At 45.3% G+C, this 115470-nt stretch overlaps 10 protein-coding genes and 1 pseudogene across 16 annotated transcripts; 6 read left to right on the top strand and 5 right to left on the bottom strand.

Annotated features, from left to right (window-relative positions):
• Positions 1-3552: 3552 nt before the first annotated feature.
• LOC136549193 (protein trichome birefringence-like 11) lies at positions 3553-7638 on the top strand. The gene is made up of 4 exons (XM_066540460.1): positions 3553-4019; positions 4168-4572; positions 6907-7065; positions 7185-7638. The coding sequence occupies exons 1-4, from the start codon at positions 3553-3555 to the stop codon at positions 7636-7638; spliced, it is 1485 nt and encodes a 494-aa protein (XP_066396557.1).
• A 3105-nt stretch (positions 7639-10743) lies between these two features.
• Positions 10744-11562, top strand: LOC136549192 (uncharacterized). Its single transcript, XM_066540459.1, has 2 exons — positions 10744-11097; positions 11185-11562. Exons 1-2 carry the CDS (start codon positions 10744-10746, stop codon positions 11560-11562), a joined length of 732 nt encoding a protein of 243 aa, XP_066396556.1.
• A 9460-nt stretch (positions 11563-21022) lies between these two features.
• Positions 21023-25391, bottom strand: LOC136550502 (DEAD-box ATP-dependent RNA helicase 57). 2 transcript variants are annotated; one of them, XM_066542099.1, is made up of 11 exons: positions 25055-25391; positions 24819-24965; positions 24412-24503; positions 24224-24320; positions 24042-24122; positions 23736-23968; positions 23068-23262; positions 22897-22987; positions 22074-22196; positions 21802-21952; positions 21023-21430 (listed from the first exon to the last, which is right to left on the bottom strand). In XM_066542099.1, exons 1-11 carry the CDS (start codon positions 25265-25267, stop codon positions 21228-21230), a joined length of 1626 nt encoding a protein of 541 aa, XP_066398196.1. In that variant the 5' UTR covers positions 25268-25391; the 3' UTR covers positions 21023-21227. The 2 variants fall into 2 exon arrangements, with proteins under 2 accessions (XP_066398196.1, XP_066398195.1); XM_066542098.1 differs by lacking the exon at positions 25055-25391 and adding an exon at positions 25044-25050 and having other exon boundaries at positions 24819-24955.
• Positions 25392-25459: 68 nt separating this feature from the next.
• LOC136550503 (E3 ubiquitin-protein ligase SP1-like) lies at positions 25460-31332 on the top strand. Of its 3 annotated transcripts, XM_066542101.1 has the most exons (12): positions 25460-25596; positions 25628-25802; positions 25899-25951; positions 26955-27079; positions 27180-27275; positions 27775-27912; positions 27988-28053; positions 28166-28278; positions 28353-28463; positions 30051-30094; positions 30173-30278; positions 30859-31332. In XM_066542101.1, the coding sequence occupies exons 2-12, from the start codon at positions 25726-25728 to the stop codon at positions 30959-30961; spliced, it is 1032 nt and encodes a 343-aa protein (XP_066398198.1). In that variant the 5' UTR covers positions 25460-25596; positions 25628-25725; the 3' UTR covers positions 30962-31332. The 3 variants fall into 3 exon arrangements, with proteins under 3 accessions (XP_066398198.1, XP_066398197.1, XP_066398199.1); XM_066542100.1 differs by having other exon boundaries at positions 25584-25802; XM_066542102.1 differs by lacking the exons at positions 30051-30094; positions 30173-30278; positions 30859-31332 and adding an exon at positions 28703-30041 and having other exon boundaries at positions 25584-25802.
• Positions 31333-35916: 4584 nt separating this feature from the next.
• Positions 35917-39082, top strand: LOC136552847 (uncharacterized). 4 transcript variants are annotated; one of them, XM_066544419.1, is made up of 4 exons: positions 35917-36016; positions 36771-37134; positions 37214-38006; positions 38756-39082. In XM_066544419.1, the coding sequence occupies exons 2-4, from the start codon at positions 36778-36780 to the stop codon at positions 38785-38787; spliced, it is 1182 nt and encodes a 393-aa protein (XP_066400516.1). In that variant the 5' UTR covers positions 35917-36016; positions 36771-36777; the 3' UTR covers positions 38788-39082. The 4 variants fall into 4 exon arrangements, with proteins under 4 accessions (XP_066400516.1, XP_066400515.1, XP_066400519.1 ...); XM_066544418.1 differs by having other exon boundaries at positions 35926-36627; positions 36776-37134; XM_066544422.1 differs by having other exon boundaries at positions 35926-36627.
• Positions 39083-39766: 684 nt separating this feature from the next.
• LOC136552846 (uncharacterized) lies at positions 39767-41699 on the bottom strand. Its single transcript, XM_066544417.1, has 3 exons — positions 41550-41699; positions 40105-40261; positions 39767-40005 (listed from the first exon to the last, which is right to left on the bottom strand). Exons 1-3 carry the CDS (start codon positions 41672-41674, stop codon positions 39958-39960), a joined length of 330 nt encoding a protein of 109 aa, XP_066400514.1. The 5' UTR covers positions 41675-41699; the 3' UTR covers positions 39767-39957.
• Positions 41700-43754: 2055 nt separating this feature from the next.
• LOC136552845 (uncharacterized) lies at positions 43755-45448 on the bottom strand (annotated as a pseudogene).
• A 4844-nt stretch (positions 45449-50292) lies between these two features.
• Positions 50293-57710, top strand: LOC136552843 (uncharacterized). Its single transcript, XM_066544416.1, has 12 exons — positions 50293-50461; positions 50560-50621; positions 50720-50799; positions 50883-50978; positions 51073-51155; positions 52827-52878; positions 53475-53567; positions 54602-54670; positions 55033-55134; positions 55334-55402; positions 56078-56134; positions 57321-57710. Exons 1-12 carry the CDS (start codon positions 50388-50390, stop codon positions 57405-57407), a joined length of 924 nt encoding a protein of 307 aa, XP_066400513.1. The 5' UTR covers positions 50293-50387; the 3' UTR covers positions 57408-57710.
• A 6536-nt stretch (positions 57711-64246) lies between these two features.
• Positions 64247-67725, top strand: LOC136552842 (cytochrome P450 734A5-like). The gene is made up of 2 exons (XM_066544415.1): positions 64247-64547; positions 66407-67725. Exons 1-2 carry the CDS (start codon positions 64247-64249, stop codon positions 67690-67692), a joined length of 1587 nt encoding a protein of 528 aa, XP_066400512.1. The 3' UTR covers positions 67693-67725.
• A 426-nt stretch (positions 67726-68151) lies between these two features.
• On the bottom strand, positions 68152-75496 carry LOC136550501 (uncharacterized). The gene is made up of 11 exons (XM_066542097.1): positions 75253-75496; positions 71931-72095; positions 71731-71849; positions 71340-71414; positions 70934-71027; positions 70776-70835; positions 69838-69903; positions 69665-69763; positions 68950-68994; positions 68661-68763; positions 68152-68503 (listed from the first exon to the last, which is right to left on the bottom strand). Exons 1-11 carry the CDS (start codon positions 75358-75360, stop codon positions 68427-68429), a joined length of 1011 nt encoding a protein of 336 aa, XP_066398194.1. The 5' UTR covers positions 75361-75496; the 3' UTR covers positions 68152-68426.
• Positions 75497-98026: 22530 nt separating this feature from the next.
• Positions 98027-100125, bottom strand: LOC136550500 (probable galacturonosyltransferase-like 4). Its single transcript, XM_066542096.1, has one exon. The coding sequence runs from the start codon at positions 99700-99702 to the stop codon at positions 98614-98616; it is 1089 nt and encodes a 362-aa protein (XP_066398193.1). The 5' UTR covers positions 99703-100125; the 3' UTR covers positions 98027-98613.
• Between the last annotated feature and the right edge of the window lie 15345 nt (positions 100126-115470).

The following is a 115470-nucleotide window of genomic DNA, read 5'->3' as shown; positions in this document are numbered from 1 at the left end:
GCCTGGGTTGGCGCTCTGACACTTAGGTTGGCGCTCCGTCTCACCCGACTCCTCGGCCGTGCCCGACACCTGGGTTGGCGCTCTGTCTCGCCCGACCCCTCGGTCACGCCCAACACTTTGGGTTAGCACACCGTCTCATCCGACGGCGACCCACGATCTTACACCCATCGGGTGCACTCTTAAAATGAGTATAAACAACCCCTTCACGACTTCATATAAGTCCCAAAAGGGTTCGGGGGCTCCTATCGGGTTCATAAACCCAAGGTCTCTAATGAGTCTGCTTTCCAGCAAAAACTCGGCCCAGCAGACGGCGTAGCGACAACACGCGCCTCTCGGGCCGGCCTAGGTACCTAATGACAGGCTGAGAGAATGATCCAGTCCCCGATCGGAAGGCCTGGCCAAGGAGGGGACATCCTTTTTCGACCGGAGATACGCCAAACCTCTGATTGCAGCTCTTCCCTGACCGACATGGTCGGGGCCTACTGGGAACAACCGACCAGTGACGCCTGCTCGGTAAGGGCCTAGGGATTAGACGGAGCAAATAAAGTAAGGTAAGGTGCTCAAGTCAAATCGTAATATCAAGGATCATACCCTAGCATACCCTGCGCACCTGCAGGATGGTGCCACCAGGCCATGCCAGATAGGCACTATGCAACCTTCCAGGCATGTTAGAACCCAAACAGTATTGTGGGCACTGGACATTTGCCATACCAGGCAAACACGGTAGAGCCTGCCACATGCATCTAGGACATAAACACTATTGTGGGCGCCGACAACCATCTCGTACCCAACAGTGTGGGCAACAAGACTAGGTAGCACACGTATACATTCTCTCTCTTTCTCTAATTTGTAAGAGCCCACCCCCTTCGACTATAAAAGGGGATGAACTCTTTGGCTATTAAAGGACTGGGCTCTCCGGCTCTCCTCAAAAAGAGAAGCTAGACGATTCGAAGCACTCGAGGATCTGAGAACTCGAATAGCATAATAGCTCTAGAACTCTAAAGCTACACAAAGCATACGCTCCAATACATTGTGTCGGGTTTATAAACCGGGTCCCTCATGGACTGGCTTTCCAACAAAGGCTTGGCCCAGCAGATGATGTTACGAACGACGCGCAAACTCCTAGGCTGGCCCAAAATACCTAAACAAAAGGCCAGAAGGGTGATCCAATCTCCGACCGGAAGGCCTCGCTAAAGAGGAACAACACTCGCTTCTGACTCCGGCCTGTCTCTCCGACCGGAAGGCCTAGCCAAATACCACTTCCGACTCTATCCCGCTTCTCCGACCGGGAATGCGTCGAACCCCTACTTACAGCTCCTCTTCGACTGGCACAATCAGAGCCGACTGGGACCAACCGACCGGGGATGCCCGCTCGGTAAGGACTAGAAAATGGACGAAGAGAGTAAGACTAGGGCACTTCAAGTCAACCGCAATACCAAGGACCAGTACCCTGTACACCTGCCGGACAGTACCCTACGGCCTTCCTGGCATGACAGAACCCAAGCAGTGTTGTAGGCGCTGACATTTTTCCTACAGTGTTGTTGGCGCCATCAACTCCCATACCAGACAAACACGGTAAGACTCCCCCCACATGCCTCTGGGCATTAACAGTGTTGTGAGCGCCGGCATTTACCAGTACCAGGCGAACATGGTAAAACCCCCTGCAAACCTCTGGACATCAACAGTATGGTAGGCACCACCGTCTACCATACCAGAAGAAGACGACGCAACCTCCCACATGCATCTGACATTAACAGTATTATGGGCGCCTACAATCATCTTATACCCGACGGCGTAGGCAACAAGACTTAGCATACATACACTCTCTCCCTTGTAAGGCCATCCCCTTCATCTATAAAAGGGGATGCACTCTCTCCCAACTGATAGATCGATCAATTCACTCACACACCACAACAGAACGACTAGGTTCAAACCTCGAGCACACGCTCGAACACATAGCACATAGCAGAGCTCCCGTCACTCTCGGCCCTTCAAACCAGAGTCCTATCGGACCTCTTGTACCTCTATCTTTCTTCATTCTGTTTGTAACCCTACAACAAACTTTGAGCACCTGGGCTCAGGAATAAAGTCACCGACCGACTCAAACTAGACGAAGGACACGTTGCGTGAACTAGTATAAACCCTGTGTCATTGAGTGTTATGCCACCTCCAATCACAACGTACAGCAAACCTACAAATATTTACGTGTTGGTCACTTTCTGCACCGACACTTAGCGCACGTTAGAGCCCCTGTCACTCTCAGCCCTCCGGTTCAAAGTCCGACCGGGCCTTTAATACCCTCTTCTTATTTCTACTCGTTTGTAACCCCACAGCAAACTTCGAGCACCTGGGCTCAGGAATAAAGTCTCCGACCGACTGAAACTGGACATAGGGCACGTTGCCTGAACTAGAATAATCGAGTGCTATGCCACATCCGATCACAACGCACGATAAAACTATAAATATTTACTTGTCGGTCACTTTTCACACCGAGAGCAAGTTTCTGCTAACACTATATAAGTAAACACTAAAAAAGATTATTGTGATGTATTTTGTTCCTTAGCTATATTTTTTGTGTGATGTCTTATGCTAAAGTTCTATGCAGTTTTCATTTTTTATCAGGTAGTACAAGTACTCGCTTTCGGGGATGATGGGCACTGGCGCTCCTCATCCAACCGAACGCTCTCCTGTCCCATCCTCAATTTGGCGCCAAAACACTCATTCCAGCGAGTGGCACATGAGGAAAATAAAATTTTAGCTCGCTTCTCTAGTCTGAGGGTATTTAAGTCTTTTCGTAGCTCAGTTTAGGCATCGTTAGCATCCAATGTGGACGGAATGGTATGGAGGACAAAAAAAAATTCGACCAATGGCACATGTGACCGTTTAAACTTTTTAATGGCTTGTGGCTAATTACAAACTTTTATAATGGCACACAGGTAAAAGCTTCTTCATTATAAGGTAACAATTAGTATAAGCATGGGAAATGTGTTGATTCCACTAAAATTTATGGGTTGAACTCATCATGCATCAGCTCATGAAGCACGTCTGCACATGATGACTCCACAGACCAAACACGCTAAATTCTATTTTTTTATACATGTATAAAGTAGTATATACGCTCTCGAAGCAAACTATGTCCGATACTGATTTATTCTCTTTTTTTCGCTGCTTTTAATGGACGGGACTGATTTATTCTTTTTTTCCTGCTTTTAATTAATGTACGAGACTGATTTATTCATGCAACGGAGAAGCAGGGCGCTGCCAAATGCCAACTCGTCGGTTCCATTCCATCCTTGGATTTGTCGCTCGGTCGCCGGCCGGCCTGGTTCCTCTCTTGGTTCTTTCTTCCGCGTAGCCCAACAAGGAGAGAACAAAACAACCGCCCTTGCACTGGATCCATCACAATCACAAGAACGGCAGCAACAAGGCCGCCACAGAGACGCGATCCCCGCCGTCTCCCCGCTCGCCCGCCTTGTTCACTCGGTGCGCTCTCGCACTACACGTGCCATGCCGCATGCAGCGAGGAGGAGCCGCCGCTGTTAGCAAGCGACGATGGAGATGGCGAGCGCGCGGAGGAGGGCGAAGCTGCCGCAGGCGGCCGGCGGTGGCGGCGGAGACCAGCAGCTCGCGCTGTGGGCCGCCTGCGTGCTCCTCTCCTCCCTCTCGCTGCTCATCGCCGCCGCTTCCTCGGGCCTCGGCGGCGCCGCGAGGCTCACGCTCACGCTCACGGCCGGCCGGGACCGGGAGGCCGGTGCGCTCGTGACGATGGCAACCGGCGCCGCCGCCGTTCGCGGCGCGGCAGGCGACGGCACGAGATACTGCGATGAGGACGACGACCTGATCGGCAGCATGTCCGTGGACGGGGAGTGGGTGCTGCGCGACGCCGCCGAGTCCGAGCGGCACTACGGGCCCGGTCAGTGCCCGTTCGTCGACGAGGGGTTCCGGTGCAGGGAGAACGGCAGGCCGGACGGCCAGTACGCCGAGTGGGCATGGCGGCCGAAACGCTGCGCGCTGCCAAGGTTCCCAACTCCCAAGCTTGCATGCATATCTATCTATTGCACCTAGGAATGAAGCCGTGCGCACGCGGCTTCGTCCTCGTTCTCAGTTCTCACTACCTTGATCATGATCTTCATCATATGGACTATGGAGTACGTATATGTATATCAGATTCGACGCGGCGAGGCTGCTGGGGATCCTCCGGAACCGGCGGCTGGTGTTCGTGGGCGACTCCATCGGGCGGAACCAGTGGGAGTCCATGCTGTGCATGCTCGCCTCGGCCGTCGCCGACAAGGACGGCAAGCAGGGCGGCGCCGTATACGAGGAGAACGGGAGCCCCATCACCAAGCACAAGGGCTTCCTCTCCTTCAGGTTCCGCGACTACAACTGCACCGTGGAGCACTACCGGTCGCCGTACCTGGTCCGCCGCGGGCGCCCGCCGCGCAGCTCGCCGAAGCATGTCGTCACCACGCTCCAGCTGGGCGCCATGGATCCCAGGGCTCCCCAGTGGAAGGACGCGGATATCTTGGTGTTCAACACGGGCCACTGGTGGAACCAGGAGAGGCTACACCAATTGTAAGTCCGCACTGTCACGGCCTAAACTCTTTTCTCTCTCTCGCTCAAGAGAGAATGCCACGGTCTAATAAATTGCACACTGCAACGATAATCCACTCTCTGATGGAAGAAGAATACAGAATCTAGAGGATTAATTAAGAGAAGAAGTAAGTAAAAAGGTTTGGGAAGAACTTATATATTAAGGCCTCACTCGGATGTTGTCGGATGTCGGATTCACCTCAATTCATACGTGTTTGAGTGAAATTTTTTTAAGTTCCACTTCAACTCACCCCAACACATGTGAATTGATACGAATCCGAGTACATCCATCCAAACAATGCCTAACGTGGGGCAGATTAAGATGAAGAGGGGGTTAGGGTTTGAGTTATTACATCTCATGCTCATTTGTGTCTGTTGCTTTGGTACTCCTAAATAACTATAAGCTGATCCGTTTTATTTAATTAGATCAGATGGTTCAGATCATCTATTATTTTCGAAGAGATAATAGATGAAATATATTTTATTTAATTTGAAATAGTTCATATAAGGAAAGTTTTGTATAGAAAAAACATTTTTATTCTAATCGGTGCATGCTATATTATTTTGATGCATATGCATGCGTGATGATCTCTATTATTTTGCTAGTCATTAATATAATCCCTAAATTAGAGGATTCAGAAGCTGTTTAATTTGTTTCCTTTTTCTGGCGCACCAAGTGATCTATTTTCTTTTGCATATCATTAATATAATACCGAGAGATTGAAGTTGTTTGTTTCCATTTACTGGCGCACCAACCGAGGGAAGAGCCACAGTCTTTTATTTTTCTTCCGAGATTTGGGGATTTTGCAGTTTTTTTTTATTTTTCTACAAGGTTATTTTTTTACTTAATTAATTTATAATAAAAATCTAAAAATCAATAGTCCAGTTTGCTCCGAGTATTACCTCCTACTTATGAGATAATGTGAGCACCGTAGCATTGTCCATACCTATTACAATGGGTCAGGCTAGCGTCCGGCCATCCGGTCCTAGGCCCACGTCCGGACACAGCTCCCCATGCCTCGCGTCTGCTCCGTGCCGCATGCCCCGCTCGCTCGGATTCCGCACCGCTCGAACGACTCGCCCTACCCAGGCACCCACCCCCATGTGGGCCCACGTCGCCCGAACATCACCGGCATTGAGAAGAGGAGACACCAAGGCGAGAAAAGAGATGCAACACATGACCTACTTTTAAAACATCCAAATAAAAACATTGCAACATACGTTCGAAACAGTTAAAACACTTGCAACATACATCTGAAACACTTATAAAAATACCTGAAAACGCTTGAAAAAGCTATTACAAAATATATGCAACATCCGATGAAACACATTCAACATATGCAACACCCAGATAAACACAAATTGCAACACACGTTTAAAAAACAGATGAAACATTGGGAATAAAAGCTTGCAACATATGTGCACAACCATTGCAACATAAGCAACATCCCGATCTACTTTTGCAACATCTCCATATGAAACAATTGCAACATACCTATGAAACATCTGAAATAATTGAAACATGCGTTTTTCACCCTTCTTTCGGATGACGCAAAGTAGAGTGGGGAATGGCCGGTTCCGGCCAGCCTACGGCCGAGGATGGTGGCACGACATGACAACGGTCAGCTGCGCCTGCGCCTGGCCTGGTCTGGCCACTCTGGATCTTTGATGTCGTGAACTGAGGACGAGCATCGCAGCGGCGCCGACGTCAAAGCCGCCATGACCTTCTGGTGGGGAATGGCGGCGTGGCAGCACCTCGGCACCATGTCGACACGGTGGGGGACGGGGCATGGCGCTCAGCTGCGGGGCACGGGGCACGATGCATAGGGGCGGGGATGGGGCACCTCGCTGCGTGGGATGGGGCGCAGCGAGCTGGAGCGTGCGTGCGCAGCGGTAGACGCGGCGCGGGATGGGGGCGCTGCGTGACGTGCGGCGGTGAGGCGGAGAGGAGGCGCGGTGAAGCGGCGACGCGAAGGGAAGCGAGTGGGGATTGGGGATTTCTGTTTTTTTAAGAAGGTGGGGGATTTCTAAGGGAGCAGGCCCGTTGCCTGTTGGGCCCGCATCGCATTGGCCCGCGAAACAGGGTATTAGCGTATTACAATCAGATTGCGTACAACATTATTGACTTATTGTGGGAAGTGAAAAGAGGCTAATGGGAAAAGAAACACTGGGCTCTTTAATAGTAATTCTTAGGTATAGATATATCGTTAATTAACCAGGGGCTAATTCTTTTTTGAAGGTAGTAACAGTTGTTAATTTGTTTCTCCTGTATGTACTGACGACGTACGTACTGCACGTGTGGTGAAATATATGAAGAGGATGCTACTTCGAGGACGGCAAGACGGTTCGGCTGAACATGAGCGTGGAGGACGCCTACCAAAGGGCGCTGAATACGCTGCAGAAATGGGTCCAGAAGGAAGTAAACACCACAAAAACACTGGTCGCCCTCCGAACATACTCACCGGCACATGTAGGGTACGTATACATTACATTACATACGGTGATCGATCGAGCAGCTTGCATGGCTTGCTTGCTTCCTACTGCTGCTTAACTTGTAGCTGGTGGCTGGTGCCGGCCGTTGGTGGCGCATGCAGGGCTTCCAACGGCGGTGGAGGCGGGTGTGGCAGGGAGACGGTGCCGGAGCTGAACACGTCCAGGATCGCGCTGCACCGGTGGCCGGGCCTGCTGAACCCGAGCCCGGCTTTTATTGAAGCAGCGGCGAAGAAGAAGAAGAAGCGGCGGCGGCAGCAGGTGATGCATGTCCTGAACGTGACCCTGATGACGGCGCAGCGGCGAGACGGCCACCCGTCGGTGTACAACGTCGTCCGCCTCCCGTCGCCGGCGGGGGTGCAGGCGCAGCAGGAGCAGGTGATGAGGGCGGCGGACTGCAGCCACTGGTGCCTGCCCGGCGTGCCGGACGCGTGGAACGAGCTCCTCTACGCTTTGATTCTACGTAGTAGTATCTCAGGAGTAGCAGGAGGCTACATACACAGAGATTCAGAGAAGGCGTACATGGGTCATGCACGGCCGGTGTATCTCTCGAGGTGATTGTCATCCCATCGTGAAGAGGTATGTCGCGCGCGCGTGGACGTCGATGAGTGAACGAACAAATAATTAAAGGAGATAGACTTAATAAGAAATGTTTGATGATGTAACAAAGCGATCATCATAAAGAAAAATGGAGTTTCTAGTTGAGTTGATTCTTGATAACAACACTACTTTCATGCATATACTAGAACGCGGGTGCAGCTTTGCCGCGCCTTCCTTTTCGATTACGCCAGTGGCAATAAGAATATATGTGTAGTGATGAGAAACTCAGTAATTTTTTTTTCATTTTATGATTTTTATGTATTTTCGAGACCTTATCATCATGAAGGTATAATTTTATTTGCCCCTTAAAAGCATAGTGTCGGTGTTTTGGACCGGCGGATCCTTAACCAACTAGTGAAAGTGTACTGCGTGCCCCTAATCCCGGATGGTGATGCAAAGAGACACAAGATTTATACTGGTTCGGGCAATAAGTGCCCTACGTCCAGTCTGAGAGAGCGATCTTGTATTCCTTGCACCGAGGTGCCTGTAGTAGGGATTTAAAAGCTGGCGAGAGAGAGAGCTTGTCCTAGGTCTCTGCGTCGAGCGGCGTGGGTTGCTTGAGATGTTGATCTCAGATAGCAGGAGAGTGTGCGTATTACAGAGTGTTGAGCGTTGCAGGAGCGTGCGTGCCTGAGTATACGTGAGTCTGTCTGCGCGTGAGCGTGTGCCCCCTAGAAGCGGCCCTGGCCGCTCCCTTTTATAGTTGAAGGGGGGCACAGGGGCGATACATGTGTTCGCTGCGTGGCGTTTTGTGAGCGGAGGCGGTATGCCGAGCCCTGTAGCTCGTCACTGTGGCGGCATGGTCGACGGAGCGGTCTTGTCCTCGATGCACTGGAGCGACGCGCCGGTCACGCCTGATCCCGTGCGACGTGGGAGCTCTTGTGATGACTTGACGCAGGTCATGGCGCAGACTGTGGACGACGTGTCGGTCGCTGTATGTCGACAACGTAGAGAGCCGAGGCTCCGTCGGTGCAGAGGCTGAACCATTGTGGGGGGCTCGGCGGGCGCGAGTCCCGAGGCTACAGGGGTGCGGAGGCGGGTAGCCGAGGCTCGGAGGGAGCAGTTGGTCTTTTATGCTGATTCCGAGGCTACAGGGACCCGGACATGACTCCCCACGCCGCACTGTCCTTGGAGCAGGCGGGGTTAGGCAGCACAGTGCCGCATGAGTGTCAATCGTGGGCACAGTGCCAAGCACAGCGGCCAGTAACCCCTACTCCGTCCTGCCCCAGGCGGCATGGCGTTGATGCGACTCCCATCTTATTGGTCACTCCGCTGTGTCGAGCCGTCGTTCGGCTGATGTCGTGGGAGTGGTTGGTCGTGTTAGTTGGACGTGATGTCTCGATCGAGGCGGTGATGACGGGGTAGCTGCCGAGCCGGCCTCGAGTGAGGCGGAGAATCGGCACCTCGTCCGAGGCCTTACGAGCGGGCCTCGAGCGAGGCGGAGAATCGGCACCTCATCCAAGGCCTTACGGTAGGGCCTCGAGCGAGGCGGAGAATCGGCACCTCGTCTGAGGTCTTACGTGCGGGGCCTCGAGCAAGGCGGAGAATCGGCACCTCGTCCGAGGTCTTACGTGTGGGGCCTCGAGCGAGCCAGAGAATCGACACCTCGTCCGAGGCCTTACGTGCGGGGCCTCGAGCGAGGCGGAGAATATGTACCTCGTCCGAGGCCTTGCGTGCGGGGCCTCGAGCGAGGTGGGATACTGTTCGTGGTGGGCCGGGTGATCCAGCCGAGCCTCGAATAAGGTGGGGGTTTACCGATGATTGTCTCTTGGCTTCGATTTTTACAAGGCCTAAGCGATTTTTCGGTTCTTGCTTAGGAGACTCCTTTTTATGATACCCGACACATAGGTAAAAGTTTATATGAAAAAATCCTTACTAAAATATGTGATATTATGGATGCACTGCATAGTTCTACTCGTTAGGATTTCAGATCAACTTAATTTTCTAATTTACAATTTTTCTATGATTTACTATGCAATTTTAAAGTTTCAACTAATTTATTTTTTGAAAAAAAGAGATATAATCAAAGGTGGCCTGTATTTTGATTTGAGAAAAATCTGAGGAGGTTTTCGTAAAAATTGTTGAGAGTGTCTCTGGAGCGTGGGTTGATTTTCGATAAAGTGAAGGTCTTTTTTGCAAAAAAAACGGAGCCCATCTATTCTGGACTACGGGTTGATTTGGAAATAATTTGAGGTGTTTTTTGTAAAATATTCTAAGAGTGTCTCTGGAGCGCGGGTTGATTTCTGAAAAATAGAAGGGGTTTTTAGTAAAATGACCGCGGATCGCCCGATCTGGGCCATCTGCAGCGCCCGATCGAACGGCCGCGAAAATCCCGTGACGTGGCACGCTGGCTGACCGTGGTTTGGGTGCAGGTTTCATATATAAAAGATATGTTACTCATTCATACATAATTGTTCTCACATAATTATAACGCATGGGTAAAATTCTAGCGAGTAGCAATAAGCACTAAAATGCATGTCCGGTGATGATGTATTACTCTCAGTCTTAGCATAGCACAGGAGAAGCCTTCTCTGTTAGATAATCTATTGCTTTCTTGTATGAGGCAGTAAGGGAAGGCGATGCCGAAAAGGGTCCCTGTTGTGGTATTATAGCTGCTGTAGAGGCAGGTGTCGAACGGCTTCATCTACCGTACTGTAGTCATATGCAGGGATAGGTATAGAAGTCAGCCCTACTGTGTTATCTAGTCACTGTTGTAGCATGGGAAGCTATACTAGAACTAGATGGATAGAGTTGTATATATAGTTTGTCGCTGCAACTCAACAAAGAGAGTTCAGTTTTGCCATCTCTTATACAGGGCTCTAGCCAACACTGATGCTTGTACTGTGTGTGTATGCTATGTTCTCCCTCTTCTTCAACCTTTAGTCATAGTGTGTGTGGTCGAGCAACGCTTGTTCGTGGTCGGCTTAGCTAGTGAGTGCTCGGCAACACTAGCGGGTGCTCGGCAAGACTAGTGAGTGGTCAACTCACCTAAGTCGGTGATCCTGTGGGCTAACAAGTGGTATCAAAGCCGTACAAGCATCGTTGTCGGACTAACCGTTGGCGATGACGAACGGTTCAGAAATGGACGACAGCAGTGGCACTGTTGTGGCTGCCCAACCACGACCGGAGGTCGTTGTTCGCACGGTGTGGGAGGTCAACGGCACCAGTTGGTCGACGCTGACTCGCACCAACTATGGAGATTGGTCGATGACCTTGAAGGTCAAGCTCAGAGTCCGACGGCTCTGGAATGTTGTTGACAAGGGCACCGACAATAAGGAAGATGACATGTCAGCATTGAAGGCTATCCTCACTGCTGTATCAGCAGAGTACAGGAAGTCATTGGGGACAAAGAGTTCTACTAAGGAGACGTGGGAGGCTATTACGATGATGCACGTCGGTTTCGACCGCGCAAAGAAGGTGACGGGCCAGCTTCTGAAGTAGGAGTACGCCAACCTCAAGTTCAAGGATGGTGAAACGGTGAAGGATTTCTCCCTCTACCTGCAGACGTTCATCAATAAGCTGAAGAGCCATGGCATCACCATAGACGAAGAGGAGGCGGTCTCTAAGTACCTCCACTCTATGCTGGCAAAGTACATCCAGATCACTCTCTCCATACAGACGATGTTGGATTTGTTCACCCTCACCATTGAGGATGTGACAGGCCATCTACGGGTGGTAGACAAGCGCCTAGAGCAGGCGACAGCAACAAAGTACAGCAGCAAACAGCTGCTGATAGAAGAGGAGTGGGCTGCTCGAAGGAACTCCAGGTTAGCCTCCTCCAGCTGTGGTGGCGATGGCAAACACCGCAACAAGGCTTCTTCGGTGAAGAAGAAGCAGGTCGACCCCAACGCCTATCGACGATGTGGGAAGATAGGCCATTAGGCACGATGAAAGGTCCTTATTTGGTTTTGGTAATTGAGTGATAACCTAGGTGGACTAATTGTGTTTATGTGAGATACACAGGTGATTAGTCCACATGTACATGTGTGTGAGCAACATATGCCATGGAGGTGAAAATGGCTTGGAGATGTTGCAAAGCTCACACACATGTGATGATGAAGGAGCTGATTGCACATGAGACATGATATTGAGTCATGTGATCAAGGTGGAGAAGATCAAGACAAGACTTGGCTTGATGGACCGGTTGCAAGCGTGAAGGGCAAGTCGAAGGCTTTGGAGTGATGGACCGCGTGGCGGTGAAGCTTAAGCAAGACTTGGCGCCGATGGACGATGGCAACGGTGAAGAGCAAGTAGAGTCAAGATCGATGAACCAATATAATCATGTGATAATATGAAGTGGATCATATCATTGTTGATCGTGTTGGTGCATGTGTTGCATCAACATTGAAGGAGATGGAATGGAATGCGTAAGGCAAAGGTATAACCTAGGGCATTTCATTTCACTGATCATAGGTGTGTAGAGAAGTTTATGACCGGGTTTAGGATAGATGGCCATACTATCAAGAGGGGCAAACTTGTTTGCATATCGGTCATCTAGTGCCACTCGAGTGATCTAACTTTGCATCGTCGCTAGGATCGAGTGGCGTGGCAAGTTGAGTGGCTAACATCCTTTGGGAAATGATTGTGAAAATGCTAACACACATACACATGGTGGTGTACACTTGGTGGTGTTGGCACATTTACAAAGGAGGTGGTGTTTGCAGGGTTGAGATGGGTTTGGGTCCCTCTCTCCCTCCCGCCGAGCTTATTCGGTGGGATTTGGCGCTTTCGGGAAAATGGAATGCATATTTTCTATTGCGTCGGATGCAAATTTTTGTGGTTAGCACATTGGAGCAAGGGTGAAGAAGTTAGAAGTGAAAATGAGTTGGTCATGAAGATGCTGGCGTCGGTCAACTGACCGGACGCTAGGTCTGAAAGCACCGGACGCTGGCTGGCTGCGTCCGGTCAGGCTGATGTACGGTGACGCAGAAGCTAGAGTGTGACCGGACGCTGGCTACGTCCGATCAAGTGTGACCGGACGCGTCCGGTCGAGGTCGGTACCTTACTGGAAATGACCGAACGCTGGGGGTTCAGCGTCCGATCAGTTGAAGCTGCTGCGTCCGGTCAGGTCAAGTAACCGTTGGAATTGGGACACGTGGTCGTCTGCGGGCGACCGGACGCTGAGGTCCAACGTCCGGTCAACACGATCGGAGCGTCCGGTCGGCCCGACCGTTGCCTAGTGAAGGGGTAACGGCTAGTTTAGCCCTTGGGGCTATAAATAGAAGTGGCCTTCGGCCACGGCTCGTGTGGAGCACCTTGGGGGACTTTGTGTCCATGCTTGAGAGTGCTTAGGAGCCCTCCATCTCACACATACTTGATAGCGATCATCCGATTGTGTGAGTGAGCGATTCTAGTGCGATTGCATCGTGAGGTTGCATCGAGTGGCACTAGGTGATCGAGTTGTAAGCCTGGTGGTGCTTGTTACTCTTGGAGGTTGCCACCTTCCTAGATGGCTTGGTGGTGGTCTCCGTCGAAGTGCGCAAGAAGCTTGTGCGGCGCTCCTGGAGAAGTGCTTGTGAGGGGCATTGTGCTCGCCCCGCGGGAGCCATGAAGAGCAACTCTAGTAAAGCGTGTCATTGAGCTACCCTCACTTCTGGGGTAGGTTCTTGCGGCGCCCGACATGTGGGCTTAGTGGGTGATGCTAATTAGCCACCGAACCACCAAGTGAGCGGTCGACACAACGGGACTAGCGTGTTGGCAAACACATGAACCTCGGGAGAAAAATCATCAGTGTCAACCTTGTTCTTCCCGTTGGTTTGTATCCCCATTACACAAGCTTGCAATTACTTTTATACATATTAAGCTTGTGTAGTTGCTCTTATAATTAGATAGCTTGTGTAGCTTGCTAATTACCTTCTTGCTTGTGTAGCATAGAAGTAGCTCCCTTGCATGGCTAATTTGGTTTGTGTAACCTTGTTAGTCACATTGCTTAGTTTATGTAGCTAAGTATTTGCGCTTTCTAATTAGGCATTGGTTGTCTTGTTATTGAGCATTGCTAGTGAGCTTAGTTAGCCTTGTGCTTTTGCTTACTAGCATGTGTAGGAGCTCCCTTGTTGCTTAAAGTACTAGTGGCATAGGTTTGTGTGACCTTGCTCCTAGCATTGGTTAAGAGAGCTCTATCTAGCCTGGCACCTTTGTTGCATAATTGTTGTCTTTGAAAGGTGCTAGTGAACATATATAGTGGGGTATAGTCTTGGCTAGACCGATAGTTTTAATTCCGCATTTATATCGGTTAGCCGACACGATTAAGTTTTAGAAAAGACTATTCACCCCCCCCCTCTAGTCGCCATCTCGACCCTTCACACGAGAGTGCCCAAATCGCAAGCAGGAGAAGAAGGCTGAGGCTCATGTGGCACAAGCAGATGATGAAGATGAGGCCACTATCCTGATGGCGACATTCTGTGTACTGCACGATGTCGAGACCGAGGAGAAGGAAGAGGTGACGACGGTGGAAGGACCTAGGAAGGCCCTGAAGGCTGTCAACCTCAACGAACCGCGCACCCAAGTCCACCTCGGACGTGTGGGCGCCAACCAGGAGCAGCGGTGGTACTTGGACTCTGGTGCTAGCAACCACATGACGGGCTCCAAGACATCCTTCTCCGAACTCGACGACGATGTTACCGGTACGATGAAGTTTGGTGACGGCTCAAGGGTGGCAATCCAAGGGCGCGACACCATCATCTTCAGGTGCCAAAATGGGGAGCACCATGTGCTAACAGATGTATATTAAATCCCACAGCTGCATTCTAGCATCTTCAGCATTGGTCAGCTAGATGAGCGCGGTAGCGAGGTACTGATCAATGACGAAGTCCTTAGGATCAGAGACCGGGAGCAGCGACTTCTCGCCAAGGTGAAGAGGTCCCTGAACCGGTTGTACCTGCTCGACCTGAAGGTAGAGCAACCGGTGTGTCTGGCGACAAGGCACATCGAGGAGTCGTGGTTGTGGTATGCCCGGCTCGAACATCTCAGCTTTGACACGCTTGGTCGGCTGGAGAAGATGGTCCGAGGGCTACCCCACATCAAGCACGGAGGTGAGCTGTGTGATAGTTGCCTGACCGGGAAGCAGAGGAGGTTACTGTTCCCAAAGGCAGCCAAGTATCGCGCGAAGGACGCTCTCGAGCTCGTCCACGACGACCTCTACGGGTCGATCACGCCAGCTACAAACAGTGGTCGGCGGTACTTGCTCTTGCTCGTGGATGATTTTATAGTCGCTATATGTGGCTGCTACTCCTGACGAGGAAGGATGAAGCGGCAACGGTGATCAAGAAGTTCAAGATGCATGCGAAGATCGAGAGCGTGAGAGAAAAATACTCTAGATTCTAGCTGATAAGCCGGCTGATAAGTTCAAGCGAGCAAGCCCTAGATGATCTGAGGCAGCTTCTCCTGCAAAGTGACCTTCAGAATGAACCAGATGTCAAGACTGGTCCGTTTTGCCTACCAAAAGGAAAGTTCAACTCTGGAGCACTATATGGGCTACTGAAATCAAGGGATGGAACGGTGTTGCCATCTGCTGCCTTTGTTTGGGAAAGCCGTTCACCAAAAAGAGTTTAGCTTTTCGTCTGGCTACTAATGCAAGGCCGGATTCAGTGTCGGACCAATCTTCTCAAGAAGAAAGTCATGGACTCGGACACTTGCGAAGTCTGTAACTCAGCTGATGAGTCCGCAAGCCATGTCATTTTTTATTGTCCATTCGCCCAGGATTTCTAGACTTCAATCGGCTTCCATTAGCTGCCCGCAAGCATAAGTGACCTACACGGTATCCGCCGACCAAATGAGGTGCCTCCAAAATTCTTTAGCACCTTCATTGCGCTTTGTTGCTGGCAAATTTGGAAGAGACGGAACGGGGGTCATCTTTAGAGATGAATCAGTTTCCATAAGACAAGCTCTGGCGGCATGTGGGACAGATGCGCAACTATGGAGTGTACGGCTACCAAAAAAGGAAGCTGCAATAGCTGAGGTGTGGGATGGTGTTTTTAGAAATGCTATGTAATAAGTAGCTTTAGCAAAACCAAGATCGAAATGTTGTAATTCACAAACTTTGTAGCTGTTTTTGGCTCTGAGCAAGCTAATACAAATTCAGGTGGGGATTCTCTCCCCCGGTGACCTTAAAAAAGTTCTATCCACTTTTATGTTTTATCTGACATATATGGCCTTCAGCGTGAAATTCAGTAATAGTCTGTTTGGATGTAGATATTCAGAGCTTAGAATTGGCATTGGCATTGGCAATCTCCAAATACAGCTGTTTGGATGGTTTGGAATTTGGAATTGGTATTCATTTTCAATGCCAATCGGTATTCACCAAACTTGGGCTCCCCCATCTCCAATACGGAGCTCTCCCCCTCTGTATTGGGTGGAATTCGCCTCATCCATCCATCCTCGACACCCTAGTCCGCGAGCGGGCGAGCAGCGTCGCGAGCACGCGTGAGGCAGGTGGTGGCACGATCGCACAAGCTCCTCCCCGAGGCCGGTGAGCTCCTCTTCCTCTTACCCGAGGCCGGTGAGCTCCTCTCCCTCTTTCCTGAGGCCGGCGAGCTCCTCTCCCTCTTCCCCGAGGTCGGCGCGTGACTCCTCCATGCTGCCGAGATCTGTTCGCCATGCCTGGCATCGCGGCCGGCGCCGTTGTCCTCACCGGCGTCGAGCCCCTTAAGCGAACTGTGAGGGACCGCCACCCTAGCCGGCCAGCCGAGCCCTGAGGTCCGAGCGGCGGAGGTCTCCCACCGGCCATCGGTCGCCCGCCCCATCCCGCCGCCTCACCGAGCAGCAAGCGGCACCCCGCTGCCCCGTGGCCCTGAGTGGCCACGCTCTGCCAGGGCGCCACTTTCCGATCTGCGTGGTGCGAGCTTGGACGAGACGGGTGGGTAGGCGGCGGCGCGAGATCGGACGAGGCAGGGCGAGGTGGACACGCTACCGATTTCCAATTTCACATAATGGACATCCAAACATGATTTGGTATTTGCCCTGTCACCGGATCCCTAATAGCAATCTCATGTACATCCAAACATGTTATTTGGTATTGTAGTCCATTTCCAAAGCTAGTTCGATTTGGTATTGGTACTTAATTCAATTCCAGACATGCAATATCTACATCTAAACGGGCCCTAATTGATACGAGGAATAAGAAATGTAAATTCTACTGTTACTTTCCACACATACATAATAAAAAAACTGAATAACATATATATTGTAAAAGTGGAAGTACGGCTCTGTCCGTTTAAAATTGTAAGTCGTTTTGGATTTTTAGATTCATAGTTTTCATTATGTATATATTCACACATAGTACGTGCATATCTAGGTGCCCAACAAAAACTATGTAACTATAAAACCCAAAATGATAGCAATTTAGAGCAGAGAAAGTACTATTTATTTTTATCTAATATTTATGTTTTATTATTGTTTCCTTTTTATCCAAATTTAGGTAGTGAAGGTCTATCGGTCTATGCACTAATTTATTTCATAAAAATGGTGCATTACTTTGTGAGCTTAGATCATCTCAAAAGAATTCTCAAAACACCCCTCCAATTCACGATTTCTGGCAAGATTGGAAAAAACATACCACAAACAACTCCAAACCCTAGTCCCTAATCTTTTGGCACTTGGGAAAACCGAGTCACCCGCCTGGGAAAATACGTGCAGTTGCACGTTGATGTATCCTCCTCGCGCCAGGTTTCTCGGGCGATCTGCTCCTTCGCAATCATCCCCAGACTTGTGTCCTATTTGTTTGGACTTGTTTGGCTTATAAGCCATACTTTTTTCAGCCAACGAATAGTATTTTTCTCTCACACCAAATCAGCCAACAGTACTTTCAAGCCATGGCTTATCAGCTAAACAACCCAAACGAACAGGACATTGTTTTGGCTGCCCCTCATGCACTCCAGCTGGCCACCCCTAGGCTGGCATTGTCAGCCAACAGTACTTTCAGCCATGGCTTATCAGCTAAACAAGCCCAAACGAATAGGACGTTGTTTTGGTTGCCCCTCATGCACTCCAGCTGGCCACCCCTAGGCTGGCATTGCCTGCCTGCGGCCGGCTGGCCCTGGTTGTCGTGCCCTGTCTGGCTGCTGGCTGCCTATGGCCGGTCGTGGCTGGCTGCTTGGCGCCTGTGGCGAGGCGTGGTGACCATGGCGGCCGTGTCGTGGATGGAGGCGGCCTCGACCAGGATGCAGGCGCAGACGTGATCTCCCGTGGGTCCAAGTTTTTGATACTTTAGGAGTTACTTTTTGAAAACGGTTGGAGAGACCCTGCTGCTCCCAATTGTTTTTGGCAACTTAGAAAACTTAAGGATTTTGAGAACTAAATTTTGGGAACTCTTGGAGATGCTCTTAAAAAATTATACTAAACTAATTTTTTGGTAATACTTGATGACAAAGTGCACCGCTTAAAAGTTTGCATGTATTGATATGTAGTAAGTGAAGGCTAAAAATGGCAAGCAAAATATCTCCGATTCATTAAGTGAACTTGATGTGGATTGTGAGCTTTTAGGACGTAGACCTCTGCGTGAGAGATGAGAAGGAAGGACATGAAGAGACTGACGCGCCAGCCTATAGTGGCAGTGAGACAAAGGAGACCCACTCATGGGCTCCAATTGGGTGGTTGTTGGCCCGACCCAGTAGATCTACCACGAAGCTCTCACAAACACTTCTACGAGGAATACTGGGATCTCAATCTACGATGGAGCTGCTCCAAGTTAGATCTGGTTTTTCAGAGCTAGAGCTTTGCCAAACAAAATAAAAACGAGACGGAAGAAGGATGATTAAAAAAAGATTGGAAGAAATACTTCGCTCTTTAATACTAAAAGTACGTAGATATAAATTTACACCGACTAATACGTAGGGTTGTACATAAAGATAAACTCTAAACCTTGTTTCTTTTTTCATTTTTTTCTACACATGCAAAGTGTAAGTAACTAAGTGTTCTCGTAATAGGACACACTTGCATGCACGTATTCTCGTAAGATTCTTTGCATTGGATGGACGCCGCACTTGCATGTATTATTTTTAGATGGAAGAGACCTGTTTTGCTTAGAGCATTTCGCACCGGTAATCTTGAATCTGGAGTTTCTCTGTTCCAGGCGATCTTTTACCGGAACGAAGCAGGCAACCTGCATGTCATTTCCCACAGCGTGCGTGGGGCGGGAAACCCCCCCGCCCTGAACTAAATATAGCAATTAATGACCAGAATAAATTAAACAAATTGATCCTGAATTTCCTGACATCCACTCAAATTTTACACGATCACCCCGGCCTTGTTTAGGTTGAGGTTAGGAATCAGTATTTGGTACTGTAGCATTTTCGTTTGTATTTGACAATTATTGTCCAATCATTACCTAACTAGGCTCAAAAGATTCGTCTCGTAGTTTATAATCAAACTGTGTAATTAGTTATTTTTTTATCTACATTTAATACTTCATGCATGTGTCCAAAGATTTGATGTGATGGAGAAAGAGCGAAAAAACTTACAATCTAAACAATGCCCCCGTATATATACGTAATAAGCTAAGGTAAAGACGACCCTTGTTTTCCCCGCTAATAACAAAACGTAGCGCCGGCCCTGCCACCAAGAATAAGAAAGTTCTCTCAGTCTCAGTCAAAGAAGAAAAGAAGGGCGGGCCTGACGCCGCCGACCCGTGCGCCAGAGATCCCCTTTTCCAAACATTCTGCGACGACGAACCGTCGCCAAATGCATGGGTTGGGCTGGCCGCAGGGCCAGGATCTCTGAAGATCACGCGAGAAAGACAGCATGCATTTGGTCTTTACTCTCTACTGCTCATGAATTCTTATATTAATTTATTCAGTCCCTATACGATGTACTTTCTTCGTTCCAATTTACAGGTCGTTCTAATTTACCGTCATACTAAAACGTTTGGAAATGAGCGATCGAAAATAACAAAATACTGTAGGCCAGTTGTTCAGACTTCCGACAAGCAGAATAGTCAGACTCCCTTCAAAAAATAATGAATAATCGGACAGTTTGCACATATTCCTTTTATTATGTTCCCTAATTGGAGGTGTCCTTGACTGAAAATCTTCGATGCTGGATGAACATTTCAGCTCCAACTGAAGCTTGCACAGTGCAGTAGCCATTGACAAGGTCCTAGTCCATCTGTACTTAAAAATCATACGATTAGTTCCGCAAGAAATCATGGTAACAAGATTATAAATACTTAACAAACTATATACTGTTGAAGAATTCCAATTTAAATAAGTGTTATTTCTGTAAAAAAAATACTCCATTCAGTACCTGCAATGTTTTTTTTTTTGACTTCAGTACCTGCAATGTTGCAAAGCACGGTCCATATTAGCAACTCTGTCATTCAGTTACCGCTGTGAAGAATGGAGGATTTGCATTATGCAACTTCAACAGTTTCATTCACATGCTCCTTACCTCTAATTAAAGTTTCACATGCATGTACAACCTATGCTCTTATCATCAGATGGCAACAACCATATTATCGTCTCGGCCAGACATTGATTTCTTATATAATGTAATCCTCGGTATCACTTATATAGGAGTCTGTCAGCCATGTAACTGCATCGGCTAAAGCGCATTTTTCTTCTTATCAAGCTGACCTACTTTGGCTGCTAACCAACCGGTCCACATCACCTCAAATTGTTTTCACCGTTGGATTTCACGATCTACGGCCCTGGTTGCTCCCACCGATTCCTACAGTAACCGCCTCGAAATATCTACTCTCCGCGCGTCCGCAGCCTCCCGTCCCCTCCCGGAGCTTCCCGTCGTCCCTCTTATCAAGCTGGCCTACTTTGGCCGCTAACCAACCGGTCCACATCACCTCAAATTGTTTTCACCGTTGGATTTCACGATCTACGGCCCTGGTTGCTCCCACCGATTCCTACAGTAACCACCTCGAAATATCTACTCTCCGCGCGTCCGCAGCCTCCCGTCCGCTCCCGGAGCTTCCCGTCGTCCCGTCAAAAAAGAAAGAAAGAAAACCCCGTCTCCCTCAGGGCCTGTTCGGTTCCTAGGGTTCTCTGGTCAGGAACTGTTCCGGTCAGGATCACTTATCTAATTTATATACACTGCTCTCAACCAAAATCTATTCGTGCCCAGAACCACCCTAAACTAACGAGCCCTCGATCTCTCCGCGACGCTCGCTGCCCCCTTCCAGCGATGCGCCGCACGCACGCGGATCCTATCAGTTCAGGTGACATTATCCCTTTGATTGTATGACAGCCGCAATTCTCCGTGGAGTGTGGCCCTCCGCCGGTGGAGTGTTTGCAATCTGACCAGCGCTAGGCAGAACGAGACTCTTGTGAGAGACTAATTGCAATATGACTAGCTCTAGGCCAAACAGAATCGAGCTACTCTACTTGTGGATTCACAGGTCGACCACAGAAACTGTATCGTAATTAACAAAGATATACTGATGCCTCGTATTGGGTTGTGGCTAAACAAACTGATCGATACACTGGGCATTCAAACAGGGAAAACTGAAGCCAACGTGCCATCTCGGAAGTGCATGGTTACAGTACCACTCTGGACAGTCTGTGTTATATATCCCAAAAAGAGAGAGCTATGTTACAAAGCCACTCTCAATCTTCATCAGGTAAGTTGGAGATTGGGTCCCTATCCACCCTGTGCTTCTTTCGCTTGAGCTTTGGCAGTGCCATTATCCAGGAAGGCACCTCACAGCCTGAAGATACCAACACATTGGCGATATTCCTCAAAAATGGCCTGTCCTCCTCTGTGAAGAACGTGATAGCCTCCCCAGACCTACCAGCTCTTCCGCATCGTCCTGTACAGAGGAAATATAGATACATTTATAAGGCATTTCAGTATCACAAGGTGCCCACACCAGATGCACATATGCAAACTAAGGTGACTGCAAACTAATTAAAGGATCACTTAATAATCTTATTAGTGCAAGAAAAAGCTGGGCACGTTTATATCTGATAAGTATTCAAAGAAAGGAACCTAACAGGCACGATGATAAGCCATATTTGAAAAGAAACTAATCTAAAGTTCTATTATATTTCTATATAAATTCATAACCATGAATCAATATTGAGCCAATCAAATGTAGGAGTACATCAGAGCTCAGGCATCAACATTGTCAGTGTGCAGGCAGAAGTGTCTGCGTCAGTCAAATCCAAATGTCTTTCTTACCTATCCTGTGAATATAGGCAGCAGCTGACTCCGGAAAATCATAGTTTATCACGCAGTTTACACCTTTGAAGTCCATTCCCCGGGCAATGACTTCTGTTGCTATCAGTACCCAGGTCTTTCCAGCTCTCAAACTGTCAACAGCATCTTGACGCTGCAGTAAAGCAAACATATGTTGACAACATGTGAACCTGATACAAAAGTACCGCAACTCTAAACAAAATAGCACTGACGTCTCTGAAATATAGCAGTAACAATAATATGCAAAGCAATACCTGCTGCTCATTGAGATCTGCATGAATTGCATCAACTCTAACGTCGTCAAATGCCAGTTCTTTGTAAAGCTCTTTGGCCCTCTCTTTGCTTTGAACAAAAATCAATACTGGAGGATTGAGAGACTGCAGTTCATGAAAAAAAAAATCTGATGAGAAATAAGTAACATTATCTATAAACATTATAAAAAAGAAACCTTCATGTATAACAGTATTTTTAGTTAGGTATTTTTCAAATATTATGTTCAAAAACATAATTGCAGCAGCAGACTATGTCCATGTCTGACATTGTTATCCATATGTGTGCACTGTTAGCGCATAAATGGGTAGTACATGGAACTGTAGAGGGCTAGCTCAGCGTTAACAACGCAATTCGTGCAGCAACAGTATTTTATACTTCAAATAACTGCAATTCACAAGTGAAATTCCATGCAGATACATTTGCATTCCTTGGTTTACCCATCATTTGGAACCCTGAAAGTGCATTGGATATTTGGAACAACAACAACAACAAAGCCTTTAAGTCCCAAACAAGTTGGGGTAGGCTAGAGTTGAAACCCAGCAGAAGCAATCAAGGTTCAGGCACGTGAATAACTGTCTTCCAAGCACTCAGGCTAAGAGTGCTTGGAAGACAGCTATTCACATGCCTGAACCTTGATTGCTTCTGCTGGGTTTCAACTCTAGCCTACCCCAACTTGTTTGGGACTTAAAGGCTTTGTTGTTGTTGTTCCAAATATCCAATGCACTTTCAGGGTTCCAAATGATGGGCAAACCAAAGAATGCAAATGGAACACAGACACAAAACCCAAGAAGGGTTAATAAATACCTCTTGAAAGCTTTGGCGAAGAGCTAGCAACTTTCCCCTCTCAGTTCCAGCGAAAATCAACTTTTGCTTAATCAGTGAGGAGGCCGAATTCCTGTTAAGTCGAACAGAAAGTGATGAAATAACAAAGGAAACGGACCAGATTTAGGTTCATATTTAGAGGAAGAAACTCACTTTCTGCCGACAATGACTCGAATGGCATCATGCATTATAGTGCCTGCAAGAGCCTCAATTGAATCGGGCAAAGTGGCACTGAACAGACACCGAATTATTGAAGGATTGGAACAGGCTTCAACAACTGAATCAACCACTTCAACAAATCCAAGCTCAAAAAGTTTATCAGATTCATCCAAGACAAGGTATTCCACACTGCAAAGGAGGTTCTGTTATTCAGATTATGCTTTACAATGCGGAAAGAAACAATTCACTAGTTCATCCTTAAATAACAAGAAAACACAGGTGAGTTGGAAAACAGAACAAGGGTACCTTAACTGATCTTTCGAAATTATGATTCCTAAATTAAATAAATAAGAATAAAGGAATCACAGGCTTTGTACTATTTCTAACAAACAGAACTCTATTTCCTGAATGACACATGAAGAATTGTAGCCTCCTACAAGTTTTTTTTTTTTTTTTTTTTTTGATGAAATGCTACAAACTGCACAAGTGTGCAATAATCTGTTTTTAAAATAATGTTAGAAAATGGAACACCATGTTTCAGCCATGATTCAAACAATTAAACATAAACCAAAACAACCTGCCAGAAGTGGCCATCAATACATTGCTTAACCAAAACCAGTGGAAAACAAAACAGCAAAGGATTCAAAGTCATGCTCACATACCTACTTAAATCAAGGTCTCTTTTCTTTACAGCATGGTCCAAACGAAGAGGGGTGGAAACAAGGATATCACAGTGCATATCCTTGAAATTCCCTGATTTGGATAGTTCTTTGGTCATCAATTTAATATAGTACTTCCTCCCCTTAACCAACTTCTTGCATTCTCTCACAGTTTGTGCAGCCAATTCCCTTGTTGGGCAAAGAATCACGGCTTTAACACCACCTTTTGATCCTGGCTATTAGAACAAAACTCATCAAGAGTCATATCGACCAATCTGAACACTATAGTGCAATACTATAAAGACATACCTTAATTTTCATAAGAAGTGGAAACAAGAAAGCCAGTGTCTTGCCAGAACCAGTAGGTGCACACGCAAAGCATTCCCTACCCTGAAAGTAAGGAATGCAAGATAAATCACCCTAAGGGCTTAAACAATTATAAGAGTTTCCCAGGCAAGAGTATTAAATCCAGAGAGTTCAAACTCACTCACCGAAAGAAGAATGGGCACGGCCTGCCTTTGAATTGGTGTAGGTTCTTGAAAACCAAGTTTTGACAAGTTCCCAACCAAATACGAATCACAACCATACCTAGTGCAAAAATGAAGTCAACTTAACCGCCTCAAATGATTCCATTATAACCATAATCTGAAGTTGATCTATTATGGTAGAAAATCCTAACCTTGAAATCAATTCTTCAAAGCTCTCAAGTGGTGCTGGAGCATTTTGCCCGGCAATGTGGATGTCAAACCTCTTACGAAGAACTGCGGCCCTCTGCAAAGGGAAAAGCAAAATCAAACCAATAAAACTCCAGCCTTCTGCCATCCAGATGAAACAGTGATAACAAAAAAACTTTGGAAATTGCAATTGCAAACATAATACATCTAGCTGTAATCTCTGGCACTACCGTCAATTCAAGCAGGCTACTGAAGGGGCCACTCCGCAAATTTTAGGGACACGCAGGCTTTTAATAATCAAATCTTCATGAGTGATAATCCAGGTCAACAAAAACTGGCCACTTGCTTACATGAATGGGATAATCATGTCATGTAATACAGCGACACCAGTGCATTGAAGAATTTCAATTACCTCGATTTCCCTCTCAATCTCCTTCCGCCGCCTCACAGCCACCGAATCCTCATCCTTCCTCATATCCACCTTCTCAGAACGCAGCTCCGCATTATTATTCGCCAATCCCTTGAAAACGCTGAACCCCTCCACGACATCTGCAGAGCACAGCACACGCGGCAGGATTGAGTTACCAACGCAATCATTAACCAAGCGGCAAGCCAACCAACCGGTAGATAGCCACACCCGACGAGGCGGCAGGCCGCATCTTCGGCTCGCTTCTTCTTATTCTTCTTCGCCTTTGCCTTGCCGCTCTTGCGCTTCCGCTTCTTCTCCGGGGACGGCGCGGAGTGGGCGGCGGCGGATGGGAGAGCCGGGCCTTTACGGAACCGGGCGAAGTCGGCGGCGAAGCGCTTGCGGTCAAAGTGGGTCCCGGCGAAGAGCGCCGACGAGAGCTTCGAGTTCTCCATGGCTCGCCGTCGCCGCCGCGGAGAACCCCCTTGCTCTAAAACCCTAGGTACCCCTGCTTCTCTCTGTGATTGCTGCGGGACCCTCACGCAGTGAGAGAGCTAGTAGAGTTGGCCTGGCGGCCTGTCCCCACGTCACAGCGACAGAGCTCGCGCTCCCCACATTTCCTGTGGGACCAACGCAGCCTCCTGTCACTGGAGTAGGGGGTGGCCACTGCAGACCCCACTAGTCAGCGAATCTGACAGTGTGGACCCACTCCCCCTGGATGACGCGGCGTGCGTTTCCGCTTCTGGTAGGTATCCGTATCCAGTCCCTTGCTTTGCCCCTCCGCCCCCTTCCTCTCCCTCCCTCCCTCCCCGCGCTCCCTGACGTAGGAAGGGGGAAGGAAAAATAATAATTCGGCGCGCAAATCTCCGCCTCCATTCGCACGCCGCGATTCTCGTGCGCGATCCGCCGCGAGATGATGATCCCGTGGGGCGGCGTGGGGTGTTACCTCAGCGCTGCGGCGCTGTATCTCCTCGGCAGGAGCAGCGGAAGGTACCGATCCCTCGCGTGTTAATTTTTTTTTCTTTCTTTTTCGGTGCGATTTCAGCGACATTCATGCTATTTTTATTTTGTCTGTTTGGTGCTCAGGGATGCAGAGGTGCTGCGGTCGGTGGCGAGGGCTGGCAGCATGAAGGATTTAGGTCAGTTTGTGACGGGCTAGGGTTTGGCTAGTCTATTTGTGGTTAATTAATAGTTAGTAGTGTATTCAGCCTTTGCGAAGGTTCATTGTTTGATTTCATCTATTCTGTTATTCTGTATGATACAAATGATAGTGAAACCGAAGTGTGTATATGTGAAAGAAAAAGTCAGATGAGCTTTTAGTGGTACTTTTTTATTCTATATATATCTGTTGAAATGAGCTTAGATTAGTACTCCTGATTCTTAGGTTACCACTAGGGTGTTGTCATATGGTTTTGTTCCCTGGTAGAATTGTACCAGGTTTACACTGACCTGACTTGTCATTTTATGATATGATCTATATACACAGTTGTCAAAAATTGACTGTTCACTTTGATATGCTTGCTCGATTGTTTCTCCGGTCATTTCACTCTATATTTAGGCATATATGTTGGTTTTAGTGTGGTTTCTAAATTCTAAGACCTAATGGGTGGATACTAACCTATGCTCTCGGTAAAAGTGCAAACAGGATAAGTTTCTCAACTGGGGTTCATATTTGGCAATTAAAGCTTTTGCAGATTTTCTCAGTATACAATCAAGATAGAGAACTGTAGTCTTTGTTGTGTTTTGGTTGCTTATAAGAATCTATAAAAGAACTTCAGTTTAGGTGTATATTTTGTACAGAATTTATCGGTCATTTTAATTGTTTGAGTATCAACAACAACAACAAAGCCTTTAAGTCCCAAACAAGTTGGGGTAGGCTAGAGTTGTGAATAGCTGTTTTCCAAGCACTCCTATCTAAGGCTAAGTCTTTGGGTATATTTCATCATTTCAAGTCTCCTTTTATTGCCTCTACCCAAGTCAACTTCGGTCTTCCTCTGCCTCTCTTCACGTTACTATCCTGGCTTAGGATTCCACTACGCACCGGTGCCTCTGGAGGTCTCCGTTGCACATGTTCAAACCATCTCAGTTGTTTGAGTATATGGATGATAAAAAAATTTGACATGTGTGCACTGTCTTCAACAGCTGCTATCTTGGACACTGCAAGTAAAGTCCTACCTCTTGTAGTTGCTGTCTCTGGGAGAGTTGGTTCAGACACACCACTTATATGCCAACAAAGCGGCATGAGAGGTGTAATCGTTGAGGAAACGGTAACTACTGATTTCATTCATTATTTTGTTATTATTACGATGTGTAATGTGATGCAATTAATATAGTATTTCTATTTCTGCTTAACCTTTCTCTTTGTAGGCAGAACAACACTTCCTGAAGCACAACGATGCTGGATCCTGGATTCAAGATTCTGCAGTGATGCTTTCTGTTAGCAAAGAGGTTCCATGGTATCTGGTAACTAACTGCTGTAGCTATTATGCTGTGATTTGCTTTGCTTTTTCAAATATAAGACTTCCAATTTAGCCTGGGCTCGAACTATCACTACTGTCAATATGCTAATTTATGCAAACTTGGGTTTACAACTAAGCTTATGGTCTTTTCTTGGCAAGCTTACTGATTTCGCTTGTTGTGTGGATAAACTCAGCTTATAAGCTCCAAAGCCCAGCCTTGCTAGCTCTGGCTGGCCAGGCTTACACCTTAAATTAGCCCCTAGCTTAGGCAGTGTTGATATCGTACATGAGCTTCTTGTCCCAAATGAATGATAATTCTAAGCATTGGATATGCCAATGGGTATTTAAACGTTTATCAAGCTACAGCTCAGGATGAAAATGAACATGGCTATTCCAGATTTGCTATATGGATCCCTTCATGCAAAAAAAATGATATCATTTCTAATAATTTTTATTTGCAGTTTGCAACTGGGAAGCTTCTCTAACCTTTAAACAATCACTAGGATGATGGAACTGGACGCGTATATGTGGTCGGTGCTCATTCTGCAGCTGGTTTAATTTTAACTGTTGCTAGTGAGGTTTTTGAGGAGTCAGGGAGGACTCTTGTACGTGGAACTCTAGATTATTTACAAGGGTTGAAGGTTTGTCTAATCACATCTTCAACAGTGCCAATACTTATGGAAACACAGACAGTGATTAAGCAATTATCTATATAGATGCTGGGAGTAAAGCGAACTGAAAGGGTTCTTCCAACCGGAACCTCATTGACGGTTGTTGGTGAGGTATTATTTCTATTATTCATTGGTCTGTGCTGTGTTGCATTAGTCTTTGTTGACATGTCTAATGTATATTTGTCTCTTCCTTTTGTTCTTTGTTCTTATATTGCATGAACAGGCCATTAAAGATGATGTTGGAACTATTCGAATTCAGCGACCACATAAAGGACCCTTTTATGTATCACCAAAAAGCATTGATCAACTTATTATGAATCTTGGAAAATGGGCCAAGTAGGAAAAATTGTTAGAACATTTTCTTTTGTTCTTAGTTAGGGTATCTTATGCTAGTAGCATGTTTGTGACAGGTTATACCGCCTTGCTTCAATGGGCTTTGCAACATTTGGTGTCTTCCTTCTTGCAAAGCGTGCAATACAACATTTTCTAGAAAGAAAGCTCCGACATGAACTGCAAAAAAGGTGCCTAACTCCTTACGTCACTTCCTTCTAGAACATTCAAATCCAAATGAAATGTAGTAGCATTCTTTAAGGTTTAAGTGTTCGGGTTTTTAAAGAGGTTTATCTTTCTGTTCTGGCCATGAGCCCATGATAGAATGTAAATGACTTGCACTACTACAATTTATTGTGTAACTTTGTAATCTTTGTATGCCTTTCTATTGACACATGTGCAACCTGTAGCTAATTTAAAACTTTTGTAGACGTCGCATGAAATTGGAAAGGATGGGTGATTGGGTGAATACGTCGTATGTTCTTAAGCCTGGACACAGATTCGGTGACTTGCCTCTTGCAAGTAACGCCGGGACTTACCCTGCCATATCCACCGTCCAATGATAGTCCAAAGGCTGCTAGCGATTTCATCCTTGGATTTGGCTTTTCACCCGTGAATGACAGGCCGCGAGCCTTTCTCAACACCCTGTGCACTGCATCGGACTGGAAGAGCTGGTGGTTCTCGCTCCGCCCCCAGAGGGAGAGGGAGGAGGGCAGGCAGTCGTCAGAACGCCATTGATGAGAAGCAAGCAAGCCACCACCAGGGCGCAAGGTAGCCGCCGAGGAAAGGATGAGCGCTAGCGAGATTAAGATGAGGCCGTGGAAGCAGACTCTTGTGTCCATCCCTACGTGCGCGGACTCGGAGAATACGGAGAAGGGCCAGGCCTCCACAGAGGATTCCCGCGCCACGCCAGAGGATATTGACGGCTGGGCAGCCGCCTAGATTCCCATGTCATTCCAAAGGATGTTGGAGAAGGGTCGGGACTCCGCAGAGTGGTGCCACTGCGGTATCCTGCAGGGCCGGACCCAACGAGGCCTTTGCTTCTCCAACATCGGCTGCTTCATGGCCTACGCGGACAAACGGTTTGGTGAAGCATGAGGACTTGTTCTACATCCATGGCTGGGCCCTTTTTCGGCCTGATGGTGATTGGCACTTGCGTCAAACATGTGTCGACAGACTATGACAAGTGTGGCTACATGGGCACCGAGGTAGTTTCCACGGTAGCGCGAGGACGTGGTGATGGTGCTTGACCACACCTGCTTCACGTGTTCATGTGCCCATTGCACCGCAGAGGCGCACTAGCTGTCCACCAGTTGCCCATCGCAAGTGAAGCCCTTTTGTGTGGTCACGATAGCAGAGATGATGGCAGCGAGGTCTGTTGTCCCCGAATGCATCGTTGTCTCCAGCTGATGGTGCCAGTGCCGAGGCAAGGCCAAGCAGATAGCAGAAGTGCGGAGCTCCACCTCACCTGGGGCATGCCACCAGGCCTCTTTCTGTTGAAAATGCTAAGTCTGGAAGGGGAGATAGAGGATGATAATCGACTGGGAGCAAGCCATTGGATAGGAAACGGGTGTTGGGGATGGATGCTAAGTCACGTGGTGACTTACCAGAGCTACGTTATTGAATCTGCATCCCTTAAGCCTGGTATCTAATACCAGTGCTAATAGATTCTGTTTGTGTTTAGTGTTACTGTTACCACAGACTAATGCTAATGCATGTATTTGCATACTAAGGCTTTTGTGAGCACAGAAGATTTTGATACTATTTTATCCATATAGGGTTCTTAATGCAGCAGCACAAAGACAAGCTAGAGAAGCTGAAGGTGATTTCCTTATATATTGATATGTTGTATTATTAGTAATTGTCATGTTTAATTATTATCTTGTATTATTTTGTTCAGGGAGCAATGGTTCATCGGACACAGAGCCTAACAGTAAAAAAGACCAATTAGTGTTGGACATATGTGTCATATGCCTTGAGCAAGAGTACAATGCTGTTTTTGTGCCGTAAGTGTTGTATGTTTTCCAGAGCATGAATGTTCTTTGTTGAGAATGAAGCAGCTTGATTTCCTCTATTTTTCTATTTCCGTTTCCTTTTCCATAATTCCAAATATACTAGGCAACATTATGGTTGTCCTGTTTCCTGTTTACTAGTAGTTTTAAATTTTTTTCTTAATAACAGCTTGCCTCATAACTTGACAAAACTTGAGTACTGCTAAGGCCTTCTTTGGATGTTGTAGTATTGAGAAACTGTAATTTTAGAACCCATTGATCTGCGAAACCATGGTTTACAAAAAAGAGGCCTAGAGTGGAGTTTTAAAAACTCGAAAAAAAACTACAGTTTTTAGCAATACCATGGTATTCAAAACCATAAAGTTTGTTGCATCCAAACAGGGTCTAAAGGGTTAAAAAAGACTAAATAAGCATTATTTCGCACAATGCTTCACCAAGAAGCCTGAGAAAATAGTCGAACTGCAGATATGCAAATTTCGCTCATAATTTTAATCCTTGCTATCATTGTTGTCGCCACTGAAAGTTTCTGTTTGGATTTTGAAGTGACTTGGTAATTAATCTAATAATTACACAGGTGCGGTCACATGTGTTGCTGTATGGCATGCTCTTCACATTTGACAAACTGCCCACTTTGCCGGAGAAGAATTGACCAAGCTGTTAGAACATTCCGCCATTGACGGTGATATATATAATGCAAAAAAACTGGCATGGTACCACCACGTGCACTGCTTCTGAAACCAATTGATTATTGGAAGTGCTGGCTGCTGTCAACCAACGACATGAACTGCAATACTGGGGCGAAGCATCTTCAAGAAGTTTGGAGTGATGCAAGTTGCAAGCTCATAATTGGCATTTAAGATACTCTCTAGATAGTGCCATTGGGTGCTCTTGCCTGTAATGTACTACAACTGTGTACAGGACGCTCTTGTGTAAATGCACGTAGGCTAGCAGCTTGCTTATTGACAACACTGATGCTGGTAATATTTATTGTTGCCCGATGGGAATTTGTTCCAAGGAATAACAAAATCAGCTCGTTTAGTTGTGATAATCGATTTTTCTGGCGAATGGGAATGAGAGGCGTCTCTTGGGGGTTTCTTTTGTGCCCGGTTGTATTTGGCAGGATCATAGGAAACAGAAGATTTGTAATATGTGTATTTTTATAAAGAGCAAGCTTTAGGGCACGTTTGGATCCTTGCCCAGATCTCGCCTTGCTTTGCTGGATAGACTAGCTTTGCCTAGTAAAGTTATGTCCAGCAAGGTGGTTGTTTGGTTCTTTTGCCTGGCTGGGCAAGATTACAGAGCTAGTTGTTTGGTTCTGAAAACTTGCTTGTGCTGCAATGTTGGTGAAAACATCACCAGTTACAGATAGCAGGGCTTCCTTTGTAGGACAGCTAGCGCCATGACTGGCATTGGTACAATTGACAAGTTCAGTACAACTTAAGCTAATAGATCTGAAGGCCTGCGTTGCTAGAGTATGAGCAGTTTTGTTCAGTTCTCTCTGAATCTTGTAGATTCTCCCATGCACTTTTGAAGAATGATTGACGAAGCGCTGAGTGAAGCTTTTGATGTTCCAGGCCGGCGGATGAGTGTGATCGTTTCCAGAAAGGAAAGTCACAAGCCGTTGGTTGTCCGACAAAAATAGCGGTCTTTGGATGCCTAGTGCCAAGGCAGTCCTAGCTGCTAGAGCCAAGGCTGCAGCTTCAGCCATTAGCACTGAGGTGCATCTTTGCACAAAGTGCTTTGATGTAGATTGTTCCTGATTCACCCGGGCAAGTGTTTAGGAAGAACACTCCTAGCCCAGCTTTCCTTGGTACCTGCAAAGGAGAATCGGGATGTATGGAAGCATCTGTGTAACATCTTGTGCCAGGAATGAGCGGCGTCAGTGTCACATGTAGTCGGGGTGACATTAGTGGATTCGTCGTCGAGTGCTGCATTTCAGCGGATGCATCTGGCAGTCTTGGAGCCTGCAATCCTGCATGAGAAAAGTTTCTACCTTCATGAAGTAATGTTGATCTGCGCTGGCTGTATTGCCTTCCTGCCAGATGGAATCTTCTTTGCCTGTCTGTTGGGCGGATGGCTAGCTGGCAACCTTGCTCACTGTTGGGGGTTCTCTGCAACTCATCACCTGCAATAGAAATATTGTTACCTGGGCGTCCATTTCCATGAGTCATTGTTGCTGCACCATTCTCAGGATCACGTCCCTCGCCTAGCTCCTGATTGACCTGCAAATTGGAGTTTTGCAAATGGGCTAGATGCCCTTGGGAAGCATGTGTTGTTATTGCTGTGTGTAGAGGGCTCATGTGTTGTTGCAGGCTGTTTGGGGGGATCATCTGCTGTTCTATCTCCATTGCTTCCTGTGTTCCGTCATGCCTCTGCTGTTGTTGCGCCTGCAAGCTTTTGTTTTCTAAAATGAACAAAGATGAATTAATATCAGCTGCCACAGCATTATGTACCTGCCAAACTGTCCAAGATTTGCTATTGAATCGAGCATCATTTCTTGCTTTCCAAATGTACCAAAGGGTTGTGAAAACAATTTGGACCTGGTCATCAGTAGTGCTCTGATCAATGAGAATAGATAAGATTTCTTGAACACCATCTTGCTCAAGGGGTAGAGCAGAAGTGCATCTGGGCGGTTGGGAAGAGAACCAGACAGGTCTGGCAAATGGGCAGTGAACGAACAAATGGGAATCATTTTCATGGTGATTACAAGTAGTACGTTCCTTCTTGATCTTGTCAGTGTATCTTCCAGCTCTAATCCCTGTCGCTAGAGCTCTTCTGATCAATCTCCAAGCAAAAGTTTTGATGCAGGGTGAAATTTGCTTATGCTTCCAAACTCTACTCAGAATGGAGAGAGCTTGATCACTAACACCCCTGGCACCATCTCTGGGAATTTGAGTGTGCAAGAGATAGTTCAGGTGTCTGAAGGCAACCTTACTAGTACAAACACCTTTCTTAGAAGTTTTCCATCGAATGATGTCAGGTTGATCCGAAGGGACAATTTGAGTGCTACAAATGACTTGAGAAGCCTCGTTGCTGAAAATAGTCGAGATGAGATTAGAGTTCCAAGTGTGGGAGGTATGATTCATAAGCTCATGAATGGTTTGCGGCAAAGGGAGATGGGTGATTGGCAAATTGAGATGGTCATGAATAGTTTCCCAAACATAGCACCAAGGAGTGGACCAAATACTAGAGTCACCCTTATGAATCTGAACAATGCAGTTACGAGTGAAACTGTCTTTGATCTGAAGAATAGAGGACCAAAAGGGAGATTTCGCAGGAGTATTCTTGGCCAGCCAAAAGGATGTATTAGGGAAGTACTTGGCTCTGAGAATAGGAGAGAGAAACTGATCCTTCTCAGTGGCAATATTCCAAGCAGCACTCATGATTAAGCTTTTGTTGTATATTTTAAGGCTCATTTTGTAACCTGTACTGTATGTGAAACTCCATGTTGACACATTAGTTTTCTCTCCATGCATGTTCCGTGCTGATTTACAGACGTGCAATAAGGTATAACACTGGCTGACTTTCAGTGAACGAAATTATGAACTGGGTGGTTATTGCCTTTTGGCCGGGTAATTGTGCGTGCCCCTAATTGTGCGTAGTCCCTAAGTTTCTTATAAGGCGTCATTGGACCTGTCGCCGTCTCCAACTTTTATATTTTGACCATAGATATTTTGACTATTAGTATCTCGGAGTATCTTATAATGTTTATGACTAAGTATAACATTATATAAAATTGTTTTCCAAATATGAATCTGATACTTAGATTGAGTGTTAGTCAAAGATTAATGTTTGAATCTTACATTGTTTGCGCGTTTTATAATTACAAAAATAAAAGGAGGGAGTGCAAAATTGTTTCACTTTTCTAAATTGCTAAATTGCTGACTAATCACGTGCAAAAGAAACAAAAGAAAATCATATTGGCCTTGGAGTTACTCCGGTATAAAAAAAAGTAGGAGTATATAGCTCCAATGGTGTGTGTGGGTGTGTGTATTTGTAAGAGTTTTCTACCATTTTTATTTTTTAATATAATGATATGTACCTCTCATATAGTATGTAATGAGTTCAAGAGAAAATTTTACTTAAAAGTCTTATCAATTTTAGCAAACTTAACTATAGTCATTAAGGATAACAACTTTCTTGTTGTGGGAATGCTATCAGGTTACCATCCGCCTCAATCTAATAAAAGATTACCCGCTGCGAGTAGCAAAGTGCCACGTGAGACAGGACCCGGGTAGGAGTCATAAGGCCAGTTTTAGTGAGAGTTTCATATTTCAGTTTCCAAGACTCTTGTCGAAACATAAAGTTTCACCCTGTGAAACTCATTTTATCTCGTGAGACTTTCATCATCCCTCTCTTCGTCTATAATATACCATGTCAACTCATGTAATATCCATAAAACTTCCATGAAACTCCACAACTAGCCTAACAATAACTAGCTAATGCACGACAACAAGGTAAGAAGGCGTAGCTAGAGGTGGGACTTGGGTTATGTGGTGCTGGTGTGACCCGACACTCGTGTTTCATACTGCTTTGGATCGTGACCTTTAGGAACACAAGGCATGACAAGTCTTTGCTTCGGAACAAGCATGACCCATAGCATGCTGGCACACCCACAAGAATGATCCTCAAAATATCTTTGCTTATTTTCTTTGTCCGTTTGTGATATACAAAGAAATATATTTTGTATGTACCATTTTCATTAAAAGTATCAATAGTTTTTGTAATGCTTTTAAAAGTTTTAATGATTTTCATCGTTCATTCAATAATTAGATGAGAGGTCGTATAGTAAGTACTAGAAAACTGCATTATAGCGTTGTAGATGTACTTACGTGCTATTTTTAGTGTTTGTGCCAATAGAAAACAAGAAGAAAAATACTCTCCTGCTAAATATTCCTAAAGTATGAGCCACTCCATTAACACTCACGTGACCTTTTGTAACTTTGAAGTCTTGAAAAAGTCTCAACATTTCTTTTGCTTGCTCAATGATGATGCAACTAGGGGATCAATCTGGAATATTGCAATTGAGTGCTCGTACTGTAGCCAGGTAGTCAGATTCCAGCCATATAGGCCCCGTAGAGGTTGAGAGAGTATTTCGGATTCCCGTCAAAGCTACTAGATTTTTAGCTTCAACTGAGGAACATAAACGGTCGTTGGTCCAATCTAAAAAACCACAGCACAATGTATAGGCATTCATATAGGATACGTCTCAAAAGGTAATGTAATTTGACTGAAGATCAACAAGAAAAATCATATGAGGTTTTCCTCGATATAGATACCCACCCTGGATATGTGGTGGAAAAATGATACTCTCCTTGTTCTATTATACTGAGTCAAACTGTTTTAAGTTTAATCAATTGTTATTATATTCATTGTAAAATATATTTTCATATCACATGTATATTTGCCCCCATGAATATGGATACTGTTTTCTAAATATTTGATCAAGCTTTAAATAAAACAAAATTTGAGGAATGTTTGAGTTTGGAGTGGGGTCATGAGGTGCCATCTTTTGGTGCCTGCCTCTCCTGCTGATTTCTACGCCCGCAACCCGGGCTGATTTTTTTTTTTTTTTTTTTTTTTGGGATAACATGGCTATTATCACCTGGGAGTCTAAGTCCTAATCCTAATCCAAAAGGAAGCCATACCCATTCCCTGAAACGAAGACGTCCGCTCTAGCGGGAATCGCAATCTCAGGATCCAGCCGAGCCGAGCAGAGCTCCCCTAATCCGGTAATGCCCTCCGCCAGATTCCCATTCCCAATCCTGCACTCCCCGCTCGCCGCCGCCGTCCTCGCCTCCTCGGGGCGGGCGTTCGTTCGTGGGGCGACGCTCGGTGCTCCGACATCCCGAACGGGCCCCCCGTAAATATCACAGATTCGTAGTTGTCGGCGGAGAAGCCTCGAGAGCTCCTTCGCCTTCCAGTAGCGGACAGGCGAGTCGCATGGAGAGGTGGCGGCAGTCGTCGGCCGGTAGCTTAGCTGTCTAGTTTATTAGTAGATCTGTAGGAGTTTGCCGGTGGAGTTAGCAGCGGCTCCAGACCGTGTCTTCTTCCTCCGGGTCGATGATGTGCTCGGGGTTTTGGTGGCAGGAGCCATGTTTTTCATTGTAGATTTTTTGTGTACCAGGTTCCTGTTTTGTATTATGCGTATATGCCATGCATGATCTAATATAAGTCACCCCTTCTCAAAAGAAAAAGAAGAAAAATCACAAATTCAGATGAGGTCTTTACTTTCTTTCTTTTTTATTAAAAAAAAAGCTTTCAGGTGCCCAAGTGCCAACCTTGTCTGCATCTCGACGCTTGGCATGCCCTCCAATTTGTAACGCCATGTGCTTTGTTTTAGGTGCTCTTCTCTATGGTTCGGTCAGCATAGTGTTTTCTAGCGGGGCATTGTTATAGTCTGAAGCGATTCAGTAGTGTCATTTTGTGCTACGAAGCATTAGGCACACAGACTAATTGATTTTTTTTTCTCATTTTTTGTTCTAGACTAGAGATGAATCACAGCCAAAGCCCTAGAATTGTTCGTGGCAGGGGTAGAAATAAAAGGATGTGGACAGCAGATGAAGACGACGAGCTTGTCAAAGCCTTGTGTGAGGTATCTGCTGATCCTAGATATAAGGTTGAAGGAGGGGCCTTCAAGAACTGTTACTCTCAAGGCATAGAGAACATTCTTGCACAGAAGCTACCTGGCCGTGGTATTAAAGCCAGCCCTCATGTCGATTCTCGGCTGAAAGTGATGAAGCGGAAGTATTATTCAATCAAGGATATGTTAGCATCGCCAGGCTTCTCTTGGGATGACACAAGAAAGATGATCCAATGTGAAAAACAACGATACGATGAATATTGCAGAGTACATTATTCTGAGTATCTTTGCACTTCTATATTTTTCATCATAGTATGTTTCTGTTTTGACTTGTTATTTGCTGCAGGACCATCCTAGAGCCAAGGGTCTGTATGGTGTCCCATTTGTATATTTTGATACATTTGATGCAATATATGGCAAGGACAGATCTGCTGGAGAAGGGTTGGAAGGGTCTGAAGATGCAATTGCTAACATGGAGAATGAAAATACAAACGAAGTTGGAGATGACGAAGTGGAGGAGGACAGGATGTCCACAGGAATATCTGGTCGCTCCTTGGCCGCAACATTAAGCTCTAAGAGTCAGAAGAAATGCACGCATGACGGGAAAAGGAATAGGACTGAATCAAATTGCCCATCTCTGGACAAGTTCAAGGATGTACATGTTCAGTTTCAGAATGCCATTCAGCATGCCAGCACGATGGCTGCTGCAATGGAGCTGTTCAAGGATGTACATGATCGCTTTCAAAGTGTCGTTCAGCATGCTGGTGCGATGGCAGCAGCAATGGAGCTGTTCAATGATGCACACAGTCGTTTTCAGAGTGTTGTTCAGCATGTCAACACCTCGACAACAGTAATTGAACAGTTCAAGGACGCTCTTGATCATTTTCAAAGTATTACGCAGAATGGCAAGGTGATAGCAGCTGTGGAGTATGATACTGAAATGCAAGAGAAGTCAATGTGTGAAGAGCCCCAGAGGAAGGCCAAAGTAACAGCCATCGCTGAAGTACTGAAGCTTGGGTTTAGTGGAACTGAAGTGGTAACCACTGCAAGCATTTTCGCAAAGGAACCAAACCAAATGGACATGTTTCTAGCACTGCCAGAAATCTATAAGAAGGATTACATACTCCAGATGCTCAGTGGTATGCCATGTGATCCTCTGATCCTTTATACAATGCATCTCACTTCATTTAAGGCTGTAAAGGTCATTTAGCATATTTTGTTTTTAATTCTAGCATTGGCATTTGCAGCAGGTTTCAACTTTCTGATGCATATGTATATATGACTGTTAAGCTGCTTACGCTAATTTCTGTTGGTTTCAATTTGAGTTTATGCCTGTTAGCCTTCAGGTTGCTTCTCCTAGGAGTGCAACGTGTGCATACTATAGGGTTTGGGACCATTCATGGATCGTTCTTTCTGCATATGATCGCGCTACCACATTTAGTTTGCTCTAGTTATTAGTCTGTTGCTATTTGTTTCTGCCATGTCAATCAAGTTATGTGCACATGAGGTGAGAATAGATAATTATCTACTTGTTGCTAGTTTTATGAGCAACCATGTGATGTATTGAAGGATGATTATACTCGACATTTCTTACATGTTACTTCACATTATATGCAAGAACATTGTATTTAACTATGTACTGCGTATTTATTTATGATTATCCTTCTTTTGGTAAAATGTGAACCAGTTTTATTTGCCAGCCTTTATATGTTCTTTGAGAAGCGGTTGTAAATTTGCGATGCTTTTTTTTTTAGAAAACCAAGACTTTTATCCTGCAGTACAAGTATGTGCGGCAATTGGTTGGTTGTGGCTAGATGGAACACAACGAGATGAAGTTTCTTCCCATGTAAGATGAAGCTAACTCGTGTTGCGTTTCCTTTTGTTTCAGGTGGACAATGCATCCAATACTCAGCCGGTTAGTCTGTATTCAGCGGGTTAGTAGTCGGCTAGATATTTGTAAACAGTTAGTAGTGCCCCCCACCCGTTTCTTGTTAAATATCTGATGTAGTCTGTGAGACTCTGAGCATGGGTTAAATATTATTTTCACTTTCTTAGTGATGTGGTCCTTTCCAAGTGTAATGTGTTTTTGATTTTGGATGTGGTATTAATCCGCATGTGCACCTTTCCAAGTGTAATGTGTTTTCGATTTTGGATGTGGTATTAATCCGCATGTGCAAGATTATTCTAACTATCTAGTAGTTTTTTAGTGATGCAAGAATTATCTGTAACTTGTCTCTTTCCTTCCCTCGAACCAGCAGTTACCCATACAGTTCATTACTGCTTGAAGCATTCCTGTGTAGCAAGAACTTGCGTTTCCATTCCAATTCCCAAAACCAAAAACTGAGTTATTACGTTGCAATCGCATTAGGATAAAATAGAATCAAAAGCTGAGTTATTACGTTACAGTTGCATTTGGATAAAATAAGCTCGATAAATGGATATACTACAAGACTAGTGCTGTCCTTTTTCAGTGGAGGTGTAACAAAGATGACAGTCGTCAACCTGATATGCAAGACTAGTGCGGTTCTTACGTGGAGGTGGAGAAACATCAAGCCGCTAAACGAATGGGTTTGATTTCTTTAGGCCCGTTCGCGTGCCTTTAAATCTGACTTGATTCGCTTATTTTTTTTTATCTGGAACCGTGTTTTCCTCTCACAAATTTCTCCAAAATTCCTCCAAACCATCCAAATTCCTCCAGAACAAGGGCAGCCGAACACCCCCACATGTTTTGACAGTTTTGCGCACAACAGACCTCTTACGTGCATGCTTCAGCCAGATTTATGCATAACGTGGAGCGGAGCAGCTCATGAACAGAGTAACATGATTTCACCTCATCAGGAGGAAAAAAAAGGCCAGCTTCAATTGAAAGGATAAACAAAAGACGAAAGGAATGGAGTAATTAAACAAAACAGCGACAATACTGATCTTCAAGTTGCTGGCATTTCATATCCACAAATACAAACAGAAAAATGATGCGAAAATGTAGTCAACTTGTTCTTTGACAGTATTATTTTGCAAGCAAAGAAGACTTCATAGTCTGGATGGTACGATTTCCATGCCAAGTAGAAACACTAGTTAACCAGTGGAAGATCACTCTTTTTTCCCAATCCCATGAGACATGTTGTAAACTCCACGCCCCTGTTTGTAAAACCAGGAAACAAACCACCAGGTGAGAGGGAACAACAAAAAGGAAAGTTAAACAAGTAATAATCTCTAAGGTTGAAAGTTCAAACATACAATCATGAACATGCTGGAGGCAGCAAGTGCAAGGGGGATGGCAACGGAGGTGATCACATCGTAGCGCCCTTTAAGGTAGGTGTGCTTGGTCAAGTTCTGGAAGTAATGTTGCTGCTTGAAGAGCCTCTCACGCGGCAGGAATGGTGCTTCTGTCATCCTGCATCAAAAGAGAATAAATTTACAGCCTATACTACCATAATGAGAGAACAAGCCTTTTTGAACTAATCTTCTGATATAGAGTACTTTTCATGGTTACTTAGGGTGCAATCACTGATTATAACAGTAAACATAAAAATAAGCACAATTGGCTTTAAAGATCCTAAACACATTTAACCCTCACAGAGTAAGTTAGTTGTTCGGCTCACCTATCACAACAGGGGGGGAAATAGCAATCTAGAATCCAATCACTTCTGTCTAAAAAGAATCAAGAAATACTTCAATCTAGCATTTTTTTACGAGTTCCTTTAGAAACATTACAAGACAATTTGGTTTGCAAGTAAACACATGTCTAATCATATGGTGACTGGTTGATCTATACTGGATAGCTGGAAAGAAACAAGTAGTGTAAGTGATCATCCAGAACTAAAATGTAGAGTACAGGCTTCAAAGCACTCATACTCAGGGCAGAGTTAAGGGGGAAAGGCAAATCCTTGGCCAAAATGTCCTCTGTCCTGGTTGAACATGACCAGAACAGTGTAGCACAAAATTAAATATTAAATATTTATTAAATTCGAAATTTTGCATCAATAAAGTTTCCAAGCATGATATTATGAATCCTGTCTTTCTAAGAAAATTCCATTGCAAGAAAGTCTCGCACATTCGACGATACTTCAAAAGAATTTGCAAGCATGTTATGCACACATTAACCATTTCTCAAAGGCAAACCTCTACAATCGTTATTCCTAATCATAACCTCAGCATCAACCAACTCTCCGGATGAAAAGACAAGAGACTAAGGTGTCTAGGTCCATGCATTCCGCAGGGGAAAACTATGATTTCACATCTCTTCGCAATCAGTAATACTGCGAAAGTACCCTAAACAATGTCTTGATATCGCAAGGTAGCAGCAATTCGAGAGACAAAGCTAACCATTACACCACACGGCACAATTCAACAAGCCAGAGTTTGAACCGCTTAATCCAAGTCGGCAGATAGTCAGCAGCCAGCAGATCGGAGTCGAACACCCAAGTCGGACAAGACGACATCACGAAATCGCGGGTAAAGAGCCCGTCACATCGACAGGAAAAGAGACTAAAAACGCAGGCGCACGCGACAGCGCAGATCCGACGGAGGGACGGCCCCAACGACGCAGGCGATGCTTCGGCGCCACCAAATCAGAATAGGTAAGCTACCCACCCTTCGCCCGCTCCGGATTCGGGGACGAATCGGCGCGACGGAGGGCTAAGTTCATGGCAAAGGGAAGGAGAGAGCTTCCCGACGCGTACCTGGCTGCCGAGGGGAGCGACGCGGTGGGCGGCGGCGGAGCGGGTGGGGATCTGCGAGAGGGAGGCTGACCTGACCTGACTAAAGACGGCAACGGGACCCGATAACTGATGGCTATTCGATCCATCAGGGACGGGGACCCGATAACTGATGGCTATTCGATCCATCAGGGACGGAGATGGAATCGTAACTTTACCTACGGGCATCTAAATAGACAAGAATATATCCCGACGGGTATAACGGGTATAGGAACGTTCTTTGTTTACCTGTTCTGTTACCCGTTGGAAACCCGATTATTTGAGCTGTCATGTGAGTATTAGACCAAAAAAGCTCAACATAGATATTTTGGTCTAAATCTGAACAATCATATATATAGTTTGTGCGTTTTAGGAGTCATAGTTCAATTTTTCCTCACCATCTCCTGTCAGCAGCACAAGCACGCCTGTCTCACGAGCGCTCGTGCCCCTCGCTTCCTCAGTTCGATCTCTGTCACCTTTGCTCGTCCTACTCGCAACCTCGCTCATTTTTCTTGGCATCTCTGAGACTCCGACACTTATACCCGGATGAAGAAGAAACGTTTCTGATTGCAAAGCTACGACCCCAAGTATCCTTGTTTATCGGATATGCAGTACCCGTCAGATACCCTGATCGATACCCAACAAGTACAAAGATAGATAAGAATTTATACCTAAAACAGTTAACAGAAATGAAGACAGAATAAATTCTTAGTAGCGGGGAATAAAACGTTGCGAGGATACCGAGTACATCCCCGTTGCCATCATAGAGACCTGACGGAGGCGAAGGAATGGAACGAGTCAGGGAGGCCACGGCTTTTGTGGATTCGCTCCGTGGGCCAATCATTTATGGCCCGTAATGGGCCGACACACCATGACATTCCTCTTTGAAAAATCTCCAGAATATTTAGAAACCTTCGTTTGAAACGCGGAAAAAAATGCCTGTTCCAGTGTTTTCCGAAATTCCTGATTCCTGTCAAATTCTTACGTTCCAAACAGACTCTTATCAAAGTTATTATTAGCAATCTATCTACACCGTTTATCATTAGCATTAGCATTAGCAATCTCTGATCGTTTCACGTCATGAAAACAGAAAGAAAGAATGAAAAAAGAAAGGTAAAAAACAAAACTGAGCACGGTATGGTGACACTACACATCAATTGCATAAAAACAAGTATCGTTGTAAAAAAACAGTATTATGGATTTTGTCAGAAACTGTGTATGCTCCCGGTAGTATCAAGGATTCCAAGAATTGACCGAATGGCTGGTTCATATCGTGGTTAGTTTGTGAAGAAATACTGCTTGGCTGGTTTGTATGAGAGAAAAATATTATTCTGGCTGAAAATTTACGATCGTTTACGACGAGCCATAGCCAACAACAGGCGGGTGGTGCAGAACTCAGCATCATCGTCCGGTAGGAAAAGAGACTAAGGAGTGCAGGACCAGCGAAAGAACCGTTTGCTGTGCAGAGAAAGAACTTCAGATACACAGGAGTAAAGCTCTCGAAGTTTCGAGAGAAAGATTACCTTCTCTGCTTCTTTTTGAGGCAGAAGACAGAAGCAATAAAAGATTGAACTTATCCGTTAGCCGTATCATCCATGGTACCGTGGCCCGTTCGACTTACCTCATATTTGGACTTATTTTTTCAAGCGGAACAATATTTTTCTCTCACAATAATTCAGTCAGAACAGTGTTTTCAGCCAAGATTCAGCAAGCCGAACAGAGCCTAGTGTTTTTCTCTCACAACAAATCAATGAACAGTACTTTTCAGTGAATCAGACAGGCCCTACTGTATATATATGTAAAATCATAGGCAAATGTGATGCCATGGCCTTCCAATCTGGTGCACCGAAAAGCAAGCTAAGTGTGGCAGTGGTAAACGGTGATGCAAGTGCAAAGAGACATTCCCAGTTAAAAAGAACCGAGTACTAGACAATCCTTCGAAAACATATGTAACTTCTCCATAGCCCTTAAATGAATCAGACTGAAGATGTCAATGTTTGTTGCTTCTGGTACTCACTGGTGAAGGCAATTTGAACCATCAAGGTACTCTCAAGGCATTCATTCATCATGCTCATCCACTACCTGGAGTAACTTGACAAAGCTCAACTACTGAAAGAAATGTCCTGTGACAATGGTGGTTCTGATATAAACTGTTCAAACGCTATCCCAGTAAATACCACAAAGATAACATAATAGATTGACGCTTAGCCAATTGCCACTTGATATCATCGAACTAGAGAGTTTACAGTGTGCATACGTGTCCATAGCATAAGAATCACAAGTAACCAATCATTATTGGCCAAATCACAGTTATCTGGGGCGAGTAACGGAAGGTAAGAAATGTAGAAATACAGTTGACACTTCCATACCACCATTGGCATTCAAGCATTATCATCGTCGTCCTCAATATCCCAGCTTAAATCCTCATCATCTTCAGCAACGCTCAGCCTCTTGCGCAGCTCCTCCTTCAGAGCAGGGCTTGAGGGGTGGGTGCCGCCTTTCTTTTCTTCATGCTCTCCTAGATCCTCAATCTCATCCCATTCAAGATCCTCTTCCTCCACCGTTCGTTGTCTAGACACTATGGAGTAATCGCTATCCTTGCTTGAATCACTCGTCTCATGCTTTGCTCCTTCCTTCTTGTCACCCGATTCTTCCGCATTCGACTTGGAGGGCTCTGTGTTCTCACCCTCACCCACCACAACCAAAGAGCTACGGAGAACCGCTGGTTGTGGCTCATCAGCATTCTCCTGTTCCTCCTCCTTGTCCACTACCACCAGAGAGCTACCGAGAACAACAGGTTGTGGCTCGACAGCATTCTTCTTCTCTTCCTTCTCCACACCAGGAGCTTCTTCCACCGCCTCAACTCTGCTCTCTTCTGTTACAACTCTCTCCCCATTTTCTTTCTCAGCCACATCCAGTCTGACTTCTTCTTTAATCGTCTCTTGCCTCCTTTCTGCTAGCTCCTCCGTGCTGTCTTTGTGCTGCTCTTCCTCTTCCTCTTCCTCATCATCAACCTCCCAGCTCAAGTCCTCGTCCTCCTCCTGCGCAATCACACGCTGCACGAGCTTCGCCCTGGCGTCCTCCTGCTGCTTCAGCTTATGGACGCGGTAAAAGTACCTCGCCCAGAACACCTGGCGGGGCACGGCGTCCGGGACGAGCCTGTCCGCCATGGCTTCCAGCGCGTCGCTGTCGTAGCACAGGGCCTCGATCTCCGTCCTCCCTCTCGTCCAGCCTAAACCCCTCGCTCCAGGCGGCGAAATCCTCGGCGTCCTCGGGATCGGACGTGAACGTGGCCGGATCCGCCTGGAGAGCGCGCAGCTGCGCCTCGAAGCGGCTGTACCGGACGTGGGTCCCGGACGCGGAGCTGGGGTCGGAGTCGCCGCCGTCGGAGGCCTGGGGCCCGGCGGAAGCGGCGGCGGCGGCCTGGGAGAGCGCCTCCTTGCCCTGCGCGACGATGTCGGCGAGCCCGTCGAGCGCGTGCGCGGAGGATGGAAGGTCCCGCGCGGCCCGGGCGGCGGCCTCGCGGAGCACCTCGGTCTCGCGGCGCAGGCCGGTGCCGAACTCGGCGAGGTCGCGGCGGTAGGCCTCCAGCACGGTCTCGGACTGAGAGGTGAGCGTCTTGAGCAGGCCGCCAAAGCCCCACCCGCCGCCGCCGCCGCCGCTGGAGGAGGAGGCGGATCCGGCGGGCTCAGGCTCCGGCTCCGGCTCCTGCTCCGGCGGCGGGGAGGCCGGGTCCGGATCGGGCTCGGCGAGGATGGACTTGAAGAAATCCATGGCGGCTTGGATCGAATCGGAGACGTTGGTCGTGGGTTTGGCCGCGGGGAGGGGATAGGGGAGCAGTCGTTTCGATTTGGATTAAGTCCATTTGGCACGTCTAACTCTCAGTGTCGGTCTAATTTTAATTCATAGCTATAAAATTGTCTGGTCCAGATACTAGAACTTTCAAACTCATTTAGTTTTAGACCTCGCGGTTGAGGCGATTTGTACTGACGTGTGTCTGGTTTTGACTCGCCACGTTGACATTGACGGCCACGTAGAACGGCTGCGGGCGTCAAAACACGAGCTGGCCCGCTCAGCTTGGTCTCTCCCTCTCATTTCCTCTCCTCCGAACCCTAGACGTCGCCGCCGCCTCCATCGCCGTAGCCGCTACCGCATCCTCTCCTCCGGTGCCTTCGCGTCTGTAGTCTCCCCTCTGCCTGGGAGTCCTCCGTCGCCGCCTTTGTAGTCTTTTGCTACTAGCAGTAGTAGATGAAGGCATGACTTCCTTCTTAAAGTTGTTCCTCTATCAGACTATGATGCACCACCACTTCCTTTAGCAGATTGTGATGCACCATCACTTCCTTTAACAGACTGTGATGCACCACCACTTGCATTACCAGAAATTGTCCTCCTGCTACAAGTTGTCCTGTTGTGTCCAATCCCTTTACATACTTTGCATCTTATAGATGTTTCTTTCTTGGATAGCTTACCCTTGGGTGGCTTTTTTTTCTTCCCCGTCTTGCCTTTTTCTCTTCTTCTCTAGGTCTTTCAGGCATCCTTACATACCTAGGGGGCAATGACTTTTCTCTATTTGATATTGGCCAGAAGGCCTTGCCTTCCACTGATTGCAGGCAGTGTGCATATGTATTGTTGTACTCCTCAACAGAATAACACTTGGCTATGAATTCTTCTAAAGGCCCGGATGCATAGTAGATGCAGGAAATAGCATGAGAGCAGGGTATACCTGACAACTGCCAGAACCTACAGGTGCAAGTTCTCTCATCCAAATTCACAGTGAATTTGTGATCCTAGTAAGTTACTTCATAGCAATTGTTGTCATTGCTAATAGCATGGCAGAACCCACTAGCCGTGACATAGTGTCATCAGCTTCTTGTAGCTGTTTGGACAGATGAGACTTGCCCACCTTTCTATCTTGTTCCCGTTCTCATGGATTCTTACCATAACTTGGCGCCTTATACCTTCAAGCATACTTATGATTGGAAGGAACCTTGCTTTCAGAATCTAGTGGTTGAAGCACTCACACATGTTATTGTCCACAGAATCACAGAATGACCCAATTTTGAACCATGCTCTACTCCAATGCTCAGGATCAGTTCTCAAAATATCATCAGCCCCATGTGGTGTCTGTTCCCTTAGCTTGTTCATGTTGTAGTTGAATAGATTCATTGACGAAGACTTTGCACATCTCCAAAAAAGCTTATGATACTTCTTCATCCAATTAGCATAGATATGCCTGGCACACATCCTATGCTCCACCTTAGGTGCCCACTTGTTTACAGCATTGATGAGCCCCTTCTGTTGATCAGAAATGAATACCCAGCTATCACCATCACCATACTGCAGGTGAGTGCTCAGCAAAGATAAGAAAAAGTCCTAGGACTTCTTGGTCTCCCTCTCTACAACTACCCATGCTATTGGCTACATTTGATTGTTGACATCTCTACCTAGTGCACAAAGCAGTTCTCCATTGGTTAATCCATTAAAAACCAACCATCCAGTCCAATAACCTTCCTGCAACCTAGCAAGGAACCCCTTCTTGTATGCATCAAAGCAGACATAAAACCTCATGAACATGGGTTAAGTTCTTCAGTGTCAAGCTTCATTACTATTGTACTCCTAGGATTGCTTCTTCAGCAGTTCAAGCTGGTAGTCAAACACCAGAGCATATTTCCCCTTGGTTGCATCATACATCCTTTGCATCACAATTGATTTGGCTCTCTTAATCTCTGAAATACTGACATCTGCAAACATTTCCTCCTGAATTATTTCTCTCATACTCTCAACTGACCAGTGTGGGTTAGCCAATATTAACTTCTCATATTTATCTGCTATTCTCCTTGATGTCACTAAAGAGTTGTCTCTCCTTGATGGGCATGTGTGCACATATTTACATGTGGCTACAAGGCAACTACTTGTCCTTGATGTCTTTGATAGATGCAAAACCCAAGGGCACTTTGGCCATGAACAAACTGCTCTAGCACTTTGTGCTCTCATTCCTCACAAACTTAATCACCTTTCTTTCTGTCAGCCCATACTTGATGACAGCCTCCCTAAATGTTGACTTATCACTAAAAGCCATCCCAACAGTGAATACTGAGACTAGAGCATTAGCATCAAACTTGGGGAATTTCTTCTCATTCCTAACCAACTCTCCATCAGATGTTTCGCCATATGAATCATCCTCTTCATCAGTATCCATAGCATGGGAATCACACCCATCCTCTTCATTAGCACATTCCACATTGAATTCATGTCCTTTCCTCATCAACCACCAACATGCCTCCAGCTTTTCAATTTCTTCTTTAACTCCTTTAGCTCAACTCTAATCTGGCTTACCTCCTCATCCTCTCCACTGCTCTCATCATCACCAGGTAAGTAATTCTGGTCACTGGAATCATCCATATCTGAATTGTGTTCCTTCTGTATAGGAGCCTCTTCTTGAACAGACACTTCTTCTTACATAACCAACTTCTATATAGGAGCCTCTTTCTCTCTAACCCAATGCAAATGCTTAGTAGCACCTATTAAGTCCTTCTTCACTTGTTCTGGTGATGACATGTTCATTATAGCTAAATCCTCAACCACCACATTGTCTTCATGAGGTGTTACCATCCCAGTGCTTTCACTGTCTACTCTTTCACTCTCTATTTTAGCATCTTCCTCCCAGTCACTACACTGGTCCTCCCCATCCTCTTCCTCCCTCATTCTCCATGCTATCAGCTTTCACTTCAATAAGCTCAACAAATACATCTGTAACCCCTCCGTCAGTAACACATTCAGACATGTCCAAACAAGCCTTGTCATCTACCAAAACTCTGAGCCCATTCAGTAAATTCTTGCTAGGGAACAACCAATGGAGAAGAACATGCTCTGAAGCATTGTAATGGTCTTTAAGATGTCCAATTACTTCAAGCAAAGATATTTTATCACGCTCGATGAATGACATCTTCTCATTTTCACCTAGATAATGAAGCTTCTTACCATCATTGAAAAACTCGCCACCAAAGTGAAATCGAACACCAAGAAATTTCAAAGGGTCTATTCCTACAACAGATAGTAGAGTCTTAGGACTATGGATCCGAGGTAACTAAACTAAGAGCACTTCCATCCCTACATCCAGAAATGCAGACGGATTCAATCGTACCTGAGCGTGTTCGTTTCAATCCTCTAAGCCCATACGACTGCGAAGGCGGAGACAGAGGACTTCCAGGCGGAGGGGAGACTGCGAACGCGGAGGCACCGGAGGAGATGATGCAGGTACTGGCTACGGCGATGGAGGCGGCGGCGGCATCTAGGGTTCAGGGGAGAGGAACTGAGAGGGAGAGACAAGGCTGAGCTTGCCGGCTCGTGTTTTGACCCCCACGGCCATTCTACGTGGCTGTCAATGCCAGCGCGGCGAGTCAAAACCAGGCATACGTCAGCGTAAACTGCCTCAACCGTGTCGAGGGGCTAAAGCTAAACGGGTTTGAAAGTTCTAGTGCCTAGACCAGACAGTATTATACTTGAGGGTCAAAATTAGACCGATATAAGATGGACTAAAAGCGGACTTAGTCCTTTCGATTTCGTTCGAGGGTGGGAGCCCAGCCGGGGAGCCGGGGAGGGCTTCGCTCTCGCTCGGCCCGGAACGCTTCCCCACCCTGTTGTCCCGGAGTGGAATAGAAACGGGCGTGTACACGTATTCCTGCCGTGATGCCGTTTTGCCCTTCCGGCTGGGGAAGACCGCTGCGCTGAGCGGCTCGACTCCTGCACAGCTTCCTCTTCTCTGTTACTCCTACGTTTTCCCCCTCTCCTTTTCCTTTTTGTCCGTGCAAATGTCGAAGTTGGCGCTACTAGCTACTACGGACTTGGATGGAGCTCTAGCCCAAGTCAGATGTGTCAACCCACACCCACAGGCAGTTAAAAATGGACGCTTGAGATTGATATCTGAACCAAACAAGATTTTCAAGTCTACATCGAAACAACACTTACATGTTAATAAGATAAATTACAACTTATCATGCAAGGGCTTGTTTTTTTTATATAATAAATCTGAGCTAATTGTCTTGGCTATACATCTATCACAAACAATTGTAAAAATACTTGGCCAAGCACAGCTAAGGGTTGTTATATTCATGTCAATTGCTATAATTTGCACGAGTTCAATTCCTAGATGCTATGGATAGTCTGTAGTGGATAGTGTATTAACTGAAATGTTGATAAAGAATAGTGGATTGAAACATATTTCCGTTTCTGGTGGTCTTAGCGTTTTTATGAGATATCCGTTGAATGCTACTACTAGTAGGCAGTGGCACCGTTGTAGCGGCCTTAACAAATTGAAAATTGCAATATGTTTTTTTCTATAAAAATAAACTCTAAGTTTATTAATCGGGCAAATACAGAATGCACAAAGACTAGAGACGAATGAAATAATTAGGTCCCGTTCGCTTCGCTGAAAAAAGAAGCTGAAATACTTTTCCTGGCTAATTTGTTGTGAGAGAAAAATACTATTTCGATTAAAAAAATAAGCTGAAAAAGACTGATTATAAGAGAAACGAACATGGCCTATGATTTTACACCACACGTATGGATATTTTGTCTTTCTTGTGTATAGTAGTAATGTTATTATACAATTGGATACCGCCCGTTCGTTTGAAAATAAAGGGCAATCGGGGTCTTTTTTTTTTGTGAATTAGGGCAATCGGGGTCATAAGCTGCTTTTGGTTTGTTCATTTCATTCCCCCCCCGCCCCCCCTCTAAAACCCTCGTTACCTAAAAAACCTCGCCGTCGAGCCGCCGGCTCCCATCTCCGCCGCCGTCGCCGAGGACACACCAGACTCCTCACTGATGGCTTTGGCTCGCCTCGGACGGTCTCTTGCCGGCCGCCTCCACCGCTCTGTCTACCTTCCGCCGGCGCCCACGTAACCCCTCTCTTCCCCTATCCACTCGTTCTAGATCTCGATTGATTTCTGCAACGCGAGCGCGAAGATTCTCACACCCGATCCCGTTTCGGTTTCAGAGACTACCATGCCGCCGTTTCCCGATCCTTCTCTCCGACCCACATAGGCGTATGCGTAAGAGGTGATCGGGTGATGGCTTGCTTCATTGCTCGTCTGTTCCTGTTTAAGTCCTGCATGCACTTCCATTTCAATCAGTCTATCTCATCAATTGGTAATTAGGTTTTGCAAGCTTGACGTACAATGCCAGCAGCATGATTGGCCACAAGCTCGAGGGCCCGTTGCCAGCCCACATTGTGAAGGTTCGAGTTATTGAGTGCTATGCGTTTTGAAATTTCTTGTTGTTCTTACTCAATTTTGGTTACACAAGTTTGTGTTTCTGCAGGTTCTGGATCTTGTAGTACATTTGAATCATGCTAGACCGATGTCAACAGCAGCACCGGCGGCGGCACCGTCAAAGGTGCCCGTTGGAGCTCGGAAGGTGTGAGAGAACATTCTGATTTACTTTCTTCATCTTTCTCCACTTGGATGTATATTGTGTTAATTGTAGTTATGTTTGTTACATATATGTCCAGGTTGGTCTGAAGGTTGTCATGATGAGTCCTGGTTTTGTATATGAGCCATACAGCCCACGGGAACGCATTCCCTTCTGGAAAAGGTTTTTCTTTCAGTATATATTTTGACAATGTGTTATTCTAATTATCCTTAGAGATTTCAGAATATGGCACTCAATGCCTATTTCTATTCATCTGGTTGTGTGAGGAATATCAGCTATTGCTGCAGTACATAGCTACCATTAGACTGGTATAGTTCACCATGCCTCAAAAGAATGAAATTTTGTTTGAAAGTTTTAGCTAGTGAATAAATATCTTGAAACATCGATTTGCTATGTGCATGAGACCTATAATCTCTTGCTAGTTCTAGCGAACTAACAAACGATGTTTTGGACATTAACAATAACTTCAGAACACAAGTTTGATCTGCACCTCATATTGCAATGTACTCCCTCCGTTCCAAACTATAAGATGTTTTAGCTTTTCTAGATACATTGCTTTTAGTGTATTCTAAGTACATAGCAAAAGCTATGTATCTAGAAAAACCAATACGTCTTATAATTTAGAATGGAGGGAGTATTTCAGATTCTGTTAAAATTGTAATGTTACCAACTTGGGACTGAAAGACTTTGCTGCTGTTGTATTATAATTGTTGTAAAAATAATATTATGTAATATCAGTTATTACGTATGTACACGTTCCACTTCCATATGTTTGACTAATATTTGTAAATCTATTGTCGCTTAAACTTAAAGCAGTTGGACCACAAGCATTGTAGGACATAGCCTTTCAGTCCCAAGCAAGTTGGGGTAGGCTAGAGTTGAAACCCACCAAGAGCCCCAAGTCACGGTTCAGGCACTTCAATAGCTGCTTTCCAAGTACTCCTATTCAAACATAGATCTCTAGGTATATCCCAAGCTTTCAAATATCTTTTTATTGCCTCCCCCATGTCAATTTCGGTCTTCCTCTACCTCTCCTCATATTATTAGCTTGGCTTAGGACTCCACAATGCACTGGTGCCTCTGGAGGTCTTTTTTGGACATGGCCAAACCACCTCAACCGATGTTGGACAAGTTTTTCTTCAATTGGTGCTACCTTTAGGCGATCACGTATATCATCGTTTCGAACTCGGTCCATTCTTGTGTGACCGCAAATCCATCGTAACATACGCATTTCTTTAACACTCACTTGTTGAACATGTCAAATCTTTGTAGGCCAACATTCTTCTCCATACGACATAGCCGGTCTAATCGCCGTTCTATAGAACTTGCCTTTTAGCTTTTGTGGTACCCTCTTGTCACAGAGAATGCCAGAAGCTTGTCGCCACTTGATCCACCCTGTTTTGATTCTATGGCTAACGTCCGCATCAATATCTCCATCCCTCTGTAGCATCGATCCCAGATACCGAGTTTTTCTTTTGGGTTTCATCTCCATTAAAGTGGCTAAGTTTTTACATTATTTTTGCTGGAAGGAACATAACAAGTAACAATCTGGTTAACCATACAAGACATGCTTCATTGAGCAGGGGCATCTAGGCATTCTTTCTACCCTTTCATATGTATCATATTTAATATGAAGGATAATAAGATGCTAGTGTTATCATTATGTCTGTTCCTGCATTAAGTATACTCAAAATTGTTGCCTTAGTTCCGAAAGGTACAAACTACAAACTTTGTGGCATGATATGGTCTTACAAATTCAAATGCTTGAAAATAATTCATGTTGTATGACAAGAAATTAACTTGTGATTTCAACTTGGATTTGTTCTGAATTAGATGGTTTACACTAAGTGGCTGGAGAAGGACAAAGGAGGACATCATTTTGGAGGTACTGAATCTTCTATGGAAAAACTTCTGCTGCAAAAGCTACTTTCCACATTAGTTACCTTTCGTTTTTCTGGTGATCAACTTTGATTTCAATTTGTTGTTTCATCTTTTCTCAGCAATTTAGTTCAGGGTTTTGAAATCCAAATGCTCACTTTCTCTCATCCTTGGTAGCACAATGCTCCTGTGCACCACTGCTGAAATCAACCTAGTGTATATACTTTAAATAATTGTGCATGCTTATTCAAGAGGCATAACAATGTTCCTTTACATGACGTAAAGAGCCATGATATACTATCAGAAATCCATAGCTCCTTGGTTGTACTGATTTAGGCTCATAAATCTCTGGATTTCTTTTCTCTTCTCAAATTTGCTTATTACAGTGGTTTAATGCTTTATATGACAGAGTGATGCGATTGGATATCTTACTTTTGATCCAATATTCCAGTCCTGTCACCACTCACCTTTTTCGTAATTTTCTTTTCACCTATGTGATGTGAGGATCTCAGATATTTGATTGTTGATCACCTATTTTTCTTTATGCTATTTTCTTGCACCAAATGTGTGCTGAGTTGCTGACTAGTTTAGGTGCCTTAACAGATGAAGAACGCATATGCTGTTTCAAGGCTGAGGAAGAAAACTGGGTATACCAAAAAGCAATTCTATGATCAAGCATTAAAAATATACAAGGAGGTACATCTTATTTATTTGTTGGAAACTGCTCATATAATTTAAGAAGTTAGACTACATTGGTGTGAGTTTCAGATTTGCTTGCATGTACCGCAAATCTGGTTTCTGGTTTATGCAGTGTTTAAATTCTTAGAATAAGAAATAATACCTAACATGTTTCGGCAAGTATATAGTTTCATGAGAAGACAAGATCAATGAAACTAGATAGGTTTATTAGCTATTTAGTAAATTGACTGTCCAAATTATTGATCTACTTGCTTTATGTTTTTGAGTTTTTCTTTGCTAGTTCTAATAAACCACCCAGACAGATTAGTAGTAACAGCTATTAGCCTAGTAATGAAGTAGCCATTGTCCTGATCACATTGTGTGAATGATTTGCAGGGCCTTTACAGAAATTTTCAACATGATCCATTTAACATTTCTGTCCAATGTTGCCTTAATCTGTCATTGGCTGGTGATTTTTTTTTTCATCTTTTGAATTGCAACAGTTGCAAGATCAGCGTTGATCTTGCAGCTGTTGAGCGCATAGCACCTGTGACTTGTATTAACACAGTCTAATCATGAAGTTTTATAATTTTAACACTTCCAACTTTTGAAAGAAACAGTGTCCTCCCATGAATACTGTTTATATGCCAGTGGCAGCCCTATGACACAAATTGAAGTTCTTATTGTCATATTGATATCATCAGCTCTATCTTCTTTTACTAAACATATGTCAGTTTAGCCTTTACATTTTGCTGCTAGATATATATTATATGTCATTTTGCTATTGCAATTTTTACATTTACCCCAGTCACAATTGATCATTAACCAAAATATATCTTTCTAAGAGAAATTAGTCCCTCTTAACATGGGAAAGTACAGAATATGTTCATCAAGCAACGATCATCACATCATTGCTATTTCCCTCATGCTTGTGCAAGAACCCAGGGTAACATCTACTTAGAAACTAGAAACAGAGTACAAGTGCACGATGCAATTTTTCCCCTGTGAAATGCCTCTGTGTCTGCTCACATTGTTTAATCTACTTGATTCAGGTTAACACTCTGATGGCACATGGAGACACATCATCGCTTCGGAAAATTCTGACCGAGAGGATGCATTCTGTAAGGCCCTGTTTAGATGCTAAGTTTTTTTTTTAGTTTTAGAAAATACCATGGTTTTGTGTAATAGTTTTGTTTTGGAAAACCATGAGGTGTTCGAATGTAACAAGCCTGGTAATTTTGAAAGCCATGATATGCTAAAACTGTAGTCTTTTGGAGTTTTAGAAACTCAACTCTCGACCTCTTTTTTCTAAACCATGGTTTTGCACATCTCTAGATTCTAAAATTACAGTTTTCTAATACCATGGTTTCTGAAAACTACAGCATTAAAAAAGGCCCTTAGTTTTCAACAAGCCATCAATTCAAGCTAGATGATTTACAAGGATTTTGCTGTTTATTATTTCCTCTTTTCTTTTCGGCTGAAGACTATAAAAAATGAACTAAAGAGAAGACAGTCCATGTGGAATTCTGTACACTGGGAACTGGTGGAGCCTGCTGTTAGTATCAGAACTTTGAGGGCTCGCATGGTAAGCTACTTCTGTTAGACTGTATATCTGTACGTTCCAATGTTCCACAGACGAATTAACATATTGTGGTATGTACACCTATTTAAGATCAAGGTGTACATGCTAAATTTTTTAACTCCAATATAATCTCTGATAAATTTATATTTGTTGTACTATATTTTCCTGATTGGATACAGTTGGAATGTTGTTTGCTTTGCAGATTGGCCTCGATAAGAATGACCTCGATAAAGCTTTTATACAGCTTACACTTGAGTTTGTTACAAAACAGGTTTCATTCTCTCAGAGTTCTTGTGTGATTTAATGCAGTTCATATATACCTACGTTTGTTTGTGTTTGAATTATTGGCTTGATGCAGAACATGATTCACTGGTTGCGTTCTGTCTCTTTATCTAAGTTTCATAGCTTGTATCTTCATTAATTGCTCTCCACTTTTAAGTCCTGCTCTTTATCTTTAAAATGGATAATATCTCCTGTTTACACAGGACAATCATGAGAGCTGTGTATCTTTGCAATATTCATGTTTTATTTTCCCTGTACAATCCATTACTGTTCTGATGCTGAGCTTTTTTGTTCTTGATAATAAGATCTACTCTGGAAACCTCATTGGTGCCGAATATGTTGCTTTCGTGATGTGCTTGTATGCAGCATTTTTTAAGTTAATTCTGGCCCTTTTTTTGTAACTTACATCTGGGTATCATTAAAGTAAGTCCTTGAAGTTAACATCCCTAATAACAAATAAGCATCAAAATTAGAATATGTATAACTTCTACATTCAAAAATCAAAACACTCCGGCAAAAATGAGTATGTTTTTTCTATTTACTCCCCGGTGATGTGCTACCAGCGCCAATGAATATCTCAGCTCATAAAATCTGCAGTAATCTATTGTTTTATGTAGTGCTTCATGCACATATTGTGAACAATCTTTATTATTTTTTTCTGTAGAAATTTGAAGCCTATAATTCAAAGGGTGCAGTTGTGTCTGGAGACAAGTCAAAGGAGGTAAATTAAATACACCTGAACATTTGAAATTGTAGTGTCAAACAAGTTAGATTAAGATTAGCTAGGCTCTAGAAAACACCAAGTGTATGAACTAATCCTCAGAACTGCTTACAAGTGTATCAAAGTTTAATTGTTCCTTGTTCAATTTGCCCTCAGGAGTCAGGATGTCTTCCACACTGACCTAGTTTACATTGTTTTACTGGCTGATTACACTTTATGCATGCCAATATTACATTAATGTCAACTTGTCAAGTAACACTCAGGCAAGTGTTAAAGAGACGTCGTATTTGCTGTTATGCTGGTTCTAATTAGTGGTGATGGATATAGCCAGAACCTTGCTTTTTCTGGCTGCTGGCCTGATCTCCTTAACTAGGTAGTTGCCTTGCCGGCAGTAACATATATCTAGTTGCAGGAAGCTGTAGCTTAGATAGGAGCTGGAGAAAAACTAGCATTTTTAGCCAACTACCCGCAAAGAACTGGCTGATACTTTTAGAGATGATTTCCTTGTCTGCAACTGTTAAGATAACCTATTCAACACGCCATCATAAGCATGATTCACCACACAACTAATTCAATAGTGCAGTGGACAATCAGTTTTGTTCTAGTCAAATAGCTGGTTTACCTTCACCAGTTCTATCCGACTGCACTTTCAGGAAGTCAAATATCAAGTGGCTTTAGCTGAACTCTGTAGGGAAAAAAAAAATTGTCAGCGGTGAGAGCATCCGCGTGTCCACAGCCTATGCCTAACAGCCTCAGTCACTATTCACTATCCATTAAGAACTGCTCCATATGGAGACTACTAGTAACTGTGTACACAAGGCACAGTTTAATCAGGTGATTTTTAGGGTGCTTTGGGGCCACAATAGCTGTGATAGGGCTCTTAACTGTAGAAGGGAGGCAGGGCACAAATTCTACCTGTGCTATTAGGTGAAGTTAATCGAATGAATGTGTAGTCCTGTGTGTAATAACTAATAAGCTTGGTCGATGTAGGGGAGAAAGCAGGGGTGCTTTCAGTATTAGTCTAGATAAACAAAGTGCTGCATACGTACTTAAGAAGGATTTTTTTATACGTTTCAAAGGAATACAGGATTTTATTTTCTTGCCCATTCATAACGACGTGTAATAACCAGGCATACAGCGTTAAACATTCTCATGATCAATTCTGGTATCTGCATGTATTCTGTAGGTACTTGTGAAAGACATTTGGGTGTTTGAGAGGTCCCTTTTTCACCCTGGAGCATATTGGCGTGTATGCGGAAGAATTACTCTGTAACGATATCTGTTTGGTGATCACATTCACATTCTCGCCCGGAGCTGAACAATGCCTTTTTGTCGTGCCAAGTAGTTCAATAAAATTTTGCCGTGCCCTCCTGTTTTTTTCTCCGGTCTAACTGATATGTCTAACAGGGTCTTCATCAGACACAAATAGGCAACAAATGTAGTATTTATGTTTTTCTTCTTTGTGTTTTTATTAGCAGAAAATACAGGTTTTCTGTTTATGCATTTGTTAGAGAACTAGCTTTTGGAGGGCATATTGACCCCATTTGGAAGAGTTTGCATATGATCATCACCATCATCATCAGGTTTCAGAATTCAGAAATATACTGCCCAATGTGTGCGACAAGGAAAAGCTGGAGCTCTTTCGTCCATGGCACTTTGCTCATGCTATTCGTACGCCGATCTTCTCCTGCATTGGCGTGTGACCTGGTTGACACTATTCTGAACATTCATCCTGTCCTGCTGAACGCCTGGACTTCGCTCAGCGACTGATGTCACACATCGTATTTTGGAAAAGCCAAAAAATATACCAAACAAAAGAAAAAGGGTTAGGGACAAACTACTTGCCTGCCAGATGCTACCGATCGTATCTGCGGAGTATTTTGGATGGGATTTGCAGGCATCTTGCACCACGTAGTATAATTCTTGGGAAATACCTCACGTAGGGCGTCCGTCGGTGACTTTGCGTTCGGACGCGCCTGCTAGAAGCGGGCCCCAAATAAAGAAACAAATTCTCTTTTCCTTGTGCTTATTCATCCGTCCCTTTTAAACCCACACACCTTCACTCCTTTGGGCTTATCCATCTGTCCCCAAAGCAGCGTGGTTGCTCATCCGTTCGTCTCCTTCTCCAGCATACATTCGTCGGCCTGCTACCGTTTCCTTTCCCCGTCGCCAGCCGCGCCGCGCGCCCTCACTCCCTGCGCTGCTCACCTGCGTGACAGCCACCTGTGTCGCTCAGCATGGCTGCTCATCTGTTCGCCCCCTTCCCCACCGCGTGCTCGTCGGGCAGCCGCGCCGTGCCCTTCCCCCCATCGTCGGCTGCGCTGCGCCCCCTCGCACCCTGCGCCGCTCACCTGCGTCGCTTGCTCCCTCGCCGTTCGTCCGTCGTCCATCGCCGTTGGGCACGCCGCTGACCTCGCCATGGCCGTTGGGGCACACGTGCTGTGGCGCCTTAGGTCTTCCCCGGCCGAGCCAAGGGCACCCATGAGCGTGACCAGTGCTGGTGGTGCTCGCGCGCCGTGGCTCGCCGTCGACTCCCCACCCCGACGGCCCGAATCGATTAGCCCAGCCTTTCCTCCCCTATGTTACATATGTACTTCATCCGTTCTAATTATAAGTTATTTTGACTTTTTTGATCCATTTATTTTGCTATGTATCTAGACACATTATTATATCTAGATGCATAACAAAATGGATGTACCAAAAAAATCAAAGCGACTTATAATTTAGAACGGATGGAGTATGTTTCAAGTGTTTCAGACGTTTTGGATGTATGTTGTAATTATTTAATCTTAATGTTGCAAAAGTAGATCGGGGATGTTGCACATGTTGCATATGTTGCAAGTGTTTCAGAGATATGTTGCAAGCTTTTGTTCAAAATGTTTCATCTGTTTCAGACGTCTGTTGCAATCTTTTTTTCCTGGATGTTGAACACGTTTCATACATACGTTGCAACAATATGTTCCAAATGTTTCAGTTGTTTCAGTCTTATGTTGCAGCAAGTGGTTTCACGTTGCAAGTTGCAAATCTGGATGTTTCGTGTGTTTCACAAACATGTTGCAAGTACATGTTCTAAATGTTTCATCTACTTTCAGATGTGTGTTGCATTCAAATATTTTTCATGTTGCAAGTGTTGTATGTTGTACGGCCGGGGCCGAGCGAACTGGGCGTGCGGCGCGCGGTGGACGGGGCGCTAGGGCTCGGCAGACAGTGGTGCTGTGGTCAGGACGCGCTGGGGGCGTGCTAGTCCTCAGCTACTCATCCCAGCTCCTGAGTGCTCCTCGTGCGAAGAGAGAGGAGAGGGTCAGGGGTGCTGTTTACACTAAAATTTGGGAAGGAGAACGTGGGAACCCGAAGCTTATAGGATTGTGTCATCAAGGAATCGATTAGATGAGAATTGATTCAGCTAATTTAGATGTAATGTCAGAATCGACTATTTTATGAATGACGTCAGTAGACGACGTCAATGGGCTATACTTGAGTGGCGCCAGAGAGATGTGTCGGACTCTACGAATAAGGAAAATTGGGGTTCAAGTTATTATTAAGTTAGAAAATTTTCTTTTATTCCAAGAATTGTAATGAGTCGTGTTTGAGTAGGATTTATGTTTAGGTTCTGGGTATAAATATTAGACCCTGATTATTATAAAAGGGGACGAACATTCAATCAATACAATCTTTTCGGCTTTCGTCATCGCATTAGGAGTAGGAGTACTGTAGATCTCGACAAGTTTTTCAGCAAACAGGGCTGCATCGACTGATCAACCTCCAGCTTGCTTGTGAGTACCATCACGACTTGTATTGTGCTTGTAAAGCTTCATGAGCTGATTGATCTTTTATGAGCCATAATATAAGTTAGTTATCGATATGTATTGTAATTTGTAAGGCTGCATCAGCTGATTGATCTCTTACGAATCATAATATAGATCAAAAGTTATCGATCTTGTGTTAAATAATTTATTGTTTAATACAATATCGAGAGTTATCGAATCTGCTAAGATTAGTAAGATTTTCCTTGTTATATTTGGTCGATTCACCAGCTATCGATTTTGCTAGAATTAATATTTTATTAATTATAATAAAATCATTCGATTGAGATAGAGATAGATTGGCATCATATCATCTTAATTGGTCGTCCTTTGATCTGGATCATGCTTCAAATCTTATAATTGATGGTTTAATTCTGCTAGATCGGCTGTTTTATCTCTATTCTAGTCAAACATAGTATGTATCTAAAGACATGTTCCAATATTGAATAAACTCATTAGTTAATGAGATATAATCTAATGACACTACCATAGCTGCATCGATCCGGTTGAACCTCACTAGGTAAGACTTTAGATTAGAAATTATCGATTAGTGGTCTTGTTCATGATCAAGATATGTACTCTGTTTGTCTGCTATGACTGCATCGGCTATTTTAGCCGATTTGCCTATACTCTCACACATATAGCATGTTTTCATGAATATGTCAACATATAGATGATTTTATAGATTCTTTGGCTTTAGTTTATTATCATTATCATAGCTGCATCGATCCGATCGAACTTCACTATTGATGATAATATATTAGACTCAAAACTGTTTGTAGAATCATTTATATTAGATAGTCGATTTATTCACATGTTATACTAGCATGTTTTCATGAATATGTCAACATATAGATGATTTTATAGATTCTTTGGCTTTAGTTTATTATCATTATCATAGCTGCATCGATTCGATCGAACCTCACTGTTGATGATAATAGATTAGACTCAAAACTGTTTGTAGAATCATTTATATTAGATAGTCGATTTATTCACATGTTATACTCTTTTCATCAAACTTATCGGCTCGACGCTTTATATCAATCATGTTCCATTTAGCCGATGATGCTTTCTGATGTTCCATGAGTATCGGTTATTTTGATTCGTATCATTATCATTTAGTATTAGCCGATAATCCTAATTTAAAGACCTTCGTTTCATGGATACGCTGGATATCGACTATTTAGTCGATAGCCTCGTTGAATCGGCTATCTAGCCATACAATTGGAACTGTTTGGTGCAACAACAACATGTTCCACCTTAAATCACTGATAAGATTTTCTCTCCTTGTCAATTGTAGGTCAAATTGACTGGCACGTTGTTAGGTTTTCAGAATCGGCTGGTTCTATGTTGAAGCCAAACAGATCTCTGGTCTCGTTCCACTCAGATCTTCCGGCTTGCTGTGTGTTGATTACATCGCCACATTTTTGTGTCAACATGCGCAAAGACTAGGGTAAAGTGCGCGCGTAGAGCGAGGCGAAGGTGGACGGGGTCAGGGCGAAGATGGACGGAGCGGGCTGCGCAAGTGTCCAGACGTCTGGGCGCTGGCCACGTGTCTTTCTCACAAGAAGCTCTTACACTTGGTTGGCTGGCCGCCTTGTCAGTCTCAGAGCTGTAAACAACAATTGCTGTTTGCCAGAGCCTAGGGCCGCTGGTCCCTCCATTGTCCATTGATCTAGGTCCTGATGACTTCTCTTATAATCCGTACTTTTTAGCTTGTTTTTTTAGTCGGAACAATATTTTTCTCTCACAACAAATCAGTCTTTCGACTTGTTTTTTTAACGAAGCGAACGAGGCTACAGTTTATATAAAAAAGAAAGAGGAAGGGTAAAAAAAAAAAAAAAAAAACTAGAGGCAGGCAGCTATGCTCTCGACTCGATCGCTCAGCTTCACCTGCACCCTCCTGTCGACGCAGGCAGGCTCGTTGACCTGGGCACCTGATATCATCATATCATACGATAGCGCTCGGTTACATACACGTATAATAAACCACAGGAATGAAAATAAAGCAAGGTAAACTCCGCAATCGCAATCATGCATGCCGGCTGCACTGCAACGCTGGTTGCAGCCGCCTCTCCCTCTCAATCGCATCGCATCGCATCGCGGTGTCAACGCGGCGTCTGCGTGCGTTGGCCTACGGTTCGGTTCTCTATCTCTCGCGTTCGGTTCGGGTGATCACGATTCGTCGGCGGCGTCGAGAGAATATATTTGTAGTTTTTATATGTTTTGTATACATATTATATATATATACACTATACATACACAATGCAAGTGATATTATAGATGGGTTCCTGATCGAACGGCCGGCCACCGGGATTAACAACGAAGCGACGACTTTGAGAGGGCGACGGTTACGATAATAATCAGCTGAAGAACAAGCCAGCTAGCTTGTGAACGAAGATGATGGGGGGAAGTATGTGTAGAGAGACCGGCCCGTGTGGTGTGTGTGACGATACAGGAGAGACAAAACCACCACACAAGCAGCCCGTACATGTATGCTGTTACTGCATCCATCATCATCATCTGACATGTATGCCATCTAGAAGGAATGCGTGGTAGGACCAGAGGATGTGGGATGCATGCTATGCTATGTATTGCTAATGCATGGTACAGTGTGAAGCGGTGACGGAATAAAAGCACGTACGTATTGTACAGTGCTATGCATCACGAATTATACTCTATATATATTCACGATCGAGATGCTAAATATTCCCACCGATCTATTTTATTTGGCGCAAGTTAGAATAATATGGGGGTGTTCGGCTGGTACCCTTGTCCACTGTAGTTCGACTTATTTTAGATGATTCAATAGTGTTCTGTGAGAGAATAAGCTGAAATAAGCTGAAACAATCAAGACATGTTCAGCCGAATACGCTAACGATCTCCTAGGTTACACTTTGATCGTTCATTTGCTTTATATTATATTATTTATGTTTATAAAGTTATGATCATTGGATAGTATAATTCCTTATAAATCTAATCATATAATAAAAGCCAGAAGCATATATATATTATATAAATAAAGAGAGAGAGAGAGACGAGGAATCAAGGAGAGGAATGAGAAGGGGATCGGAGCTACCGACCGGTGCGTGGCAGCGTGGGGAGGCCAGGCTGTGCGCGGCTGGCGGCGACAGGGCCCCGACCACCGCACCCCCCGCGCGCCACGCTTTTCCCGGAGGCCGGAGGGACAGCAACACAACAAGCAGCCGCAACCCCCAAGTGCGCGCCCCTGCCTCTGCCTGCCTGCGCTTGTGCTGCAGGCGGCCCCCACCCCAGGGTGCCTCAATGCAAAGATATACTCCGTATTTATATATAAATATACATATGATATGTTGGGCAGGTAAAAAGTGTGGTGGTTTTTGAAAAGGCATGCTAGAGGCTAGACGACGACGACGACTACTTTAACACAACAAACATCACCCTTGTCGTTTGGTTTGTTTAGTTTATAAGTCGTAATTTTTCAACTAACGTATAGTATTTTTCTCTCACACCAAATCAGCTAACCGTACTTTCAACCATGGCTTATCAGCCAAACAAACCCAAATGAACAGGGATGTCTCTGCCTTCAACATGACTTGGTCGCTCTCTCTCTCTTCTTTCTTTTCTTTTCTTTTTCACAAAAAAGAAAGATTTTTAGCATCAGTGCGGTTCGGTAAAGCAAGGACACATAGCAGCATATCGTTACGTTCTTTCTGCCTTTCTGACGATCCAGTATGTAATGTAAGCTGCCCGCGTTTCAAACGAGGCCCAAGTAGTGCGCGCGTCAACTGGCTGGATTTTGGACATGTAAATCCAATGCAATGTGAAACCTCTTTTTCCTCCGAGATTCAACGACATGGCCGGCCGGCCCCATGTATATATGTTTGAATCTTATAGGATGCTTTCATTCGTTTCAAACTTTGTGGCCGTTACTCACCTACCCAGGAAAGAAGAAGAATATCAATATATCATCCCTTTAAAATGTTAATTAATAAGGAGAAAACAAAAAAATTCGCAATGTACTCCATGGCAGTAACCTGGACGACAGTAAGGTATATATTCATTATTATTCAATTCAATCAAATTTCGCTCGCAGAGCCGCAGTCGCAGCCTTCCAAGAATTCCTCTGCTTCTGCAGTTGCCCAGCAGCACCAAGCAGTCAAGCACCGAGCAGCTATCTATATATATATTAACCCGGCGACGGCGGCGGCAAGGCGTACTACTAAGCCATTGCGGCCTCCTGCCTCGATCGTCCACCATAGGGCGCCGCGCGCGGGGCAGCAGCTGCCTCCGCTTGCTTCTTCTTCCACGCCGGTGTGCCGCCGCCGCCATGACGTGGTGGCCGTGGCCGTGGTCGTGGCAAGCGACCGCGCTCACCGCCGCGGCGTGGCTGTGCCTGCACCTAGCCGTGGCGCGGCTCATGGAGGCGCTGTGGTGGCGGCCGCGCCGGCTGGAGCGCGACTTCGCGCGCCACGGCGTCCGCGGGCCGGGCTACCGTTTCTTCTTCGGCAGCTCCATCGAGCTGGTCCGCCTCATGGTGGACGCCTCCTCCCGCCCCGCGCCGCCCCAAGCGCCGCACGACGTCCTCCCCAGGGTGCTCGCCTTCTACCACCATTGGAGGAAGCTCTACGGTAACTATATTTTATTATTGTGCTTGTTCGCCAACACCGCCGTCAATTCTTTTCGTCTGTTGCCTAATTCCATCTTCGATCAATCCAGCTCTTCTCTTACGAACTGAGATTGATCTGTCCATCGAATTTGAATTCCCAACTAGCTACTGCCTTGCCATTTTTCTTCAAAACTTTTTAATTTTCTTTGTCGTCGTTATGGTTTCTTTGTGTCTTTTTTTTTTCTCGGACAAGCCAAGAAACAAAAATCAACGGTGCAACTTTACAGGTTTACTAGTTCCAACTTCACATGAATGAAACTTAAACAAGAAAAGGAAAGCGTGCATTTGCGCGTATACATATACAAATGAGTGGATGCTCACGCGTAAACCGCAGGAAAGGAGGGGACATGCTTCCATGCTTTTGCAAATAGAAACAAGAGCACAAACTCTAAACTATGCTCGATTAGGTGACCTTCATTTCATTTCAATTTCACTTTGGTACTACTGTATCCTACGTACATTCCTATATATCCTACCGCCACTACTTGCCTCCATCACTTTTGGTACTAGTGACGACAGCAAGCTATAGCTAACAAATTCATCTGCAAATTAAAAAACCGCCTCCCAAGTCAAACCTTGGCTGTGTGTGTATGTTGTCAGCAAGTATATGATCTATCCATCTCTCCACCAGGCTGTCAATGCATGCAGGTCAATGATAATGTGAGTAGATTAACAACTGGTAATCTCAAGAGATTAGCTACATATGAGCCAGATGTATATACATATGTAGATCCATCCGTCCGGCAATCCAGAGGTAGAGCACATGCATGCCTTCAGGCTTGCTTTGTGCTTCCTTCAGTTGCTCTCTCTGTATATATGACATTGCCAGATATACAGCATCCATTTCAGTTGAGGATCCAAACCAGTTGCATGCAGTTGGTTACTCGCTGTTGAGGCGATTAGTTTATGCTAACCTTTGCGGCGGTCGATGATAATTCCCGCTGTTTTTCAACGGTCTGTGTGGAGTATAATATGGAAAGGACAACCCTAGCTAGCTAGCTAGCTATAGAGGCACGCATCTGCGTTTGATCCAAGTGATGGACGAGGAATCTTGTTTGTTAGTCAGTTAATGAATTGTGTGATTTGTCCACATGAAAACACACTCAAGTTAAGTGCTGGCTTAGCTTCGCTCCACAGCAACCCGGCCAGTAGAGCTAGAGAGATCATTGCCTTGCCTTGCCATGCATGGTATCACATGCGTTAATCCCTGCTTGATTCGACGTTGGATGATTAGTTTCATATGTCAACTTGCATTGTATGATCAAAACTTGAGATATGTGCCAACAACTCGAGCGAAGTGTGTGCTTTATTTTGTCAAAAAAATTACTAGACGACGCTTATTAGTTTATACACTTTTCCTATGTCTTTGGTTCAGGCGATGACTTGATCTTGCTTCAAGATTCGTACATCTTTGTGTCAATTCAGATCATAATGTTGTAATTGTCTTACTATAGAAAGAATTGTTTATTGTTAATTGTCTTTGCATCAATTTAGATCATAATTTTGTAATTTTCTTACAATAGAAATAATTGTTAAGATTTCTTTGTGTGAATTTAGATCCGTTAGATCTTCGTCTCATGGTTCACGGCCGTTGCCTGATTAGATGCTATTTTTCAAGCACCTGAAAAATAGCAAATCCCTTATTTATATATTCATACAGAACACATGATGAAAAACCAGCATATCGTACTGGTAAGACGTTTTTTTTTTAAAAAGATAAGAATAATTGATTCGAGTTATATAGTTTGTGTTAACTATATATATATTTTTTTGGCGCGCATGCATGCAAATTAATGTATGCAAATGTATATACGCGTGCAGGTCCAATGCATCTGATTTGGTTCGGGAGGACGCCGCGTCTGATCGTGAGCTCGCCGGAGCTGATCCGGGAGGTGCTGCTGTCGCCATCGGAGCATTTCGACCGGTACGAGGCGCACCCGCTGATCCGCCAGTTCGAGGGCCTCGGCCTCAGCAACCTCCACGGCGACGAGTGGGCGCGCCGCCGCAAGATCCTCACGCCCGCCTTCCACGTCGAGAACCTCAAGCTGCTCGCGCCCTTCGTCGCCGACACCGTGCAACGGATGCTGGAGGAGCTCGTGCTGCTACCGTCGGCGGCGGCCGCTGGCGGGTCCGGCGAGGTGGAGGTGAACGTGGAGGAGTGGTACCAGCGGCTGCCAAAGGAGGCCATCACCGTCGCCACGTTCGGCCGCAACAGCGACGAGGGCAGCGCCGTGTTCCGGCTGCAGGCCGAGCACGCCAGCTACGCCACCGAGGCGCACAGCAAGGTCTTCATCCCGGGTTACAGGTTCCTGCCGACGAGGAGGAACAGGCACGTGTGGCAGCTCGACAGGGAGATCAGGAGCCTCCTGGCCAAGCTCGTCGCTGGCCTGCAGAGCGGCGACGGCGACCACCGACACCGGGGCCGGGACCACGGGCGCGCCGGCGGCATGAGGGATTTCATGAGCTTCATGGCCCCGGCCATGACGGCGGACGAGATCATCGAGGAGTCCAAGAACTTCTTCTTCGCCGGGCTGGAGACGCTGACCAGCCTCCTCACCTGGGCCACCGTCACGCTCGCCATGCATCCGGAGTGGCAGGACCGCGCTCGCCGGGAGGTCCTCGAAGTCTGCGGCCGCCGGGGAGTCCCCACCAAGGACCACCTCCCCAGGCTCAGGACGCTCGGGATGGTCGTCAACGAGACGCTCAGGCTCTACCCGCCGGCGGTGGCCATGATCCGGAAGGCGACGCGGGACGTGAAGCTCGGCGGCTGCGTCGTGCCGGCGGGCACGGAGGTCATGATTCCCATCATGGCCGTGCACCACGACGCCGACGTGTGGGGCGCCGACGCCACGGAGTTCAACCCTGCTCGCTTCGCAGACGACGGCGGCGACCGCCGGCCGCGGCAGCAGATGGCGTTCATGCCGTTCGGCGGCGGCGTGCGGGTGTGCATCGGCCAGTACCTGGCGCTCATGGAGGCCAAGATCGCCTTGGCCTTGGTGCTGCAGCGCTGCCAGTTCCGCCTGTCGCCGGCGTACGTGCACGCGCCGAGGGTGCTCATGATACTCAACCCGCAGCACGGCGCGCCCGTTATCTTCCGCCCGTTGTGATACGTCACGCAGCCAGCCATCTCGCAGCTCCACTCAGAAATCCAAATCGATCGGATTCAATTCCTTCCTTCCTGTAAATTATTACGCCTCCACCCCCCCATTACCAATTGCAAATATATAAAGTATACCATACGTGACAGGTATCAGGTCTAGAAGGGATAGAAAAAAATGTTTCTAGATGTTATTTTTCATTCGTATTCGTATACGTATTTGGCCTTGAGAATTTGAGCTGTATAGTGTGTGTCCTGTGCCTTGAATCTCACGCAAAAGTTGTCAAGAAACTGCAAACGTTAGGCATCAAAATTCAAAATATATATACTACATGACAAGTGAACCCAATTCAAATGCCAGACACTCCCACCACAATACTTAGGCCTTGTTTGAATGCACATGTATTCATCTTAATCCACATACGTTGAAGTAGATTGAAGTGGATACATATATATCCAAACAAGGCCTTAATGGTATCAACACCACAGCATAATGCAGATTATTCCTGTTGCGAATTTTGCTGCCAGTGTATCGGCATCACGTCAACAAATTTCTGATAGGAATGCTAAGTGTTCTCACGGAGAATGCAATTTGTGGTCCAAACTTTTTCCACATATGAAAGACAAGCTCTATACAGGGCATCATATTACACAGGAAGGATGTCTTCAAAATATTGAGGGGAGAAAGGGGTTGACTTTTCCTCAACATCAACATCAAGGATATGTTTGAATTTCCTGAGGGGTTTATACTGACAACCGCACAAGCTTCTCGATCTCTTTGATAATTAGATCTCTCTCCTCATCAAGTTGTTCATCTTCACCTGCCAAATGGGACACATTATTAGCGCTCCAATGTGCATCTCTCAGAAATCTTAACATTGAGTTCCAGTTATGATATTTGGTTACTCTATTACTAGCATCACAATTGCTTGGTCACAGAATATGGCTAGGGTTAAGATGGAAGTCGCAATACATTACCTTTGCTTGTGGGGAGATTGTGGAGTAGCTTCAACAGTTCTCTGTGATTGTCAACCAAAACCTGAATAATCTCACGAGGCTTGTTTGGATTGGCAACAAATACCTGCATCCATGTTGTGAAAATGAACCTCCAAAAAATGGTAACAGCATAGCGCTCACATTAAGTAATGATTAATTAACAACAAACAGCTAATCCAACTTAAAATTTCAAAACCCAAGCAAGGCTCGATCGAGTGTGAAGCCACCGCAAGGGTAAACGTATGAAACTTTCAAGTGTGAAACTTATTACCTTAAAAATGTGGAAGGAACATATCCTGATATTTTTGCTTGAATCCTACAAAAGACACCAGTTAGTACTTAGTAGAGGCATTAAAAAAGGATGTGTATAGGCATGAAAAGATGGCACTAGTTATGAAGATGAAAACAAACTATCTATGACTAACCTGTGCTGTTTTCATCACTTAGTTGTCTTAAAGGGAGAAGATTTGTAGCACTGGCTTCTTGCAAGTGTGTATATTTGAACTACTTTTGTATTAGAAACTAAGAAAAGTAGAAACAGCTCGAATACTCACTGTTAGAGACAAGATGACTGGCACCCAAGCAGTACATAAATAGCTCGGAGAAATAAAATGATAGTGTTCAACATGAATAATGGTGCTATGTATTTTAGCTATAAACAGAAAGCCATCTAGATCTGGATGGCTGGATCTCTGGTAGTCACTAAAGAACAATTGCAAGAGTATAGTTTTGTACGTATATATCAGCCTCTCAGGATGACCTTTGCTTGGCAAGATATCCAAAAGCCAGTAAAAGATAGCAGGATCTCTCATGTATTGTGATAATAACAACCACCATTATTTTCACTAGATAATGGCAGTATGGCACTAGAATGTCATAACTACTTGGATGAAAAATCAAGAAACAAAGGAAGTGAGAAGGGTGATCAATATAATTGCTGATTCATTTAAATATAAACAGGGAATTTATAACTAATACTCTAATACCTTCAGAAGACCCATCATAATGTTTAAGTAACGAACTTCCAAAATGTAACGCTTCATTATTTGAGCATTTGGGGCCTCCAACAGAAACTCTGAAAGAAACTGGCATGCAGCAAAGTGCTTTTAAGCATCATATTTTTGTACCCTACAAGAAATTGCAATTTAAATAGTCTAACCTTCACCGATTGTCTTCGTGTCACGTAATTAGTTGAAGATAAAAGTTTTGTGTAGAGTCCAAAAAACTGCACATGTTTACAATGGATCAGTGCTTCAAAATTTTAGCAACACAAAAGAAAAATTATTCATTAAGGTGCTGTTTGGTTCCGCATTTTTTGCCCGTCAACGATTCACGGAGTAAATGGGTTATGTTGCTTGGTGTTTCGATGGACCCATCTGTAATCAATTGCAGCGTTAACGGATGCAGTCCAGTAGAAATCTATTACCCCTCCGCTCCCAACGGGATCTCGTCCCGGAGTCGCAAAAAATCAACACCGCCGCCGCCGTCCTCGGCTCCTCGTGCCTGCGTGCTCCGTCCCAACCTCCTCCGCGTCCCTGCCAGGCTGCCACACCCCGCGGCGACTCCGGCAGCGGCGCCGGCAACTCCCACTGCCGAGGCAACCCCTCTCCCACGGCGGCGCCGTCGAAGCCCAAGACCCCGCAGCAACACCCACTGCTGAGGCACTAGAGGCTGTGCCCTCTGCGCCCGTGAAGATGCTCGTCGCGGCACCGGCTCCGGCCTCCGGCCCCGGCCGTGAACGCCAAGACAACCCAGGCCCTCGCGGCCTCGCCAGTCAAGAAGCAGCAGCAACCCTCTTCCCCGAAGGACAACAAGAAGAAGAACAGGTAGCGCTCCCACCGCGAACCAAACATATAGCGTTTACGGTTCCCTGTAACAGCTAGCGCCGCCAACTGATTGCGTTAGCGTTCCCATTCCCACTGCTGAAACCAAACAGCACCTAAAAGCCTAATCAACATATGCAAAAAGGTGGCATGTAGGAAGATACAAAATACAAGGAACAGGCTGGAGGAAAACTACTGGTCCTCTTATTTATTTGGAATAAACATTAAAATTATGGATTTCATTCATTCCACAGAAAGGTATCATTCGGCTGACCTGTTCATAATGTGAGCTCAGAAACTCAGATACTCGATCTTCATGTTTGGTTAGCAAATCCTGCAAATATCTTGTCAACAGCAAACATCAATCCTGAAGAAGCAAACATAAAGCCATTTTTTATTTAAAAAAAAACAAATTGACAAGATTAGATTTACCTTGAAGGTGTTCAGAGCATCAGAAGCAATATCGAAGTTTGGCAATTCAACATACTGGAAAAACAACTCGAAGCTACTTGACTCCAATATATATCTGAAAGAGCACTACAAAATAAAATTTATGAAAAATTAATCATTTGCAAAATTAAATTAAAGCATCTATTTGTCTGTTTGCTTTAGTTTTATTGCAAAATCTAACATCTGCATACTGCAGAGTACATTTGCATGTCTGCTTGTTTTGGTGATTGTATTATGTACTATATCTGTCCATGCATGCAACTACAGAGGGCCAGAGGTTCTAAAAAACAGACATGTCAGGCGAAGGCATATATGCTTGAAACTGTATGCTATTGCAGAGCCACTAAGAAATAGAAAATATAGTTGAACAAATATTTCCAAGCCTTACTTTGCAAGTGTAGGATATTTTATGCATTCTCGCAACATGTTCCCACAATTCAATGCAACTTCCAAGTTCTTGTAGCTGGTAGAATATAGTTAAATCACTCAGGCACAAGAGTATTACAATGGCATATACTACAGGAGCAGTTCATAAACAAACACACAAAATAATGCAAGTAGAAGTGGTAAAACTATCGCATATACTACAGGTGCATTTCATAAACAAACACACAAAATAATACAACTATGCAAATATAAGTGGTAAAAATAAATAGCTACAGGAAACAATCAGTCATCTATATATTTCTGCAATTGCATTCCCAATTTCCCACCAAGAAACGAATCAGCATGCTCCTATTGGCTGTGTTCCAATTCATAACTTGAGAAATAGGCCTTACCAAACAACAAGGAAATCCAAAAGATCAAAATGATTTTCAATATACTGGACGCAACAATAGCCTTCATCAACCTTCTGTCTCAACAAAATACACCAGCAGTGGACAAGATCCTTTCTAGCCTGCAAGATAGAACCAATAAGGCTAATACTAATAACACAGTGAAAAAAGGTTATCACATTCAATTTGTGAATATAACATACCTCCCAACCCAAGGAAGGAAGATTCTGAACAAAGAGGGAAAGAACACCCTCCTTGCAAATCTCAAGGGCTATCTGCAGAACCTGCTCTTGATTTGATTCTACTTCTCCATCACCAGCAAGCGTATGCCTCAACGTAAGTATGTTTTTCTCAGCATCCTCGAGAGCCTAACAGGAGCATACACAAATTCATGAGCAACATGATTTTTGTACCATTGTGTTCACTGTTCAGTGCACAAGAATTCTATACGGGGGCAACACATCAATCAGGCTAAAATAATTCCTCTTATTCATACCAACCAGTATGGTTTCATAAAATGCAGAACAATACAGGATTGTTTGGCCTGGGCTTATGAGTACATCTATCAATGCCAACATTCCAAAAAAGAGCTTATTATTCTGAAATTAGACTTTACAAAAGCTTTTGATACAATTGAGCACAATACAATCTTGCTGATGATGAAGCACTTGGGATTTTCTGAAGTTTGGATTGAGAGGATTCTTGCTTCTGGCTCTTCTTCAGTCCTTCTGAATGGTGTGCCAGGCAACCACTTCCTTTGTCGCCGTGGGGTTAGACAAGGTGACCCCCTGTCACCACTCCTTTTTGTGCTTGCTGCGGATCTCCTTCAATGCATTGTCAACAAAGCTTATCAGCAGGGTCTGTTTGAGTTGCCCATTCCATCATTTGAGCTGGACCAGTTCCCCATTGTTCAATACGCAGATGACACTATCTTAGTTATGAGAGCTTCTCAAAGAGAGTTATTCACCTTAAAAGGCCTATTGGAATCCTTTTCACAATCTACAGGGCTAAGAGTCAATTACAAGAAGTCTTGCCTAGTCCTTTTAAACCTTACACTGGAAAAAGCCCAACTCCTTGCTGGTGTCTTTGGCTGCAAATTGGAATCTCTGCCTTTCACTTACCTTGGGCTGCCTTTGGGTACTACAAAACCTCGGGTTGAGCATTATGGTCCCTTTATGAGTAAAATTGAGAGGAAGCTCACTGCAACATCTAACTTCCTGACTCATGCAGGAAGACTCCAGCTTGTCAACTCGGTACTCTCTTCCTTACCCACTTATACTATGTGTACTTTGGAAGTCCCTGTTGCAGTCATTGAGTACATTGATAGAGCAAGACGCCACTGTATCTGGAGAGGATCTGATTCTAATGCCAAGATGAAACCACTGGTGGCTTGGAAAAAATGTTCGAAGCCAAAAAGAAAAGGTGGGCTAGGAATTATCAATCTTAGAAGTCAAAATAAGTCCCTTCTTTTGAAGCATCTCGACAAATTCTACAATAAGAAGGATATCCCATGGGTGAAACTTATTTGGAATGCCCATTACCCACATGGTCAGGTCCCTCATGCTTCAACTGATAGGGGCTCCTTTTGGTGGAAAGATGTCCTAAAATTATGTGACATGTTCCGAGGTATTGCTAAGTGCAATATTGGGGATGGCTCTACAGTGCTTTTCTGGTCTGATCTTTGGAATGGCAACATTCTGGAATCCAAATTTCCAAGGCTTTACTCCTTTGCCAGAAACAAGAACATCTATGTCGCAAAGTTTTTGTCAAATAACACGCTTGAGTCTCAATTTCATCTACCCTTATCAGAGCAGGCTTTTCAAGAATTTCAAAGTCTTCAAGGCCTCATTCAAGCTTTACAGGTTGATCAAAATTCAAGCGATTCTTGGGAATACATTTGGGGAAGCAAGAATTACTCCTCGAAGTGCTACAACTTTCCCTACAAGAACATACAACCTCCAGCTCCTTTTCTCTGGATTTGGAACTCCAAATGCTGTAACAAACTCCGAGTCTTTTCATGGCTTCTCCTGATGGATAGACTGAATACAAGAAACATTCTTAGAAGGAAAAAGCAAAGGCTTCAAGGAAATAACTATAATTGTGTCCTCTGCAGCAGCAACATTGAGGAATATGCGTTTCATTTGTTCTTCAGTTGCCCTTTTAGCCAAGCCTGTTGGCAATCTCTTGGCATAAGTTGGGACTTCACAAAAGAATTCTTCCAAATGATGCAGCACGCTAAGCTTCAATATCAGAACCCCTTCTTCATGGAGACTTTCATCATTGCCGCTTGGCAAATTTGGAAGCAAAGAAATAATTTTATTTTCGATAGAGGTCGCCCGTCCTTTGGTTCTTGGAAAAGCTCCTTCTGTGAAGAAGCTAGACTGCAGGCCCATAGATTCAGTGATGAAAAGTGCCGTCTCTTTCTTTCTTGTATAGCTGCCCTAGATTAGTCCTGCAGCCCACCTCGGGCTGGCCTCTCTGTTGTTCTTCTGCTGTTCCTTTGAAGCCCCTTTGTACAGTGTTGTTCTTGTTTCCTTTGGTTTCATAAAAGAAAAAAAATCTTACAGTGGGGGCCTCCCCTGCTGTATTTTCCGTTCAAAAAAAAAACACATCAATCAGAGAACAACTAAAACTGTAAATTAAATAAGTAAACAGGCGTTCGCTTAAAGTAGGGTCAACATACATCTCCGTTTCTATGAGAACAGTGTTAAAAAGAACGAGAACAGAAGTGCAGATTTATAGTTGATCTGGCTCTTGTAGTTGTTGTATGTCAAAGCTCAATACTATGTTGCAAACAGATCCCAACTGCTAACTTATACATTTGATGAACAAGTAAGACAAAGTGTCCTCTCACTGTCATTATTACTAACTTGATAACTACATCAAACAAATGAGTGAAATCTACTCAATCAATGTACACTTGTTGACTTGTATACTTCTCACGAAAAAGGTATGTTTGTATACCTATAGAACAAATCTCCATGACACAACAGGTAGAAACAAACTTTCAGATCCAGTTAATTTTTTTTATGTAATTCACCTCAACATAAATACCTTTACCGCCACTAACATGGCGGCAAAAATGTGCAATCCAGTGACAATTGCAACCTCACAGGCCCCATTATGATCCACTAGTCAGTGGTTTTCTTAAGCTTAGAGCGAGAGGCTAAAGAGACAGACGAACCACCCAAAACCATCCCTGACAATTAACAAATTATCAGGCATTTCCCCGACCAATACCAGCACAGTCTCTACTTCTAGTTGCCAAGCAACATTCGTCAACTACCAGAGAACTGAAGTACTGTCAGTCTGTCACCGACATCAGGGAGTCTACAAAAAAACGCGACGGATCCAGCGGACTCCGCACAAGTCCACAAAGAAAGCGACTTAATCTCGTTGACAGCACCCAAGATGACCCGGTTGGGGGTGGAGGAGACGCTTGCGGCGAGCCTGCACGCGCGGATCGGGCGGGCCATGGAGCGGATGAGAATGCGGGAGCAAGATGCTGGAGGGCCGTGCATATACCTTGGCGCCGGTCTTGGTGTCGAGGGCAACGAGGGAGTCCTTGATGGAGCGCGCGATCTCCTGCGGCGACGGGCGCTGCCGCGTCGCGGCCCGGAAGAAGAAGGACATCTCGCCGCTGGCCGGCGGAAATCCAGATGGAATCAGGGGGCGAAGCTCTTTCAGTCAGTCAGTCTCGTCGGCTTGTGGCCTAACGAAGACGGCTACGGGTTCCCGTCTCTAATCGGTGGTCGCGCAAACTGCGTGGTATCTGTTTGTTCACTCGTGTTGAAGGCGTACTCCGTCCCATATTATCTGTCGTTTCCAGTTTTCGTGCCACAAGTTTGACTCGATTTGTAGAAAATATGTACAACATTTGTATCTCCAAATAAATTTATTAAAAAACTAGATTCAAAGATCTTTCCAATGATACTAATTATGTACCATAAATATTAATATTTTGTAATATATATTTTATCAAAGTTATTTCTCGAGAAACGAAAGCAACATATATTTTTGGACGGAGGGTGTACACGCTAACTAGAGACACTTTTTTTTGCAAAAAGACAAATGAGTGAAGTGCACTACGGTTGTTTTTTTGTCCGTAGACTCTAAAAATGAAAATGCAGGTACTTAAAATTTCTAACCATTTGTAAATAAATAAAGTGGTTTACATTTTAGGTCCAATTATGAATTTAGATTCTCACATGGAGTGAACCACCCGGGACCTAAATCCTCGCTCCAAGAGTTTATGGGCAAAACAAGAATCTTGAATAGGTTTAGAGCCAGTTTGGAACACAATAGCTTCATAAAAATAGTACATGAATGAATTCAATTTTATAGGAAAATATAGGGTTCAGAAAATACCCATGTTGTACACGAGTCAATTCAATTTAATAGGAAAATGGAATAAAAAATTATAGGGTTCAAAAACAATAATTGCGTTTCAAACAGGCCTTTAAGGACTCACAATGTGTTTCACTCTCTTTTTGCCCATGTGACCAAGAGCAACATTTACAACAAGACGGACAATATCATTATTATGGATTCAATACAAAAGAAAATACCGGCTGGAGACCAAGTATGTACATAAATTTCATCGTTGTTGTTTTTATCATTGTTTGCTCATGTTTTGAGAGCATATTATTGTTGTTGGAAGAGTTTTGTTAGTTAGTCGACTCTAAACCTTCTTATTAATATAATTGGTACATCTTATACTTAGTTTGTTTAAAAAGGCAATATATACATCAATACTCCATATATCCTAAAATATAAGATATCCAAATAATTTTATAACCAAATAAGAAGTTTGGCAAAAGACTAATCTACTCGTCACTAGTTAGTTAGTTTAGTTGTTAACTTGCTTGATTTTCTAGTAAGCTATAATTTAAAAATGCATGTAATTATTTTGGGCTACAATTGCATGAGTCATTTTTAGCAAGATGATGTTTAAAAAGGCAGGCATGAATATGTGCATGGATGAGCTTTAGAAGACATGCACATATGGATGGGGTTAAGCAATGTAGAATGCCTTATAATACGGGACAATTTCATAACTCCGTTTGATTTAAAACATTTAATGAAACATTATGGTCAAAGTTTAAAAACCGAATGTATGTGTATTTGAAAACAACTCTTAGTTATAACATGAGGGGGTTATTTGAGATGTGATCTCGCTATTACATACGTTCGTGAACGCATAAACACATCTGACTTTTTTTTTACCATTGAACTATACCCGAAGTCTGATTTTTGGCCATGTAGAAATAAAATTTCGAATAATACTTTTGAGCATCAAGCTGTGAAAACTAGACAAAATTATCCCTTTAATTAGCTAGTTTTGCTTCTCTATATATGTTATATAGAAACAATAAAATAGTTTAATATCTAAAAAATCACAACTAAATCATTAAATAGAAAAAATCAGAACTAATTCCAAAAGATTCTTCTAAAGATATATTCTATACTCCATCACTACTAAAAACGATTTGTAGCAATGCCATTTTTTTAGGGACGACAAATGAGCCATCCCTACAAAGGGTTACTGGTGTTATCAGTCACACCTACAAATGATCCGATTTATAGGGGCGACTCTATATCCAGCCGCCCCTATAAATCAGATTTATAGGGTGGCTCAATATTGAGTCTTGAGCCGCCCATACAAACAGACGCTGAATATTAAAAACTAAGCACTGAAATTTGAATTTTTACAAACGACTTCGGATAGAGAAATGACCAAAATAAAAGTTGTATATCTCAAAAAATTATAGAACTTTGTTGTTTACAACTTTTTCATTTGAAATCATTTACTACTTCAAAATACTATTTGAAATTTAATTTTGAAATTGTTGAAAAACCCTGATTTCTCTTTTTAATCTCTAGCTAAAACTTGTAACTAGTCTTTCTCCCTTATACTAACTTCAAATTTGATGATTTTTTTTCAAAAAAATTCTAAAATCATGCTTTATCAAATTATTGTGTTCACACATCTATTATTTTATCCATCTTTTCATGTGGCTGTATTTTGGGTGTGTTTGGTTGAGCTGTGGCTGTGGAAAAAAACTGTTGTGGGCTGTGAGCTGTGGGAAAGTTGCTGTGGACTATGAGCTGTAGAAAAGCTGAAAGCTGTTTGGTTAAATAAATATAAAATATACCTTATATCTTTATCTCTCTTGAAACAACTATGGAAGAGCTTTTTATTCCACCAATTTCGAAAAGCAGAAAGCCAAAAGCCAAAAGCAAGGTCAAACCAGCTTTCAAAAATGTACTACGAAAAAGCAGCCTCCAAAAATAGTCTCTTTGGTTAGGCTTTTGGCTTTTGGGGCCAAAGCCAAAGCCAAAAACCCCACCAAACAGACCCTTTATCTATTTGAATTTTAAATTTTAAAAAATGACAACTTCAAACATCATTTTAAAACATTAAATAATTTCAGCTGAAAAAGTCGTGAACATAAAAGTTATAGAACTCATCCAGATCTACAACTTTTATTTTGGTCATTTCTTCATATGACAAATTGGTAGCAACATTGTTCACAGAAGGATATGTAAAATTTGTGAATAATGTTACTACCACTATGTTGAATGAACAAATGACCAAAATAAAAGTTGTAGATCTCAAAAAGTTATGAAACTTTGTAGTTGACAACTTTTTGATTTAAAATCATCTTGTTAATGAAAACAATGTTTGAATTTTCAAAAAAATATTTGAATTTTTTAAACGACCTCGGATGGAGAAACAACCAAAATGAAAGTTATAGATCTCGAAAAGTTGTGAAACTTTGTAGTTGATAACTTTTGATTTGAATTCATCTTGTCATGGAAAATTACGTTTGAATTTCTTAAATTTGAAATTCAAATTTTATAAACGACCTCGGATGGAGAAACTACCAAAATAAAAGTTGTAGATCTCAAAAAGTTATAAAACTTTATAGTTGACAAATTTTTCATTTAAATTTGTTTAGGGCCTTAAACAATAAATTTATGTTCGGTTTAGTATAATACGTGGGGAACTAGAATACAATATGGACACAAGCGAGTGTGAGGTGTAGTGGTAGAGGAGGGTACACGCGCGGGGCAGGTCGCGGGTTTGAATCCCGTCGCCTGCGAGGCGCGCAAAAAATGCCACGACTTGCGACCGAGGGGGCGGCTGGCTGACCGATGGGCCTCTCCGAGTTAAAAAAATCACTATTTTCTGTGTCATGATTTCTAGAAATTAATTTATAGAGGCGGATAGCCGCCCCTATAACTCTTCAGCCACCCTATAAATATGATTTGTAGCCATCCTTTCATACCCTACAAAGGGTTACGAGTCACCCCTAAAAAACATTCCTGTAGTAGTGCCTCCATGTCACTAAAGAAAGTCGTTTTGGACATCGACACGGTCTCCAAAAACAACTTTGACAGTTACTTTTTGCTATAATAAAATATTTATAAACTATAGTCAACGTATATACATTTATAAAACTACATTTCGAGATGAATCTACTTCCATCACTTTCATATCTTCAAACTCAACCCAAAAAATTTATTTGTAGTCAAAGTTTAAAATATTTAACTTAAGATAATCTCAAAATGACTTTATTTAGGAACATGGATGAAGTATGTATTTGCGTTATATTTGTTTCTATTGCTACTGTTTTATTGTCGTGGCCCTGAGCATTTGTTTGGATCACTCTAAATAGAGCAACAACACATAGATTGCGTTTATGGGGAAACATTATATTGATACCAGTTTCATAGTTTTTCTATTTTAAAATGAATTAGGTATGGATTTTTAGAGTTAAAACAATATTTTATTGTTTTTGGAAAAGATATATAGAGGTAAATTTAATTAATCCAATGTCTGAATCTAGCTATAAAGGATAGATTTATTTGTTTTCTATAGTCCGTTGGTCAACGAGATATTTGGTTTATGGAGTCCGACGGCCAAAATAAAATTAGACCGTGGTAATAGTTTGTGGTAAAAAAAATGGCTTCTCCCTATGACAAATGAATGGACGAAGGGCAACAACATGGCTCTTGATTTTGCCTGTGTGTTTTCTCTCTCTCTCTTTGTGTTCATAGTACAATACTTGGTTTTTTTTTTGAAAGGCGGCAAAAAGTTTTTGCCGGATTTTTTATTAGATGATAGAAAAGAAAAAAAGGGGGTGTTACAACGTTTTTACAACCTCAACAGACTCAACTCTACTAAAGGCGTACAGACCAAACCACTCTACCGAGGAAAGAAAACAAAACTAGTAGAACTCTTAAAGAGAAAGGAAACAGAGAAAAATACAATACTTGGTTTTGTTAGTGTCATAGTGTGTATCCCTTCGACTGCACACCACCCCTCCTAATTGTCGATCTCTTTACAAATTACAACACACCACTAGCCCGCCTGGTGACCCCATGATGATGACTGTCGATGTTTGACCACCGATAGCCTGCCACGGGGGTCCCCGGGGCAGTTTGTTCGGACTTCAGCGTATGCGGAACTCGACGGTTAACGCAAGAGACAGTCGATTTATCCTGGTTCGGACCCTCGATCTTTGATCGAATAATAGCCCTACGTACAGCCGGCGTTAGCCTTTGCGTTGGATTGATTGTAAAGTGTTGTGTTGTGTACAATTGTTTTCTTGAACTCTAGACCCCCCCCCCCCGATCTAAGGAGCCCTGCCCCGCTTTATATAGTCAGGAGGCCAGAGTCCTAGTCGGTTTACAATGAGAGTTCCTAGTAGGATTACAGGATAATACTAATACTAAGATTACAGGGAAAGAATCCTAGTCAGGCTAGTTCTACTCCCTTCCTTGCGGGGTATCCCGTGGGTCCCACACCGATAAGCCCCCGAGCACTTCATGGTTGAATTTTGGAAGCCTCGTCTTGTTCCTTCAAGTTTTGTCGAGTAGAAACAAGCGTCGTCCGAGTGCTTTCTTGAGCGAAACCGTGTAGCGCTTCGTGAGATCTTCGCGTGGTGTGTACCTTTTTGAAGAAAAAAGTACCCCCATTTGGATGTAGCCCCCGAGCCTCTTGCTGTTTGGCACAAGGAGCTTGAGGATCTTTTCTTGAAATCTTCCTGATTCTTCGTTGAAAGGTTCCCCGGCTTCCTTATTGAAAAGAGCTCTGATTTAGCTGTGTTCAGGTTCTTTTTGTCGGAAAGAGCTCGAATATAGCTATGTCTGGGTTCTTTTTATCTTATGGCCTTGAAGTCGTCTGTCTTGAAGAAGTGTTTAGAGTGACGTGCGCTTTTTTGAAGAAAAAAGTGCACTCACTGAGTGTAGCCCCCGAGCCTCTTGCTATTTGGAACAAAAAGTTGGAGAGTCTTAAATCTAAGTTGTTCGAAAGAACTGTATACCTCTTCTTTTGCAGCCCCCAAGCATATATCCAGGTTGTTTTGTTCAGGAAGAACTCGGATGTAGAGTCTTGGCGTATTCTCTGGTAGTCTGCTGTTGTCAGATATAGTTGCATGGTGGTGGTTGAGTGTGAATGCCTTTTGTTCACGGGTTGTACTGTGTCGGTATATTCTTCCGAATATGCTCGTCTTCGAGTACTGTTCCCTCTCGCCTGAGTCTTTCATTATTGAGCCATGTCTTTTCACTATGTTCTTTGTTAGGCTTGTTTCGTTGGTACTCCTAGTCCATGTGCACTGCTCCTTCGATCTATAAATACCCTCCCGGAGTGCTTATTTTTTTTCATTGAACATTCTGTTGAAACCTTCGTAGTCCTGAATATGGTAGTTTATGAAGTAGAGCAGCCCCGGGCGTGTTTTGTAGTTCCTGTGTGTCTTGTCGTAGCTGAAGAAAGTCTTGTGATAGGGATTAGAGGTAGGCTAATCCCGCAGTAGCATTGTACCAGGATGTACGTGGTGGTAGTTGAAGGAAGTCTTGTGATGTGGGCTTCGTTCCTTTATCTGACAGTTCTAGGTTGATCCTTGTCGCCTGTCCTGAGACTGTCCGGTGCAGATCAACACCATATCCAGCATCACATCGGTCTTGGGTAGGCAGATGCCTACTGGCCTTCTCTACTCTATGTTATCCCACTATGCTGCTAATTTCCGCCTTGGATGCACTACGTCCGTCCTTTGAAGAAAACAGTGTAGCCGATGGCGGTTTGTCCTTTTGAGTAGCAATTTGAGACACGTAGTCATTCCAGAGCCTAGCTGTGTCCGGGTTCCTCTTTGCTACTTTGCTTTTCGTGGTACCGAGTTCGTTGGGTCTTGTAAGACTTGTAATCTTCTATTTTTGAAGTCGCTTGTAATGGAAAGAATCTTATCTTATGAGTTGTCATTTATTTTTCCGCTGTAGTTCTGGTTGTTCATGAGATTTTCGAGTTCTTATGTTCCTTGCGAGGTAGCCCTTCTTTTCTTCATGATTGACGGGTTGTTTTTTTGCAGTAATCTGATAACTCCATCGTATTGCTAGATGATAAGTCTGAAATCTACCCGTTGAATTGTACCGTTGTGTGGATTTGTGCCCTCCATCATTTTAGCTGTGTCAGTAAATGGACCGTTGCGTTCTCACACGGTGCTTTAACGGGCCTGGTGGGCTATTTTTATCGCTGTAAAATCTATTTAAAGACCCTTCATCTTTTTTTTCTTTACTGTCCTTCTCTTGCCTTGAAACCCTAGCTCTCAGAAATCCGCCATCACCATTGCCGCCGCCATCTTAGCGCCATCGTCCAAGCTTTCTCTTCCCCTAGTTGCTTTTTGCCTCTGTTAGTACATGGGTAAGAAGAAGGCCGCGAGTAAGTCCTAGGCAACCTTCATGGATGAGGAATCATCACTTTTCATGATTGAGAACTAGGAGTTCGTGGCCATGAGGGCTGCCCAAAAGTCTTGGCCGGCTCCGACGACTATCGAAGATCAGCTTCGGGAACTTGTCAGCGATGGTTTGATCTAGAGCAAGGCCATTGCTGAATGGAGAGTTCTAGGCGAGCATCGGGTCCCTGCTCTAGGTCCTGGTGAGATCGTCCTTTTCGTCTCCTTTATTCATGTTGGACTTTGCCTTCCTGCCTCTGCCTTTCTTCATCAATTTCTCAACTATTTTGGGATTTGCCTGAATCATCTTGCTTCTAATGCAGTCATTCACCTTTCTGTCTTTGTTCATCTTTATGAAACTTTCCTTGGAATTCCCTCTTCTCTTTCTCTCTTTCGTTACTTCTTTCGCCTAAAACCCCAACCCCACCGCGAAGACACCAGTGTTCTTGGTGGCTACGGGATTCAATTTCGCTAGGGTCTTAAGAGCAAGTTCTTTGATTATGACTTGGTTGATTCTATAAGGGATTGGCATGCCGACTGGTTTTATGCCGCCAATCTGATCTCTTCTCTTGCTGTCCACTCTAGATCTGGTCCCTTGGTTAATGACTGATGGGATAAGAACCCTGTGACGATGGCTGAGGTTCAAGCAATCCAGCCATTTCTTAATAGGATAAGTATCTTGAAACAGTAGGGCTTGACCGGCTTCGATATTGTCTCGAGCTTTCTTCGTCGCTGTGTTCAGCCTCTGAAGGAGCGAGAGCACCTTAGCTTTGAGTACTCTAGGGCTGAGGATCCTTCGCGCATGGTCCCAGCCCTTGAGTTGACCAACGAGGAGGTACTCGAGCATCTCCAGAAGATGCTGAAAGGAGCAAGCTTTGTCCCGCTTACTGTCTCTGAGTTCTCTGCCAACAACCCGCCCCCAGCTGTAAGTCGTCTTCTCTTCACGCGGGTACTTTCTGTATTTCTTTTGCTGTATCCGTTTTTGCTTATTTTTCTTTGTCTTGTTGTTTTATTCTTTTCATAGGGATTGGGGCGCAATTTTATTGACCTGGTCCCTCTTGATGTCCTCCCTACCATGGTGAATACTGGGGAGAATCTTGCTGGGGCTTCTATAACTAGTAAGTTCCTAATCGCCATAGTGTTTTCTAGAGTTTCTTCTGGATTTGTTGATGTATATGAAGAATATGTTCCTCGTCTAGTCCCTCGAGGTCCTCGTAGTGTCTCAAAGAGGGGGCGAGTGGATGGTTCTTCATCTAGTTTACCTTCTTCCAAGAAGTCTCGCCAGCCAAGTACTCATCCAGGTACTCCAGTTATAGCTAGCATGCTCTTAGGTGAGCATATTAATACACTCTGTCCCTTTGTCTTCTTGTTTTTGTCTTGAACCGAGTACTTTTATTCCTTTTTCAGCTGGCGCTTTGGTGGCCTTGGTCGAGACTGAGGAAGAAGAGGACGATGATGTGCCCCTTATGTGGTGGTGAGTTGTTTTCTTATTTCTTTGCACTTGAAACCTTCTTTTTGTTTTGACTTTGGTCTTGATCTTTTTGTAGTAAACGGTTGTCGGGTATGAGCTCTTCTGAGCCTCCTGCACCGGGTTCTTCTATAGCTCCGGTGAAAGATCCTAATGGCTAGAGGGGGGGTGAATAACCTAATAAAAATTTCTACAATAACACTTAACAAAAGGTTAGACAATTATGAGGCGAAGCAAGTGTTACGCTAGCCTACTCAAAATTGTAAGCCACCTACCACAATTCTAGTTTAGATAGTATCAATTCACACAAGAGTAATGACACTACCCTATGTTAGTGTGCTCTCAAAGGCTAACTAAAGAGCAACACCAACCAAGCATGCAAGCTCTCACAACTAGCTACACTAAAGAGCTTGTCAACTAGTTTGCGGTAAAGTAAAAAGAGTGATCAAGATAGTTATACCGCCGTGTAGAGGAGTGAACCAATCAATCACAAGTATGAATAACAATAAAGACCAATCATCTCAGAATCAAAGGATGAACACAATAATTTTTACCGAGGTTCACTTGCTTACCGGCAAGCTAGTCCTCGTTGCGGCGATTCACTCACTTGAAGGTTCATGCGCTAATTGGCTTTACACGCCAAACCCTTAATAGGGTGCCACACAACCAACACAAGATGAGGATCACACAAGCCACGAGCAATTCACTAGAGTACCTTTTGGCGCTTCGCCGAGGAAAGGTCAAGAACCCCTAACAATCACCATGATCAGAGCCGGAGACAATCACCACCCTCCGCTCAACGATCCTCGCTGCTCCAAGCCGTCTAGGTGGCGGCAACCACCAAGAGTAACAAGTGAAATCCGCAGCAAAACATAAACACCAAGTGCCTCTAAATGCAATCACTCAAGCAATGCACTTGGATCACTCACAATCTCACTATGATGATGAATCAATGATAGAGATGAGTGGGAGGGCTTTGGCTAGGCTCACAAGGTTGCTATGTTAATGAAAATGGCCAAAGATGTGAGCCACAACCGACCATGGGGCTTAAATAGAAGCCCCCATGAAATAGAGTCATTGTACCCCTTCACTCGGCACACTGCGCTCTGACCAGATGCTCCGGTCTTACTGACCGGACACTGCTCCTCAGCGTCTGGTCGCCCGATGGTGGCCACGTGTCCTGACTTCAATAGTCATCTGCCTTGATCGGACACTGCGTCTGAGTTGACTGGATGCTAGAGCCTTAGAGTTCGGTCATTTCCAGTAAGCTCCTCGAGGCGTATTTCTTCGACCGGACGCGTCCGATCGACCTTGACCGAACATAGTCCAGCGTCTGATGATTAACCCTAGGTACTGTACCCCTAGTCAACGCGACCGAACGCAGCCAGTCAGCGTCCGGTGCTTTTGGATCCAGCGTCTGGTCAGTTGACCGATGCCAGCATCTCCTTTGTTTACACTTCTAACTTCTTCACCCTTGCTCTAATGTGCCAACCACCAAGTGTATCACCTTGTGCACATGTGTTAGCATATTTTCACAAATATTATCAAGGGTGTTAGCACTCTACTAGATCCTAAATGCATATGAAATGAGTTAGAGCATCTAGTGGCACTTTGATAACCGTATTCCGATACGAGTTTCACCTCTCTTAATAGTACGGCTATCAAACATAAATGTGATCACACCCTCTAAGTGTCTTGATCACCAAAACAAAATAGCTCCTATAAATTATACCTTTGCCTTGAGCTTTTTATATTTCTCTTTCTTCTTTTCAAGTTTAAGCCCTTGATCATTGCCATGTCATCACCATTGTCATGTTATGATCTTCATTGGCTTCTCCACTTGAAGTGTGCTACCTATCTCATGATCACTTGATAAACTAGGTTAGCACTTAGGGTTTTATCAATTCACCAAAACCAAACTAGAGCTTTCATCCGGTACCAAGTTCTTCCGAGGCTCCGGTACTGGCTATACCGCTCCTATCGCCAAGTGGCGAGGATGTTTTTGATGCCGTGGTTCCTCCTTTGATGTCTTCTTTTTGTTTTACGAAGAAGAAGATAGCTGGGTGAGTGGATTTTGGTTTTGTCTCTTTACTTTTGTTCTGCTTTTCTCTTGTTCTCATTGGCGAGTTCTCTTATCAACTTTTAGGCCTTCATCTTCTCTCGTCCCCCCGTCGACTTCTTCTTAGCCCTCTGTTGTGCCACTGAGTACTGAGCCTCAGGACTCGCAGCGCACTGTCGGTGAAGTGGCTATGGGGATGACGAAGCTTTCTGGCGATGATGCCACTGCTAACTTGGTTGCCACAAAGGTGACCATGGCCATTGCGGTGGATCCTTCTGAGGGATTGGCCTTGGCTTCTTGGGAGATTGCTCTGGTCGTGCCTTCTTTGCCTCGGCCAGCTTCTCCTTCTCCTTCTCTTGCCTCCGGTGATCCACCTTTTGCTGATGATGTGGTGCAGCAGTTTGATGCCACTCATCGACTATCGGAGTTAACTGTTGCCTAAGGAAGCTTATCGACCCTTGCGACTTCTTTTGGAGAAAAGCTCTAGGTAAGTTTTTCTGCCGTTTCTTCTTTGGATGTTCGCTTTTCTTCTGCCCTTATGCTTTGTTTTTCTTTGTCTCTTTTTGCTCAGTCCTTCTCTCATGATCATACCGGCTTCTTTTTCTTATCTGAAAATGAGAAAAAGTTGTCTTCCGAAGTGAGCGCCCTGAAAGCTGATCTTGACCTCCTCTGGACCAAGATGGAGGCTGAGCGTCAGACGCATCAGGAGGAGGAAAAATCTCTTTGTGCCTAGGTTGTTGAGACTGAGAAGCCGAGGGATGCTACTTTCTAGGAGGCTCAAAAGAATTTGGAGGCCGTGAAGAACTTGGAGGCCGTGAAGGAGTGCAACGGTATTGCGGGTTCTTTTTGTTTCCTTCTGCATTCAAATTCTCCTTTCTACTGACTTGTTGTTTGTTGTCTTGTCCAGCTCTCCGGGTTGAAAAGCAGAAGCTCTCGGAGGGCGTTGATGAAATGAAGACTCTTGTTCGTACGAGTCACAACAAGGCTGAGGAGGTAATTACTCATGCTGAGGAGGAACTTACGCTTGCTAAGGTGATTAGGCATGGAGCTGATAGAGATCTTGTGTAGGCCCAAAAAACTATTGAAGACTTGTCTGGCAAGTTGGCGATGGCTACTGAAGACTGGAAAGCTTTGTGGAAATCCTTTCGTTCAGTAGCCGACGTTCTCCGAACTCCAGCGGATGATGGGCAATCTTGGGCTCAGTTAATTCCTCGAATTCCGACTTGTTTCCAAGAGTTTGTGAAGAGGTGCGCTCAACTGTGTACCAAGAATGTCCTAGCTCAGGTCCGAGTTCTTGCTCCAGTGGCTCCTTTGTCCAAGATAGCAGAGGAAGCTGATAGTCAAGAATACAATAATGCCGTTGAGAGGATGGAGCCTAAGGTTGAAGACTTAGCTAGTAGAATAGTAGATAATCTTAATATTGTTATCCCTTCTCCTGATGATGAGGCTTGATGTATTTGACCTTTATGCCTGTGCCTTGTAATATGACATTATACTTCTTTTTGAATGAAGATTTTTTGTTGATGTCTTCTTTGCCCGGATGCCTTGTTTATTCCTTGGATGATTTGTCCAATTGGTTAGAGTTACTTGAATTGCCGAGTACTTTGTCTTTCTCTCGTCTTTGCCTTGTAAACAATTCTACGTGTTATCTTGACAAACTTTCTTGATTTGTCGAGTACTTTTCTGTCCCATGTAAACAACTTGTTATATATAGGTCTTAGTGTTGACAACCTTTTTAGATCTGTCGAGTGCTTGTCTGGCCTTCTTTTGTGCCATGTAAATAACTCGTTATATGTAGATCTTTGTGTTCTTGGGTATCTCTAGTGTACCCCGTGAGCCTCTTGCTATTTGGAACAAGTAGCTGGAGGGTCTTGTCTTGAAATTGCGGTGGTCTATGCTTAGGCTTAGTTTTAGTCATTTTGGGTGTTAGCTTGTTAGCTACCCTCATCGGCATGCTCAAGCATCTTTTCAGCTATTTTGCTTCGGCGGGGATGCTCAGGCGTATTTTTAGCCATTTTGCTTTTTATTTCAGGTGTTAGCTTGTTAGCTACCCTCATCGGTGGGCTCAAGCGTCTTTTCAGCTATTTTGCACTCGACCGGGATGCTCAGGCGTCTTTTCAGCCATTTTGCTTTTTATTTCGGGTGTTAGCTTGTTAGCTACCCTCATCGGCGGGCTCAAGCGTCTTTTCAGCTATTTTGCTCTCGGCCGGGATGCTTAGGCGTCTTTTCAGCCATTTTACTTTTTATTTTGGGTGTTAGCTTGTTAGCTACCCTCATCGGCAGGCTCAAGCATCTTTTCTGCTATTTTGCTCTTGGCCGGGATGCTCAGGCGTCTTTTCAGCCATTTTGCTTTTTATTTCGGGTGTTAGCTTGTTAGCTACCCTCATCGGCAGGCTCAAGCGTCTTTTTAGCTATTTTGCTCTCAGCCGGGACGCTCAGGCCTCTTTTCAGCCATTTTGCATTTTATTTTGGGTGTTAGCTTGTTAGCTACCCTCATCGGCGGGCTCAAGCATCTTTTCAGCTATTTTGCTCTCGATCGGGATGCTCAGGTGTCTTTTTAGCCATTTTGCATTTAAGAAACAACTCGGGGAAAGCCATGATGAGACACATGTTTGTCGAGAGAGAATCATCTTTATTGATCATGGGTATTAATGTGTCATAATGATACATATGTTTTTGGTGAGCGCTATCTTTGTTGATCATGAACGTTGATCTCTTGTGTCTTGTATACATGTTTTCCCTTGAGTTTTTTTCATGCATAGAATCTTTGTAGCTGATTGATGTGCCATGTATTGTTGACTTCTTTTCCGTCTTCAGTTATGAGCTTGTATGTGCCCGGTCCAATGACTTTTGTGACGATAAAAGGACCTTCCCATGGACTGAGTAGTTTGTGGCGTCCGTCAGTTTTTTGTATTCTTCTTAGTACTAGATCTCCAACTTGTAATGATCGAGACTGAGTATTCTTGTTGTAGTGGTGCCTTAGTCCTTGAGGTATCTTGCTGATTGCAGGGTAGCGTTTATTCTGACTTCTTCTGTACTATCGAGTTCTAGTCTTCGGGTGTGTTCTGCTTCTCCTTCATCGTATTGCTCTATCCTTGGTGACGTCCAGATCAAGTCTATGGGTAGTACGACTTCTGATCCGTACACCAGGAAGAAAGGTGAGTATATGGTGGCTCTGCTTATTTGAGTCCGTAGCCCCCATACAACCTTGGATAATTCTTCAATCCATTTTGATCCATAGTCTACTAGTTCTTCATACAGTCTTGGTTTTAATCTAGCTAGTATGAGTCCATTTGCCCTTTCGACCTATCCATTAGCCTCTGGGTGTGTGACTGATGCGTAATCTATTTTAAAACCGTAGTCCTATGCCCAACTTTGGAATTTTATGGCCGTGAAGGGAGAACCCAAATCCATGATGATTCGATTGGGCATGCCGAAGCGGTGCATAATGTCTTGGATGAACTCGACTGCTTTGGCTGCGCTGTATTTTACTAGTGGTTTGAATTCAATCCATTTGGTGAACTTGTCAATTACCACGAAGATGTACTCGAATCTAGCTTTTTGCTTTCTTGAGAGGTCCTACTTGATCCAGCCCCCAGCAGGAGAAGGGCCAAGCGGGTGGTATGTAGATGAGGTTGTGGGCTGGCACATGAGCCTGTCTTGCGAACATGTGACAACTTTTGCATCTTTTGATGAGTTCTTCTATGTCTTTCAAAGCGGTTGTCCAGTAGAAACCAATGCGGAATGCTTTGCCAACTAGTGTTCTTGAAGTGCCGTGATTTCCACAGCAATCTGAGTGTATTTCATCTAGGATTCGTTTGCCTTCTTCAAATGAGATGCTTTTTAGGAGTACTCCTGATGATACGGCTCTTCTGTAGAGCTTGTCTCCTACTAGGACGTAATTCTTGCTTCTACGGATAACTCATGTGGCTTCCTATTTTTTCGCTGGCAACTTATTCTCTTTCATGTAACCAATAAAAACCTAGGTCCATGAAGTGGTTATTACCAAGATCTGGTTGTCTTTGGCTGAGATTTCAGGGGTTATCTCACCGGGTTGTTTGATAGAGGGAGCTGATAGCTCCTCTATGAATACACTGGGTGGGACCTTCGCCCTGTTTGATCCGAGCTTGGCGAGGATGTCTGCCGCAATATTAGAATCCTGCAGGACATGTAGAATTTCTAATCCTTGGAAATGTTTTTCGAGTTTTCGGATTTCAGCACAGTAAGCACCCATGTTTTCTTTGGTGCAATCCCAATCTTTGTCGATTTGGTTGATGACTACTGCCGAATCACCATATACAAGTAATCGCTTGATTCCAAGTGTAATTGTCACTCATAGCCCATGGATGAGAGCTTCGTATTCTGCTTCATTGTTGGTAGCTTGCCATAAGATCTGAAGGACATACTTGAGTTATTTTCTGTCTGGAGAAATTAGGACGCCTGCACCGGCTCTGCCTAGCTTGAGTGATCCATCAAAGTACATTTTCCAATGATCAAGGATGGTGCTTGACACGAGTTGTTGAATTTCTATCCATTCAGCAACAAAATTAGCAAGGGCTTGGGATTTAATTGCTTTTCGTGGGGTAAAATCGATGTCGAGAGCACCGAGTTCGACTGCCCACTTGGATATGTGCCCTGTTGCATCTTTGTTGTGTAAGATGTTTCCTAGTGGGAAATCTGTCACCACGGTAATCTTGTGGCTTTCAAAATAGTGATGAAGCTTGCGTGAAGTGATGAGTAGGGCATATAGTAGTTTTTGCACATGCTGGGTACCTGGATTTTTGATTTTGACAGTACTTCACTGATGTAGTATACTGGGCGTTGTAGTTTATACATGCGTCCCTTCTTTTTCTCTTTCTACTACTATTGCCATGCTGACTACAGTAGAAGTTGCCGCAATATATAGCATCATGTCTTCAGTCTTTCTTTGGAGGTGTCAGGACTAGTGATGATGTGAGGTATGCCTTAAGTTTCTTGAAAGCTTCATTAGGCTTCTTCTGTCCACTCGAACTTTGTCTGTCTTCTTCAGCAATTTAAAGAAAGGTAACCATTTTTTCGCTGAGTCTTGAAATGAAACGATTGAGTGCCGCCTATGCAGCCTTGTTAGTTTTTGTACATCTTTGACGCTTCGAGGAGGGCCCATCTCTCTTATGGCTCGAATTTGCTTGGCGCTTGCTTCGATTCCGCGATGCCTGACCAAGAATCCGAGTAGTTGTCCTGAAGGAACTCCGAATACACACTTGTTTGGGTTCAATTTCCATCCTCCATCTTTTCAGATTCTCAAAGGTTTGTTTTAAGTCTTCAATCAGTGCATCTGGGTTCTTTGTTTTTACAACAACGTCATCCACGTATGCTTCTATGTTTTTACCGATCTAATCTCCTAAGGTATGTTTGGATAGCTCTTTGGTAAGTGGCTCTAGCATTCTTGAGTCCAAACGACATGATCTTGTAGCAGTAGGCAGTCGAACGGAGTGATGAAAGATGTCTTGCTTTGGTTCTGTTCTTTTAATGCGATCTGGTGATATCCAGAATAGCAAGTCCAGAAAGGGATAATAGGGCAGATCCTATCGTTGAATCAACTATCTGATCAATGCGTGGTAGCCCGAACGGATCTTTTCGGGCAGTGTTTGTTGAGATCTGTGTAGTCGACACACATGCGTCCACTCGTCCGTATTCTTTTTCTGTACTAGAACTAGGGTTTGCTAGCCAATCTGGATGAAGGATTTCTCTGATGAATCCGGCTACCATTAGTTTTGTAATTTCCTTTTTAATTACCGCCTTTTTGTCAGGAGAGAATCGTCGTAGTCGTTGTTTCTCAGGCTTGGAGCCTTCATTGATATCAATTATGTGCTCAGCCAACTCTCTTGGGACCCCTAGCATGTCGGCCGGCTTCCAAGCAAAGATATCTTTGTTGTCCCGAAGAAAGTTGGTGAGCGTAAGTTCCTATTTTGCTGATAGGTGTGCACTGATGGTTGCCATTTTTGATAGATCACCGGTGCCCAGGTCAATTTGCTTGACGTCGACTTCTTTTGGTGGTGCTAGGATGCTTGGCTTTTTAGCCGATATGTCTAGTTCTTCTTGACTTATTTCTACGGCAATAGTGGTTATTTCTTTTCTTCCATCGTTTGCTTGTGCTCTTGCTGCAATCTGAATAGCCTGAACATCACAATCAAATGCGCGCTTTAAATCACCCCGAAGAGAAAGAACACTGTTAGGCCCTGGCATCTTAAGCAACAGGTATGGATAATGTGGTATTGTCATAAATTTTGCTAGTGCCGGGCGCCCGAGGATTGCGTGATATGATGAATCGAAGTCTGCGACTTCAAACTTGATGAACTCTGTATGGTAGTTTGAGGGAGTTCCAAAGGTAACCGGTAGAGTGATTTATCTGAGTGGCATTGCTGCCTTGTCGAGTACTATGCCATAAAAAGGTGTGCTTGTTGGTGTGATTATCCCGACGAGTTGTAGTCCCATCTTCCTTAGAGTTTCTGAAAAAATGATGTTGAGTCTGGCTCCTCTGTCGATTAGTACTTTTGTAACAGTCATACCGGCAACGGTTGGATCTAGAACCAGTGGGTAATGGCCTATGTTTCCTACGCTGGTCCATTGGTCTTCTCTTGAAAATTAGGATTAGATACTCTGGCCAATTGAGATATCTTGGTGTAGCAGGTTCTGCTACCATGATGGTTCATAACGCTAGTTTTTCTTGATGTTTGCTTCTAGAATCTGGAACCCCAGCAAAGATTACTGCCACTGTTCCCTAAGATTTTTGGAATCCCTTGTCTTCAAGGTTGTCTCCTTCTTTTTTCTGATTGTCTTCTTATTGTTTCCCTTGCTATCTTTTCTAGTGTATCTTTCATTGAAGGTGTAGCAATTTCCGATGATGTGCTTTCCGTTGAGGTGCAAGGGGCAACATATGTTCTCAATATCATCATATCTTTTGGGTTTTGAAAACTTCTTTGATTTGTCAGCCATTGCTACTGTGTTATCCGGACCACACTTTCTTTCCTGATGTCTACTATTTCGAGGAATTTGCCTGTCGGGATTGTCTTTATTGTTTCTATCTGGGAATCTTTCTCGTGTCTTCTCCTCTACAGTAATCATCTTTTCTACTGTTCTTCTGAATTCTTCATTGTTTCTTGGGTTCTCTTTGTAGAAGTCTTGAAATTGCCACCTAGCCATGATTCCTGTGAAGAAGGCTTCGATTACTTCTCGTTGTGTGATGTCATGTACTTGAGCTCGTAGTTCACCAAATCGTCGATAGTAATTTCTAAGACTTTCACCTTCTTTTTGCTTGAGTCCTTTTAACTCTGCGTGGGTGATTAGATGTGTAATAATTCCCGCGAAATTTTCATAGAAAGGTCTTTGCAAATCTTCCCAATTTTTGATTGATCCTGGATTCAATTTGTCAAACCATTGGAGTGGCATGGTTTCTAGGGCCATGGGAAAGAACAAGATTTTGATGTCATCGTCTCCTCCGGCCAATTCAATCGATTGTGAGTAAATACTGAGCCATTGCTTTGGTTTGGTCTAGCCATCATACTTGGAGTGGTTGGATGACTTCAACTTATGAGATAGTCGTATTGAAGTAAGTCTATTCGCAGAACAGGGGAATCTATCGTGCGTTCTGGCTTCCGTATATTCTGATTCTACGCCCCCTTCTTGCCAACTGTCGTCTTGGTGAGAGTAGCTCTGCGTGGCTATCCGAGTAGGTGCTTTGCTTCTAGTCTTTCTTGGTTGCTCTGACTCGATTGTTTTGACTGTGATTTCTTCGGCTTTCTCCGTTGCGACTTCCACTTGGTCCAAGTCTTTCGAAAGCGGACTTCCTTTGATTTTCTTGTTCATGAGATGTTGCCCTTCCTGTCGTGCATTTTAAGGACTGTTGATTGGAGAAAATCTCGGAGCTGTTCTTATTTTTCATTAGGATATGAGGTCGTCCATAAGTTCTTCTAGTACTTCTCGGATCTTATCGTATGGTGCATTTGCTGCTCGTCCTTCTTCAACCCCTCATTCTGATTTTCTTCTATTGTACTCGGCTAGGTCTGATTCATATTTGATCCAAGTGTCCATTTCGCTGCTTAGCACGGCGTTGACGTCCTTGTTTCAATTTGTTCTTTCTTTCTCTCGCTTGCCTTTGACTTTTGGTCTCACCATCATGCCCCTGGATAAATGGTGATATGTTGGATTCGGATTCATCCGAAGACCTCACGTCGGGTACTTCTGGGGGGGATTAATAGGTGATCTAGGACGGCGAATCATGAATACTTCTCTAGCATGAGTTATTTTGTCATCGTCATCTATTTCCGTACTACCAAAGCTGTTGATAACTTCAGTAGAGGTTTCAAGGTCATAGATTGAGTCTCCTTCTTGGTATGGTAAAGTTGCTGTTGTCGTATCGTCGATTAGTTGGGTTCTGTCATCCTCAGGAACGGTACCTGGCCAGTGAACGATGCAGTCTTAAGATGTTATGGTTAAAACGAGACCTTCTTGGGCTCCCTTTAGCGATATTCTAAGCACGGGATAAGTGGATCCTTCGGGCCATGTCTGATAAGATGTTGCCATGTTGTGGAGTCCGAACAGAAGAAGACCCAACTTCTTTGAAGTACTTTCAGTGAACTCCGAGTAGTATTCTTGATAGGTTGACGTCATGTTCCAAAGCTTTGTCAGAAAAGAACTCGGTTTTCCAAAGAACTCGGATAAGACATCGTCTCGGAAGCGAAACTTGGGTTCGAATCGGATGCGTGAAGTCGCGGAATCCGAGTTGGATTGGAAATCGCGAGCTACGCTGAATCTTTCAACAAGCTAATCTATCGTTGTCGTCGAAATGAAAGAGTCGTGATGATGATCTGAATCTTCAAGGAGATGGCCTTGGAGGTTGCCATCAGTCGCCTGCCTCGCAAATCCATGAACCGAAGATGAAGATTGATCCCTTTGAGAAGATCATGTTGTCGAGGTCTATCGAGCTCTCAGGATGCAAAGTTGCCGAAAGCCCCTACCTGGCGCGCCAGCTGTCGATGTTTGACCACCGATAGCCTACCACGAGGGTCCCCAGGGCAGTTTGTTCGGGCTTCAGCGTATGCAGAACTCGACGGTTAACACAAGAGACAGTCGATTTATCCTGGTTCGGACCCTCGATCTTTGATCGAGTAATAGCCCTACGTCCAGTCGGCGTTAGCCTTTGCGTTGTATTGATTGTAAAGTGTTGTGTTGTGTACAATTGTTCTCTTGAACTCCAGACCCCCTCGATCTAAGGAGCCCTGCCCACTTTATATAGTCAGGAGGCCAGAGTCCTAGTCGGATTTATAATGAGAGTTCCTAGTAGGATTACAGGATAATACTAATACTAAGATTACAGGGGAAGAATCCTAGTCAGGCTAGTTCTACTCCCTTCCTTGCGGGGTATCCCGTAGGTCCCACACCGACAATGACATATACAAACACGACGACGAAGGATCGGATCGATCCCGAATTCCATTCTCACGGTCGATCACCCGATTGGGAATTAGCGAACGACCGACCACGTGGAGTTGTTTTCTTTGACTGTGACATCATTGTCAATTAGGAAAAACATTTACTTTAAAATGCTATAACTTCCAAACGGTGTATTCATTTTCAATTCCGTCTACACCGGCGTGTTTTACGTGACTAAACGAACAAAACTAGACCTCACTTGCATATGTTTTGAATAACTTTATTTTAATAGCAAATTTGTGTCTTATGACTTGGACATGTAACTTATACCATATAACTTATGACATGTAAATTATAGCATATAACTTATAACTTATGTCTAAACTTGAAAATACAAAAATTATGAAACACAACTTTTTTATGTTTTACCTTTTTTCTCTTTTTACTTTTTATATTAGTCTATTAATTTTCCTTTTATGCATTCTACCAATATATCTGCTAATATGTTATGATATTAATTTATACATTTAAGTTATATAACATAACTTATGTACACATGTTGTATTGGATAACTTAGGAAAAACGGTGTTTTTGCCCCTGTCCGGAAGCTCAATTGTGATTTTACCCTTTATTTTTTTAACTTTGTGATTTTACCCCTGTTATTTTGAAACTGAAGGAGCCGTTTGCCCCTGGTTTGGATGTCCGTTAATTAGGGGCTGATTAAACGATTTAAAAAAAATAAAACACATAAAATCAAATGCGAAATAATTGAAATGCCCCTTCCTCTTCATTCTCATCCGCTCGTTCTCTTCGCTGCTATCTGCTCGCGACAGCGAGTCCGGGTGGCAACGGCGGCGTCCCTGGCTTCTCTTCCCCGACGCAGACAGGTGAGGCCTCCCCGGCAGCGGGATCTGGCGAAGTCCCTCCCCGGCGTGGATCTGGCGAAGCCCCTCCTGATGCAAGGCAGGCGAGCCCTTCCAGACGCGGATCCGGTGTAGACAGAGAACAGCCGTGAGGACGAGGCCGAGGAAGGGGAGTGGCTGCAGCATCCGCACGATGCAGGCGGCGGAGAGACGTCGGCTCTGACACGAGCCAGTCGCCGCGGCGTGCGCGAACATGGACCCCTCCGCGCTGGTGGACGCGCTGTGCCTCAGTGGCAAGAGCTCCTTCCGCGCGTTCCTCCCAGGCGCTGCTTGGTGCCCCGGACCCCATGCCCTCCTCGTCCTGCGCCGTCGGCGGCTTCTTGGACTTGGCCTCAGCGGGGCCGGGGCGCGACGCGAGCGAGTGGTGGGCAAACTGCGTCGCGCTGATCGAGTACGCGCCCCGCCTCGCTGGCGCCGTCGGCGGACGCGCTGGCGTAGGCAAAGCGCCTGGCGGGGCACTGGAAGGAGATGGTGATCGCGGGGCCTGCGGGTGCGGGTGGCAGGGACATCGGCGGGATGGCCCGATGGGGCCTTCTCACCTTCATTGCTTCTTACAACATTGTCCCGGAGTTTGATGCTGATGAGATCATCCGTCTCTTTGACAATATCGCGCCCCAGGTGAAGGACAACTGCGTTGAGCTCTGCAAGCGTCTTGGCCTCATCAGAAAGATGACTGGTACATGTTCCTCGACTTCGACTCTTAATGATGAATTTACTTGTCTCATATCTAAGGCGCTGTGTGCGCAGACGAACGTTCGTTCACCTATACGTTGTAGTTTGTACACTGGTAGTTTACCTGTGATTCAGAAATCAGAGTGCTCTGAATCGCATAGGCTTCACTTCAGGTGGATGCCAACCAATGCTCTCAAGCACTGTCTCCCTGCTAACCACACTTAAAAGTAAAGCACGAACCTTAGCATCCATTCTTTTCTGTCCTCTATCGTACTATGCGTCTATGGCTCTCTGCCCATGAGGGCTGAGGATCACCTGTAGGTATCGTACCCTTTTATACATATCCACAGACAGGGGCAAAATCATAATAAGGCATAAAGACAAAGGGCAAAATCGTATGGGCATTCATGTCTTTTGTACAAAGTTTAACACCGTTAGGGGTGAATAACGGAGCATGAGCAAACTGGTGCTTCGTGAATGGTACAGTAGGGGTAAATTCACAAAGTAAAAAAAATAGGGGTAAAATCATAATTTTGATACAAAACAAGGAATACAAACGCAAGAGCTCCAATAACTTATGTATACAAGATGTGTTTAATAACTTTTGTGTATATAAGATGTGTTTGATAACTTTTAGGTAGATAAGTTGTGTTTCATAACTTTTTATGTTTTTAAGTTTTGGTATAAGTTATAAGTTAATTTATTTCTCTGTGTTTAATAACTTTTATGTTTCTAAGTTTCGGCATGAGTTACAAGGTAATTCGTTTCTTTCTGTTTAAGAACTTGTGTACAGTAAGTTGGGCTGCATATCTCTTGAATTTTCTAAGTTTTTGGCATAGTTATATGCTATAAGTTAGTACATACAAGTTGCTACTAGAATAAAATTCTTCGAAACATATGTAAGTGGGATCTAGTTTTGTTTATCTCGTCACGTAGAACACACCGGTACATACGGAATTAAAAATGGATGCGCCGTTTAGAAGTTATAGCAATTTGAAATAAATATTCTATTTTATTTTCTATCTTGCGTGTTGCGTCAGGCTGAGAAAAGGAGCGGAAGAGGGAGTGGGAAACGGAAACTGTGCCTGCAGAGCTCGCGGACTGCTGCGGGAATGATTTTTTTTTCTAAAACAGAAAGTGATGGGGTTGTCTGATTTTTTATCACTGGTTTAGGGAGGGGTGATCGTTCGCTAAATAGTGGTGTCGTCGGGATCGATCGACGAACCCAATCAAAACGAGAGGAAGAGCGAGAGGTCTCGATCGAGACATGCACGACGACCATTATTCCCTCCGCCGACGACCGGCCTACGTACGATTGATCATCCACGCTCCGCATGCATCGATCTCCAACTCACCCTCTCTTCGATCTCCTAGTAATATACAATCCTTCGTCGTCGTTGATCTCTCGCGCTCATCTTGATCGGAGTAGTTCTCGTCTGAGTGATGATGCCATCTGCTCGCTGCTGTGTGCACGCACACGGCACACGCACCTCTTGCATTGGATCGTCTCCCTCCTCGCCGTCGGCCGCCGTACGTCGTCGCCACGGGTCGATCGTACGTTGACCCATGGCTGGCCATGATTCATATTCCGGTATAGCTTAGCATGGACGGATCACACTCCTACTCCTCCAGCGCGGTGGCCGCGGCCTTGTAGAGGTCGTAGGGCGCCCAGAGGTAGTCGACGGTGCAGGGCTTCCGGGCGTCGAGCCGCAGCCACGGCTTGCCCTTGCCGCTCCAGTGCAGCAGGCTGATGGGGCCCGGGTGGAGGCTCCGGCACCTGCCCTCGATGTTGTCGCCGCCGAGCCCGTGTTGGTTCCAGCGGTGGTCGACGGGCCTGATGTCCCCGGCGAGCACGAGCAGGAACGGCGGTAGCGACCCCAGGTGGTAGATCCGCTTCCGCTTCTGCACCGCCATCCACTCCTCCACCCGACGCGTATACCCTCCCCGCCGCCACCGCGCCACGTCCATGACCATGACGCCCGTGTTGAAGTAGCAGGGGCGGCGTCCCCGGAACGCGGCGCTGAGGTCCCCGTCCGACCAGAAGGCGTCGGTGAAGTACTTGGTGAAGTTGGCGTGGCAGTACTCGGGCGCCGCCACCACGTGGCGCGCGCCCAGGTCCACGGACCAGAGCTTGCGCACGTCGTCCACCACCACCACGTCGGAGTCGAGGTAGATGACCCGGCGCACGCTGGCGGGGAGCGTGTCGGCCAGATAGATGCGCGCGTAGTTGAGCGGCTGGTCCAGCGCGTGGCGCACGGAGCGGGAGATGCGGCCGCGGACACGGGACGGGTCGAACCGGTGCACGCTCGGGTCAAGGTACGGGAACGTGGCGCGGATCGCCGCCAGCGGGTCTGGGTCGCCGCCGTTGTCCGCGGGCACGGCGGCGGCCAGGAAGTGGAACGCCACGTTCTCCGGGCACGCCGTGTGCTGCAGGATGGAGAAGACGGCCGCCATGGTGCCGCGCAGGTAGTTGGCGTCCAGCGTCATGGCGACGTCGACGCGGCCGTCGGGGGAGCCACGGGGCGGGCACTCGTCCCCGTTGCGGAACACGGGCGCCTCGCGGAACGCCGGGGACGGCGGCAGCGGCGGCGGCGCGGACGACGACGACGGGAGCCGGATCACGTCCACCCGGATGCCCGACGCGGCGGCGGCCACGAGCAGGAGCAGCGCCGAGACCAGGAGGGGGGCCATCCTACAGGCCCTCGCCATGGTGACCGCGCGCACCGGACCGGACCAACCCGACCCGGGGTGGTGGCAGACGTGGGAAGGGCGCCACGCCACCACCGCGCGCCGGAGGTGTTTGTGGGGGGCCGGGCAGGGGAGGGGGCGGGCGGGACGCGCGCGCGGAGGGCAGGCAAGGTTGGTAGCGAGGGACGGACGGACGGCGACGACGACGCCCTGCTGTGCGAGCCGCGCCTATGCTATACTTAGATGACGATGATCCATGTATCATCAGTAGGTGACGGCACATGCGCCAACGACTAACAATCATCAATCCCTGCGCTGCCAATCATCATCCATCTCCGCATGCCTACCTGCAGCTTCCTTGCAGCTAGCCTGCCTATCAATCTATCTATCTATGTGCTATCTGCTCGATCAGCCGCCGTGTGCTGCAAATGGACTGGGTCGTGTCTGCGCTGAGGCTGTGGCGGCCGGCGGCCGGCGGCGTCCTGATTGGAGACAAGAGGAGCCGCCGTGCTGAGGCTGTTCAGGAGGCCGTATCGTATCGTGGATTATTTACTGCTGGCTGGTTTGATGTGAGAGAAAAATACTGTTCCCAGCTGGAAATTTACGATCGTTTACGAGCAAGCGAACAGACTGATTGCTGGAGCTGGAGGGTGGCCCGATCAGTTTATTTATTTATACATGGGAAGATGGGAGCCAGAGCCTAGAGGGAGGGAGATGGGACATGGGGGGAGGAAGACGGACGGACGGACGGACGTGTCGGCGAGCAGACCAGCTAGCCGCTGCGCGTCCAATGCAAGGTCAAGGCCCGGGACAGGGGCTCCACCACCACGTATATGCATGTCTCAACCTCTCCGTGCTGGTTTAGTTCCCAAAAAGTTTCCCAAAAAGTGCTACAGTAGCATCACATCGAATTTTGCCATACGTGCATAGAGCATTAAATGTAGACGAAAAAAAACTAATTGCACAATTTAGTTAGAAATTGCAAGACGGACGTTTTGAGCCTAATTAGTCCATGATTAAACACTAATTGCCAAATAAAAATAAAAGTGCTACGGTAGCCAAATTCTCAAAATTCGCGAACTAAACACCTATGAATTACATCATAAAAAAAAGGCAATGTGATAAAGCATCAATATAATAAAATTCTAAAAAAAAAGAGAGAATTCGAAATCGTAACTTTACTTTTGAAACAACAAATATAAAGCAATAAATAAAGAGCAGCTGTGTTAATAAAACTGAGAAAATTGACTCGGAAATAAATTTTTTGGAAGCTCCATTGCAGGATTCAAACCTAACCATTAAAGGAGAAGCTGTGGGAACGACAAAACCTATGACTACATAGGATTTTTTTGGAAAGAATCCTAACACTTCATTGGGTGGGATGGCGGAACAAACCAAAAAATTGCTTTATTTGATAAGGTTCTAAATTAACAAATAAGACAGGAAAGAGTAAATATTCGCCCGCGAAATCCTTATTGGATTAGAATACTTTACCACGATTCAATAAGAATAAAAAAAAGGAGATTCAAAAAAAGGAAGGATTACATTTTATATAAATATTGAATTTTGATATATTCTAGATCTTCTTTCTTGACTATATATTTATTTTTCTTTTTTAAGAAAGTCAAAATAAAAAAACCTAACTTTTTCTATTATATATTGATGTGTACCTATCTATAATATTTTTCTATAATATTTTTGAATATTATGGAATTAGAGAAATGAAATTCGCACGCTTTCTCATTTCATTCGCGAGGAGCTGGATGAGAAGAAACTCTCATGTCCAGTTTTGTAGAGCCAGCTGCTCGTGACATGCGTGCGTGCATGTGCTGTTAGCTGCATTGCATTATTCCATGTACGCACGCAAGCCGCTGCTGCCATATTTCCTCTCAATCAGCGGTTGTTAGGGTCGCCTCCTGGGGTTATTCTATCGTTTAGCCGTACGTCCTCGTGACAAGTTCAGATGAAACAATGGGATAATAGATGGTTTCATCAGAGCAATTCAGAGGATCGCGGGAGATGCTTATTTAGAGAGCTGAATGTTATATACTAGTCGCACTTTCCTTTCAGTGCACTACTACTTCATTTCTGAAACGCATCCTTCATTAGTTCATTTATCAAGGATCTTACACTTTCATAAAGTGAAATTCCAAACGGCCGCACTTCTAATTGATCTTGTGACCTGCAAGCTTCAAAACAGCTGAAGGCTTGAACTTTGTTGTGTTCTATCTTTTTTTTTTATTTTTTATTACGACACCAAGAGCCACGATATCTCAAATTCTCAACAATCTATTCCTCCATTTTGAGCATAGCTGATTAGCCGGCACAATTTGCGGGTCATACAACATATGCAATTTTAAGTCTCATGTGATACTATAATTACTATGTGAAAACATAATTTCTATGGCCAGGTTTTGCTTTAGTGGACCTTCCCAAAGTTTGTGCACAAATCTTAAAACATCTTAAAAATTGGTTAATCCCTTTCTTAATTCATTTTCCAAGGGTTCTATTTGGGCCTGGCCATGCTCAAGCCCAACTCGTGTCCTGCCTATGACAGACGCAAGTAAGGAGCACCGAACTACAGATCTCATTTGTAAGCGGTGGCCCTCTTTGGTTGCTGGCCACTAAGCAGTCAAAATCAGTCGCCCTGTTCGTTTAGGTTGGTTTGACTTATCAGCTATGGCTGAAAGTACTGTTGGCTGATTTGATGTGAAAGGAAAATACTGTTCGTTGCTGATAAGCTATGGCTTATAAGCCAAATACGATCAAGCGAATAAGCTGAGTGACCTGGATTGCTGCCTAGCCAGGCAAGCTAGCAACCAAATAGACCCGTAGTCGTTGCGCACCTCATTTCATGGACACCATTGAGATCTCTTTGTGCACATGACTGCAAATTCAGGTCTGGCTGGATGGAGGCACATTTTCGTGTGCCCGAGTTGACGGAGGTCAACAGCTTCGAGGTGATGATGCTCCACCGGGCGTTGACGTTCGGGTATCTATCCCGTGCGTTAGATTTTGTCGTCCTCGTTCCATTCTGCCACGGTGCCGGTTGGCATTTGAGAGTAACTTGGATGAAAACCGAGATGAGAATTCAGAAGGAAGGATGCCTAACCTCTCGAGCGTGGAACATGTCTGACTCGATCATAGTTTTTTTCTTTTTCAGTGCAAGAAAGTTGCTAATGTTGTCTTCCAAATTGACGAAACTGCAGAAATCTGGACCCATTTGATAAAATTGGCACAACTTACTAAGAGTAAATTTGAAAGATACAAATTTAGACTGTACCAGTTCTACGCAAGGCCATTGGCTTCTCGATCCTTAATATTCTGGGCATTTGGTAATCCAGGTCAGGGGACGTTCATTAGAATAGATGTCGACAGGTCCATGGAACGCCGTCCGCCCTCCGCGCACAGCCACACGAAGATGTGCCCGCATGGGATCCGAGTTTTTTTTTTTTTTTTTTTTTTGTGACTGCATGGGATCCGAGTTGTGCGAGGCGTGCCGCGTGCATGGAGAGTTTCCGCCCTCGGTGACGCCACCGTGTTTTTTTTTGGACCGTGGTTAGTACTAATACTCGTTTAGTACTAAAAAAATCTGCTTGGCCGGACCGACAAGCCCAAGCTCATTACTCACACAAGGCCCATCAAGTTTACAACGCAAAGAGAACGTCCTCTGTCAGAGTATTGCGAATACCAAATTAGGTGAGGGCGGCGCAGTGGCGCGACTCATTCCAGCCTTCGATGGCGACGGGTCGGCTACGTCGACGCTATGCTCAGTGGGCTCCTGTCGCGGTTTGGCGTGATTGATGAGATTGCTGGAGGCGGCGACGCGGGACACCGAGCCAGGCCGCACGGGCGGAGCGGCCGACGCCGCGACCGAGAGGGCTGTTGTGCCGGTGCGCTAGGTGGTGTGGTATTTGCGCTTCCTACCTTACCAGCCGGAAACGTGCAATACGAACACGTTCTTCGTTCTCGAAGGTTCACGTTCTTAATTCAGAAACATTTATATTTGCGCGGTATAAAATATCGCACCAAGCTTTTAGTCTTGTTCTACGTTCCCCCGTTCTCTTTTGGGAACATGGTTGTACGTTAAGCTTTGGACCAAGTGACCTGATGCACCAGAGGACAAGTAGTAGCACCAAATCTTTTTTTTATGCCTCAACTCTTCAAGTACAAGCTGTAGAATCTGAACTCACGTACTAACTCACACCACCACACGCACTTAAACTGGTACGCAAGCTAGACCTACACCTGACGAAGAGGTTTGCACGTGGCTGAGAGGTATCCGAAGTCTTCCAGACTTCGTATATGACAGGCACGTCATCCTGACCATTGTGGCGCATCCACGTGTGAGGCAACGGAATTTAAATAGGAACTATGTTCCCGGTGGAAAAAATGGCTCGCTCGAGCATGCTCGAACAGTGACCGGTGGCCTCCACTCCGGGAGAGCACACCAACAGAGCTACGGCTACGGCTCGGTCCCCAAATCTTTTTTTTTCTTTTCCTATGTTGTTGAGTTTCATCATAGGCATTTGCAAGACCTGTCTAAAACATGACCTAGACGTCTATGCATGCCATGTGTCACATTGAAGAAAACACGAGGTTTGGACTACCTTTACAATATCGAACTAGCAAAATGTGTTCATACTAGTGGAATGCGCGCGCCCTTACGCGCGTCGGATAAGTGTATGTGCTGTAAATAGAAAAACAGGGAGCGGAGCAAGTAGAGCAACTATGCATGAAGATATGATCGGAGATACATGCAGTAGACGATGCATTTGTCTCAGTACTGTCAAGAGTGATTTGCTTGAATACAGTACTGAGACATGGATTCATTCTATGATAAGACAAAATAATTTTGATTGACCTCATTTGCTATCTTATTTAGCGAAGCGGAAATTTCCTCAGAAAATAAAAATAGCTGATGGGAGCATTTGCTTTAATTTCTAGCAGGTTATGCACTATGTAAAAAGAAAGTCAAATTTTGAACGTCTAAGGTTTAAATGAACCAGAAGTGTTCATTAAGCACATCGGTGACTTGGATTTCGAAAGGCATTAATATTAGTTGAAACTAATTATAGTACCAGAACTGTCATTTGTCCAGTGCATGTAGCTCCCGCTTGCGCACGGTCAGGGGAAGGGTCCGACCACTTGGGTCTTTTGTACGTAGCCTTTCCATGCATTTCTGCAAAAGGCTGTTTCCAGGACTTGAACCCATGACCTCATGGTCACAAGGCAACAGCTTTACCACTGCGCCAAGGCTCCCCTTCTAAGACAAGCTAACATTCACAAATCATATTCCATTCATCATATATCAGCAGTTGCTTTGTGATATCGGATTATGGTTGTTCACTTCTTTTCCTATTTTTCAGATCAACCTAATCCTACAATATATGAATAAGTGAGAAGCTTTAAAGCTAATAAGAGTGCAAAAAATCTATGTGAAGTTACTGACGAAAGTATGTATCATACATTATTCTACCTTTTTTGGCGGACGGTGCAAGTGCAAGCAGAAAGATAGTAAGCTAAGCAGATTTGTATGAACTGCCTGATTTGCTTTGTTAGTGTTTTTTTGCTAGGTAATGAAAGATACAAAAGTACAGGTACGACAAAATTCTCAGGGAGCAAGGCTGGTGAGATGTGAGATGGTGATTTTCATGTATGCACTATAGATAATTCACTCTTGCTAATTCTATATAATTCACTTCAGAGCACGACATCACACTAGGATATAATGTAATTAGCTCCTCATTTGTGATGATGTTGTAAAGTCCGAACATGTTCCTACAGGTAAATTGCATTCGATAGAGATGTTGACAAAATAAAGAACAAATAAGCAGGAAACACCGGACCAAATATAAAGATTTCAGGTTCTTTTTAAAACTTTATGAAAAAGTAAAAGCATCAACTTGCAGGTTCGGGAAAACACTGGATAGATATAATAACGGCATTAGTAAAAAAAACAGCTGCATGGTAGGTTACCTGGGAAGGCCCTGTAATTGCTGATTGAGAAGGCGAAAATCCGTGACTTAATCTGATTGTGTTGCTACCAAGCTTATGACCTGTAACAAAGAAAAGGCAATCTTCGCCGGTATCATCCTCTGCAGTAAAAAGAGCATGCAAATCAGGCCGAAAAAGTTTTGTTATCTTGGCTCCAAAATTATCAATAATCACTTTCTGAGGAAATTTTTGTGCATTGTGAATCTGTAAAGACTATGTCTGCTGATGCTCTGAATAGCTTAATAAGTGATGAGCATACCAGGTAAGATCCTGGAATACAAGATTGTAAATGCGGTGCGACGACTATTTATCAATAAATATAACACGAATAGAGCTATATGGGTAAAAGATTTTAGAGAAAAAATCAAAATAAGGACCCAGATGTCAGTTTTGTTTCTGCCAAAATTGATTGGCAGTTGGCAACCTGAGATATTGCAACTTCATAGCTAAAAATCAAAGCATCAATGAACACGTCTGTGAAAAAGAAGGCAGTTTATTGTCCCACACATATATTACGTCCCATCATCCTACAATGAACAAACAGGTATGGAAAAGGAATGAATTCCGGTATTTGCAAATAAGGCTGGAAATGGAATCGTTCAAAAGGACTCTTTTTATTTGTCGAAGTCAGCATATAGGCACATTAATATAAAAACAGGGAACCCAAGCTGGTGAATGCACCCCCAAATTCCATTCGGTTAAGCTTGATTTTTTTTTGGAGATTTTTTATATAAACCTGAAATCGTTTGTATGTCAAAAAAAAAAGGAACTCAGAGGTTGTCTGACAAGCTGCACGAATCACACACAAATCATAATTACCAGCTGCTATGAAAGTTGGCTTTGATGAGCTGTAGAGGATAACCAGCAAGCAGCTTCAGGCTTTCACCGACAGCCATGGTGGTTTTCTCCTCCAACCCCAAGATTAGAAGGTCAAATGACATGGTAGGAATCATTTTGATAATAATATGTTTACCATACGGGAAATGTAGAACATAGGCAATGATAAAAAAAAAAGGGAACCCAAGGTGCAGGCTGCAACCCTAAATTCCATTCCAACTGTTGTGCCCCAAAAAAATAATGAGGAAGCAAAGTCTAGCATCTTAAAGAAAAATGGAGAGGAAAAGGAAACTAAAGAATTCATTTTTTTTTGTCTGGCATGGATCGAGTCATGCCTATGCCTGTAGCTCTTGGTGGCAGCAATACAACCCAAAATCCGTGAAGCACACAAATCTAACTCAAATTGAAAAAAAAGGCAACGCAAAAAGAGAAAGAGGAGGGGCAACATCTCAAGGGTGGAACCACATCCTCCTGCCTCCACCAACCTAGCACCGCACTAGGACCTTGCAACGCAGAAGAGGAGGAAATTACCTGGCTTTGTGCCGCCGCCGAGCCGCCGGATCTACGCCGCGACGCAGCCGGGGTTGTGGAGCAGAGGCAGTTAGGGTTTCGTGAAGCACACAAGCACAAGCGGATCAGCGGAAGGAGGCAGCACCGGGGTGCACCAGCGCCGGCGTCCACCGGCGGGGCCCGGTGGCGTCGCCGAGGAGGGGGCGCTTGCACCCGCGGCCCGGGGTCGGCACCCACCGCACCGGCGCAGGACCCGGCGGGGGTCGCCGTCGCCCCCGCCCGTACGACGTGAGGAGGGCATGGAGGAGGAGGAGGAAGGCGGCCGATGCCGCGCAAGGGCCAGCCACTGCCGAGGACCGCTCGCGCCGTCGTCGTAGGCACGTCGGGAGAGAGCAAGAGAGAAGAGCACGAGCGAGCGAGAGCGAGCGGCGGAGAGACAGAGGAAGAGAGAGGATGAAGGCAGGAAGGGAATCAGAAGCCAATGTATATATCTGGTGGGCTGGCTCCGAAGGAGAAGCTGTAAAACAACAAGGGAAGCACTGAAAAAACACGAAGTAGGCCCAGAATCCGCTCCTGGCGAAATCCGATCCAGGCAACTATGGCCATCCGATGGAAGATCCGACGGCCAAAAATATTCAAGGCGACGTGGACGGTGTTTCCTTCGGGAAACCACCTCCAGCTTGTATAGGTTAATACGTGCACGCGGCGGCAATAAACCGACTGATGACCGCCTTGCTAGCTATATACTAGAGTTGTTTGTTAACTCGCTGGTCGATCGCCCTGTACACCAAGTCACCGACCCATCTTAATCTTAATATACTATGTTAGCATTAATGCATTACTAATTAGATATCTCTAACAGAGCCGCCTCCGTGTTTATTTTTACGAGACATGCTGATAACAAGATCAATCCTATAGATTCTCACAATAACAAAATGCATTTACTCCCTCCGATTTCCTAAAGAACGTCGTTTTGGACAGCGACACGATCTTAAAAAATAATTTTGATTGTTACTTTTTACTATAAAATATTTATAAAATATAGTCAATATATATTTTTATGAAACTATATTTCGAGATGAATCTACTTACATCACTTTCATGTTTTCAAACTCAACCCAAAAAAATTTATTTGTAGTCAAAGTTTAAAATATTTGACTTAAGACAACCTTCAAACCATGTTCTTTAGGAAACCGGAGGGAGTATCTTTTAGATATAAATACGTAGCGTACTTTTTAGTTATTTATTTTTTAAGTTATAGATTTGAGAGACATTTTAGTTTGTTTGTTACTGAAGACTTTTAGTAATAGCAAGATTAAGATGGCAGGTGACATGTCACATGTCTTAGACGATGACCAGGCGTCTACGACGACTTAACCGAGTTCAATTTAATATAAGATAAGATTAAGATGTACTCCGAGTTGCCTATAGTGCTCTGAGTAGTGAGTATGTGTGCATCAATGCATATACTCCCTCCGTCCCATTGAGTTTATCGTTCGGGAACCGGGATTGTGAGGGGGGCACGGTTTTCAAACCACAAACTTAATGGGACGGACTTTCCACGCTTGCTTTTAAACAAAAAGCACATACTGCGACGTGATTGCCGAGGATACATTGGTTTTGGTAAAAAATAATTATTGGCGTGGATCACTAGTGTACTACTGTATCAAACCTAGAGAAGTGCTCGACCTCCGTGTGCATCAATATTTTTACCACGTGAGACGAGAGAGAAAAAAACTTTGATTGATCCAAGTCAATGCGTGTGTCACAAGCGTAGCTACCCGCTGCCAACCAACAATAGCCCTTCTTGCTACTGATGTATAACTTGGAGTTTGTTTGGATTCTCTGGTCTAAAGTTTAGTAATAAAATTGAAGATTAAAATTTTAGTCCACACTTTAGCTCACTCATATGGTCTAATGTTTTTATGAGATGATCTAAACTTTAGATCTCCTGCTTGAAGTCGGAAGAGTTAGAGTGATCCATTTCAATGGCTAAATTATAGATCATAGGATCCAAACAGAACCTTACGGCTACTTATGACTAAAATAGGTTTAACAACTAAACTAGGGTAATTTTAGGCTGTTTTTCTTTTGAGCGTGTTTATTTCCACTACCCAATTTTACTAAAGTGTAAATCAGACGTGCTTATTCTGACCATGTTTTTTACTCCATTTATACAGCTTCTCGCGAAAAAAGCTTCTCACAGAAGCTCTCCTAAACAGGGCCAATGGCATCCAACCAACCCGTGCGTAATAACCAGTGTAGCAATGTGGTAGGATTGCTTCACTTGTGGCTAAGAAAAGAAATGACGGAAAGTGAGCTTAGCTTAGCTAATTAGATTCCTTGTGATGGGACTTGCGTATTTGAATTTAAGCTCTCGACTTGATGTGAGTGCTCGTATTTTGTAAAGTTATTCTATGATTTAATGAGGCTATTTTTTTAGTGGTAGAGGATGTACCGGTCAATAGCGCTTTTGTCAACTTTGAGATTTACGGACTCGGTCTTTCGAATGTGCTATATGCGTACGTTCTTAGAGGTATTTTAGAGGAGGTAGGATGTGTATGTGTATGTGTATGTGTATTTATAGACACGAGTGTATATGTATGTGAGCATAGTCGATGATTTGAAAAAATGAAAATGAAATGATGAGCATAGCAATAATGTTTTGACAAAGAAACGAAACCTACCGTCAGAGAACCAAATCACCTGCGGTCAAGAAAGATCAACACTTTCGTTCAAAAGAAAAGGACAAAAGAGCAAGTACTATACGTGTCGACATTTTTTTTTTGAAAGGTCGAGTTTTCTTTTGTTTGGAGGACCAAGGGAACCTGAACACCGATATTCGTTGAGATTGTGGTGCCTTCCCAGTCATGACATAGAAGCTGTATTGTATGCAGCATCTTCCTTGGATTTCTTTAATTAGTGGTAGTCACAGAATAATCAGTGCCACAACTAACGTTGCCTCGAGGAGGAGGGAAGTAGTAGTGTCGGGTATCTTAGAACGGGGTACCCTGAGCGAACATCAAAGGGGTCGCTTAGGGCCCATCAAAAAACAAAGCTAGAAGATAAGCCGTGGACCCCTCACCTGCCACAACCAGGCCCACCAAGCCCTCCGCCGCGCCTCGAGCCTCGCGCAGGAGGTCTCGGCGTCCTGACGCAATCTCCGCCTCGCGCGAGGCTCTCCACAGGAGGCCTCGGCAGGGAACGCAATCTCCGCCTCGCGCGAGGCTCCCCACGGAAGGCCTCGGCAGGGGGTGCATTCTCCGTCTCGCGCGAGGCCTCATTCTCCGTGTCGCTCGAGGCCGGTTCGTCCGCGGCCCGTCGCCCCCCCCCCCCCCCCCCCGCCTCGGCCGACCTTCCCGACAGCACGTCGTGTCTCATTAATACTTCAACCACTCCCGCAATCTCTGCCGGACGAGGGCTCGACGCCACGGAATGGCCGACGGGACCTGAGGTCGCATCATCGCCATACCGGCCGGGACAGGGCATGGCGGGGATTACCGGCCACTGTGTTCTGACGCTGTGCCCACGATCAGCGCCCACACTGCACTGTGTCCCACCATCCCCGCCTCGAAAACAACATCGCATGGACAACTTGTCCCGGGACATCACCGCCTCCAAGCCGACGCACCAGATCAGCCGCCCACTCGGGGCCTCGGCACTGTGCACCAAGGTCTCGGCTATCTTGGGGATCGTGCCCGCCAAGACCCCCCATTGTGGTGCAGCCTCGGCACCGGCCAAGCCTCGGCCTCGCGCACAGTCCGTCCACAGCAGTTTGCACGTCCACCGCCGCACCCACTTCGAGACAGTCCCAGGGCTCTCACAACGTATAGGATCGGATGGGACTAGCACGCCGCCCCAGTGCTCCAAGGACGGACCACACCGACGACCATGTCGCCACAAGAATAGGCCACAGGGCTCGGACATGCCGCCCCTGTTGGCACGACGCCGCATAGTTAACACATGTACTGTCCTTGTCTTCCCTTCAACTATAAAAGGCGAGGACTTGGGCCACTTAGAGAGGGGGGAAGACCTTGTAACTCACACACATACACATCCCAGCCGCCTGAGAGCAACGTCTCAAGCAGCCCAACCCACTCCTCGCCGAGACCTAGGACTAGCTCCCTCTCTCACCTAGCTTGTAACCCCCTACTACAAGCACTTCGGTGCAAGGAATACAAGATCGATCCCTCAGACTGGACGTAGGGCCTCGATTGTCTGAACCAGTATAAACCTTATGTCTCTTTGCATCACCATCCAGGATTAGGGGCACGCAGTTCATATTTACTGGTTGGTTGAGGACCCCCTGGTCCAAAACTACCGACAGTTGGCGCGCCAGGTAGGGGCCTCTACGTGTCAGTTTCGTCATCCCAGCAGGTTCCGGATGGTAGACCCCGTACGACCATTGCGTCTCGGCACGGTGGTGTGGTTTGGAAGTCTAGAGTTCATGTCTCTAGGGCAAGAGTACGACATGGTACTCCTCACTCCTCGAGCCCCACCAACGGACGATGAAGTCACGCACCAGGCAGCCTAGGCGCAGGCGGCGCCCATGGCGGCTGCTCTCGCTGCACTCGCCAGACACGACGCGAGCAAGACCACCTCGACGCTACGCTGAATCCAGGGCGGCACGCCGCTCCCCACCGATATCCTACGGCCAGCTGTTGGCACGGGGTCCCTGGCTTAGGACCTGTCTAGCCTGAGCTTGGACAAAGGAAAATCGCCGGTGGCACACGGCGATGCCCAGCCATCAAGCTCCGCTCCACCACTCCCTAAGGAGCCGATCCCGACGGAGTAGAGTCTGGCGACGGCACCATCCCCATACCCCTTTGGGTTGAGAAATGCCGTCGCCTCTTACGCCTACACTTACACTACCGCTCACGAGGATCCCTCAGAACATCGCCAGCGCTTCGCTCTCGACCTAAGCACCCACGCCGACTCCTAGGAGGAGGAGGAGGCATGGCCTGGAGTGGATTTCTCCAGACTCCACGACCCTGGGGCTATGCGCTAGTTCTTGGCCGCAAGCGATCACTGCTTCGGCTACTCCGACTCCAACGATGAGAGTACTTACGACCCCACTCGTGAATGTTTTCACGTCGGGCTCGGGATGCCGAGAGCGGGTGAGGAGGACGAGGGGGCAGGTAGCCGTTCCCCGCTTCGCCCAGGTATAGGTGCTGCCACACCTCCACGCATTGTCCTGCCGGCCGCACGAAACGAGACCCCTGCCCTTGCGCGACCTCAACGCCCAGACCTAGAACAACTCCGTGAGCTCTAGGCCAAGGTCGAACAAGACCAACTCCTGCTGCAGCAGCTTCGAGACACTCTTGAACAGGAACAGCGAGGTCGCGGCAAAGGTGGGGGAGCCCGACGGAGGGCCCGCGATGTGCATCATCGCATCCATGACGACGAAGGGAGTGAGCAACCCCCAGTCTTCAATCGCGCTAGCCAGAACGTCGCGGCTGCGGCAATGCTGGTCCGCGCAATGCCTGAGCTTTCTACCACGGAGGGGCGGCGGGTCCGCGGTGAGCTTCAGGATCTCCTAGAGACCACCGTGGTTCAGCAAGCCGAGAGTTCCACCTCCCGACGGCACGGGGGCGTCTCGAACCTACCCACGGCACCGCCTCGGCTGGATAGGGAAGCCTCGGCTCATCCTGAGCCTGCTTGAGCGCCGATAGCCCATAGGGTCCCCGTGCTTCTGGACCACCTCGGCAATCGACGCGAGGTGCAGGGAGACCATGAGGTGGTCAGCAGGCAACGACGCCACGATAACGAGGGGCCCGCTCAGGGCTACCACCCACACCAAGGCGGTTGCTATGATAGCGAGGAGGACCGCAGTCCTTCTCCTGAACCACCAGGCCCTCGGGTCTTCAGCAGGGCCATCCGCGCTGCCCTTTTCCCGGCCCGGTTTCGGCAACTAGCCAATCTCGCGAAATATAGCGGCGAGACCAACCCCAAACTCTGGCTTGCCGATTACCGCCTGGCCTGGCAGCTAGGTGGCGTGGATGATGACCTGCTCATCATCCGCAACCTCCCCTTGCTCTTATCAGACTCAGCGTGAGCCTGGCTCGAGCACCTTCCTCCCTCACAAATCCACGACTGGCGCGACTTGGTTAGGATCTTCGTCGGGAACTTCCAAGGCACATACGTGCGCCCTGGGAATTCCTGAGACCTTAAAAGCTGTCGTTAGAAGCCAGACGAGTCTCTCTAAGACTTTATCCGACGCTTCTCTAAACAATGCACTGAGTTGCCCAGCGTCGGCGACTCGGAGATAATCCAGGCCTTCCTCTCCGGCACCACCTGCCGAGACCTGGTTCGGGAGTTAGGTCGAACATGCCGTGCACCGCTGCTGTGCACTCCTCGACATCGCCACCAACTTCGCCTCGGGCGAGGAGGCTATCGGAGCCATCTTCCCTGACAGCGACACCAAGGGAAAACAGAGGGACGAGGCCCCCGAGGCCTCAGCCTCCCACCTCCCCAAGAGAAAGAAAAAGGGGCGCCTAGGGAAGCAGGAGGGCCTGGAGGCCGATCTGGTTGGGGCCGCAGAACTGCAAGAATCCTTGAGGCCCCAAAGGCCCTAGGCCTTTCGATGACATGCTCAAGAAACCATGCCCTTATCATCAAGGCCCGGTCAGGCATGCCCTCGAGGATTGCTCCATGCTGCGACATGTACTACACCAGGCTTGGGCTCCCCGACGATGACGCCAAGCAGAAGGGCACCGGCGACCGGGATGAGGACAAGGACGATAGGTTCCCCGAGGTACGCAACGCCTTCATGATCTTCGGTGGACCCTCGGCGTGCCTTACGGCGTGCAGCAGCGCAAGAGGGAACGCCGAGAAGTCTTCTCGATCAAGGTGGCCACCCCCTAGTACCTTGACTGGTCTCAGGAGGCGATCACCTTCGATCGAGATGACCACCCTGACCATGTTCCGAACCCCAGGGTAGTACCCACTGGTCGTCGACCCTGATCATCAGGCAACACCCGACTCTCCAAGGTGTTGATGGACAGAGGCAGCGGCCTCAACATCCTCTACGTCAATACCCTGGAGCTCTTAGAGATCGACCGGTCGAGGCTCCAAGGCAGCGTCGCCCCCTTCCATGGCATCATACTAGGGAAGCACACGCGACCCATCAGGCGCATCGACCTTCCTGTCTGCTTCGGCACCCCCTCCAACTACCAGCAAGGAAGTCCTTACCTTCGAGGTAGTCGAGTTCGGGGGAGCCTACCATGCCATCCTAGGGCAGGCCAGTGCTACTGCCAAGTTCATGGCAGTACCCAATTATACCTACCTCAAGCTCAAGATGCCAGGCCCTAGCGGTGTCATCACTGATTGAGTCCACGTACGAACATGCATACGACTGCGATGTTGAGTGCATCGAGTACGCCGAGGCTCTTGCGGAGGCCGAGACCCTCATCGCCCACCTTGACCAACTCAGTGGTGAGGCGCCTGACTCCAAGCGTCATGCGGGGGCGTTTGAGCCCACGGAAGCCATCAAACTTGTCCCGGTCGACCCTGCCTGCCCCGACGACCGAGCGCTAAGGATCAGCGCCACCCTCGATATCAAATAGGAAGCCGTGCTCGTCGACTTTCTCCGTGCAAACACCGACATATTCGCATGGAGTTCCTCGGACATGCCGGGCATATCGAGGGAGGTCGCCGAGCACGCCCTGGACATCCGAGCCAGATCTAGACCGGTGAGGCAACACCTGCGCTGCTTCGATGAGAAAAAGCGTAGGGCCATCGGTGAGGAGATACAGAAACTCTTGACGACCGGATTCATCAAAGAAGTGTCCCACCTGGAGTGGTTGGCTAACCCCGTGTTAGTCAAGAAGAAAAATGGGAAATGGAGAATGTGCGTAGACTACACTGGTTTAAACAAAGCCTGTCCAAAAGTCCTCTTCCCATTACCCCGAATCGATCAAATCGTTGATTCCACTGCAGGGTGTGAGACCCTATCTTTCCTTGATGCGTATTCTGGTTACCATCAAATCAAGATGAAAGAGTCAGACCAGCTTGCGACTTCTTTTATCACACCATTCGGCATGTACTGCTACGTGACTATGCCTTTCGGCCTTAGAAACACAGGTGCCACGTACCAGCGGTGCATGACCCTAGGTTTTTGGCAATAACATTGGGCGGACCGTTGAGGCCTACGTAGACGACATCATGGTCAAGACCAAAAAGGCTGAGGATCTCGTCGATGACTTGAGGATAACCTTCAAATGCCTTAGGGAGAAGGGCATCAAGCTCAATCCCGAGAAGTGTGTGTTCGGGGTCCCTCGAGGCATGCTCTTGGGATTCATAGTCTCGGAACGCGGCATCGAAGCCAACCCAGAGAAGGTCTCAGCCATAACCAGCATGGGACCAATCAGAGACCTCAAGGGAGTACAGAGGGTCATGGGATGCCTTGCGGCCCTGAGCTGCTTCATCTCGTGCCTCGGCGAAAAG

This window comes from Miscanthus floridulus, chromosome 4 (genome assembly GCF_019320115.1).
Source record: "Miscanthus floridulus cultivar M001 chromosome 4, ASM1932011v1, whole genome shotgun sequence".
In the NCBI taxonomy this organism is placed as follows: Eukaryota; Viridiplantae; Streptophyta; class Magnoliopsida; order Poales; family Poaceae; genus Miscanthus; species Miscanthus floridulus.
The sequence above is the reverse complement of the archived record's forward strand: the minus strand, read 5'-3'. Positions and strand labels throughout refer to the sequence as shown.

Excerpts from the sequence above, each read along its gene's own strand:
- LOC136549193 (XM_066540460.1), top strand. The coding sequence starts at position 3,553 with ATGGAGATGGCGAGCGCGCGGAGGAGGGCGAAGCTGCCGCAGGCGGCC. Across the intron at positions 4,020-4,167 it reads AAACGCTGCGCGCTGCCAAG|ATTCGACGCGGCGAGGCTGC; the intron begins GTTCCCAACTCC and ends TATGTATATCAG. Across the intron at positions 7,066-7,184 it reads TACTCACCGGCACATGTAGG|GGCTTCCAACGGCGGTGGAG; the intron begins GTACGTATACAT and ends TGGCGCATGCAG.
- LOC136549192 (XM_066540459.1), top strand. The coding sequence starts at position 10,744 with ATGACGAACGGTTCAGAAATGGACGACAGCAGTGGCACTGTTGTGGCT. Across the intron at positions 11,098-11,184 it reads GTTTCGACCGCGCAAAGAAG|ACGTTCATCAATAAGCTGAA; the intron begins GTGACGGGCCAG and ends CTCTACCTGCAG.
- LOC136550502 (XM_066542099.1), bottom strand. The coding sequence starts at position 25,267 with ATGGAGAACTCGAAGCTCTCGTCGGCGCTCTTCGCCGGGACCCACTTT. Across the intron at positions 23,263-23,735 it reads AGAGACCTTGATTTAAGTAG|TGTGGAATACCTTGTCTTGG; the intron begins GTATGTGAGCAT and ends CCTCCTTTGCAG. Across the intron at positions 21,953-22,073 it reads CAGATCTCAATGAGCAGCAG|CGTCAAGATGCTGTTGACAG; the intron begins GTATTGCTTTGC and ends GCTTTACTGCAG.
- LOC136550503 (XM_066542101.1), top strand. The coding sequence starts at position 25,726 with ATGATGATCCCGTGGGGCGGCGTGGGGTGTTACCTCAGCGCTGCGGCG. Across the intron at positions 25,803-25,898 it reads CTCGGCAGGAGCAGCGGAAG|GGATGCAGAGGTGCTGCGGT; the intron begins GTACCGATCCCT and ends TTTGGTGCTCAG. Across the intron at positions 27,276-27,774 it reads AAGAGGTTCCATGGTATCTG|GATGATGGAACTGGACGCGT; the intron begins GTAACTAACTGC and ends AACAATCACTAG.
- LOC136552847 (XM_066544418.1), top strand. Across the intron at positions 37,135-37,213 it reads GATACGATGAATATTGCAGA|GACCATCCTAGAGCCAAGGG; the intron begins GTACATTATTCT and ends TATTTGCTGCAG. Across the intron at positions 38,007-38,755 it reads CATACTCCAGATGCTCAGTG|GTGGACAATGCATCCAATAC; the intron begins GTATGCCATGTG and ends CTTTTGTTTCAG.
- LOC136552846 (XM_066544417.1), bottom strand. The coding sequence starts at position 41,674 with ATGGATCGAATAGCCATCAGTTATCGGGTCCCGTTGCCGTCTTTAGTC. Across the intron at positions 40,262-41,549 it reads TCGCTCCCCTCGGCAGCCAG|GATGACAGAAGCACCATTCC; the intron begins GTACGCGTCGGG and ends CTTTTGATGCAG. Across the intron at positions 40,006-40,104 it reads CCTCCAGCATGTTCATGATT|GGGCGTGGAGTTTACAACAT; the intron begins GTATGTTTGAAC and ends TTTTACAAACAG.
- LOC136552843 (XM_066544416.1), top strand. The coding sequence starts at position 50,388 with ATGGCTTTGGCTCGCCTCGGACGGTCTCTTGCCGGCCGCCTCCACCGC. Across the intron at positions 50,979-51,072 it reads TGCCCGTTGGAGCTCGGAAG|GTTGGTCTGAAGGTTGTCAT; the intron begins GTGTGAGAGAAC and ends ATATATGTCCAG. Across the intron at positions 51,156-52,826 it reads CGCATTCCCTTCTGGAAAAG|ATGGTTTACACTAAGTGGCT; the intron begins GTTTTTCTTTCA and ends GTTCTGAATTAG.
- LOC136552842 (XM_066544415.1), top strand. The coding sequence starts at position 64,247 with ATGACGTGGTGGCCGTGGCCGTGGTCGTGGCAAGCGACCGCGCTCACC. Across the intron at positions 64,548-66,406 it reads CCATTGGAGGAAGCTCTACG|GTCCAATGCATCTGATTTGG; the intron begins GTAACTATATTT and ends ATACGCGTGCAG.
- LOC136550501 (XM_066542097.1), bottom strand. The coding sequence starts at position 75,360 with ATGTCCTTCTTCTTCCGGGCCGCGACGCGGCAGCGCCCGTCGCCGCAG. Across the intron at positions 71,028-71,339 it reads AAATATCCTACACTTGCAAA|ATATATATTGGAGTCAAGTA; the intron begins GTAAGGCTTGGA and ends GTGCTCTTTCAG. Across the intron at positions 68,995-69,664 it reads TTATGATGGGTCTTCTGAAG|GATTCAAGCAAAAATATCAG; the intron begins GTATTAGAGTAT and ends TGTCTTTTGTAG.
- LOC136550500 (XM_066542096.1), bottom strand. The coding sequence starts at position 99,702 with ATGGCGAGGGCCTGTAGGATGGCCCCCCTCCTGGTCTCGGCGCTGCTC.